The sequence below is a fragment of the Panthera leo genome, chromosome B1, assembly GCF_018350215.1.
Source record: "Panthera leo isolate Ple1 chromosome B1, P.leo_Ple1_pat1.1, whole genome shotgun sequence".
NCBI lineage: Eukaryota > Metazoa > Chordata > Mammalia > Carnivora > Felidae > Panthera > Panthera leo.
The window spans coordinates 21,911,177-22,055,355 of NC_056682.1; the positions used below are offsets into that span (position 1 = coordinate 21,911,177).

Genomic DNA, 144,179 nt, shown 5'->3' on the forward strand with positions numbered 1-144,179 from the left:
CATTTTCTTTTCTCTTATTTTATTTTAATAACACAGTATATAACACATATAACACACAAAATATTAATTGACTGTTTATGATATTGGTGAAGGTTCCAGTCAACAGTAGGCTACTAGTAATGTAGTTTGGGGGGAGTTAAAAGCTCTATTTGAATATTTGTCTATGTGGGGAATGTTGTTCAAGGGTCAACTATGGTACAGCAGTGACTCCGTCCAGTGAAGGTGATATGAGTCAGAGCAGATTCAAAATGCTTGATGCAGCCTTCTTATTGAATTCTCTAGAAATTAACCATGAGGTCCATCTTAGGAATCACAAAACTCTGCAGTTCTAAGACACTGCAGTGACACTAAGAGATTACTATCCTACTATTCTTAACACAAAAGACTCATAAAAATAAAACCCTTTTCTAGTTACATGCATTGATTTTACCATATGTTTGTATATCAGAAGAAATTTTAGGTAAGAAGCCATGAGAAAAACATTTTAATTTTTCAAAACTTTATTTGTTTTTAAGAAGAGATAATCAAGGAAAATCAGCAGAAGGGATCTTCTTTCAATCTATATACCAATTTAGGGACATCCAAAGGTAGAAAAGTAAAAAAAAAAAAAAAAAAAAAAAAAAAAGAAAAAAAAAAGAAAATTCTTCCCTGTTTATTCATTGTTCTACTGATAATCCAATAATCAAAATTTAGCAAAAAATTAAGCTGGGGATTATAGAAGAAGAAGGCAATTATCTAGACTGCTAGTTGCTTTATTTGTTTATTCTTTAAAACTGTCAGTTAATAAAAGGATTCCTCCTGCATTTACCATTTTTTACTCAAGAAATTTCTCTACTGCCTCCCATATAAATTGTTGATTTAGCAGGATTTTTTTCCTCGATGCCTTGGAGTCTGTAAAGACCCCAAAAGTCATACCTAGGTAACTGAATAGAGTACAAATAATAGTTAAGAGGGTGTCAGAAAACCCGGATTATGTAACACTTATTTCTCTAATTTTTGGGGGTGACTATGGACAATCATTTCAACTTTCTGGGCTCTAGTATTTGCCATTTATAAAGTGAGAGATTGACAAATTGGATAAATCAGCTTTAAAATTCAGTGTTTATGTCTTTAACATAATATACATTTTATATTTTTAACATGATATTCAATTCTCTATGTTTTTACTGAAGAATAAGGTTGTTAGTGAAGAAAACGAGTACAAATCTTTCATTTTTGTTTCAGATATTTTATTATTTGATCAACTTCCCATTTTCCAATAGAACCCTTTCCTAAGCTCTCAAAGTTAGGATTTCAGAGGAATGATTTCCGTAATTGGGACTCACTGAGATTGCAAGTCCAGTGGACAGTTGAGCAGAAGTTGCTCATAACAAGCTCATACCTTGTTCTCATCCTCAGAGATGACTGGGCAAAGGGCTAACTCAGATCAGGTGTCTGTTTCTGTACAAACACCTGTACAAATTGAAGGGACTTTTCTTAAGCAGTCTCCCAAAAATAACACCTTATTTTGATGGTTACAGAATGTCAATAAAAAGGTTAGGGCCGGGAGGGATATTTTGAGCCCTGATAGGTTGGCCCTATTAGAAATGCTTGACCTTGCAGAGATAGACTGTAAAGCCAATACTTCATATTCTCTTCTTTAAGACAATTTTTTGAAGGGTGTCTGGGTGGCTCAGTTGGTTAACTGTCCGACTCTTGATCTCGGATCATGTCATGATCTCACGCTTCATGAGTTCAAGCCCCACGTCGGGCTCTGTGCTGTCAGCACAGAGTCTGATTGGGATTTTCTCTCTTCCTCTCTCTCTGCCCCTACCATGCTCTCTCTCTCTCTCTAAAAAATAAATACACATTAAAAAAATAAGATAATTGCTTGAAATGGAAAACCTGAATGCCTACAAACCAAAGAGTTACGAGCAATGAAGGAAGAATATTTGAAAGGCCCATCCATATACAGAACCCCACTATTTCAGAGCCAAATACATGTAGAAATGAGAGATGGGCCGACAGTTTTTAATACAGCATTTCAGCATGCACAATAGAAATAGTGTGTTTTCTTAAGGAAGTGTTCACGAGGAGGGTCGTTTCGGTCTGAATATAAGTTTATCTCAATATATAATTTGAACAGAAAGTCAATAGGAACACAACTTTTTGTAACTAGTTTGAATCATGCCTTCCTCCCTTAAGATACTACTTCACTAACCTAAGCTTCACAGTGCAAAGATTTGGTTAAAAAAGGAAAGGTAAGCTAGTTTTTCTGAATTATTTGAAAAAATAAGAGTCTATATCATTGTTCCTGAAAGAATTCTAATGTTTCTTTCAGTATTTTTTTTTCTCCCACTCCCAAAATATTGTGTGTAACCCAGCATAGCCAGCTACTGGATATCTTACCTCATTATCTATGAGCTAAATTTGAGCTAGGGAACATTTCAGATGATTTATATGCTAAGCAGAATTCTCTTGAAAACAAATAAGAAAATATAGAAAAGGTGTGTTAGGGTTGTGTAATAAAATCTTCAATATAAAGATCCTGGGCCTTCTTTTGATGTGTACTAAATAACAGAGCTGGTAAATTAGTGGTTGAAATGTTTCTGTCAATAAAATTGATGTTATTTCATACTACTTGTATGAGGCTCACCTCTTTTTACAAATCAGAATAAGCAGTTAATTTGAACTTGTCAATGCAACAGTGTCTGTTGTAGTTCACTGATTCCTCTGATGATAGTAAAAAATGCTTGTATTTTTCACAGGTATACATTTTGTATTTTAAGGCTATAGAAGAACTCTCGTAGACCACATTTGTTTAGTTTTGTAGAAATAAAATATGTGTAACATTTTTATAGTGCAATTTTATAACAGCAATTTCTTTAAAACTTCAAAATATAAATATGAACCCATTGTTTAAAAGTTGTTTGCAGAGGTATAATTGTTTGAAGACATTTATCCAGATCTTACAAAGCATTTTAACCTTGAAATCATCACAAAATATAATACGGCTTCAGAATCTAATGATTTTCTACTGAGTGTATTGCTGTGAGGGATAGAAAATGCATTCGTTCTGAATATCATCTGGGCTGCCTCACTGAGAAGTTGCAATATTGTTTGTTTGTCAAACAGCTTGAAAAGCTAGACAATGCTATTAGGAGCAGTATGGAAATAAAAGGTATAGAGATTATTCTTACCTGCTGCTTTGTTATTTGGTAAAGTCACGGCAGTAATGGTTTTCTTATCCTTTCATTCTTAATGAATTGCCATAATAAAATCTGCAGATTACTTTTTAAAAAATCACTGTATAATCACAGCAGTGGAAGAAAATTCATTTCAGAAACAACATCTAGTCATCTCTTGTGGAAGACATTTGTAAAATGATTTGAGGAATGATGAACTCTCCCTATATTAGACAAATGAGTTTTATACATTCCTCATGTAACAATTCTTTCAGTGTTTCCTGATTCCCTGTATAAATGTAGCTTTCTATGAATGATTTTGATGTCCTGTTAAGTTGAATGGTTTATTTCTACTTCTTTGCATTTTTTGTGTTTCCTCATACAAAATAAAAATATTCATATTGGAATTTCAGTGGTTTCATAGACAATCATTACAGTAAACTCTTATTTGGTTTATGGCTGAATAGAGCAAATGTGTAATATCTCGTGAATGTAATTAGGCTGAGAAATAATTCAGCTTTACTTTCTTTTTCTATTTTACTATTTATTTTTATTTTTATTAATTAATTTATTTTTTATTTATATTCCAATTGGTTAGCATATAGTACAATAATGATTTCAGGAGTAGAATCCAGTGATTCATCCCCTATTTATAACACCCAGTGCTCATCCCAATAAGTGTCCTCCTTAATGCCCCTCGCCCAGTTAGCCCATCTCCCCTCGCCAAACCCCTCTAGCAACCCTCAGTTTGTTCTCTGTATTTAAGAGTTTCTTATGTTTTGTTCCCCTCCCGGCTTTTATATTGTTTTTGCTTCCCTTACCTAACATTCATCTGTTTGAATCTTAAATTCTACATATGAGTGAAGTCATATGATATTTGTCTTTCTCCGACTACTTATGCTTAGCATAATACACTCTAGTTCCATCCATGCTGTTGTAAATAGCAAGATTTCATTCTTTTTGATTGCTGAGTAACATTCCATTGTATATATACCACATCTTCATTATCCATTCATCCATCGATGGACATGTGGGCTCTTTCCATACTTTGGCTATTGTCGATAGCACTGCTATAAACATTAGGGTGCGTGTGCCCCTTCGAAACAGCCTACCTTGTATCCTTTGGGCAAATACCTAGTAGTGGTTCAGAGATTATGGCAAATCACAACATACAACTGGCACGAGGTTTCACCACACCTCAGCATCTTTGTTCTACTATATTTGTTCTACTATAATATTTGTTCTACTATATTTGTTCTACTATAATATTTGCTAATATTATAGCAAATGTGGCTGTTCTCCAGGGTCTACTGAGACCTTTGCCTGTGGGGAGGCTGCATGTCCTCTCCCAAATGCCCTCCAAGCAGGGAAAGTGCTTCTCCCCACAGACCTCTTGGACCTTGCTGCCTGCACTTGGGGATGCGCCCCTCGTCCCCACCAGAGCACTAGGTATTGAGTTCTGGAATTTCCAACTCTGTGCTCCCCTATTTATAGAGTCCTAATGGTATTGAAACCCTCTCCCTTCTCCCCGTCAGTGGATTTGGGGAACAGATTTCTTGTTCAGTCCCTTGTGTTTCTACTCTTTTTCTTTCTCTCCAGATATTTTCTGGGGGAGTGCTTTTCCTGCACTCTCCCCCCCCCTTTCTCTGTCCTCTCTCCACAAAAACAGCTCCCTACCCTCCACAGCTTCTTTCTCCCCCAGTTCACCTCTCCGCGCCATGTACCTGCCAAGTTCTGTGGCTCAAGTTATGCAGATCGCTGTGTTAATCCTCAGGTCAGTTTTCTAGGTGTGCAAAATGGTTTGGTGCTGATGTAGCTGCATTTCAGGGATGAGAGAAGCCAAGAACTTCCATGCTGCTCCACCATCTTGGCCCCTGTCGAGCACAAATACTATTCTCAGCTTTACTTTCTAATTATTCATTGATATCATCCCAGTGTCTCCTAACTGCCCTTTTTAGCCAATTGAAAAGTCACAGGATTAGACTTAGACTTTAGAACAGATCTATGTAGGACTCTATTTGGCTAACTTCAAGGATGTGGAGGGAGAAAACAAATGCAATTTAAAATTTTTCAGTATTACAGTTCCATTATATCAGATGAATTCCACTGTGCCTTAGGAGAGGTTTGAGGTGCGGGTTGTAAAAATAAAATTGGCTGAAGTGCTATCCAGAACAATGACATTTTGGTATGAGGCTCAGTAATGCAAGACCAAGAGAATTTGGAGACATTGATTGTAAATTTTAAATTTTCTATGTTATATTAATATTTCTCTAGGCCTGAGGTATATCCCTCTCCACAGTGAAATTGTCCCAAAATGATACCAACATAATTAATAGTTTCTGTAGACCAAGCTTACTATTTATTAGTTTACTTTGAAAGCTATTATGAAAAGTTTATTATGAAAATACCTTCCCTTATCCCACACATCACAGCAAAACACCTTCACCTTCATATTCCAAAGAGAAAAACAGTAGTAAGTTTTAACAACAGAATAAAAAAACAGAACATGAGAGTATATAAAAACACATAAAAATAGAAGTGAAATTCAAGCGACATTTCATTTTGTTTGATGACAGTGTGAATAATGACTTTTCTCCCCTATTGACAAAACTTATTTTCTAAAATTGTAGCGATATAATACTTTCTTATTCATGTCCTAGTAAGAGCTACCTGCATTATTGCAGATTATCTTTCCCATCATAATGCTTCTTTTACTGATTCTGGATATGCTTTGTAGGGGGAGAAAGGATATTTAGGAACTGAAAATTTAGGTCCAGTTACTCTCAGAAGAACATTGTGGACAAAACAACAAAGAAACATTCTGAGGAACACCTACTTAAGTCACCCATAAAGGGATACATATCCTCCTCCCAGTTCCCAAACAGAAAGCCTCTGTTTTACTTTCAAGTGTCTCTTTCAATTTCACTCAGTTAATTTACAGTAATTAGATCAGCAGTACTGAACTGTATCCTAGAGCCAACGAGACTATAATGACACATCCAGAAGGTATTTCTGAACCAGGCTGACCAAAATAGAGGTCACGTGAAGCAAAATGCAGCATCATTTTGTAGCACCCTATCTCTCCAACTAATGTTTTCCCAAAGGAAGGAGAATAGTTGTTTGACTCTTGAAATATGTGGCTCCTCCCTTGTTCTCTTTTCTTCAAGGATTGGCTACACTCATTTGGGCTGAGTTCAGTTCAAGTCCCCACAAGGGAAGCAAATCAGGCCAACCCATCTCTTTGCTGTCCTTGTAGCTTCTGTGCCTTCCAAAGTATATGTTAATTCTGAGTTTCATAGTTACTATGCTCTCAGGTTTAGTGCAGGAAACAAGAGGATTATAATTTTTATTAGTTCTAGTCTGGGTTTCTGTCTGCTTCATCATGGATCCCTGGGATGATGGGACAGGCTTATCTGCAATTTCCTGTGTGTGTGTATGTGTGTGTGTGTGTGTGTGTGTGTGTGTTACCACTCTGCTGCACAGAAAGTTGGACGTCAATAGGGTGCACCCTGAAGATAATCATAACTATGTATATTAGCATTATAATTGAGGATAATTACTTCACTTGAGGATTGTCTCGCATTGATGTGTTCGGCATACTTGGTTATGGGTGACTTTTCCGCTGATGTAAATGAACTTATGCTAGAAATAATGGGATATAGGTTTTTAAAAATCAGCCTTTTAATCACACAGAAACGGTATCAGTCCTGGAGTTGTTTATCCAGTGAATAATGAAATTAAGTACGTAAGAGTGTAATTAATTCTAATATAGTTATTTGTTTACTTGCAAAAGCCAATATATAACCGACTGTAATAAATTGTGGTACTCAGGAAGCTCAATAAATGTTGAACTAGAAAATTCCAGGAATAAGGTTTGCGTTTGCATACACGTATGTGCTTGCAGCTTACATTAAATTGGTATAAGGACAGACATTATAGTACAATAATGTAGTTATTGATTTTTAAATGATTTTAATATTGTAGACCCATAATCAAAGAGGTTAGGAATCCCAAGCTGTAAATATATCCTCAATCCAATTTATAGAAATATATAATGATTTTAAGAAACAATTGGACAAATAAATCATTTCTAATAGTTAACTTTTCAAAAGATTGACTTAATTTATGACCAAATGTTCTCTAATTCATCTATGAACCTTCTAAAAGCTTGAGGTGTTTTATTATTATTCAGTACCTTTTTCTGGCGGTGTTTATTTTTTTGTTTGTTTTCATAGCTACCAAATGCCAGTTTTAAAGTAAATTTATTTAGCTCAGACTAAATGAATATTACAAATTAATCAACAGTCTCACATTAAACAACTTTGTCTTATTTCCCCACCTTGTTTGATTTTCTAATTTTTGATTCTTCAAAAATTGTGTATATACTTTGTATTAATTTTATTGGTACAGTATTCTAAATATACTAATCTCGTTTTCATCCTAATTAGACTGTCAGCAAAGGGAATTAGTATTAGCTTATTTGTAGGATCAATTTAGCATTTACATATCTCAAAAACAAAACAAAGAAGTTATGAGTATATGGCAAAGATAAGGAATGAGAGGGTTAGTCAAGGCAACTAAGAAAACAGAAGTTAGTAGAATTGAGAATAAAACTTAGGTTGAAGCTTGTGGACATCCACTGTAAAAGGGAACACATGATCCTTTGTTTTGCTCTTGCCAGGTAATCAAGTGGAACTTAACCGTTCAAAAGGTAGGAAAACATTACTGTGATGCTGATTTCTAAAAGATACTTACTGCACAAGATTTTAAAATTTCGCTAAAAAAGCATATCCCTGCAATAGCTAAGAATGAATTGTTACAGCATAGTTATGCATTAAATGAATTTCCGAGATTAATGGTAATCGTCCTTTATTTCTTCTTATCTTTCATACTTAATATCATTTAATTCACCAAATACTATTCCATATATTCCTCAAATCACCATTCTATCATACCGCCACATCATTATCTTTCAAATTATTATCACCTGTATCCATGTACAACACCCTCCTAAAGTATCCCCTTTCTGCTTACTGTTGCTCTCCAATTTATTCTTCCCATTGCAACCAAAGTGAATTTTCTTAATATACAAACCTGAAAATAGTTTCTCTTATACCTATTACCTATTGTAATTAACAAAACTCTGAATTTGCATACAAACATACAAAATACCATCAACATTTACTCTTTAAGTCTGATGGCTTTACTTCTCCCGGTTGTGATTACGGATGCAATGTCAGTTACTAAACTTAAAGTTCCTCATGACTCCTCCTATTCCTGGTGTTCTCTTATATTTGAACCTTTACCATTGTATCTTTTCTTCTTACATCTTCCCAGCTTCCTAAAAGAGTCCACTATCTCTCATCAAGAGTCTCCTTTCAGATAACTATCCTTGTTAAAAGGTAGGTTAGAAGTCCCACCAATGTGTTCTTCTAGTATCATGTGCTTATCCCTAAAACTGCACTAATTTGATGTAATTGGAACTGCCACATTGATGCTTTCTCCTTTTCTACACTGTAAGCTCCAGGTGAAACACCGAATGTTTTCACTGATGCTTTTTGGAACTAGAGTCAGATTGTGTAGGCTCATATACTGGCTCAAGCTCGGAAGAACTGTTAAATGCTCTATGATTATAATCGAGTTATTTACTCTCTTTATGACTCAATATTATCATCTGTTGAATGGAAATAACAATAACGTTTACTTCTTAAGGGGCTTGAAAGTTTCAGTAAGTTAACATATGTTGGTTATAACAGTGTTTGGCACATAGTATATTCTAGTGCTTATAAATACTACATGTTTTACTTTATGTCTAGCACAGAATACATATGTAATAAGTGATTGTTGAATGAGCAATTATTCCCATTGTAAAGTATCCTGACTCTGATTTGATAGAGTTTGCGAGTCCCGAGAAGCTAAATAGATGAATTAATACGCCATTTGGACAACCACTCTGGAATAGATGGTCTCATTCCACTTTTTAAAAGGGCTGTAGAGCAGAAAATTAAAAATTTACGTAAGTGCTAAAGACTAAGCAATAAGTCTATTTAAAATACACTGTTTCAACAGAACCAATAATATATAAAATACTTGTGGTAGACTTTTGCCAATAAATTGATCGTTAAACATTAAAATACAGTTGGTTTGATTTAGTAATAGACACAAATGTTCTTTCTTTCCATTGCTCTAGGAATGGTGAATAGGCATAGTATACTTTTTTGTTCTAGACGATTTTAGAAATTCAGTAGGAAAATATTCATGCAGTTAATACTTGAAATTACCATTTTAACTTAAGAGCATTTTCATCACGTTTCTAAACTTCTCAGTTATTATTTTTTCAGCTATTTTTCTGCCCCTTTCTCTCTCCCCCTCTTCTTCTGGGTCTCTTATTATCAATATGTTAGTATGCTTGGCGATATCCTACACATGTCTGATGCTCTATTCATTTTTATTCATTCTTTTTTTCTTTCTGTACTTCAGATAGGGTAATCTTAATTGACTTATGTTCAAGTTCACTATTTTCTCTTTCTACCTCCTCAAATCTGCTGTGGAATCCTCCTAGGAAATTTTTCATTTCAGTTATTCTTCAACTCAAGAATGTCTATTTAGGTCTTTTTTTCCCTTCAAGTTTTTATTTAAATTCCAGTTAATTAACATACAGTCTAATATTAGTTTCAAGCGTAGAATTTAGAACTTACTTACAACACTCAGTGCTCTTCACATGCATGGGGCTTTCTCAATTCTCAAGAATATGTTGGAGCTTTTCTTTCATTAAAAAATTTTTTTAATGTTTTTATTTATTTTTGTGTGTATGTGTGATAGAAACCGCGAGTGCGCGCGCACGAGAACAAACACGAGCAGGGGAGGGGCAGAGAGAGAGGGAGACAGAATTTGAAGCAGAGTCCAGGCTCTGAGCTGTCAGCACAGAGTTGGACCCAGGGCTCGAACTTGTGACCCTCGAGATTTTGACCTGAGCTGGTCAGACGCTTAACTGGACCACCCAGGTGCTCCTGTTGGAGCTTTTCAAAGCCAACTATGGAATGTCATTCTCCAGATCTTCCTTTTATCTTTTAGACTAGCCTTTTGTTTGCTTCAACTATTATCACTGCCTTAGGTGGTTGTGATGTTAAGCAATTATTTTCAACAAATGTCTTGGGAATAAGGCTTTTTTTTTTTTTTTTTTTAGTGAATATACTCTATCAGGTCAAATAATGAGAAGCTCTGTTAAGCTTTTGCAGGGAGCTACCAGACAGATCAAATATATGGGGATGGGCTTTCTGAAAGGCTTCAAACCCAGTTTGTCACCTCTAGGGGCTGCTAGGCTGCTTGTTTTCACTGTTACCTTAGTTGCAAAGCTGCTGGTTTTCATGGTTTTGTGGAGAGTGATAGGGATAGAGCAAGTCAGAACGCCACATGGCTCTTGCTGTTCTTACTGAGATTTAACTCATTGCCTTGAATAAATGCTCCTGAGATTGTTGGAGGTCTTTGGTTCAGTTTTGAAGTTTTGAAAGAGTGAATTTTGGCAGTCTTTACTAGAGTTCTCACTGTTTTCATGGAATAGCAGATTTTGGAGGCCCTTTCTCTGCCATTCTTAAAGTTGTCCCCCTCAAATTTTCATAGCTTTTTTTTTTTCCACTTTGCTATAGCTCATGTTTTTCCACTTTCCATAGCTCATGTTTCATAGCTTTTTTTTTTCCACTTTGCTACTGTGACGTGGCATAGACGTTGAACCTGTAAACTTTTGGAAGCAGGTATTTAGTCACTTACTGAAAGTCATCTTCTCTACTCCTGGATAATCTTTCCTTTAAACTCTATCCTCAAATAGCTCAACTACCATCAGTGTTCTGAAGTCTTTAGAAACTGTGTAGATGTTTTAATTTGAGCTGCTTTTCCCCCTAAGATGCCAGAATAAAGCCCTGGGATCCTATTTCCTCTTGAGTAGCCTTTTTAGCTTCATCTGGAGTCATTTGGTGCTGGTACAATAGATCTTTTGAAAATCTGGGTCAATGTGTTTAGCTTTTCTAACAAAATCATTTTTTTCTAAATTCTTTTATGGTTACAAGGATTAAAAGATAATATATATTGCATAGCCGTATGCATATTCTTTGTGTAAGCCTGTTAAGCACATTAAGAAGGCTGATGGGTTTACCCAGGATTTCTCCAACCTAGCAACTTCAAGTTCCGGTAACTACAATATTATCATCATAGTTCAATAATTAATGGGAAGTAGATCTTTTCAGTGGAACTGACTCTTTCAGAGCAATAATTATCATTGGGATGCAGGCATGTGAGAGTCATTTGTATCTGAAAGTGGAAAAGTATGAATTAGTAGTTAAGTGATTGCTTAAAGAGGAGTAAGCATCACCATGAAATAGATGAATAATATCAAGTGAATAAAGCATGAACTCTCATTTGATTTCATAATCTGATTTACCTTATCTTTTCTTGTAGAGTGAACTCATGGGGAGAAATACACATTTGTTTTACTATGCCATCTTTTTGCACGTTCAGTTAAAACACAAAAAGAAGCTAGACCAACACGTGTGCCTGTAGGCATTTTACAGAGTTCCCTTAAACTACAGAAACTCTTCTGATAAAAGTTACTGCATCAAGGCTGAGTCACTCACTCAGTTCTTTCTCAATTACTTTCTTGGCAAGACAAATATGTTTTTGCATGCAAAACCCGGTGTTGTATTTAATTATCTCTGCAGATACAATACATCAATACAATTTTAATTAAGTTCTTCGTGTATCTTGGAAGTAATCTGTTCAGATGACTCTTGGAACTTTTAGGTAACAAAGATACCTCCAGGCAATGTTTCAAATTTCTTTTTCCTTCTTTCTTCTTCTCTTCAATCAAACAGAACACTATATTTTGATAATGCATTGTGATTCTATTTTATACAAAAATTGCATGTTAATCATTTAGCCCTACATATCTATAACAGTGCTGTCTATACTTGAGAACTCCTTTTCTGTTCTTATAATAAAGTAATAAATTCCAGTTAAAAAAATCAACATTAGAATTATTCTAATTCACTCACACTCTTGATCACATTTATTTCTGTAATGTGTATACAAATCTACTAGTATTTGAGGCATGATTTGCAACCACAGAACATAGTAAAATGACTGGAAAGAACTCAGAATCATGATTTTGCTATTTTAGGATAATATTATAATACACTGAATTAGTTCTTTGTATATTCATAATATCAAGATAAATAATATGTTGAAATAGGTTAGAAACTATCAAGCACAATTCAAATAGAAGGTAAAATGACTAAGTTTAATATTAAACTCAGTATTTTTACTAAAGCCTATAGGTTTCTTTGCAGAAAAATGGTATAATGCTGTGCAGATAGCTATAATAGCAGTAGAGATTTTAGAAAATAATGTAAGATCTAAGTTTTGCTTTTATTTCTGAGATAAGCTGAAAGAAGTATTACATTGTGCTAAGACTAGGTAAAGTTCCCCAATATAAGACTTCATGAGAAATTAATTGCTCAATTACAATCATTAAGGTAATGAGATTTTCATTAAAAAGTACATTTGTCAATACCTTTGTTAATATACATATTAATTGCATATATTTGTGGCTATTCACTTTCAAAGGGAAGAATTATTGCCAATTTCACTGCTTTTAGGGGGAAAATGAGAATCTGTTTTGGTCCCTTAAAATATCCTAGGAAAAATAAAAACTTTTATAAGTAACAGTACAGCATGAAAGCTAAACTAATGTCAAAGAAACGGTCACTTTAGTAACAAACTAAGTGACAATTTAAACTCATTTATTTTATAAGATGATCAATGTCTTTCTTATAAGCTATCATATCTTTACTACTAACATTATATCATTCTTATGAGGTCTCAGCTGAATACATATTTCTATTTCTTAGATTTTGTTTGCTTCCCAAAAAGCTACACCTGACCTAATCTTTTGGCCTATTGTGACCTCATTTTTCAAAATACACATGAAAACTGCTCATCTCATCACCCATTGAAAAAAACTCCTGCTTTTACTTCCCATAAAATCTAGAGACTAGACAGCTCTAACTTGGGAGAATTGATTCGGAAGCTTAAGTACATGTTGTTAGATTGCCATTCCCTTCTTGATCTACCATCACGATTTTGATGAAATTTACTAACCATGCCTAGAAGGTGAGAAAAACAGGAGAAAAAAAAGAGATGATTGTCCTATATAACAGAATTCTATATTCTGGTCTATATCCTTGTTCACTAAACTCAAAGCAAATATATCACCAACACAGCTTTCCCTAAGCCAGGTACCAAACACACCCAGAATCTCTACATTATTATGTAGGAGAGGAGGATTTGGGTGCAGATGGGGGTTGGCAGGGAGGAGGGGGACTGAAATAGAAAGGAATGTGGTCATAGTTGAATTTAACATATCTTGTTTTAGAAAGTGTACAAACTTTGGATCGTGTGGACACATTGTTAGGTCCTCTCCAGGGACCTGAAAAAGGCCTGTGAAACTGAAGGTAGGTTCAAGAGAAACTGAAGGTAACTGTGCATGGTGAATCTGGCCTTCTTAAACTACAGAATTAAAACAAATAGTTTTAAAAACAAAGCTGCTTCATACTGAATTCCCCAATGCCAAAATGGTAAATGTCAGAATTTCTCATAGTACCTCTGTAGGTAGAGTTCAAGATCATGTGAGATTATACTTGTAATTAGTTCTATCTACTTATTATATTATTAGTAGTCATCCATTAATGCCAATAATATTAGTGCTGTTAATATCATTAATATAATACTAAAATACTAATAATATCAGTGTACTAATAATGTTAGTATTATTAGTGCCATTCTCACACAGGCGTTCCTTGCAAAAGAACAGTTCTGGAATAAACTATGCCACTAGACTGCAAGTATTTTCTCCTGTGAAACAGACTTAACAGGTATTTTCTTTTACAAGGCTTAAAATTATGGGTATAGGAGTTCAGAGAGGCGTTTTCTAAACCTTTATCCTTAATACTATATGGGCTGCAATTTCATCTCCAAAAAAAATTATGGAACAATGTATTTTAAATAGGTAAGTTTACATATATTGGAGGCTGAATTCCCTAGAAGAAAAGTGAAATGGTTATGTGGAAAGTACGATAGTATACTAGAAACATTGCAGACTTTGGAGGTAGGGAAAAATTTAAATTCCATTGTGAATTTAACAGACTGGCTATAAGTAGTTGCTGTTGACAAAATAAAGAAAATAATGCCACCTTACAGCTTTATTGAGAAGATTAAAAAGGTAATGCTCGTAAAGCACCTGGCTCAATGCAACAGAATAGATGGAAAATAAATGTAACTTCTCTTTCCTTTCTTCACATTAACAGTTAAAACTATCCAGCATTGTTTTTCTAATCCAGAAATACTTTCAATGTATGGTGCATGAAGATTTTAATCCACTCGGTCTTTAATAATTTCTTATTTTTTCATTAATTTTAAAAGAGCAATAATACAAAACACTATGCTGTTTTAAAGTAAAGCAAACAAAATTGCAGATATCAAAAGGGAAGCCTTCTTCTGATGTGCTGTGAATTAAGTTGTTACCCAGGCAGTCGTGAGTGTGCATTCAGAAAATAATGTTTTGAAAAACTCAAGGCTAATCCTTTAGGAGGAAAAAATCAGTGATGTATTGTAGACATAGCTACTTCAGTTATCATTCATAGGAGACAGGAAACCATGCGGAAGAAGTAAACACTAGTTCAATAGCTCACATCTTAGAAATAAAATGTACTGATGGAAATGACACCCATGAGAGTTAATAAAACACTAGAATACCTTTTTTGTGGAAAACTGTAGAAAAGAAATGGAATTGAATATCATACTTGTAACATCAAAATGTAATTTTCAAAACAGCAGACCACGTACTTGAATTTTGTTCTGAAATTTTGGCAAGAACACTAATCAGAACACAAGATTCTCAGACACAATTTCTTACCGGCATATAGACCACTGTTGTGAAAACAGGAAATCCAGATAAACCCAGTTGAACACAGTGGCAGATTCTTTAACTTCAACAATTAATACTGATTGAGAATGGCTGTTACAGTGGACTCTCGAAAGTTGCCCGAGACATAGCCTCAAATACCATGTAGTTTCCCCCAAAAAGTATTGATGGGAGCATTTACTGATGTCTTACAAACTTTGTTTGTTTCTGTACAGATCAGAAAGAATGACAGTTTCATTTAGGATGTTCATTTAAAATTAAAATTTCAATTTCAATTTAAATGAAATGTAAAATTTCATTGTTTTAGCCAAAATATGTTTCCTGCTTTAACATTATCACTTTCTTAGACTTCTTAACCTTTCCCTTATTTTGGTCATCAGCACTTGGAAGGAATTGACTTTTTTTTTTAAGCTCAAGGACATATGTTTTATAAAAAGAGCAAATATTTTAATTAAACAATTTTTTCACAAATGTTAGTGCATATGGAACAAAGAGTAAATACATGGCCCAAGTGAGATGCAAGTGTAGGTGATTTGGGGGTTAACATTATAGCCAAGGGTCTGTATACTACATGAGATATAAACTTGATCTCAGCTCTACATGTCTGCATATCATGGGCCTTTAGATTTTCTTTCAAGGAGGTAAAACCCTAAGTAATATACCACTATTTACTTTTGGTTTAATGGCAGCATATTAGTAAAATCCAATGGAATAATGATCAGCAGATTTGCAAATTTAGAACCAAAGCATTTTTCTGTACTTGTCCAAATTCATTAAGAAACCAATGAACAGTTGTTATTATCATTATTACATATTCTGTTTTCACATACAAAAAAGCACCCTGTTACTACTTTTATTTCTAAAATTGTTTAAAGAAAATATTTTATCCCCCGTGTGAAAAAGAACACTGTTACAGAATGTAAGGGGGATATGATTTAACCCACAGTATCCCTTCCATGTGTTAGTTCTTCCACCTTGGCAATGTAAACATAAGATTCTGAGATGGTCGTAGCCTTCATTTACTATTATTTTATTTTATTTGTTTCATTTATTTTATTTTAATATTTTTGGCGATGAAAACTGCCACTTGGCCATAATCTTTAAAGATAAGCTTTCTGCCAAGACAACCGTTGCCTTATTTCAATGTCTTGATTATTGGATATATTGGATGTACTCCTGCTGTCACTGTGAATGCCTCAATTTTATCCACTGCTGTAGTTATTCTCATTTCATTGTACTTTGCTCTCCTATAACTGGTTTGTTTTCATCCTGTAGTTCATATTTTTTTCTTCAAACTCTGTATGCTTTTTGCTTTTCCATTAGTTTCTACTTATCCTCATCCCTAATTCCTGGGGTTTCCTGGTCTTCTTCCCATTGTTTTCAGTAATAATGAATTGCAAAATAGTTTACTTGGTTACAATTGATTAGAAAGTAATTTATCTATTTCTTTTATACTCTTTAAGACAGTATACCAATTAAAACACTCTTGATATACAGTTGGCTTTGCTGCCAGATTAAAATTATAAAACACTCAGAGTTCCATATACAACTGTGAAGATTTCTGTAGCAGTCTACATGGCATATATTTTTATTGACTATAATAATATAGGAGATCTCTAAGGGTACAATTACTTATGGTTCACCCACGTCTGTTCCAAGATGTTTCCTACAGCTTGAAGTTGCAAAGAAATAATGACTGTGAATATCTCTGATTTCAAAGATTCAGAGTTTGCTGAGGGTTCAGTAAGGTAATGCCAAGCATAGGTCTGCTCTTTTACTCTCTTTTAATTCACTCCAGTTAGGCTTTTGCTCCCATTACTCAATCAGAAATGCTCTTATAATTAACATCAGTGACCTTCATATTGTTAAATCCATTGTTATAGGCAGTCTTCCTTACTTAGCAGAAATATTTGGCAGAAATATTTGATCCCTACCCCTAATACTCTGCAATCATTTATCTCCCTGGACATCACACCCATTTTGTTTTCTTCCTTCTTTATAGTCTCAATTATTGATTTCTCCTTTCCCCCTGATCTCTTCAAGTGTAAGTGCCCCAGATCTCAATTCATGAGTCTCTCCTCCTCTTCCTTTCCTTCCCTTGTCCATTTCTCTTGTTTTTCTATTTATCTGTATCCCCTTGGTCATCTTATGTAATCTCATGGTTGTATATATCAATCATGTGTAGGTGACTCTCAAATTCATGTTTCTGACCCAGATTATTCCCTTGAAATGCAGACTCTTATAGCCAACTGACAAGTTAACATCTTTAGCTTGATGTCTAATAGACACCGGACACTTATTGCTGAATAGAATTCCTGAATATTCTCCTAAAGCCCCTTCTACCTATAGCCTTCTCCATCTCTAGCAAGTCCAATCTTTACACTTTGGGGGGCCCAAAATTTTGGAGTCATCCATGATCTGTCTTTTTCTCACATCCATGACAATGTTCCAGGAAATCTGATGACTCCAGAATCTGACCACTTCTCATCACCTGCACTCCTGTCGTCCTGATCTGAACAACCACTGTGCTATTTCTGCCTGTTATCCCATGGTCTGTTCTGAACACATAAGAAAGAATCGTTTTCTAAAATAAAATTAAATTTCATGTTAATTCAGTGTTATGGTTATGGTTATGGTCAGGGTTAGGGGTTAGGGGTTAGGGTTAAGTTTAAGGGTTACGGTTAAGTTTACGTGTTAGGTGTTAGGGTTAGGGTCAGGATTTATGGGAGGTTTATGGGAATGCTGTTAATATCTAGTGAATATAAACCAAGGATGTTGCTAAATATCTTAATATTGCAATATAGGCTCTGGCTATTCATGTATAAAGAAATAATGGGTCTAGGATATGAGCATTTGAGAAATGTAGATGTAGGTCCTCATTTCCAAATGTTCTTCTCTTTTATAAATCCAACCCTGGCATTTAGTTAACTTCTGGAGACATATGTCTTCGAAGACCTCACAGCCCTTTCACTTTCTGGAACATCTACCTCCTAGAAATTTGCATGGTTTGTTCCTATGCTTCACCCCATTTCTGTTCAAATGTTGTATCTCACTGAGACTCTCTCTGATCACCCAGTACAAACTCCAATGCCCAGATACTTCTTCTTCCTTAAGTAATTTGTATAGGACTGATTACCATCTGACGTTGTCTAAATTATATTTTTGTCTACTGTGTGTTTCTCCTCACTAGAATGTAAACTCCAATTGGGTAGGTATTTTGTCTGTTTTATTTACTGTTTTTCCCTTTAGAGCAATGACTGGCACAGAGAAGAAAACTTAATAAATATTTGTAGAAATATAAGATAGCACATGAAAGCCGACGACGTCAGCAGGGTCTTCTGATAACGAAAGATGAGCACTAAATCCAGTCATTGTCTGAACCAATCTGAGAACAGAAGAATCAGTCTGAGCTGTCTGGTGAAAAGGGTTGTGCTTGTCTCTTGTGTATTTCAGACAGCACAACATGCTCAGAGGCCATGGAGTTAGAGGAAATGTGTTCCCTTGGAGAAATCACAGGAATAAAGCCTCAGAGGGCATACTGTGAAATAATGACAAAGACATAATGACTGTGAAAGAAATCAAGTGGGAGAGTTAAGTAGGAAAAGGAACATGCCGGGCATCCAAGCTACTGAAATATGGGCATTCATTGCATGCAGTGGGAATAAGGGAATCAGCCAAACAAACATTTTAAGCCAAGGAGTAGCCTTACCACATAGAAAGTTTTGAGTGACCAGAATTGCTGTGCAATCAAAGATGAGCTGGAGGAGAGGCAGGCTTGAAAGGAAGATCTTCTAGGGACCAGCTCTTGTACTTAGGAGAAGGGATGATCATGTTTTTAAATATTTTATTTCTATACAAATTCACGTTTTTAAAAGTTTTCTTAAATAGACCTATATAACTTTTGATAAGAAAATAGAATGCTTTATGGGGCAACTGGGTGGCTCAGTCAGTTAAGCATCCAACTCTTGATCTTGGCTCAGGTCATGATCTCATGGGTCGTGAGTTCTAGTCCCACATGGGGCTCTGTGCTGACAGCACAGATCCTGTTTGGGATTCTCTCTCGCTGCCTCTTCCCCGATCATGCTCTCTCTTTCTCTCTCTCAAAATAAATAAATAAACGTTAAAAAAAAAAGAAAATAGATACTTTAGTTTTAAATAATGCACAGGTTTAAATTTTAAAAAATTCCTAGAAATAAGGAAAACATGAAAATGGTGCTATATAAGTAAATATCTTGGAGGGATAATACTAAAATAGTAAAACATTTTCTTTGAAATGAGATATTCTCATTAGTCTCAGATTAATGACAATCAAGGCTTCTTATAGCATTTCTTGTGGGTTGAGTTTCTTCACGTTACATTTACTTTCCTTTGCTTGTTTGCTGATTGATGTGTGTGTGCAAGAGACAAGAGAGACAGAAAGGGAGAGTAAGCAAGAGGGGATGTTCTGCTTTAAGTTAAGGTTATTTTTCTCCTGTTCTTATTTCATTGGTTCCTATGCTGCTGGTAACACTTTGGTGCTTAAAAAATGAACTCACCAATCTGTGCTACCAGGGAAGAGTCCATAAATTGTTGTCCTGAATTCCCGCGGTAACTTACAGGAAAATTTTTCATGTCCAGTGCCCTTGATGTCCTGCAAATGATGGAAAAGAATATTTTCAAATCACTTGCATCAGGAATCCATTTAGATGGTACCTACTCTACAAAAGGAAAATTGATAGCATCTACATGACAAATCTGAAGAGAACCTGGGAGAAGCTTCTGCGGGGAGGCAACATTGTTGCCATTGAAACCCCAGCTGATGTCAGGGTCATATGCTTTAGGGATACTGGTTGGTGAGCTGTGCTGCATTTGGCTGCTGTCCTGTGGCTGCTTCTATTGCTGGAACCTTCTCTAGCTCGATCTAGGCAGTTCACTTCTGGAACTTTCAGTACCCTCATCCAGGGAGCCTTCAGAGAGCCGAGACTTCCGGTGGTTACTGATCCCAGGGCTGACCACTAGCCTCTCCTAAATTAATCAGCCTGTCATTGCTCTGTGTGATACAAACTCTCCTCTGCACTGCGTGGTCATTGCCATTGCCACCCCCTGCAACTTGTTAACAAAGGCAGCTCACTCAGTGGCCTTGATGAGGGGCAGCTGGGCAGGGAGTTTCTGCACCTGCGTGCTCCAGATCTCGCGGGAACACCGACGGGAGATCACACCTGATCCCTATTTCTGCAGACGTCTTGGGGAGATTGAGAAGCAAGAACCAGCTGCTGCTGCAAAGGCTGTGACCGAGGAGGAAGGTTGGGTAGGTGGACTGCTCCAGTTCCCGAGGTTCCTGCTGCTCAACCTTAGGTTGCAGACTGGCCTGAAGGTAGGCGGTTCCCGTCTGTGCCCAGGAAGCAGTGCCCTGCTCCGGCCCGGAGGCGGGGGCGGCGGGGGGGGTGGGGGGGGGGGATGTCTGCAGCTCCCCCTGCGGGGGCCTCTGCACGGGTAGGAATGGCCAGCTAGTATCTTATGCTGTTCTTCCACTGACTCTTAAAACAGAAAATAGAAATGAGGTTGAAGAAAAGTACACGATTTCTAAAAAAAAAGAAACAAAAAAAAACAACGACAAAACACCCCACACAACACACACACACACACACACACACACACACACACACACACTCACACTCAAACCATATGGCCCCTCTAGCAATTTTCGGTGGTCGGTATGAATTGTTCGAGAAATCCCTCTTCCCCAAACTCCCTGTTTATCGGGCCACTTCTCAGTAAACCGTTTTACAGCTGTGAAATCATTCCGATTAGAAAAAAGTCTCCCTCAACATTTGGGTTTAGAATTTTAGGCCCCGCATTTATGAGTACTTGAAATGATTGTATTTATTCGCTCAATTGCTTGGCGGTTAGGTTTTAGGTCATCCCGTCTCCCTTTTCTAGAATAGGCGATGCTTTCAGGCTTTGTTTTACCCTTGTCCGTAGAAGATCGCCTGGTATGAAGTACCTGTTCCCGTGAGTAGGTTTTGCCTGCCTGCATTACTATTTTGATATTGGAAAATGGCCTTTGAAAATATTTGTTTTGAAACAAAGCTATGAGTTTATTATGTGGGCCTCAAAGTGTAGAAAAGTAATAGTAACTGCCAGAAAAGAGATTCCTCAAGGAATATGGATTAAGGCAGTGCTTTCTCCTTACGTGTGGAAGCTTAGAAAGCATTTCCAGGGTTTCAGCTCTTCTATTTGACAAACTCCGTGAATAACCTTCCCCCATTAAGCAAACCTGGTAACCATTGTAATCCCGTGTGCTCATCTATACAATAAAGGGATCGAATTAAATCATCTTTCTGTGCTTGTAGGACCAGCTGGACAATAATGTGAGCTTGCAATCATGTATTTATGTTCTGGTTAAAATTCTCTTTTTGGGTCTATAACTTGGGGCCCAGTCTTTACCTTTTGGGGGTCTTTAGTTCCCTCATGGAGAGAGTGAGAGGATTTAAATACATGATGCAGTTCAGATACCTTTGAAATTCTGTAACATTTATACTTCTTGAGTTATAGCAGTGTTTAAAGCCTTGAAAATGAATTAGTTGCACTGTCTTGCGTTTCAGTTTTTGTGGGATGAAAAAGTTAGGGAGCTAAACAATTTTGCAGTGCACATGTTCTCAGATCGTTGTAAATTTGGTTCATAATTCAAGAAACAGGGTGGTTTATGAGGTAAGAGGATGTTTTGAGGACAGTGATAATTCAGAAGCCCTAAGAGGTTGGAAACTAAAAATTAGTACTGTTAAACCTTGGGTTCTTGTGTTTCTATTCCAGATACTCTGGTTTTCTCATTTTGAGACTATTAACAAAAGCACTTGTATTGATTTTTACTTGTCATTTAAATTGCAGGAGTCAAGACTTGAGAAGTTTTGCTGTGAAAGTCAGGAATTTAATCCATTGTAAAACCCCACTGATAAACTGTTTAGAAAAGAAGGTGATAGACACCAGGACTACTTTATTATAAGTCACAGATGGTTAATTTGATCTTGATTAACATTATAGTACAATCAAAACCCACAACTTTTTATTAGAGAACCTTTGGGATTATGAGAAGCTATGAGTCACAAATGCTTGTGAAAATTCAAAGCCCAAGGTTAGCAGGTATTTATTTCCCAGTTACAACAAATTATCTCCCCGTAGTATTGAAGAAAAATGTATACTTCTATCTTTTTAAAGTTGAGTTTCTGGTTAAATCTCTTCACCAAAATGGACAGTGTACCTTTCTCTTACATTCAAAGGTTTGTTTAGTGATGACTGTGGAATTATAAACTGGAGGAGGTGAACATTTATCATTGGAAACAGCATTTTAAAATAATGGTTTTTATAGGAAACTGTTTGTTTACATACTTTTGTATATCATGCCTGCCATTGAGACTTTTTATAATCACAAAAATTTGAGGTAACTCACTGTCATTTTGCTATCATAGTTCTAATAATTTAGTATTGGACTGTGCAGAGTCCTTAAAATTGGGAATAAATAAAGGTATCTCTATATAAAGCTATCATAGAAGTAAGACAAGTAGTTCTTGATTAAATTTAAAATACAATGCAGAATTTTGATTATATCTGTAACAACCAGTTTTAGGAACAGATTTTTGCATCAAAACACAGTGAATGTAGATACAAAAACTTGAAAGAAAAAGTTGAACATTTGAAAAAAAGAGAAACTTAAATCTGAATATGGTGTCAAGACATTTTTTTGCTCGTTATGGCCCCCCAATTTCTTTCTTTCTAAGAGTTGGAATAGTATTTATTTCTTTAGAAATATTTCAAAATTTATTGGAATTAGAAATTCATTTTATTACTTTCATTTTACCAGTGCTAAATAATATTTCCTTACATTATAACAATTATAATCAGCTAATCGTTTATTAATGGATGTCTATATAGCATAATGGCAAAATACTATGGTAACTAAAACATTGATCCAAATACTTCATTCCAGATATATAAGGTTTACATGTTGACATCAATAGTTTAATTGAACTATATTATTTAAGTTTATAAATGGTGTATTTGTAATGCCTTCCTCAGGTCAACATGTTCTTGGCTCCCAAAAAATCTTCTGTGGTGTCTGTAAAGAATAGAGGGGCTTTATGTGAAGAAAACAAGTAACGATTACAGTAAATTCTTGTTTTATTGCCCTCACCAGAGGCCATTAGAAAAATTACCAGCTATAGCTGCCTCCCTTTGCTCAGAGGGTTCTTCCAGCCTGTACCTCTCACCTTCAAATTTACAAATTTATTCTTCATTCCTCATTCCTTTTCAATACCTTTGTTGGCCGATGTTCTATTCTCTTTAACCCCTTTAGATTGCCTTGGATATTGGATTTTCTGCCTGGCTTTGATTTCTTCATAGGATGCTGTTCCTCAAATTAGTCCTTTGCACAAATGCTCTGATAGGTGACACCTAAATCTGCCCCCACACTCTCTGGATACTTCACCCCTGTTGATGACATTCACTTTTCTGGGAGTGAGCACCATTCATTATTATGAATTATGCTTGCCATCAGTGATAAATTTAACCCTGAGTAAAGTTTAATAGAAAGAAAGCTCTTAGGCAAAAGAATATATTTTAAAGAAAGGGTGAATTTTGTGCATTATTTTCTCCTTAAATAAATGTATCAGAAAAAGAAGGTAAAGTCAGTATATTTTTCATTGTCGATGAAATATTAAACCATTACTTGCTACATACAGCTTGTTTTATTTTCTTCATTTCATAATCACAAAGTTAAATCAAAAGAGTGGAATCTTTTGAGTGATACGTATAGAAAATATTTAAGAAATTGACCTTATGCATTTGTGGGAGCTGGTGAAACAGTCTTTATGAAGCTGTTTTGCGTCTGGTATAAAGTCAACAGGGCTGGCAGTCAGAAAGAGAAGATGATAGTAAATAGGGTAGAGAACGGACAAACCGGGACCCATGAGGACAAACTAAAACCTTACTCTGTTTCTAGGCCTACAGCTTTGGTGATGAGAAGATCTTCTAGGAGCACATGGTGTTCTTCACAGGACTAAAAACCACGTGGCCCAGTGAGGATCCTACAGGACCCAGAGAAGCCACAGGAGCTGTGGACTCGCTGGTGCCTCACAGTACCCTGGTGAGTCGGCACATAGTGACAGTGTGTGCAAACTGCATCAGTGCTGGGTATTCTGAACTGATCTTTCAAGCATGAAGAACATAGCTACTGCTTTACTTCTGTCCACTGGTCTTGCATAAATTAACTTTCGTGGCCTGCGTTAACTTGCAACTGTGCATGGAGGCAATGTTATGAAACATAATTCAGTTTAGCTAAGTTGACAGTCCACATCCACCCACAGTATGCACAGTTTGCTGTATAAATTTACATGGCCACAGACTGTGTGTGATCGTTTTTAGTGCGCTCCTCATTCTCGCCAATATTTGGTATTGTTCATTGGTTTTATCTATTTAGTGTAAAATTGTATCTCATTATTCATTGTGGTTTTAACTTGTATTTCCCCCATTAATGAGAAGTGAACATACATTCATACGCTTACTGACCACTTGTGTTTCCTCTTCTGTGGAAATGCCCATTCTTATCTCTTGGCTCATCTTTTATTAGATAATCTTCTGTTCACTGATATGGTGAAAAACTTCATGTAATCCTATTATTAACTCTTTGTTGATATTTTATTTGCGAGTATCTTTTCCTAATTTGTGGTTTGTCTTTTCATTTTTAAAAGGTGTCCTTTAATGAATGTATGTCTTTCTTGATTTTGCAGTGGTGAATTTTTTGAGTTGTTAATATCATTATTTTCTGTGTTTTGTTTAGGAAATCCTTCCCTATACCAAGGCTATAAAACATTCTAAAAGTTTCACACATTTATTTCATATTTCTTGTTTAAATACTTGATGAGAGAATTCAATTACCATTGCCGTTGTTTATCCTGTATGGATAACCAGTTGTCCTAACACTAAATATTGAAAAGTTCTTCCCTTCTCACTAATCTACAAATGTTATATATTAAGTTTCCATATAGGTTAGATCTGTTTGGAGAGCTTTATGTAAATTACTCTTAGCTTTATAGTAAGCCTTGATAATACTTCTTTGGGAGTACTTTGGTTACTAGTGGATGTGAGGTCTTTCAAATAAATTTTCAAGTTATGAGTAACTAAAGGATTGTATTATATTGTTTTATTCAAGTTACAGTAAATGCATAAGTCGGTTTGAGTTGAACAAATATATTTTTTACAGTGTCTGATTTTCACACATGAAATTTCTTCTCCAGTTTTAATCTTTTAATATCTTATGCAAAATTTTATAATCTGTTGGTAGAAAGTTCTTGTCTAATTTTCTTAGGGTTATTTCTAGGTAGCAAATAGACCTTTTTTATTAAAGATGACTGCATCAAATAATTAAAGAATTTATCAAGTATTTTTTAAATATTTTTTCTCTAGATTATTTTTGGTTTATAACAGAATTATGTATCTCAAATAATGATTTTTTTTTTTTATTTCCATTCATTATGTCTTTTTTTCTGGCCTAATTATACTGTCTCGGGCCTTTACTACAATTTTTAAAATTATTTTTTTATTGTGGTAAAACACATAAAATTTATCATCTTAACCATTTTTAAGTATAAAGTACACTAGTGTTAATTATGCCCATTGTTGTGTAGCAAATCTCTATAAATTTGTCATCTTGTAAAACTGAAATTCTATATGTATATAGCAACTTTCTGTTTTTCTTCTTTCCCCTACAGTCCCTGGCAAACACCATTCTACTTTCTGTTTCTAAGAGTTTGACTCTTTTAGATATTTCATATAAGTGGAATCATGTAGTGTTAGTCTTCTTGGAATTGGTTGCTTTTACTCGGCAAGTGTCCTCAAGGTTTATCCATGTTGTAACATATGATAAGATTTCCTTCTGTTTCAAGGCTGAATAATATTTCATTGGATGTACGTACTACATCTTATTATTCATTCATTTGTTGATGGACATTTGGTTTGCTTCTACGTCTTGGCCGTTGTGGATAAGGCTGCAATAAACGTGGGTGTGCAAATATCTCAGATCCTGTTTTTAATTGAGGAATGGAGTTGCTAGATCATATGATAGTTCCATTTTTAATATTTTGGGGAGCCTCCGTACTATTTTCCATAAGAGCTGCACCGTATTACACCCCCATCAACAGTAATTCTAAATTCTCCACTACCTTGCCAATGGTTGTTAATTAATTAATTAATTTATTTATTTATTTATTGACAGTGGCCATCCTATTGGGTGTTAGGTGATACGTAATTGTGGTTGTGTTTTCCTGGTGATCAGGGATACCAAACATCTTTTCATATGCATGGTGGTCATTTTGATACCTTCTTTGGAAAAATGTCTGTTCAAGTCCTTTGCCTATTTTCAAATTGGATAATTTGTGGGTGTATGTTAATTTATATGAAATTTTTATATATTCTAGATATAAAACAGCATATTAACATATGATTGCAAATATTTTCTATAGCTCCACAGGTTATTTTTCATTCTGCTGATTATTTCTTTTGTTGCACAGAAGTTAAGTTTGATCTATTCCATTTATGTATTTTTCTTCTGTGGCCTGTGTTTTTGGTGTCATTTACAAGAAATTGTTGCCAAATTCAGTGTCCTGCAGGTGTTTCTCTGTTTTCTTATAGAAGTTTTGTAGTGTCAGGTCTTATGTTTAAGTCTATAAATGATTTTGAGTTAATTTTTGTATATGGTGTAAGACAAGGGTCCAATTTCATTCTTTTGCACGTAGATATCTAAGTTCTCCATCACCATTTGTAGAATAGACTATCCTTTTTCCATGTATAGTTTGTCACACTTCTCAATGATCGTTTAACCATAAATGTGAGAATTTATTTCTGGACTTTCTATTCTGTTCTATTGATCAGTGTGGTTTTTTTAATGCTAGTACCATTCTGTTTTGATTACCATAGCTGTGTAGTACATTTTGAAATTAGGATGTGTGAGTTTTCCAGTTTTGTTTTTCTTAAGAGTTTTTTTTTAATTTTCTTGGCTATTCATGGTCTTTTGTGGTTCCATATGAATTTTAAATTTTTTCAGTTTCTGCAAAAAGATGCCATAAAGTTTTGATAGTTGCATTAAATGTGTAGATCATTTTGGGTAGTGTGGATGATTTAACAATATTAAGTCTTCTGATCCATAATGTGAATATCTTTCCATTTATTTGTGTATTTAATGACTTTCAGTAATTTTTTTTTAGTTTTCAACATACTGGTCTTTCATCTTCTTGGTTAAGTTCATTCTTAAGTATTGTATTGGCACTACTAATGGAATTTAAACAAAAAATTCTTCCGTAAATTGTTTATTGTTAGTGTGTAGAAATGCAATTAATTTTTGTATGAGTTTGTTAATTAGTTTTAACTGTGTGTGTGTGTGTGTGTGTGTGTGTAATCTTTAGGATATTCTACATACACAATATCATGTCCTCTGTGAACACAAATAATTTTACTTCTTCATTTCTGATTTAGATCCATTTATTCCTTTTATTGCCTAATTATTTGGGCTAGGACTCCCATCACTGTGTTGAAGAGAAGTGGTAATTTATTCAAGAAATAAATTCCTCTTGTTCACGGTGATTAATACTTTCGATGTGTGGTTGAATTGAGTTTTCTAGTATTTTATTGAAGATTTTTGTGTCATTATTCATCAGGGATATTGTAGCTATCTTTTTCTTATAATATCTTTGTTTGACTTTGGTATCAGGATAACGTTGGCCTAGTAAAATGATTTTTGAAGTGTTAGATTCCCTTTAAGTTTTTCAAGGATTGATGTTAATTCCTCTTTAAATGTTTTGTAGAATTCTCTAGGGAAGCCATCTGGTCCTGGGCTTTTCATTAATTTTTTTCTCTCCCATTTGATTTATATGGACATCCATAACTGGAAAAAAAAAAAATAAATAAAGTGCCTCTGTACAGCCTCCCGAGACACCTGAGAGATTCATCCATCTGTGCACTTACTAGAGAGTGGACAGGACTGTGGAGGAGGTGGTGGAATTAGGAGCAGCAGAGGCAGTGATGAAAGAAACGGCAGTGAACCGACACAACTACACAAGGAGGTGTAGAGGAAAGGCACTGAGTGGGGGTCTGCCTGACTGTAGGTGCTGCAGTTGCAGCTGGAGACCATAGCGAGGAGGGGGAAGGAAAGGAAGGAAAGGGAAGTAGACAGACAAAGAAGACTGCAGAAGGGCATCTCCTGCTGTCTGCTCTGGGAGGCAAAAGGATGAGCAATAGTTCTTAGGGACCCCCTTTCCCACCTGAGGGTACCCGCTAATGGGCCTTGGGAACAGCCAATGCCTGAAGCCATTGGTACACATACCTCCCCCACTCTGCCATCATGTCCCCCCCCCTTTTTTTTCTTTTAAATGTGTGTATGTACTGTCCACTCAGTAAGAGGAAGCAGAGACTTCTGTGATAGGTCACCTTCTGGAAAACAAAAGGAAGGCTCTTAACTACCAACTTGTTGAACTGTTAGAATCAAAGGAAACAAAAACTTGACTAAGTAAGAAAGGTATTTGCTTCTTGAAATGCAGTGGCAGAGGCACTTCTCATCAAATACCATGAAAAATCATAATAATATGGTATCACAAAAATAAAATTTCCAGCAGTTGAACCCAAAGACGCAGAATATTATGCTCTAACATAAAAAAATTTAAAATTGTTGTTAAGAAAAAAATTAACGAGACGCAAGGAAAGTCATAAAGGCAATACAGTGATCTCAGGAATAAAATTGATGAACAGAAGGAGCATTTTACCAAGAGATTAAAATCCTAAGAAAGAACTAAACAAACTCGACAGCTGAAGAACTTGATAAATGAGGTAAAGAATGTGTTAGAATGCATTGGAAATAGAGCAGATCATATGGAAGAAAGATAGCAAGCTCAAGCATAGAAACAGAAAAATAGTTGAAGTGAAAAAGGAGAGAACTAAGATTTTTAAAAAAAATATTTTTAAATGTTTATTTTTCAGAGAGAGACAGAATACAAGTGGGGGAGGGGCAGAGAGAGAGGAGGACACAGAATCTGAAACAGGCTCCAGGCTATAAGCTGTCAGCACAGAGCCTGACGTGGGGCTCAAATTCATGGGCGATGAGACCATAACTTGAGCTGAAGTTGGACACTCAACCGACTGAGCCACCCAGGCACCCTGAGAACTAAGATTTTTTAAAAGTGAAGGAACATTAGAATTGTCTGGCTCCATTAGAAAAGCCAATAGAGGAGTAACGGGTATCCCAGAAGAAGATGGGAGGGCAAAGGGAGCAGAGATCATATTTAAAGAAATAATGGTTGAGAACTTCCCAAACCTGGAGAAGATATGTAAGTCCATGACGCTAATGGAACACCTTATTGTCTCAATGTAAAAAGACTTTTACACTATAACTGTCAAAATTCAAAGATAAATAATTTTAAAATCAGCCTAGGAAAAAAAGACCGTAACCTACAAAGGTGTGCCTATTAGGCTGTTAGCAGGTTTCTTGACCAAAACTCTAGAGGCCAGGAGGGAATAGAATGATATCTTAAAAATATTAAAAGTATTAAAAGATCAAAACTGCTAGCCAAGAATATTCTATTTGGCAAAGTTATCCTTCATATATGAAGGAGAAATAAAGGCTTTACCAGACAAAAAAAAAAAAAAAAACAAGCTGAGGAGTTCACCATTACTAGACCTGCCTTTGAACAAACGTTGAAAGGAGCTCTGTAAGCTGAAATACGACAGAAGTACACAAAACTTTGATTAAAGTGATTAGTAGTCAGAATTAGAATATTTCGACTCTTTAACTCTTTTTTAAAAATAGTATATTAGCGGCGGGGCACCTGAGTGGCTCAGGTGGTTAAGCCTCTGGTTTGGGCTCAGGTCATGATCTTGTGGTTGGTGGGTTAGAACCCTACATGGGGCTCTGTGTTGACAGCTCAGAGCCTGGAGCCTGCTTTGGATTCTGTATCTCTCTCTCTGCCCCTCCCCCGCTCGCAATCTGTCTCTCGGTCTCCCTCTCTCTCAAAAATAAATAATAAACATTACAAATATTTTTAAAAAAATTAAAAGTAAAGGAGGGGCACCTGGGTGGCTCAGTCGTTGAGTATCTGACTCTTGATTTTAGCTTAGATCATGACCTCACAGTGCCATCTGACTGAGCCCTGTGTCAGGATCCACACTTGCATGGAGCCTGCTTGGGGTTGTCTCTGTCCCTCTCCCCCCCCTCCCTCTCCCCCTCCCTCTCCCCTCCCCCCTCCCTCTCCCCCTCCCCCCTCCCTCTCCCCCTCCCCCCTCCCTCTCTCCCTCTCTCCCTCCCTCCCTCCCTCCCTCTCCCCCTCTCTCTCCCTCCCTCTCCCTCCCTCTCCCCCTCTCTCTCCCTCCCTCTCCCTCCCTCTCCCCCTCTCTCTCCCTCCCTCTCCCCCTCTCTCTCCCTCCCTCTCCCTCCCTCTCCCCCTCTCTCTCCCCCTCTCTCTCCCTCCCTCCCTCCCTCTCCCCCTCTGCCTCTTCTCCACTCACGCGCACACACACACACACACACACACACACTGTCTCACAAAATAAATAAACATAAACACATAAATATTAAAAAATAAAAGACATCAGAAATAACTACAACTTCCTTACAGAATCACAGCATAAAAGAGGTAACTTGTGACATCAAAAATATGAAAAGAGAAGAGTAGAAGGATAGGATCTTTATAGGTGAGTGAAGATTAAATTTCTATCAGAAAAAAAAAAAGACTGTTTTATCTATAAGATGTTTTATGTAAAATTCAGGGTAACCATGAAGCAAAAATCTAGAGCAGAGACAGGAGACTTTTTTTTTTTTTTTTTTTTTGGTGCAAAAGTGATACTATTGAAGCACAGGGACAGGACCTGTGGGTAAAAAGAGCAGTATTGGAGTTGGGAAGAGTGTTTATATACTGTGGGGTTGGGGGAGGTAAAGGCCAAAGGGAGGCCTCTGAAAGGACTTTCATATCCTAAGGAAGATTCATAAAATACTGGAGGCCTTATTATTCTCAAGCTAAGGTTGTTTTCTCTCTAGAAAGCTTTAACAGTAAGACCTTAAAAAAAAAAAAAAAAAAAAAAAAAAAGCCTGAGCAAATCGCCACGGAAAACCTCCAATGTACACAAGCTAGGCTAAGATAGAGGGGAAATGACAATGGAACAAAATAGCCAAAGGAAAAAGATAAAATGGCACTAGTAAACCCTTACATATTAATAATCACTATAAATGTAAAAAGATTGAACTCACCAATCAAAAGGCACAGAGAGCCTGCATGGATTAAAACAACAAAACAACCCTAAACAACCAAAAAACAAAAACAAAAAAAAAACAAGACCCAAATATATGCTGCCTACAGGAGACTCCTTTCATTTCTAAAGACTCACATACGCTGAAAGTAAAAGGATGGAAGATGAATTTCCAAGCAAACAGAAATGGAAAGAACACGGCCAAAGCTACTTACATTAGACAAAAGAGACTTCAAGCCAAGAAGTGTAAAAAGAGACAAAGAAGGTCATTATATAAAATGAAAGGAGTCAGTGTATCAGGAAAATATAACAATTATAAACATAAATACTCCCAACACCCAAGTACCAAAATATATTAAGCAGTTAATAACAGGTCTTAAGGGAGAAGTGGACAACAATACAAGAGATTTCAGTACCCTACTATCAGTAATGGATAGATTGTCCAGACCAAAAATCAACAAGTAAAGTTTGGAATTGAGCCACATTTTAGAAAATGGACACACACTTCTAAACCACCATTGACTCAGTAATTCAAAAGGGAAATAAAAAAAGTATCTCAAAACAAATGAAAATGAAAGTGCACTATATCAAATGCTGTGGTGCAGCAAAAGCAGTTCTGAGAGGAAAGTTTATGGCAATAAACACATATATTAGGAAATTAGAAAGATCTCAAAGAATTTAACTTTACCTTTCAAGGAACTAGAAAAAGCAGAATAAGTACAAAGTTAGCAGAAGGAAGGAAATAATAAGGCCAAGAGCAGGAATAAATAAGATAGAGACCAGAAAACCAATATAAGGGATCAAAAAAACTAAACTCTGGTTCTTTGAACAAATAAACAAAAGGGGTAAACCTTTAATTAGAAAAAGAAAAACGAAGACTTAAATAAAATTAGAAATGAAAAAGGAGACGTTACAACTGATGCTGTAGAAATACATAAAGCCATAAGAGATTACTATGAACATTTACATGCCAATAAATTACATAACTTAGAAAAAATGGATACATTCTAGAAACATACAACCTACCAAGGCTGAATCAGGAAGAAATAGAAAATCTAAACAGACCAGTAATGGTTGAACCAGTGGTCAGTAAAAGATTGAATCAGTGTTTAAAAAAAAAACCTCCAACACAGACACTCCAAGACCAGTTTCACTGAAGAATCCTACCAAATACATTTGAAGGATTAACACCAGTTCATTCTCAAACTCTTCCAAAATATTGAGGAGGAAAGAATACTCTCAAACTCATTTTGTGAAGCCAGCATTGCTTTGCTCCCCAAATTAGATAAGAGCACCACAAGAAAAGAAAACTGTAGATTAATATCCCTGGTGGATATAGATGCAAACTGAACTCAGGAACATGTTAAAAGGATTATATACCATGACCAAGTGGGTTTTATCCCCAGGATGCAAATATTGTTCAACATATGCAAGTCAATAAATTTAATACACCACATCAATAAAATGAAAGATCAAAATCACATGATCATTTCAATAGTTACAGGAAAAGCATTTCACAAAATACCTTTCCCTGATAAAAACCCTTAATAGAGTGGTTATAGGGGGAACGCCCCTCCACATAATAAAGTACATTTGTGACAAAGCCATAGATAACATTAAACTTAATGGAGAGAAATTGAAAGTGTTTTCTCTCAGATCAGTAACAAAGCAAGAATGCCCACTCTCACTATTCCTATTCAATATAGTGCTGAAAGTCCTAGCTAGAGCAATTTGGCAAGATAAAGATATAAAAGGCATCCAAATCAGAGAGAAAGAAGCAAAATTGTCCTTATTTGCTGATATGATCCAATATTCAGAAAATCTCAAAAGAATCAGGCAAAAAAACTATTGTAATTAATCAATTTCTGTAAAGTGTCAGGATACAAAACCAATATACAGAAATCGATTGCATTCCTTTACACCAATAATGAAGCATCTGTAAAAGAAAGAAAACCATCCCATTCATGATAGCATCAAAAACGATAAAATACATATGAATGAATTTAACAAAATAAGTGAAAGATTAGTACAATGAAAAGTATAAAACTTTGCTGAAAGAAATTGAAGACCTAAATAAATGGAAAAACAACCCATGTTTATGGATCATAAGAATTAATATAAAGTGGCTATATTACTCAAAACTGTCTACATATTTAGTTCAGTCCCCATCAAAATACCAAAGATATTCTTCACCAAACTGGAAGCAATCCAAAGATTTGTATGGAACCACAAAAGACTCCAAATAGTCCAAGCAATTCTGAGAAAAAAGAATAAAGCTAGAGGTATTACACTTCCAGATTTCAGACTGTACTATAAAGCCATAGTACCAAACACAGTGTGATGCTAGCACAAAAGTAGACACATTTACCAGTGGAACAGAAGAGGGAACCTAGGATTAAAGCCCAGCATATACAGTCAGCTATTTGACAAGGGAGTCAAGAGCATCCAATGGGGAAAGCATAGTCTCTTCAGTAAATGCATTGAGAAAACTGGAGAAACACATGTAGAACGTGAAATTGGACCCTTATCTCATACCACTCACAAAAATTAAAATGGATCAAAGATTTAAACTTATGACCTGATACCATAAAACTAAAAAATATAAGAAAGAAGTTCATTCATACTGATTTTGGCAATAATTTTTTGGGGCATGATGCTAAAAGCACAAACAACAAAAGAAAAAATCAATAAATGGGACTACAGTAAATTTAAAACTTTTGCACAGCAAATTAAACACCACCATGAAAAGACAAACTATAGAATAGGAGAAAATGTTTGCAAATCTTGTATTGGAAAAGGGACTAACATCCAAAATACATAAAGAAAGGAGTCATGTAACTCAAAAACAATAAACAATCGAAATAAAAATTGGGCAGAAGAACTAAATAGACATTTCTCCCAAGAGGACATCAAAATGGCCAACTTAAGGATTGAGATAGTGCTTAGTGATCAGGACTAAACCTTCTGTTGGCATAGATTGAATGTGTGGAATTAATTTAACAGACAACTTTGAAGAGTTTCTTTGTAGCAGACTGTGCTGAGAGTTGGAAATACCGCAGTAGCTGCAATTGACAAAAACCTGCCTGATAACTCAGAGATCTGGCCCACTCAGTGCTGGGTTTGGGGATTGTCAAGGATTAGCTTTCTAATCAGAAAGAAAACAACACGTTTTCACATTGTACTTCCTTTTAAAAATCATCTTGGCAATGTTATGGACATCATGTAGAACATAATATTCTAAAAGTTTATTCTGATTGTAAAAACAATACATGCTGGCTGAAGAAGTACAGGCAAAAGAAAATAAATATGACCAAATAATGTATCTAATATTAACTTTTATAGGCTAACATTTTGCCCCCCAAATTAACATAATTTTGAACATGTTGTCTTGCTGTCTGCTTTTTCTATTTTGTATTATATTTGAATAAATACAAAATTATTAGAACACCTACTGTGGAAATACTTAAAATATCCACAAGTATAAAAGATCCATTGGTTACAAGGTTACCGTCCAAAGTTTAGCACTATTAATGTCTTATATATATTTTTTGGTAACATTTATACACATAGTGTTTTAAAATTTGCCATATTTAGAAGTTAATGTCTTTATTTTCTCATTTAAGTTTCCATCCTGTGGTTATTCACTTATGCATTTCCCTAATTGAGGCTGGTATTTATAAAGTTGATTGTATAGATCTTGCTCTATAGTTCTGTTTTTCAAATGATAGATTTGTTGAACTGGAATATATTTGGGTGAATGAATCTGAGTTTTCGGTGCGTAAGTACACAATGTCTAACGGCTTTTCATAATATTCTTAAATTCTCAAAAGTAATTTCTTGAGAGATTGGCATGCCTATAATGTGCTAATAGTGGGTTGTAAAATCTTTTAGAACAATATTTCAGGCAAAATGGTTCTCTTTTTCTTATACTGAATGTCCTGTTTCTATTCGTAGGCTAAGTCTTTTCCAGTCTCTTAAGTAGCTATTAGAATTCTTCACTAGGATGAGGCTTTAAGGGAGCATTCTTTTCCCAGTATAAATGTCTAGCTTTGGGGTTGGCCAGTGCAGGTTATGGAATCAAAGGAAACCTGATAGTCAGTGGACTCTGATGTGCACTCAGGTTGACGGGATGGGTAGACCATGAGTTCTCCCCACATTCAAATTTTGGCCTTACGTCCTACCAGATGTGTAACCTTGGCTCTCTGTGTATCAGTTTCCTCATAGGATATTATGCTTATTGTGCTTTTCACCTATAAAATTTGTTTGATTCTTTTTTATATTTTTTCTTTCTTCAGATTGTCTATTTTTTGAGACATCGTTCTCCTGGTTTCCTTCAGTTGTTTGTCTATGGTGTCCTTTGGCTCTTTGAGCATCTTCATAGGTCATGAGGAGATGTTTCACAGATGATGTTAAAAGAAAAAAATGATAATATATGTGAAGCATTTACAGTAATTCTTGGCTCATCTATAGTAAGCTCTCAGTAAATACCAGCTTATTATTATGTAGGTTGCTCTGACCCACTCTTGGCTTTGGTAACATAAAAAATTTTTAAGTAATACCTGAGGAATGTTCTTGCAAAATTCCTGTCAATGAGGTTACCATTGTTATATTTAGTTTTATGTTTTTCTGTCACTGATGCATATAAAATGAATCAGTAGCATATAAAACTCCTTACAGAAACCAGTAAAAACTCTTCTCGTGGTGAGGCAAGGCTAGTCTTTTTACAATGCCATGGTAAAGGAAATTGATACTGGCACAAGATGAGAGATGGAACAACAAAAACAAACCTAGAATCACTCAAAGAGTCATAAATCAATGGAGAAGAGAATCCTTCTTCTGTCATTCTCTGGGATACTTGTTAACCAAATGACAAAGCTTCCTACCCAGTCAAAACAATTTAAATTCTTACCTTGAAGGGGAGGGAGTTAAGATGACAGAGAAGTAGTGGGACCCTGGGCTCTCCTCACCCCTCAAACACAGCTGTATTGAGGTCAGATCACTTGGAATTCCCAGGAAACTGATGGGAGGACTGGCACAATGATCTTCATGGTTGTCAGTTGACTGCCTAACAGGAATGAGAGGTTCTATTCTGGAGGAATGGAGCAAGTCCAAGTGGTGCTAGATGATTTAAGATGTTGAGTTTTAAATCCTAGTCATGTGCCAAAGATAAAATGCAGGAGGACTGTGGCATAGGGCATGCTGACTGCTCTCACTATTCTTTGAGGGCTTCCTGAACAGTAGGGGGTAAGAGATCCCCTGTCTGGGGGGAAGGGCGGTGCCTTTTCCGCCCAGTACCAATATGGTGGGACTTCAGAGAGCAGCACAGTGGCCCCCAGGGGAGGCGGGACCCGCCTACACCAAACCCACCCCACTGTGCCTGGCAACTGCATGTTTACTGGGCCACGTCTGACTGACGATGAGTCAGTGCAGCGGGCCTGTCCTCCAGAAGACCAGCCCTGGCAGCACCCCGCGTGCACCACGTGTACTGATAATCGAGTTCTTCAGAACAACATCTGCAGGTCTGATGGAAGTAGGACCAGGCTTACTTGTTCTTCTTTTTTTCCTCCTTTGGAATCAAGCTTATGGTTTTTTGTTGGTTTGATAATTTGCTTTTTCATTTCCTTTTCTCTTGTTTTTTGGATCAGGCTTCTTCTTTTCCTTTTTAGATTTTATCTTTTCTTTTTCTTTGGATTCAGGCTTACAGTTTTTTTTTTATTGTTTTGTTTTTTTTATTCCTTTTCCGTTTCTCTCTCTCTTTTTTTTCTTTTGATCAGGCTTTTTTTTGTCTCTTTCTTTTCCTCCCCCCACCCACCTTTATTTCCAGGCTTATTTTAACAAATAAATCAAAGCACACCTAATTAAAGATCCAAACGCTCCCCACTGCAAGCAAGGAGGAGCTCTGCAGAAGACTGACCAGTGGAAAAGAGTAGCCAAAATGCAACAGCAGAGGGCACACAACATATACTAGAAATACTTATGGAAATACCAGACCCTGGACAGTGTATGATCCCTTCTTACTATAGCAGTACTCTCAAGCGCAGGAAACATGACAAGCTTTCAAAACATGCAAAAGAAAGAAACCTAGCCAAAATGACAAGATGAAGGATTTCTCCACCAAAAGAAAGGTCAGGAAGAAATCACTGCCAGGGACTAGTTCAAAACAGATAGAAGCAATATATCTGAACAAGAATTTAGAACAACAGTCATAAGACTACTAGCTGAGCTTGAAAAGAGCATAGAAGACACCAGAGAAATCCTTTCTGTAGAGATCAAAGACCTAAAAACTAGTCAGGCTGAAATAAAAAATGCTACAAATGAGATGTAAAACCAACTGGATATAGTTACAACAAGGATTGAAGAAACAGAGAGAATAGGTGATACAGAAAATAAAATTCTATAAAATAATGAAGCTGGAAACAAGAGAGAAAGAAAACTAGCAGATCATGAAGGTAGACTTAGGGAACTCAGTGATTCTATAAAACAAAACAATATCCATATATAGGAATCCCAGAAGAAAAAGGCTGGGGAAAAGGGGCAGAGGGTTTATTTCAACAAATTATAGCTGAGAACTTTCCTAATGTAGGGAAAGGAACAGGCATTCAAGTCCAAGAGGCACAAAGAACTCCCCTCAAAATCAACAAAAACAGGTCAACACCACAACATATCGTATCGAAACTTGCAAAATACAAAGATAAAGAATCCTGAAAGCAGCTAGGGACAAATGGGGCTTAACCTACAAGGGTACACACATAAGGTTAGCAGCAGATTTGTCCACTGAAACCTAACAGGGGAGAAGGGAGTTGCAGAAAATATTTAATGTGCTGAATGGGAAAAATATGCAGCTAAGAATTCTTTATCCAGCAAGACTGTCATTCAGAATAGAAGGAGAGATAAAGAGTTTCCCAGACAAAAACGAAAGGAGTTCGTGAGCACTAAACCACTAAAGAAATTTTAATCAGCACTCTTTGAGTGGAGGAAACAAAGAAGTAAAAGCAACAAAGACTAGAAGGGACCAGAGAACATCCCCAGAAATACCAATTCTACAGGTAACGTTAATTTTCAGGTCACAACGCTATGATGCTTGAAGTCAACCACAAGAAAAAATTTGGAAAGATCTCAAATGTTAAAGAACATCCTACTAAAGAGTGAATGAGTTAACCAGGAAATTAAAGAAGATATTTACAAAATACATGGAAATGAAAATGAAAACACGACAGTCCAAAACCTTTGGGATGCAGCAAAGGCAGTCCTAAGGGGGAAGTTTATTGTAATTCAGGCCTATTTCAAGAAGTAAGAAAGCTCCCAAATACATAACTTAACCTTACACCTAAAGGACCTAGAAAAGGAACAGCAAATAAAGCCTAATGCTAGCAGAAGAAGGGATATAATAAAGATGAGAGAAGAAATAAATGATATAGAAACAAACAAAAAAAACCCAAGAGAACAGATCAATGAAACTAAGAACTGGTACTTTGAAAGAATTAACAAATTGATAACCCCTAGCCATACTTATCAAAAAGAAAAAAGAAAGAACCCAAATAGATAAATTAACAAAGGAAAGAGGAGAGATCACAACCAGCACCATAGAGATACAAACAATTACAAGAGAATACTATGAAAAATTATATGCCAACAAACTGGGTAATGTGGAAGAAATGGTAAAATTCAAAGATACTCATGAAACAGGAAGAAATAGAAAATTTGAACAGACCCATAACCAGGAAAGAAATTGAATGAATAATCAAATATCTCCCAACAAAAAGGAGTCCTGGGCCAGATAGCTTCCCAGGGGAATTCTACCAGACATTTAAAGAAGAGTTAATACCTATTCTTTTGAAGCTGTTCCAAAAAATAGATATGGAAGGAAAACTTCCAGGCCAATATCCCTAATGAACATGGATGCAGAAATTCTCAGCAAGGCACTAGTAAATCGAATTCAACAGTACATTGAAAGAATTATTCACCATGATCAAGTGTGATTTATTCCTGGGCTGCAGGGCCCATTCAGTATTTACAAACCATTGTGACACAGTACTTTAATAAAAGAAAGCATAAGAATCATATGGTCTTGTCAATAGATGCAGAACAAGCATTTGACAAAATACAGCGTCCCTTCTTGATAAAAACCTTTAATGAAGTAGGGATAGATGGGACATACCTCAATTTTGTAAAGGCCATATATGAAAGACCCACAGCTAATATCATCCTCAGGAAAAACAGAGCCTTTCCCCTACAGTCAGGGACAAGACAAGGATGTCCATTCTCACAATTACTATTTACCATAGTATTGGAAGTCTTAGCCTTAGGAATCAGAAAACAAAAAGAAATAAAGAGCATACAAATTGGCAAGGGAAAAGTGAAACTTTCACTGTTTGCAGATGATGTGATACTCTATGTAGAAAACCCAAAAAACTCCGTCAAAAATTTGCTAGAACTAATACATGAATTCATCAAAGTCACAGGATAGAAATGTGCAGAAATCTGTTGCATTTGTATACACCAGTCATGAAGAAGCAGAAAAAGAAATCAGAGAATCAATATTATTTGCAGTGGCACCAAAAAGAATAAGATACCTAGGAATAAACCTAATTAAAGAGCTAAAAGATCTGTACCCTGAAAACTATAGAATGTCTATGAAAGAAAGTGAAGAGAACACAGAGAAATGGAAAAACATTCCATGCTCATGGATTAGAAGAACGGGCATTGTTAAAATGTCTGTACTACCCCAAGCAATCTACACATTTAATGTAATCCCTCTCAAAATACCACTTCACTTTTCTCAGAGCTACGACAAACAATCCTAAAATCTGTACTGAACCACAAAAGACCCTGGATAGCCAAAGCAATCCTGGAAAAGAAAACGAAACTGGAGGCATCACGATTCCACATTTCAAGATATATTACCAAGCTGTAGTCATCAAGACAGTATGGTATTAGCACAGCAATAGATACATATATCAATGGAACAGAACAGAAAACCCAGAAATGGACCCACGATCAAATGGTCAACTAATCTTTGACAAAGCAGGTAAGAATATCGAATGGAAAAAAGTCTCTTAAACAAATGGCATTGGGAAAACTGAAGAGTGACATGAAGAATGAAACTGGACCGCTTTTTTACACTATACACAAAAATAAACTCACAATGGATCAAAGACCTAAATGTGAGATAGGAAACCATCAAAATCCTACAAGAGAAAACTGGCATCAACCTCTTTGACCTTTTTGAGAAGGTGACTTCTTGACATGTTGCTGAAGGCAAGGGAAACAAAAACAAACATGAACTGTTGGGACTTCAAGACAAAAAGCTTCTGCATTGTGAAGGAAACAGTCAACAAAACTAAAAGGAAGGCTATGGAATGGGAGAAGATATTTGCAACAGCATATCTGATAAAGGGATAGTATCCAAAATCTATGATGAACTTACCAAGCTCAACTTCCAAAAAACAAAGAACCTAGTTAAGAAACAGGCAGAAGACATGAATAGAGGCTTTTCTAAAGAAGACATCCAAATGGCTAACAGACACATGAAAAGATGTTCAACATCACTCATCAGGGAAATACAAATCAGAACCACGATGAGATGTTACCTCATCCCTGTCAGAATGGCTAAAATTAATAACACGAGAAACAGGTTTCTTGTGGCGAGGATGCAAAAAACAGGGGAACCCCCTTGCACTGTTGATGGGAATGCAAACTAGTATAGCCACTCTGGAGAACATTCAAAAAAACTAAAAATAGAACTACTCTATGACCCTGCAATTGCACTATTAGGTATTTACCCAAAGGATACAAAGATAGAGATTTGAAGGGGTACATGCACCCCAGTGTTGATAGCAGCATTATCAACAATAGCAAACTATGGAGAGAGCCCGAATGTCCATTGACTGATGAATGGATAAAGAAGAGGTCATGTGTGTGTGTGTGTATCTACACACACACACACACACACACACACACACACAGGAATAGTCCTCAGCCATCAAGAAGAATGAAATCTTGCCAGTTTCAGTGACATGGATGGTTTCAGTGACTAATGTATTATGCTAAGTGAAAGAAGTCAATCAGAGAAAGAAAAATATTGTATAAGCTCATTAATAAGTAGAGTTTAATAAACAGAACAGATCAGGGTGCCTGGGTGGCTCTGTCGGTTAAGCATCTGATTTCGGCTCAGGTCATGATATCACAGTTCGTGAGTTTGAGACCCACATCGGGCTCTGTGCTGTAAGCTCAGAGCCTGGAGCCTGCTTTGGTGTCTGTGTTTCCCTTTGTCTCTGCCCCTTCCCTGCTTGCTCTCTGTCTCTCTCTCAAAAAGAAAGAAAGGGAGAGAGAGAAAGAAAGAGAAAAAGAGAGAAAGAAAGAAAGAAAGAAAGAAAGAAAAGAAAGAAACAGATGAATATATGGGAAGGGGTGGTGTAAAAAAGAGGAGAGAGGGAAACAGACCACAAGAGATTCTCCACAATAGAAAACAAATTGACGGGTGATAGAGAGAGGCAGTGGGAGATGGGTTAGATGGTTGATGGGTATTAAGGAAGGTACTTGTGATGAGCACTGGGTTTTGAATGTAAGTGATGAATCACTGAATTCTGCTTCTGAAAACAATATTGTACTGTATGTTAACTTACTAAAATTTAAGTAAAAAAGATAATTTTTTACTTGAATTTATAAATTTATTTAAATTTCTTAATGATCAAAGGGTTATATTTTTAAGTCTGCCAAAATTTAGAATAAAGTTAAAGCAAATTTTATCAAAATTTTCAAATGGATATTTTCTCAAGTTATTAAAAAATGTATTTTAAACTGTTTACATTTAACATAAACATAAAAAGTTTAATATTGAAAAACATTCGCTACAGATATGACCTATAATTAATGTCATTATTATATGCAAAACTCATAGAAATACATAAAGTATTTCTCTGTGATCAGCCAATTCTCAAAGAGAGCTCACTCTAAATGGAAATAGTAGGTTAAACAGGAGATGAATTATCTTCCAGATGTTGGAGTTTGCACATAGTCTAATTTAAGCTTCACAAAAACCATGTGAAGTACAAATAGGTTTCCATCGAATTGGTGAAGAGACTGAAACTAAGAGAGGTTCAGTACCTTGCCCACATCTACACTTTGGTAATAATAGCTAAGGCCACAGCCCTTCCCTATAAACGTATGTCAAATTCAGTCTCATTAATGATCTTATTAACACAAAGTTAAATAATTGTATGATACTTCTGTCTATTATAGAGTGTCAGCTTAAAAATACCAAAACTTGTGTAGGTATGATAATGTCATTTATGAGTTAAAAAAGGAATACAAATATAAATAAACATGAGATATACTTTTGAGTCCTTTTGCGCTATTAATGATTGTGAAGTTGACAACATGAAAAATTCTTCGATATAAATGTTAAGTTAAAAATAAGATATTAGGGGTGCCTGGGTGGCTCACTTGGTTAAATGTCTTCCTCTTGATTTCATTTCAGGTCATGATCTCATGGTTTGTGGGTTCAAGCCCTATTTTGGGCTTTGCTTGGGATTCTCTGTGTCTCTGTCTCTGCTCTTCCCCCACTTTCTTGCTGTCTGAAAACTAAATAAACATTAAAAAATAAGATATATAGAATTTATCCTGTAATCCCATCTAGCTTCAAAAAGAGTAGTGAACAAAAAATCTTATACAACAAATCATGTAGACGGTTATTCTTCATTCGTCTGATTCTCCAATTTCCCTGTCAGGCATTTGTTTTTTCCAAAGTGAAACTCTAAGTGTCAGTTTGAAAAAAGAATGTAAAAGCATGGGATGTATTTCTTAGATTAAAAAATAAATCTGTTAGTATTAATTTCTTTCCATCCCTTCCTTACCAAGGCAACGGGCTCTCTTTTCCAACTGGAAGTGTAATAAAGGCCACCTGGGTTATTTTCGTATTTTCTGCCAACTGGCACAACAAGAACGTAGATTCCTATTTTCACTGGGGAATTGGGGGCAAGTGGTGACAATACTCCTTTATACCAGAGACAGTTTGCTGCTGTAACTCATGATTGTTTAAATTACTTCAACAGTGTAAATGTTGAAGTTACAAATTTTGGCAACTCAGAATCCTTTGATATATAATTTGAATGTCATCAAGACTTACTAGCCAGTGAGTATAAATGACATATTAATAATAAGATCCTCAGTTTTATTGATTTACTCACACCTATATTAAGCGGAAACTTAGTCTTCAGATGATTCTGAACGTGTCCAAGGAGTGCTCAGTAGTAGCATGTGTGACCCAATTAAAGTGCTCTTGGAAAATTATATGGGAATTAAATATCTGCAGATTCATATAGAATACGAATGTTATTCTTTATAGGGTCCTAAATATGACTGCCTCATCCTTTGCATCCCTCATTTATTAAGACAGCCAGTATGGAAATATAAATTCTTCTCAGACAATTCTGTAATGTATAATTATCTTCTCTATTTTTGCTAGCTATTTTTTCTTGGAGGAATTTGCCCTTTTTAAAAGGTGTTTTCATCTACAGTGTTATGTTGTCAGATTGCCAGTTGTCATCTTTTATGAGTGCTGTTCTATGACAACATATTTGTTTTTAAAAATGAATATGTCTTTCTGGACACATACTTTGCCATTGAATTTTGATTATCTAAGTTTATAACAACGTTGAAATTTGCTGTTAAGAGAAGTCCAAAGATTTATATAAAGAAAAAGTTGAGACTCATTTTATTGCAAAAAAGATTTAGATCATAACTCTACATATTGAATACGTGAAAATAAGTGCCAATCCAAAGGAAAAAAATACAATTATTGTAAAAGAACAGACAAAAATAGTGCCTTAGTATTTAAAAAAAAAACAAAACAAAAAACTTGACCCTCCAGTTATACCCTACTCACCAAAAATGTGACCACTTATAGGTGGATTTTGATGCTCTTATCATTTTTTCTGAAAAAGAGATATTCAACCATATAGGAATGGGGGCCATTTTAGAGTCTACTTATCATGGTTTTTATTGTAAGAACTATCATATGGATAATAAACAGCTGTATTTATGTAATTATACAAGTGAAAAGGACACATGATTAATTATCTTTTTTAAAATTGCTTTTTGGTTACCTGCTATTTATTCAATGGGAAATGTGGGGATTTTAATTAATAATTACAGTAATAACTAAGTATTGAAGGTATATCATAGGACAGACTTTTTAAGATAGAGTACTTCTAATTTTAATGAAAATATTATGAATAAGAAAATTGAAGCTTAGGATTCAAAAAAATTGACCGTGGTAAAAACGCAAATACTGTATTTCATCCAACTTAAGATGCATTGATTAGAAGACATACCATTTTCTTACATACCACTAAAAATGTTGATAGTAGTTATTTTGTGACATAATACTCTTTTCTGACTTGAAATTTCATACATACTGAAGGATCTCCTTTACACTTAATTTGGCATATATATCTTCATATAAATATGTTTTACATATTTAAAAGGAAAATATAGGTCAATGGATTAGGTAAGATATTCTTAATATTTGTTCAGATTCAGAGCCTGATTTTTCTGAATCAACATTTTGATGCTAATAAACCACGTTTTTTGCACACATAGTCCTCTGCGGCTCTGTCCTACCAGAAAGTTAGTGGAACAGCATTTTTTTAAGGAATCCATAAAATAATTTAAATCTTTTTGCATCAAAATTAAATCTGGCTTTGCAAGTAGGTAGAACTGTTCTACTCCATTATCACCACTAACTCGCAATCACTTGCTTCTAGAATTAAAATGTATTTTACTACTGTGTCCAAGTTTGTTTTCCCAGTCACAGACACACATTTTGCTACTTTGCCCCAAACCTCTGGTGTTTACTCATATACAGGCAATGGCAACTGCATCATGACTGGCTGAATGTTTCTTGTCTTCAAGAATTGTAAAATGTGAAAAACAAATGTGTGTCACAGAAAAATGAAGTGCAGTCATGGTTAGACCCACAATTTAGACTCTGATCCATATTATTTCAAAGCATATTTTTCCTTCATCTTACTGACTCTTTAAAAATGGCAGTCTACATAATTAAAGACTGCTAGATTAGACTGTGGGCCTCTTTAGATATGTGTAGCTATTTTTTCCCCTTGTGACAGCAAAAACAACTGAAAATATGTTATTTCTTGTATTTGGCAAATGGTCTAAGGGACGTGTTCTTTCTCAAAACAAACTTATTTTTATAGGTTATATTTAGGAGACTATACAGGTATTCTGAACTCAATACTATCTTATCTCCAAAGTGGCTTTGATTGCAGATTTCTGTCAAGATACAGGATTTAATAAAAAACAACCAAAACAAATACAAAGCTTCTATTTATGAGAAAATCAGTTCAGAATATTAAAGCTATTTGTTTTTAAGACCTCTCCTAAATTTAAGTTTCTAACTTAAAAACAAGTTTTACTCTTGTTACTTTGTATTTTATTCATAGATTATGAATGATGGATTGCTACTATAAAAAGTTCTGGACTTAATATAATAAAATTAATATATTGCAATAAATTAACACTTGGAGTCATTTAATATTTACGTGGTTATCTGCTGTAAAAAATAAGCTGAAGTACCTGTGTTATCTTAAAAGAGAATGTAGATAGTGGAAGAAAAATGTGGACTTTTCAAAATGAAATATTTCACTTAAACAGGGAAATATGCTGGTATGGAATATACAAGCTGGTTTTCATGACTCTATAACATGAAGTTACCTTTTTTTCTGGATATTCCTTTTCTGGAACTTTGTGACTAGTAATCACATTTCTCTGGGTCCATTAGTAACTAGACTTTGAGTACATAGTGGCTAACTTGGCCTTATGTTGGCTCCCAATGACTATAGATACTGAGACTGTGTATCTTCTGTCCTGTGATAGTCTAGTGACTCAAGTCCAGGTTGCTGCTAGGGAACCACTCAAGTTGCTTTGACAGAGCCCATGGGTGGCCTACTGGCTCATCAAATAATTCATTGCATCACAGGACACTGAACAGCTAACCTCCAGTGCCTGACTCACTGCACATGACCACACTGGGTTACCTAGTTTATTTGATGTAGGCATGCTTCTTAGTGGTAACACAGTAAAATCTGTCCTTGTTGCTATCCTCAGTTTATTTAATGTACTCCCTTGCTGTATGAGCTCAATTGTAAAAAAGAGAAATAGGGAGTTACATGTATCGATAGCTCTTGTACTTTGATATCATGTTTCTGTGATCACATTTATCTGAAAATATAAAAAGTTCCCTACCTCATATTAAAATTTTCTCCTTCTTTCCAACTCTAATATCTGTTTAAGCCTTACTGAAAAAAAAGACCTACTGTAATTAAACAATAAATGAAGCTATGAGCTATCAAACTCCTTTATGATAGAATTTGGAAGTATTTTTTCAATAGAGTAACTTGGCTTATAAAGCTATATAATCCTATTTTTGTGAATGACTGAATCTGAATTTACACTTTGATTTATCTTGGTCTACCGAATTCCTTTCTCCTGTGCCTATGGTTGTCGAGGATTTTGTAACCACATCACCAGATACAAAGAAACCACATTACAAAAGCTTATGTTTCCTTTTATGGAGATATGATTAAATGCTCACAGCATTCACAGTGCCCATGTACTCTGGCAAAGCATTGAGCTGGATGTAGGTCTTTTCCCAATGAAATTTTAAGCTCTTGATAGTCCTGCCTTCAGAGAGGTATAAGAGTAGGAGTAAACATCTGCTTCTGGGCATGGTGGTACAAAGCAAGGAACATCTAAGGTCTATCAATATACTTGTTGGTTCTAATAATAGAGCAGCAGTATTTTGTTCCCTGTTAGTATGGATCAATCACTTCTAACACCAAAACATCTTTTTCTGTATACTTACTTGGTTTCATTCTAAGTGTTTACGCTGCTGGAAACATCATTGTGTTGCTTGGTAGAGATTGTTTTCTTGAATACCAAAATATGTGAACAATATGATCCAGGGTCATGGGAATTAGAAGCAAATAATGGAGAACAAACTGAGGCTTACTGGAAGGGTTTTGGGAGGGGGAATGGGCTAAATGGGTAAGGGGCACTAAGGAATCTACTCCTGAAATCATTGTTGCACTACATGCGAACTAATTTGGATATAAATTTTAAAAAATTAAAAAATAAAATTAAAAAACAAATATTTTGCTACTGAGTCATGAACTGCCCTTCCATTGAGTTCTAGACTATGAGAGAAACAGTAACACATCTGGGATGCTTATCCTGCAACCAGGACCTGCCAGGAATCTTTATTGTTTTAGATCCCACTAATGCTTTTTTTCTGGCCATCTTGGTATGTCAGTAGAAGCACAAAAAAGAAATTGGTATGGGTTGCTTTAAAAATTGAAACAATTCACTAAATACGGTACTTCTCTCTTAAGAGTACAAGGTGCAGCAATTCTCTTCTCACTTTGTCAGTTGAAACTTGATTTATGAGGCCGTCTTCTATTTTCAGATAATGTATATATGTACATTGTACATATGGACCATATTTCTTCATTCATCAGTGGGCACTTAGGTGGTATCCATGTCTTGGTGGTTGTCATTGATGCTGCAGAGAAAATGGAGAAGCAGATATCTCTAGTAGATATCTAGTAGTGGGAATGCTGGATCGTATGGTATTGATTGCTATTTTTAATTTTTTGAGGAATTTCTGTACTGTTTTCCATACTGGCTATAGCAGTTTACATTCCCACCAACGGTACATAAGGACTTCCTTCTCTCCACATTCATGGCAGCATTTGCCATCTTTTTTTTCTTTTTGATTATGACCATTCTCACAGGTGTGAGGTGAAGTCTCATTGTGATTTTTGATTTGTGTTTCCCTGATGATCAGTGATGTTGAACATCTTCTCATACACCACTCGGCCATTTGTATGTCTTCTTATGAAAAAAAAAATGTTGCATGAGTTTTTTATGTGTTTTGGAAGTTAATCTCTTATCAGATAAATGACTTGCAAACATTTTTCCTATTCTGTAGGTTTTCCCTTTCATTTTATTGATTGTTTTGACAGGCAGATGGTTTTTAGTTTAATATAGTCCCGCTTGTTTATTTTGTTTTCAATGCTTGTGCTTCTGTTTAAGCCTTACTGAAATATTTTGGTGTGATATGCAAAAAAAATATTGCCAAGACCAATGTCTAGGAGCTTCTTCCATACATTTTTTCCTAGGTGTTTTATTGTTTCAGGTCTTGTATCTAAGTCTTTAATTCATTTTGTGTTAATTTTTGTGAGTACTGTAATATAGGGGTCCAGTTTCTTTTACATATGAACATCCATTTCCCTAGCAACATTTCTTAAAGACTATCCTTTCCCCTTTAAGTATTCATGGCACCCTTCTTGAAAATTACTTGACCATATATGTGTAGGTATATTTCTGGGTTGTCAATTCTGTTTCTTTTGCCTATATGTTTATTTTTATGCCAGTACTTTACGATTTGGATTATTACAGGTTTGTAACATAGTTGGAAATTCAGAAGTGTGGTGCTTCCAGTTTGGTTTTCTTTTGCAAGATTGCTTTGGCTATTCAGGGTTAAGTGCCATATAAATTTTCGGATTATTCTATTTCTGTGAGAAATGTCATTGGAATTTTTATTGGAATTGCATTAAATCTATAGATGGCTTTGAGTAATATGGACATTTTAACAATACTGATTCTCTGATCCATGAACACCGGATATCTTTGCATTTATTTGTTTCTTCTTCTGTTTGTCTCATCAGCGTCTTACAGCTTTCATTGTACAAGCCTTTCACCTCCTGGTTAAATTTAATCCTAAATATTTGATTGTTTTTGATGCTATTGTAAGTGGGATTGTTTATTTTGTTTTTAGATAGTTTTTTGTTTATAGAAATGCAACCGAAGTTTGTATGTTGATTTTGTATTCTGCAACTTTACTGAATTTATTAGTTGTAACAATTTTTGGTGGAGTATTTGTGAGTTTCTATATATAAGATCATATCATCTGCAAACAGATAATTTTACGTTTTTCTTTCTGATTTGGATGCCTTTTGTTTCTTTTTCTTGCCTAATTGCTTGCTAGGACTTCCAATTTCACGTTGAACAGGAGTGAACAGTAGGCACCATTGCCTTATTCCAGGTCTTACAAGAAAATCTTTCACCCCTTTACCATTAAGTATGATGTTAACTGTGGACCTGTCCTATATGGCCTCTGTTCTGTTGATATATGTTCCGTATATAATTACTTTTTTGAGAGTTAACATAAAAGGATGCTAAATTTTGTAAAATCGTTTTTCGTTTTTAGTGTTTATTTTGAGAGAGAGAGAGAGAGAGGGAGAGAGAACAAGTGCACATGAGTGGAGGAGGTGCAGAGAGAGAGGGGGATGGAGAGAGAATCCCAAGAGGCTCTGCTGTCAGAGCTGACAGCACAGAGCCTGATGCGGGGCTTGATCTCACGAACCATGAGATCATGACCTGAGCAGAAATCAAGAGTTGGGTGCTCAGATGACTGGGCCACCGAGATGCCCCTGTCAGACACCTTTTCTGCATGTATTGACATAATCATATGATTTTTATCCCTTATTCTACTAATGTGGTGTGTCACATTCATTCATTTGTGTCTGTTGAACCATTCAGCATCCCAGGAATAAAGCCCACTTTACCATGCTGTATGATTTTTTTAAATTATCTGTTGAGTTCAGTTGGCTAGCCTTTTGTTGAGAATTTTTTCATCTATATTCATCAGGGATATTGGCCAATAGTATCAGGAAAACACTGGTATCATAAAATGATTTTGAAAGTGCTTCCTTCTTAGTAATTTTTTGGAGGAGTCTAAGAAGTATTGGTGTTCATTCTTTAAATATTTAATAGAATTCACCTATAAAACCATCTGGTCCTGGGCTTTTCTTTGTTGGGAGCTTTTTGATTAATAGTTTAATTTCATTCTTTATTGATCTGTTCAGATTTCCTATTTATTCATGCTTCACTCTTTAGTACCTTATATATGTGGAAACCTTTATACATTTCTTCTAAGTTATCCATTTTTCGCATATAATTGTTCATAGTGGTCTCTTATCATCCTTTGATTTTTTTTGATTTAATAAAGTTTTATTTTCCAAAATGTACAGTTGGTGGGATCTGTTCATGCATATTCACCAGCAACTGGGGGATCTCCATCCTTGGTGTTTCTGGTATAATTTACTTGAATTCTCTGCTTTGAAACCAGTTTAGTAAGTCTTTTACTGAGGTGCTCCTGAAGGGCTGCCCTGGCCAGGGAACCTCAAATCTTCAGTCTCTCAGAGAGACAATAGCTGTAGTTATAAGCTTATAGTTCGAAGTTTCCTTACAGAGTTTGTCATGTGTTACTTTGTCAAACAAGACCAAGTTGTTGAGCCTGTCTCAAAATTTGCCTTTGGATCACTTCTTTTTGGCCTTGTCCCAAGATTTGTTCACTGGGTATTTATCTTCTTTAGCTGACCATCCAGCATCTTTCTTCTTCTTGTAGTCCTTGGGTGGCATGTAAAACTTGGAGATTAGCAGCTACCTCTGCAGCCTTGCTAAAATGTTGGATGAAAAACCATCCTTTGAATTTTTGTAATATCAATTGTAATATCTTCTCTTTTAGGTCTCATTTTATATATTCGAAACTACTCTCTTTTTTTTCTAACTAAGGGTTTGTCAGTATTGTTTAAGTTTTTAAAAAAATCAGGTCATAGTTTGATATTTTCTATTGGTTTTCTGGTCTCTGTTTCATTTATTGCTGCTTTAATCGTTGTTATTTCCTTCCTTCTGCTAAATTCGACTTAGTTCTGTTTCTCTTGTCCTTGATGTGTAAAGTTAGGTTGTCTTTGTTTTTTTTTTTAATTCCCTCTTAAACTACTTTTTGCTGCATTCGATAGGTTTTGGCATGTTATGTTACACTTTGTTTCAAGATGTTTTTCCCTTTTCATTTCTTCTTTGACCTGTTGGTCAGAATGTATTGTTTAATTTGTACATATTTGTGCATTTTTCAGTTTTCCTCCTGTTACTGAGGTCTAGTCATACTTTGTGGTCAGTAAAGATACTTGTTCTTAAAGTTGCTATGACTCGTTTTGTGACATAATGTATCATCTATTTTGGACAATATTTCATGTACACGTGAGAGGAATGTATATTCTGTTGCTATTGGGAGGAATTTCTTTACATATCTCTTAGGTCCATTTGATTTAATTATAATTTAAGTCCAATGTTTCTGTATTCATTTTCTGTCTGGGTTACTTACCTTTTGTTGAAAGTGCTGTATTGACATTGTCCGCTATTATTGTGTTGTCTATTTCTCCCTTTAGATTTCTCAGTATTTGCTTTTAAAGTATTTAGGTGCTTCAAAGTTGTGTGCATGTGTATTTGTGATTGTATATCCTCTTGATGAATTGTTCCCTTTATCTTACATAATGACCTTCTTTCTCTCATTACAGCTTTGTATTGAAGTCTCTTTTGTCTAATATAAATGTAGCTTCCTCTGCTCTCTTGGTTTTTCCTTGCATGGAGTATCTTTTCTATCCCATTCCTTTCAGTCCTTATGTATCCTTAAAGCTGAAGTGAGTCTTTTGTAGGCAACATATAGTTGGTCTTTTTTTATTCATACACTAACCCACTGCATGACTTTAAATGGAGAATTTAGTCTATTTACATTCTAAGGGTATTTACATTCTATTTACATTACTTATAGGTAAGGACTTACTAATGATATCTTATTGGTTTTTTTTTCTCACTGTTTTAAAGTTTCATTGTTCTGTCTTCCTCTCCTAGTGCCTTGCTTTGTGAATTAATAATTTCCCACAATGATATTGATTCTCTTCTTTTTATCTTTTGCATATCTACTGTAGGTTTTTGCTTTGTGGTTACTATGAGTCTTACATAAAACATCCTACAGATAAAACAGTCTGTTTTACGCTTCTTTCAATTGCATACAAAACCTTTACTCCTTCACATTTTATATTTTTGATGTCACAATTTACTACTACTTACATTAGGTATCCTTTAACAAATTATTATAGCTCTTTTTAATACTTTTGCTTTTTAACTTTTATACTTGAGTTAAGTGATTAACACACCACCTTATTACAATATTAGAGTCTTCTGAATGTGACTATATGCTTACCTTTACCAGTGTATTGTGTATCTTCATATGCTTTAATGTTACGAATTAACATCCTTTGGTTTCTTCTTGATGAATTCCTTATAGCTTTTCTATAAGGCTTTTTCTATTATATATATATATATATATATATATATATATATATATATAGCTTTTTATATATATATATATATATATATATATATATATATATATATAGCTTTTTATATAAGGCAGGTTAGTGATGCCAGTCTCTGTGCTTTAAATTTTTTGGGATCATCTTTATCTCACCTTAATTTCTAAGGGACTTTACCAGGTAAAGTATTGTTAGGCAGTTTTTCTTTCCAGAACTTTGATTATATTATCCATATCCACTGATAGCCTTCTAGGGATTCCCTTGTATGTGAGAATTTCTTTTTTCTTTTGTTACTTTTAAAATTCTTGATTTTAGACAGTCTTATTATAAATTTGGAAAAGATACTTTTCCGTTTTAGTTTTTGTGTGACCTGTTAGTTTTGTGAGCTTGTGTCCAAATCTCTCCACTAATTTTAGGAAATTCTCAGCCTTTTTTTTTTTTTTTTCTTTAAATAGGCTTTCTGCTCCCTTCTCTCTCTCTCCTGATTCTGAGACTACAGGAATACGTAGATTGTTTCTCTAAATGATATAATTCATGTAGGCTTTCCTTTGTTCTCCTATGACTGGATGATTTCACAACTCCTGCCTTCCACTTGATGTTCTTTCTTCTGTTTGAGGCATCTGTTGTCGATGCTGTCTTACGTTTCATTTCATTCATTGTATCCTTCAGCTCTAGAATTTCTGTTGGGCTCTTTTACATGATTTATGTCTCTCTGGTAAACTTCTCATTTTGTTATGTATTGTGTCTCTAATTTAATGAGATTGGCTTTGTGTGTTTTCCTGTAGCTCACGGAGCTTCTTTGAAACAGTTACTTTGAATTCTTAATCAGGCAAATTGTAGATTTCCGTATCTTTGAGTTCAGTTACTGGGAAATTATGGTGGTCCCGTGAGTACTCATTAGCTCGCTGTCACAGTTCACTCCCCCTGCCATGGAGAACTCACACAGGGAGCTGGCCACAGGGTGGGGTAAGTGTATAAGGTGCCCGAAGCACTAGTGGTGCATGTGGGCCATTTGGGGGCTCTATAAGTGAGGCATTCCTAGGGGCTTGTGAGTGGGCTTTTTGATGGAGTCTGCGGGAGAGCTGATAGGATCCATGTCTCTTGAATGGCACTCCCCCAGATGTTTCACATTCCGCAATCTTGCAGCATATCTCAGTATTCTAGATGAGGCAAGAAAGAAGTGGGTGTCTTTGCCAGAATCCCACAGAACTGGCAAGGCCCGGAGCTCATTCACATGCTCTCAGCTCTCTTCCCTGTGGAAAAAATAACTGGCCAGAAAAGTCTCTTTAGGCACGGAGTTGTGCCGCATTGGGGAGGGATGATGTGAGTAACATGAAACTGTTCCACTTACCCTCTTTATTGTGTCAAATTTCAGACTTTCTTTGCTCCAGCAGTGTGCTAGAACTTCTCCACTGGATTCCTGGACTTCCATAAAGGATCTCTTATCCATGGATAATTGTTTAAACTGGAGTTCTTTTAGGGGAGAACAGTAGAAAATTCTTATTCTCTCGTGATGATGCCATCCCCATTCATTCATTCATTTTATTCATTCATTCGTATTGTGTATCTGTATGTATAGGTGTGTGTGTGTATGTGTTTGTGGTTTTTTTTTTCTTACTACATAAAATCATTTTTGCAAACAAGGAATTGTTTGGGAATTATCTTTGAGATGATCTCCCTCACAATCCAAATACATATTTCTACTGAGTCCAATAAATTTTACCTCTCAAATATTGCTTTACTCTATCACTACCCTGGTCAAATTCTATATTCCATCTTGCCTGTAGTAGAGCATCAGTTATCTCCTGGACTACAGGTATCTTTGCAATGTCTAGTATTATTGAATTTGTCATATCCTGTTATCTCTAGACAGATTAACCATTTCAAAACAAAAATAACATGCCATTTTCTCTGCTCCAAACTCTTTAGTTGACCTTAAATAAGTATCTTTAACTTACAAGGAGCCACAAGGATTGGTCTCTTCCCACTTTTTTAGCTTTATCTCATATAATATTCTCCTTCATTCTTTCCAACTTGCCTTAAAAAAACTTGCATTCCCTGTCACCCTAGTCCTTTGCACGGGATCATCTCTCTGCTTTTAATGTTCTTCTGACACATACTCACTTGATTTTCTCTCACTTGTTCTTCAGTTTTGAGCTCAAACATACCCTTCCCTCTTACTGGATCATAGATTATAACACAAGTATTGTTTTCTTTATAACACTTATTATAGCAACAATTGTAATTTTACAACTGTGAAATTATTATTTGTTTGCAAGATTGTTGTATGTTTGTACAGTTTACTCAACTGTGTGTTCCATGTGGGCTGAAATTGTATCTGGCTTATTCATAATTGTATCCATTGCGGGTAATGCTGTGCTAAGTAGCATCTCTAATTTCAGAATTTTTCTTATCTTGGAACCAATTAGAATTTTCTCTTTGCCAAATATCTGAGTTCAAAATTTAGTCAGTAGCTCCCTTTGAGATGGTATAATAAATTCTTTTTAAATTGAAGGATATGCATAAACTGTAAGATGATCTTCCAGGGGCACGTGGGTGACTCAGTAGATTAAGTGCCCAACTTTGGCCCAGGTTATGGTCCTGCAGTTTGGAGTTTGAGCCCAGCGTGGAGCTCTGTGCTGACAGCTCAGAGCCTAGAGCCTGCTTGGGATTCCATCTCTCTCTCTCTCTCTCTCTCTCTCTCTCTCTCAACTAAATAAACATAAAACAACATGACTTGCAAAGAGTGTTCTGCTGAACATCAGTTCATCCACATACCTCAGACCAAATGGTTAAATAATTTTGAAAACATCACATAATAGAGCACCTCCTAAAGAATTTTGCCATGTTCATCCATAAGGACTTTTCCTGCATACTTCATTGAAAAAGACTATTTAACTTCATTTATTTAACTGCAGAATTCTGTCTGCTAAACTCACATATGAATATTACAGGTAATATTTGATGAACATCTGGGAAAGGTGCCAATAAGAATTAAGACAAAATTGGGGCTCGTGGGTGCCTCGGTAGGTTGAGTGTCTGACTCTTGATCTTGGCTCAGGTCATGATCTCATGGTTTATAAGCTCGAGCCCTGCGTCAGACTCGGTGCTCACTGTGCACAGATTCTCTCTTGGGATTCTCTCTCTTCCTCACTCTATGCCCTTCTCTTTCTCTCTCTCAAAATAAACAAACTTAAAAATAATTAAATCAAAATCTGTCTGGAGAAAGTGAATACCAGAAGATCAGTTAGGAAGATTTTCGAGTCTGGTCAGGCAGTCTGGATTTAAGACTTACCAATGATACCCGCTTTCCATGTGAACTCAGGCAAATTGTCCATGGGCCACTTCTGTCCACTATCCTATGACCCTTGAAGATCTCCTTACAAATCTAGGAGCTGTGAAAACTGCTGAAACTACCTGAGATTTTCCTTTCATCATGGACAAAGACATACTACATTACTCTTATATATAGGGGGTAGGAGTTTGTTGAAGAAAAACATTGTCTTATTGCAGAATGATAATAGGGTCAGTAATCATGTGGGAATTGAATTTTTCCTAGTTCAAGTTCAATTAAAAAACTATTTCTGTCTTATATATATCTATTTCAGTGAACTATATTAAACCTACACAAATTAATTATTTTTTGTTATCAAAACTATTGTGATCTATCTCTACTTGTTCTTTTATCCTTTTTGCTTAATTTACAGAATATGAATGGTGTTACTTGAAGATCTTTCTAAAACAGTAACTTGAATCCTCTATATTTCTTCCTCCCCTCCTGTTCACTATATTCTTTGCTTTTTTTTTTTCTCCCTAAGAATTAATGAGCTTATTTTTACATCCTGGTAGAATTTTCTCGTGATCTAAAGTACTCTTCTAATTTTTAATCTCTCTCATTATTTCAGTGCCATACTGAAAAGCCTCCATTTTAACATTTCCATGTACTGTGAGAGGAAAGAGGTGGAAGAAATACATTTTACATGACCTTTCTCAAGTACTATAGAAATAGCCATAGGAATTTATTTTATTTTTTTAATATGAAATTTATTGTCAAATTGGTTTCCATACAACACCCAGTGCTCATCTCAATACGTGCCCTCCTCAGTGCCCATCACCCACTTGCCCCTCCCTTCCACCCCCCATCAATAGGAATTTAAACATCAGGATAATCTTGGGGCCTGTGTATCAGCTTAAAGCCTATCCAAAGGGGAGCTTTGAAAAAAAATTTCTGTTAGGTATAATGCTATGATGTGAATATTTATGTCCCCCCAAATTCATAAGTTGAAATCCTAAACCACGAAGATGATGGTAGTAGGAGGTGGCACTTTTAGGAGCTACTAGGTAATGAGGATGGAACCCTTAGGAATGGGATTAGTGCTCCAAAGATCCCTTATCACTACTTCGAGGATACAACTAGAAGTCTGACACCTGAAACATGGTTCTCATCTGATCATGCCGGCACCCTTATCTTAAACCTCCAGCCACCAGAACTGAGGGCAATATATATCTATTCTTTATGAACTACCCAATGTTTATATGTATTTAGAAGTTGATTTTCTTTGCAAAGGCAGAAGTGCTAGATTCCAAGGGAAAAGTAGGAATTCCAAATTAGAAGGTATGGCAGAAACCCTTTAATTCCTCAAAATCTGGAAGAATGAGAGCTATATAGAACAGGCTTTGGAAAAATTGGGAACCCACCAGATAGATTGTGTTTGTCATCGTAGAAGAGTATTTAAGAGCAACAGCACTGAGGGCCCAGGAGAGGTGCAGCAGCTATACTTAGGGATCTGGTGATGGAGTGACATTACTCTTTGACACAAAACAGCAGATTTTGGAGGGGGACAGAGTTACACTTAGAATGGAGGTTAAACTTCTGATGGAATAAAAACTTAAATGAAACATATCCCCCTCTTCCCAAGCACACCTGATAACTACAAGTAAACATACAAATTTACTTGTATATAAGTATACAGCTGTAAATATAAAACTGTATATTTACATTTTAACAAATTGGGAAGATTTTTTAAAGTCAGATAATAAAATCAGGTATCATAACTAAATCTATGTATTCATTTAACTACGTAAAGTTAAATATTTATGTATCACGCAAGTAAACATACAGATAACTATATATTTACATTTTAGCAAACTGAGAACATTTTGTTAAAGTCAGTTAACAAAATCAAAAATCATAACTAAAATTATACATTTAACTATGCAAAATTAAGTATTTAAGTACCTCACAAATATAAATAAATATCTATTTAGATGGAAGATAAATGGAAAGTCAGCAAACATTTCCAGCCTATATAAAAATATAATATTCCTCAAATATTAAATATTAAAAAAAGATGAATAACAAAAGGAAATGGGTAAAGGGTTTGAGAAGATCATTCACAAAATACAGACAACAAAATAAAACTGTTCAACTGTTTTAGTAATGAAAGAACTGGCTCATTTCAATAGTTTTCTCTGATATATACATACATTGAATCCTATGATGTCATGAGTATTATAGACTCCAGTAGTTCTAATAAGGAAAGATAAAAATAGATGTTCTAACAATATTTTCATTTTATTTTATTTTTGAGAGACAAAATACATGAGTAGGAAAAAGTCTAAGTATATGCAGCAATGTGTTTCTTGAGGAATTTAGAGGGTGTTAACTCCAGATGGGATGGTTATGGCTGGTTTCTTTTTTTTTTTTTGCTTAATATTTAAGTTTTCAAAATATGATGTATGTGAACCAGTGTACTATACAAATTTATAAATTTGAAACTAATATATACTTTTAGATGGATTTAGTAAGAAATATAAATCAGAGTAGACATATGAGAATACATTGCCTTAACAAAAGTCATCTGAGATTATATCACAAAAAATGATCGAGACTAGATAGCTTTCCAAATTTATCTTCTTCAAAGATTAAAAATAAATCACCCAAATGGCAATTGGCAAGCAACTGAATAAATATATTCCAGTATGCTCACACAATTGAATATTATATAGCAGTCAAATTGAATGAAGAGGACTATAGTAAAGAATAAAGATAAATATTTTCATTATACTACTGATTGAAGAAAGTAAATTACAGAAGGAGCCAAATAAAACATGAAACTTCTTGTAACGAGAAAATTAAAGCTAAGCAGTCAGTTTTTAGAAATACAATGACATGATTTTAAAAACTGTAATATAGAAGAAGCACATCACAAACAATGCAGAAGAGTGGGTATCTTGTGTGTGTGGGTATGTGTTTCTAGGTTGAGGGAGGAACAATGAAATGGGTGTAATTTCTTGCTAACTCTGACCTCAGGTGGTGGGTACAAGGAAGTTTGTCAATTGTTGGTCATCAAACAAAAAGGAGACCTGTATTTTATCAATTTGAGATTGTGTCATGAAACAGTTATCTCATAAGTTTAAGTTTGTGCATAAGAAGACCACTTAAAATAAAAATTTAAATTCCAGAATGAATATTTATTCATTACAGTATATATTATTGGATATTTGTTGGAGATTAGAAAAATGAGAAAATATTTGTACTTCATTTTACAAAGGTATCATCATTCTATCAATATAGGTTAAAATAGTAAAGGAAAAACACAATAAATTGCTGTCACTTAATCTAGCTGTATGTGGAATGACTATGGCAGATTTACCAAGAATTTAAACATAATGATTTGAGGATAGTCAAATTTTAGGAAGTCTAAAATATAATTAAAAGACAAAGGAAGGGACTAAATCATCATCTTGTTGACTACTAGAGACATTTGATACACTTTAAATTTTAGGAAAACAAATTATTTTTAAGCCAAAAAAATGAAATATCTGTACTTAAGGAAAAATACCAACGTACTCACTGATTTAAAAATTGGAAATATTTACTTTTATTTTATATATATATATGTATAAAAATATATATAATATATATATACTTTATATATACTATATATACCTTATATATATAATATATATACCTTATATATATAATATATATACCTTATATATAACATCTATATACATTATATATAATATACAGATGCCTTATCTATATAATATATATACACCTTATATATATAATATATATATACTTTATATACAGTATTCTATGATATATAAAAATACAAAAGAGAAAGACTGGTATAACTTGTACAATGTGTATACCCACTGTATAATTCAAGAAATAACATGTTACCAGCATTCTGGAGGCCCAGGTACCCCAGATTCCATTGCTCCCTCTGTCATGAATTTGATGTTCAGTATTTCCATGTATTTATTTACTCTTTTATTACCTAGATATATACCTGAATCATAATAGTGTCTGTCTGTTTGAACCTTATATTTCAATCTTATGTAAATGATGAACATGACACCAAAAGTATCTTAAATGATTAGAAAGACAACACATGTATTTCTATAAATATCTCTCTCTGTGTATCTGTCTCTATATTTCAGCAACTTGATTTTTTTCTGGTCAACATTATTTTTCTGGCAGTAATTCATGCTGATAACTAAATGTTCATTATTTTTCACTGTCCAGTGGAACTTCATTACATATTAAGTTAATTTTCCTTTTGTTGCACTATTACAAATAAAGCTGCTATTCTTGAAAATGTTTTTGGAGTATAGTATACGTGTTTAACATATAGTTCTATAACACATGTATCTCAGTACAAGTCCTAGATTATAAGATAAATACAACTTCAACTCTATATGTTTTTTTCTTCCAAGTGGTTATTATAATTTACACATAAATCATTGCTTTGTAAGAGTTCCTGTTCTGGATTTTTTTTTTTGTCAGTACTTACTGTGAGAATTTTTATCTTTTACTAGTTTGATAAGGTTAAATTGTATCTCAATATGGTTGTAATCGACATTGAGTGATTAAACAAAAATGTATGTGTTTATACGCTTTTGAAAACTATAAATCTTCCTCTAAACTCTGTTTCAGCTGCACTCCACAAGTTATGTGTTATGTATTCATTCAGCTTAAAATATATCTAATTTCCATTTAACCTAAGACTTATTTAGAGGTTCATGGCTTACTTTCAAAATAATTTCTTGAAGATCTAGTTACCTTCTTATTTATGATTTCTTATTTAATTCCACTGTGGTCACACTAAATAACCTGCATGATTTTAGTTCTTTGAAATTGGTTGAAACTTTGTTTATGGCAGAGCATATCATGCGCACTGATGAATGGTTAATTTCGTAAATGGTCTATTTTGTCAAATGTTGCATGTGCACTTACAAAGAATGTTCATTGTGTAAAGGTTGGGCCGAGGGTTCTCTAGGTGTATATCTGGCCAAGTTGGTTAATTGTGTTTTTAAGTCTCTTGTACCCTTACTTATCATCACTTGTTTTATTAGTTACCGACAGTGAGGTATTAAAATACACAGGTATAGCCCTGAACTTACCTATGTCTCCTTTTAGTTCTGTAAACTTCATACAATTTGAGGTTATGGTGTTAGGTATATAGTGTTAGTATGGATGGTCTTCAATTTACGAAGGCTTGGCTTAACAGTTTTTCAAGTGTACACTGGTGTGAAAGTGATGCACATTCACTAGAAACTGTACTTCACACTGTATTTTGATCTTTCCCCTGGGATAGTGACATGTGGCACAGTACTCTGTCTTGATGCTGGCCAGCGACACAAGCCTCCACTCCGTGTAGAACTGTTCCTTCCCCATACACCCAGTCCGTGTTTTACTTTGACTACGGTATTTAGTGAATGACATGAGATATTGAATACTTTATTATGAAATAGGCTTTATGTTAGATAGTTTTGCCCAACTGTGGGTTAATCTAAGTGTTCTGAGGACATTTAAGGTAGGCTAGGTTAAGCTATGATGTTTGGTAGGTTAGGTGTATTAAATGCATTTTCTTTTTTTTTAAAGTATTTGTTTATTTATTTATTTATTTATTTATTTATTTATTTATTTAAAATATATGAAATTTATTGTCAAATTGGTTTCCATACAACACCCAGTGCTCATCCCAAAAGATGCCCTCTTCACTACCCATCATCCACCCTCCCACCCCCCATCAGCCCTCAGTTTGTTCTCGTTTTTTAAGAGTCTCTTAGGCTTTGGCTCTCTCCAACTCTAACTTTTTTTTTTTTTTTTTCCTTCCCCTCCCCTGTGGGTTCCTGTTAAGTTTCTTAGGACCCACATAAGAGTGAAAACAAATGGTATCTGTCTTTCTCTGTATGGCTTATTTCACTTAGCATCACACTCTCCAGTTCTGTCCACGTTGCTACAAAGGGCCAGATTTCATTCTTTCTCGTTGCCACATAGTACTCCGTTGTGTATATAAACCACAATTTCTTTATCCACTCACTAGTTGATGGACATTTATGCTCTTTCCATAATTTGGCTATTGTTGAGAGTGCTGCTATAAACATTGTACAAGTGCCCCTATGCATCAGTACTCCTGTATCCCTTGGGTAAATTCCTAGCAGTGCTACTGCTGGGTCATAGGGTAGGTCTATTTTATATTTTCTGAGGAACCTCCACACTGTTTTCCAGAGCGGCTGCACCAGTTTGCATTCCCACCAACAGTGCAAGAGGGTTCCCGTTTCTCCACATCCTCGCCAGCATCTATAGTCTCCTGATTTGTTCATTTTGGCCACTCTGACTGGCATGAGGTGATACCTGAGTGTGGTTTTGATTTGTATTTCCCTGATGAGGAGCGACGTTGAGCATCTTTTCATGTGCCTGTTGGCCATCTGGATGTCTTCTTTAGAGAAGTGTCTATTCATGTTTTCTGCCCATTTCTTCACTGGATTATTTGTTTTTTGGGTGTGGAGTTTGGTGAGCTCTTTATAGATTTTGGATACTAGCCCTTTGTCCGATATGTCATTTGCAAATATCTTTTCCCATTCCGTTGGTTGCCTTTTAGTTTTGTTGATTGTTTCCTTTGCTGTGCAGAAGCTTTTTATCTTCATGAGGTCCTAATAGTTCGTTTTTGCTTTTAATTCCCTTGCCTTTTAAGATTTTTAAATTTTAAGTAATCTCTCCACCCATCGTGGGGCTCGAACTCATGATCCTCTACTGACTGAGCCAGCCAGGCACCCCTTAAATGCATTTTAATTCACGATATTTCAATTTAAGATGGGATTATAGGGATATAATGCTGTTAATAATACGTATTAATACGTGAACATGCCTATTTAATCACCGTCAAATACCAAGAGAAAACATCACCAGCCCTTCAGAAACATTCTTCATTCCCTCCCAGTTATTAATCCTAAACATAACCATATTAAATTTCTATCGCTGTTGATTACCTATGCCTGTTTTGAATTTTTTACAAATGGAATGAAACTATGTGTTTGGCTTCTTTCACTCAACATCTTGTTTGTGAAATTCATCCGTATTGTTGCTTTGAGCAATAGTTGTATTTTTTTTCATTTTCATAGAATGTTTCACAGTATGAGTAACGCAATTTATTCTGTTCTTTAAAGACTTTTGGGTAGTTTGCTTTTTTTGCCAATAATAAATAGCACTGCTCTGAAATTCTTGTATTTATCTTTTTATGACTTCTCTTTGCACTTCATTCTGTTATATACTTAGGAAATGCTAGTTCACTGCCTATGTATGTGTTTAGATTAGTAGATATTTGAAAATAATTTCCCAAAGTGGTTTGGGAACTAATAAATATTTACTCTTATTAACAAAGATAAAATTTCCATCTCTTCCTTTTTTAAAAAAAAATTCTGCATGCTACAATGAAATTTTATTCCTGGAATTTCCCACCAAATGAAAAACTAGATAAGTCCTAGTCACTGTAACAACCAAAAGTTGTTCCACACATTTCTAAACTCACTTTGGAGAAAGTAAGTTTAGCTTTGATAACTGCCTGACTATGTTTATGTTGGAAGGTCAAGTAAAACGAAGTAGGTATCCAGGAAATTTGCCAGAGTTTAAGGCAGTAGTGTAGGGGCTCCTAATATATGGCAGCCTTTTTTGCTATTTGATTGTACTCATCATAATGTTTTGTTATTATTTGTTTAGGTCTCTCTCCACATTTGACTCTAAGCTTCTTGAGTTGGCTTTATTTGCCTCTGTGGCTTGAACAAAGTGACACTCAATAAATATTTGTGGACTGAAAGAATTTCTGAATGCTTAATGCTATAATTAGAACCCTGGCCTGGTTGAGAAAGGGAGAGTTTGACAGTAGGTATCCTGATGGGAAAATGAGGAGGTTAAAACTTTTGGTATCGGGAACATGTATGAAAGTTTGCATGGAAAGAGAAACCAACCTCAGAAATAGAAGTTTAGTTCAGAGGCCCCAAGTAACCAAAATGTTATGTCTTGAATAGAATGTACTGAATGGAAAGGTCTCTTTTACTTTCCTTGAAGCCAGTCTTGTGATGCTGTTTCCAAGATTAACGTGTTTTCAAAAAGAGTTCATATTGGTCTCCACATTACCTATTTTGAACAGCAACGACACAATAAACAATGAAACAATCTTATAGATTCTGATAGGTAATTATTCTTCTCAGCACCCCTATGTGATAAGTTATATAATTCCCATTTTATGGATGATGAAAATCATTTCTTGAGCTAGCACATTTTTGTGGATGTTTTGAAAACGTACTTATTTATTTATCTTTATTTTTTGTAATTCTTTTTGGTTTATTTCAAGTTTTTATTTAAATTCCAGCTAGTTAACATATAGTGTAATATTAGTTTCAGGAGTAGAATTCAGTGGTTCATCACTTACAAATAAAGCCCAGTGCTCATCACAACAAGTGCCCTCCTTAATCCCCACTATCCATTTAACCCATCTCCCAGCCCACCTCCCCTCCAGCAACCCTCATTTTGTTCTCTGTGGGTAAGGGTCTGTCTTATGGTTTGTCTCTTTCCCTTTTTCCCCCCTGTGTAAATCTCTTTTGTTTGTTAAATTCCACATATGAGTGAAAGCATATGGTATTTGTCTTTCTCTGGCTGACTTATTTCGCTTCGCATAATACACTCTAACTCCATCCACTCAGTCATGTGACAACCTAATATATCCCCATGACACTATATCCCCATGAAATTTATGTTTCATTGTTGTATCTTTACCTATGAGTTAACCAGTCGCTGAGGTTACTTGACCCCGACAGGACCCTAAATCAGATTCACTAAACGGTTTGACCTTTATTCTGGTGGGGAAGAAAATAGCAGTTTATCTACCACCGCTGTCAAAAGCATCTTGGTACATCAGTGTTTTGTGATAGCAATTTTAGAAAAATAAAATGCCAAGTCATTTGGAAATAACCATATTCCAAAATATAGCAGTCTTTATTTATTACTATAGAGGCAGCTAAAGTTTTGATTGTTTGTTTCGATCCATTATACTGCACTTCTCTCCTAAATCAAGAAATTTGTATAAAACCTCAAGCTTCGCTCTTCAGATAACTTTGATACCTGACAAGTGGTGTTAATCTCATTCTTACGCTTGATGGTCCTTTTGCACAGTTCTTACTTGGATTATTTTAGTTGTGTTTAGCGTACCAAATTTACTTCTTCTATTTTCTTCTTTTTTTTTGAAACATTTCTAACATTAATATCTTAAATGGCTATAGGACTTAGCGATGTTGGAAATTTATATATCATTGTTATCTTGTTATACTAGTTGATGGATTTGGTGTAATTATTTTACGATAAAACAGATTGTGAGCTTTGAAATCATTGTATTTGGAACACAATTATGTAATTACAAGACATTCATACAAAGCCTTGGTCACATACCATATATTTTATTTTAATTTATTAAATTTTTATAATGTTTATTTTTGAGCGAGCAAGAGAGTGTGTCAGGGAGGGGCAGAGAGAGAGGGAGACACAGAATCCGAAGCAGGCTCCAGGCTCTGAGCCATCAGCCCAGAGCCCGATGCGGGACTCGAACTCACGGACTGTGAGATCGTGACCTGAGCCGAAGTCGGACGCTTGACCGTCTGAGCCACCCAGGAGCCCCAATATTTTATGTGAAAAGTACAGTAGTTTGTATTTTAAAGCTCTACTCAAACAGGAAAAGTCAAATTTAGGATCTCATTGATAGGGGATATGGTACAATTGTTTCTCATCCATCATATGCTGGCTGTGTTTTGCAAGGATTTGGCTACCTTAGAGACAGTTTTGAAATCAGGAAAAAAAAAGGGAAAGAAAAGTCCTGTAACTGTAACATGTGAGGTCCCCAAAATTCCAAGGAAACAGAGTATTGTCTGCAAATAATTTTTTAGAGTGAATCTTGGATTTTGAAATTGCTACGTCCAGATATAATGCTGTGTGGAGGTAGGCTTGTATGGACTCCTCGGGACACTTATTTAATGAACTGTGTACATGGACTGTATACTTGTGACATGAAAACATATGAACAGTCAAGAAAAAGTCAACAAATACTATTGTGACTCATTTGCTTTCAATATTCTATTACAAACCTCTTGAAAATGCATATAAATATTTTATAGTTTTAATCATAGTGTAGATAGAGTTTAGCATGATGGCCTTTTCAATTAACATGTAATCAGCATCATAATACTGTTTATGTTTTAAGTGAAACTTGTGATATTGTCAACTCTTTCTCCTATATTTCTTCTCCAAGAAGAAATGTATACGGTATACACATTTTTCAAGTAGGGAATTTTGTTTTAATTTTATTCTGTGTTACTCAGTCATTTGTACACTTTATATTATCTTCATTAATGTGGATGGAAAAAGAAATATAGTAATGAGAATCCAGGAGACCATCATTGTATGAACCACGTGTAACACAGAATGATAAATGTAGGAGACAGAAAAAAGTTGGCCCTGATGTATTGAAATATGCAATTTAATGGCAAAGAAATATAAACCATATTGCAAAGAAAAAATCAATATGCTAAAAAAGAAGCCCAGTTAAAAAAAAATTGTGTATAGTGGGTGGAGCCTCTAAAATCAGGGAAAATGGAGGAAGAAATAAAGAGGTAGTATTTGAGTTGAACTTGAAAAAAAAAATTAATAGAATTTCCAACAGGAGAGATGAGAAAATGGGCTATCCAGAATATGGCTGAAGAAAACATTCTTTTTTTTCATTTTCTTAGATTACGTTTATTACTATACATAAATAAAATCATTAAGTAGTCAGATTCCCCAGGTTCATTGCATTGTCTTAGATAGACAGTCATATCTCTGGATAGGACGATATTTGAATACTTAAAGCAAAAAAGGAATTAGGATTTTGAAGCACACTATACATAAAAAACAAGAAAATACATTATTACTCTGTAATTAATACTATTTATTTCCCATAATTTAAAATCATCTATGAATTACATTGCCAGAAAAGTAATTAAGCATGAAAAATTTGCTTTTTACTGACACAGTAAAAACTAAATGGAAAATTTTTCTTAATATTCCATCTAGCTATAGTTTTTGTTACTTTCAAAATACATTAACTATGCATTTAATCTGCGTTTTACTTTGTCCTTTAGAGAGTTTCATAAGTTTTAAGTTTTCCTTCTAATATTATTTCCACATTTATTGTTTAGAAGTAATTTATGCATGAACTACATAATGCATAATTCTGTTATATATATTTATAAATATAGTTAGACTTATATGTAAAATTAAAAGTTTCATATTTGCTTTATGACATTATAATGAGACTCATTAATAATTACTCTAGGAACAAATTACTGGAATAAGAAATTATGCCTTGAGCAAAGAAATGCAGTGGGAGAAGAAGGAGAAAATACTCTTTGTTCACACCAATAAGGAAATGCCATATGGTAAAAAAATATACTAAATTATGAAAGTATATATTTGAATAATTCATACACAGTGTATCTTAAACACTGACAAATGACTCCATTGAAAATTCTTCGATAATTAGGAACACTCTTCCTGAAACTTTAAAAATAGTTCTATATATCTGTAAATTTTGAGATTACTTATACCTGCAGCTTACTTTTACTTAATTATATTTGTGTTTATTTATTCATTTTTAGGCCTGAAAACAATATTCTCAAATTGATCAGGTTTAGATCAACCCTAATTTTTTTTATTAAAATTTTTTTTAACGTTTATTTATTTTTGATAGAGACAGAGCCCAATCGGGGTAGGGGCAGAGAAAGAGGCACAGAATCCCAAGCAGGCTCCAGGCTCCGAGCTGTCAGCATAGAGCCCAATGCAGGGCTCAAACTCACAAACTGTGAGATCATGACCTGAGCCAAAGTCGGACGCTTAACCAACTGAGCCACCCAGGCGCCCCAACCCTAGTTTGAAAATAACGTTAGCAGATAGAAGAATATTACCAATTATGGAAAGGATAATATGTATAAAGAGTATAAATTTACAAATAAATACTTATCTATAAATGTTATTTGTGCCTGCATTCTAAGGCATTTATTTATACATTCATTTAGCAGAAATGTTGGGTCTCTGTATATGGAAGTGATCAGCTGTCAGCAATAGAAGAAGAATAAATGAGATACAATCTGTACCTGAGAGTTTGCAGTCTCTTACCTGAGATAAACATATACACAAATATTTAGGGTAAAAATGTAGCCAGTATTATTATAGAGATGTAACTAAAACATTGAGCATACAGAGAAGGAACATTCAAAATGTGTGCTATTAAAACACTACTATTGGAGGAGTGGTTTTTGTGGGGATGAAATGCAAGTCGCTTCTCTAGTGTGGGATCAACAGTCTAAACCTGGAGGGGAATCCTAGGGTTTCTTGAATCCCATAAAGGGAAACCAATGGGTTGTTTTCATTGCTGCATGGTCTCTGTCAGAGTTTTATGGTCTTACTGCTGAGCATCCCCAGGCTGGGCCTATATCTCCTGCAGAAACTAAGCCTTCTTTATCTTAGAATCCCAATGTACTCCATGGTTCCAAGCAAGGCCAATGCAATGCATTTGACTCACCAGGGGACTGGGGGTTTCCTCTCGAGATGGAGATCCAAGCAGAGTATTTGTCCTTTCTCTCCCACACTCGTCTGTTGCTCATCCTCATGCTTTCCATGCCAGCTCTGCCTGCCCTGGAAGTTGGAGAGGGTTCACCTGCAGGGATGCTGTTCAGGAACAGACCTCGAGTCCAGCAGGCACATTGCCTTTACCTCAGACTTAGCTGAATAAATTCATTTTCAAGCCACTTTGAAGGACAGGGACAAATGCGTATCTTTCCTACTTTAACCGCACACACATACATATATTTTTGTGAGTGTGTGAGAAAGAGAGTTCACAATCCTTTTTGTCAAATAGTTTATTCAAGAATATAAGATCCTCACTTCATCTTGGTAAATGATATTTCAAGTAACATTAGAGGAATATGCAATGCAAGGTGCTTATTAATTGTTTCGTTGCTGCCCCATGTACTCTTTCCTATTTGCCTTAATGTCAATTTCAGTATTCCCTATTGAGAATGAAATTGTTGTAAATTGTAAGATTCATGATTTAATTTTTATAACCTAATTGCTGAATTGGAAGGCACTTGGCATTTATAATGTGCCAATTTTAAAAATAGCCAGAACATGGTTTTTTTGTCATATCAATTATTCTTAATAAAAGTGTATATGCTTACAGTACTTAACCCTTCATTTGTGAAGAACACGTTGTTGCTCTGAGATACAATGCAGAAAGAGTGGGAGGAGGCACACACTCTTGTGCAAGGTAACTTTTGGAAATGTGCAGGTTCAGTGCCTGTGGGAAGCTAGGAATCAAAATCGCTACGTAGCAATAAGGACAGTCAGCTGGTCTTGAGGAGTGGCTAAGCAGGTAAAGGCAACGTTTCTCAGGACAGCGGTGGGCCAGTAATAACAAGATTGGGTACGGTGGTTAGACAGTCTGTGCAGCTGATAGAAAAGATACAAGGCATTGATTAATCTATAGGCCCAGGCATTTGGGATAGTGAAGGATCACAGATGGCCCAGACTGTATACGAAATGGCTTCCAATTATGTGCAGAGAAAATACAAGTTGATGTCTCTAAAAGAAGGCTCGGTGAGAGAGTAAATATTTTTGCCAGGAATCACATAGCTGTTTAAAAAGAAAACAGGAATAGAAAATGAAGACAGAAGAAGTACATGCAGTGTCAGAGTAAAGGGAGAAATAAAATTAAAGGATTGATCAGAAGGAACTCTGCAAATGGACCTCTGTACAGTAAAACGATTCAGGAATTGTGTCTATCGTCAAGAATTTATAAGTTAATGAATGATACACATAAATAGAGATAGAAGTATCGTAGTCTCTTTGGGCTGTTGTAACAAAAGTATTACAGACTAAATGGCTTCAACTACAGAAATCTATTTCCCACAGTTCTGGAGGCTGGGAAGTCCAGGGTCAGGGTGCTAACAGATTGGCTTTCTGGTGAGGGCTTGTTTCCTGGTTTGCAGACACCTGTCTTCTCATTGTATCCTCATAGGGTGGAGAGACAGGACGGAGGAAGCAAGATCTGTCGTGTATCTTTTTATAAGGGCACCAATTCCATTGTGAGTGCTCCAGCCTCATCACCTAATTACCCCTCACAGGCCGCTTCACACACACATCACACTGGAGATGAAGCTTTCACCATAGGAATTTTGGGAGAAAACAAACATTGAGTCCATAGCAGTTAAGTATCTACGAAACAAAAATGTTAGGAATGGTACAATAGAGTTTAGAAATGTGTGTGAGTACTGAGAAATGATCGCTTTTTGTGTGTGTTCAGGGGTGGGGAGGTTGAAAAAAGAGTTCTATAAAGCATGTAACGTTTGGCTACATCTTGAAAATTGAGAAGGATTTGGGGACACAGAATGCAGGCATAAAGTTGGAAACCGCGCAACTGGTTGCCCAGAACTGATCAGAGGGGGACCAGACGTGAGAATGACTCAGTGTGAAGACTGAAGGCAAAGAACAGGATTGAAAACGGCTTGCTTTCCTGGGGCCAGGTCTGATGCCACATGGAGTCTTACGTAGGAAAAAGTGTGTATGTTGGTCATTTAAAGCCTTGTTGCTAAGAGTACTAAGGGGATGATGATAAGAGCCAGGCAGACCATTGCAGGTTTGGTGACTGACAAAGCAGCACACTTCACAGCAAATACACATCCTTGGGGGACAGGAAAGTACCTCTGAAAGGACCTAAGCTTCTCTGAATCATTTTTTATGGACTAGAATAGCCAGCCACCCAATATGGTAATTAACATTCATCTTTATTTTTTCTGTATCATTTTTGATCAAATGATTAGGAAAAGAAAGCCAAGATAGAAATTCTTAACTTATTTTCCAGGTATGTATTTCATATATCCAATTATGAGAAACCACACCAATTCTCAAAAAAAAAAAAAAAAAAGCCTCTCTCTGCATATTTATAACAAATTAGCCCAAGACATTATTGATAGAATACAAAAATAAGATTGCTCTAAAATTGAGTAGCTAAACTCTCAGTTAAAGCAAATGAGCCAAGACTTACAAAGAAAAAGAAAGAAAGAAAGAGAGAGAGAGAAAGAAGAAAGTAATCAGCTTTAAATGCCACGTTCTCTCTGTCTCTTAAGTACGAAAATGGACATTGGCATTTGATATCATCACCTAGAAACCTCATATCTTATGCAGGTGATTTAATGAGAACAAAGGCATATTATTTATCTGTTGCTGTGTTACAAATTACTACCAATCTTAGCAACTTAAAAAAATAAACACTTTTTTTTCACAATTTCTGTGGGTGAGAACCTGTATATTGCTTAGTTGTGCGCTTCCAGCTCAGTTTCTGTCACAAGGCTGGGTATGTCCTTTTCTCCCCGTAAGACTATGATCTGTGTATTTCAGTTGTGGAGGTTTTGCGATGTGCTGTATTAGTTTAAATTGCAATTTCAAACACACATTTGTCACATTCCTAATTTTCTTCTATCCTATTATTTCATATAGATGCATTTTCTTGCATATGTATTTGAATTTATTATGAGTAAACAAACTTGAAAAATTACATCACTAGTAAATTATTGAAAGTGCTGAGAACAAAGTTATTCTATATTCAGTAAATTTTTTAAAAAGCATCATTACAACTTATCTAAAATCCATTTCTGGAGATAATTCTGATTATTATGCTCCTAAGTAATGATTCCATCATTTAAAATGAAATACTATAAAAGTTTTAAATGGTATATTAAAGCAGTATGTCATCTACTATGGTTCTATAATTCTTAATAAATGCTACAGGATTAAAATGCAGTTATAATATAGTTTGTATCTAGAACAGCATTATATCTAACATTTCAATAACACAATGTTTGCTTTATAATACCATAGCTATATAGGCAGTTTATCTACAATATTTTCTGTAATAAAAATACAGTTATATAATAGCATTTTGACAGTTTGTTTATATTACAGCTTTTTACAGGAGGGTATTATTCTCAGTAGTTTTTCTTAGATGGGAAAGAGCAAGGAGTTAAGATAAAGACATTATGTTCAGGAACTGGAGGTCGAGGGTGCTTTCTTCTTCCCTACATAAGCAGTTTCTCATTCTATCATTTCTTTAAATACATGCATATATGTATATTTCTGTATTCTGTTCTGATTTCTTTTAAGGGATATTATCCCCTGACATTAAGGAAAGATAAAATGGGGTGAAAATCCTGAAAGCTCTTGATACAGATTCATTTTTGCATTTCTTAATTAAAGATTATGTATTGACTTCCAGAAATGAGAGGGGTGAAAAAAAAGGAGACATGAGTAAGGACAATGTTTTAGATAAGTTTGAGCTTGATGGGGCAGTGGGTTGGAGAAAGCAATTTTTTTCATTTTTTATGAAGGAAGAATAGATATGAATAGAAATGAGAAATAGCCACTAAAGACAAATAGATTGATGGTAGAGGGCAAGAAGTCCATCCACAGTGAGTGATATTTCTAAAAAGTCAGGGGCAGATGGGACCCAAAGGCAGCCGGGCAGAGGATGTGTGGGATGCAGGTACATTAATAGGAAGTTAAAGGAATTACCGTCTGGTGAAAGATCTTATTTTAATATCAAGGAAAAATAAAGTCATCAACTGAGTTAGCCGGTTGGTAGGAAGGTCGGAGTTTGGGAGTTTAGAAAAGAGTTTATTGAAGACATTTAAAAGAGGTGCCAGCTGAACTCAGACGTGTTGTGTAAGGCTTCAGGGAGACCGTGGGTGTATTTGTCAGGAAACTAAAACATACTGAAATGGCACTTCCATCTACCATGTTTCTGTAATTCTTAGAGGAAAACAAATGATGCAGAGTTAAAATGCAGTTATAAACTGACGTGAAATCTTTTATGAAGTTTTCCAAAAGTTAACGTTGTATGTTTAACCAGTAGATTTGATCAGTTTGTAAAATAATCAACAGAAGCTAGCCTTTTTGAAATTTAATTTTTACATGAACGAAAGGAGTTAGACAAAATTTCTTGTTCAGATTCCTAGCTGGCACATAATAAAAATGGAACTTAGAAATTTTTTTATTTTCCAGCCCGCTGATTCAGTTACACTGATGAGGAAAAAACAATTCTGTCTGGTAAACCTACTTTAAACAGGGCAATAAATCAATCCAAAAACAACTTAATGGTTCCTTTATTTCTTTTTCTGACAGATTCAGCTATTGGCATGACAACATTTCTGAGTAACGAGAAACTATTTTGTACGTTCTGTCATGTCAGCCTTGCTCGCAAATTTTAAATTGTTCCAAAGTCCAAATTCTTAAGTAAAGTTTTAAATGAAGGAAGAACGTATTGAAGTAAACTAGATCCTTCAAAGTGATTTTGTTTTAATTTCCCATTTCACTTTTATTTCCTGTTACCCTACGTCAAACATACAACTTCCTCCACCCCCAAATTCTACCACTAGTCATTTCACAAACCCCATTCCATGAAGACTTAGCAAACGTGTACTCTAACTGGTATACTTTTTTCCAAAAACCTTGTGTCTATGAAACTTCTAACCATTCTAGGGCCAACTCAAATGCTGGCTCTTCCAAGAAACATTTCTAATTATTTTTATGAACTATTCTTTTTATGATGGGTGTACATATTTGCATACATATATGTATGTATATAATATAATGTAATATACAAATATATACTATATAATATATACAATATAGTATAAAATAAGCGTTCCATCCACTTCTGGGAAATCTATCTCCTACCTGCTTTAGTGATTTGAATGTGATATTCTATATTTTATAAAACTTTCTCAATAGTGATGAGATTAGTAGTTGGCATTTTATGGAAATTGAGCCCAAACAGTAACCTCTACCTTCCGCTGCAGTTGACTGGGTTGGGTATTAGCATCCGACTGAGCATAGACTAAGCAATATACCTTTCCCTGTAATGACCACCTGGATGTCTGTCTTCCAGGTGTTGAAACACATCTGTAAAGCATGATCACACTGACACCATAGGTCATTGCATTTCAGGTGATAATTATTGTCTCCCAAGTTGTATTGCCTTGTTTTTTTATGATAAAAATAATACTTCAAAAAGTCAGAGAAAAAAACTGTTCAAATTTGGAAAACAAAGAACACTCAAAATTGTGCGTGTGTGTGTGTGTGTATGTGTGTGTGTGTGTGTGTGTGTGTGTGTGTGTGTGTGTGTGTGTGTGTGTGTTAAAGAATGAATAGCAACATTAAAGCCACATAGGCTAAATTCCTGTGAAGTCTGCCTCAGATTAATCTTATAGCCTCTGGAGCAAGACAGACTCACTTATTTTTTTAAGTTTCTTTATTTATTTGAGGGGGGGAGGGGCAGAGAGAGAGGGCGAGAGATAATCCTAAACAGACTCTGTGCTGCTAGCACAGAGCCCCAAGCAGAGCTCCAGTGAACAAAATGTGAGATCGTGACTTGAGCGGCAGCCACGAGTTGGACACTTAATTGAGCCACCCAGATGCCCCAAGACCAACTCATCTTTAGTTCAACTCTAGGTTTACCTTGGGTAAATTCCTTAACATCTCTCTACGACTACTTATTCATCTGTATAGTGGGGATTATAATAGTTGATCCTCTTGATAAGATTACTTTGAAGATTAAAAGAGAACATATGTAAAAAGTTCAGTAAAGAGACCATAAAACTTGAGCAGATTTTAGCTGTTACTTCTACAGGAGAAGCTTTCTGAACCTACCTTTATAATACCCCACCTTGAATGTGCTTTATTTTCTCTGTTAAAACATGCTAATGACTAACTCACCCTAAGAACTTAAATTGAGTTGATATTCTTTAGTATACCTGTATGCTTCTGCTCTCACAAAATGAGTCTTTTCTTCCCAAGGGCCAGTTATGTTTGTTCTCAACCATGTTATTTCTAAGTACACTTTTTAGTATAATTTTGCATTTTAATAAAATTTAATAAAATACTTTAAAATATGACTAGGAAAAGAAATGCTAATCATTGAAAAATATTTCAGAAATCACATTTAGGCAAAACAACTATGAAACTTTAGAGAAAGGGAAAAATTTTAAAGGTTTTACCCTTAATGTAACCCTGTGAATGACTTTAATTACTTCTGAGCTAGAACAGGAGACCACAGGTTATAATTTCTGTGGCGTATGGAAAAAAGACAACATAGTACTAAAAAGTTAAGGCCTTGCCTCTTCATGTAAAATGTTAAGTTCAAAGTTACATGTTTATGGTTCAAATGAAATATTTATAGTATATATGCATTATTTATGTGTATATATTTACTCATGTATCTAATATACATATGTATGTTACCTTTCATGACTTTATAGTTAGCGAAATTTTCTCATTAACCCATCAATTATAGGTCTCGATAGACCCAGATAGGTAAGTTTCTACTGTATTTGCTTCTGGTTGGTATCCTATTCATTTAGAGCAGTTGTACTTTTTTCATTAATTATTTTTTAATTTTATTTAAATCCAAGTTAATTTATAGTGAAGGTTTCTGGAGTAGAATTTAGTGATTCATCACTTACACATAACATCCAGTGCTCATCCCAACAAGTGCCCTCCTTAATGTCCATCACCCATTTAGCCCATCTCCCCTCCCAACACCTATCTAGCAACCCTCAGTTTGTGCTCTGTATGTAAGAGTCTCTTATGGTTTGCCTCCCTCTCTGTTTTTATCTTATTTTTCTTTCCTTTCCCCTATGTTCATCTATTGTGTTTCTTAAATTCCACATTTGAGTGAAATCATACATTTGCCTTTCTCTGGCTTATTTCACTTAGCATAATATACTGTAGTTCCATCCATGTTGACGGAAATGACGTTTCATTCTTTGCCGAGTAATATATATTATATATGTATACATGTGTATACACACACACACACACACACACACACACACACACACATACAGCACATCTTCTTTATCCATTCATCGATCAATGGACATTTGGGCTGTCTCCATAATTTGGCTATTGTTGATTGTGCTGCTATAAACAGTGGGGTGCATGTGCCCCTTCAAGTCAGCATTTTTGTGTCTTCTGGATAAAGACCTAGTAGTTCATTTGCTGGGCAAAGGATAGCTCTATTTTTAATATTTTGAGGAACCTCCCCATACTATTCTCTACAGTGGATGAGCCAATTTGCATTCCTACGAACAGTGCAAACAGTTCCCCTTTCTCCACATCCTTGAAAACATCTGTTGTTGCCTGAGTTATTAATGTTAGCCATTCTAACAGGTGTGAGATTGGATCTCATTGTGGTTTTGATTTGTATTTCCATGATGATGAGAGATGTTAACCATCTTTTCATGTGTCAGTTGGCCATCTGGATGTCTTCTTTGGAGAAATGTCTGTTCATGTCTTTTGCCCATTTCTTCACTGGATTATTTGTTTTTTGAGTGTTGGGTTTGGTAACTTCTTTATAGATTTTGGATACCAACCCTTTATCAGGTATGTCACTTGCAAGTATCTTGTCCCATTCTATCAGTTGCCTTTTAGTTTTGTTGATTGTTTCCTTTGCTATGCAGAAGCTTCTTAGCTTGAAGTCCAAATAGTTCATGTTTGCTTTTGTTTCCCTTGCCTCCAGAAACATGTCCAGTAAGAAGTTGCTGTGGCCTAGGTCAAAGAGATTGTTGCCTGTTTTCTCCTCTAGGAATTTTATGGTTTCTTGTCTTACATTTAGGTCTTTCATCCATTTTGAGTTTATTTTTGTGTATGGTATAAGAAAATGGTCCAGTTTCATTCTTCGGCATGTTGCTGTCCAGTTTTCCCAACACTATTTGCTAAGAGACTTTTTTCTGTTGGATACTCTTTCATGCTTTGTTGAAGATTAGTTGACTGTGCATTTGTGGGTCCATTTCTGGGTTCTTTATTCTGTTCCATTGATTTATGTGTCTGTTCTTGTCCCAGTACCATACTGCCTTGATGATTATAGCTTTGTAATATAGCTTGGAGGTTGGAATTGTGATGCCTACAGTTTTGGTTTTCTTTTCCAATATTACTTTGGCTTTTCTGGTTCCCTGAAAATTTTAGAATTGTTTGTTGTAGCTCTGTGGAGAATATTGGTGTTATTTTGATAGGGATGGAATAGAGTGGTTGTAGTTTTTATTTCCCTCTAATATTCTCAGATTGAACAATCTGGTATAATATCTGATTAATTTTGAGAGTAGAAAAAACTAAATTATTACCTGCTAACTTCGTTTGTTCAATAGATAATACTCAAGCACAAGTGAGATGACTTTTGAGAAATTAAAATCATGATCCTTGGTGAAGTAAATATGGGCCTGATTATTTTTAGGCACATTCTACTTAAAGACTTTGTAGACACTCTGGGGTCAGACAGCCTTGTTTTAGTTATTTATTCTGCCACTGTCTCAGTCTTAATTCTTGCCCAAGCTCCAATTAAAATAGAGTTGTCCTAACTGAGCAATCAACCCTCATCCTTGGCAGATATTCATACCTCCACAGACTCTTCAGGATGTACTAATTATCTGGACTCTCCAGGTTCTATATCACTTGTTCCTACACTTTAGAGAACCTTGAAGTAGCTTGAGCAGCTTGCTAAAAATGGAGATTCACCAGTACTCTCCCTAAAATTCTCTGTATCAGAACCTCCAGTTTGCTTTCTAGTTTGATTCAGAAACACACCACATTTTTAGCAGAATTGTAGCATGTATTGTGTAACACTACATAGATGTAAATGAAAAATTTGTATTCCTTATTTTCTGTATTCTTTCCCCCTTAGCTTGGTAAGGGTCATTTTTTAATAATTAGTAGAGTTTACAGTTTTATTCATAAATCTTTTACTTTAATAATTGGGAAGGAGGAAAGAATCGAACTGTATAGCATTTTTAACATTCACATGAAGCGTATCTTTTCCATATGTCCTGCAGATCATAGGGAAACTGCACGCTATTTGGATGGAAAGGCTACTGAACCCCCATTATCTAGAGAGAATTAGTACAGATCCATAACTGCATTTTCTTTGTAACTTTAAAAGGGTAGTTATTAGTCTTCATGTCATTGCCATTCAGTTGCACTGTCTATTTAAGAGAAAATGCCTATCTTGAATGCATACTCGGCTGTCATGGGTGGAGGGGGCAGGAAACAAGTTGTGGACAAGAAAACATTAATGCAAAAATCTATACCTGCAGACCCTGAGGTCTCTGACTAGCTTTTTATTTTTTTATTTTTTTAATGTTTATTTATTTTTGAGCGAAAGACAGTGCGAGTGGGGGAGGGGTCAAGAGAGAGGAGGACACAGAAGCTGAAGCAGGTTCCAGGCTCCCAGCTGTCAGCCCAGGGTCCAAGTAGGGGTTCAAACCGCAAAATCATGACCTGAGCCAAAATCAGACACTTAACCGGCTGAGTCACCCATGTGCCCCCTGTGACTAGCTCTTTGAAACCTTTTTTTGACACAGGTGATTACAGGAGACATTTCTGGAAAACCAGAAGCCAACAGAGGGTCTTGAATGGTTCAGAGCTGGAATTTTCACGATTGTTTTATTGGGTTTAAAGAACTGCTGTAGAAGTTCATACAGGCTAAAGGCTTAGGATCCACTTAATTAAATGGTCAAGTATGAATAGATTGGTGGTAAGTCATTAAGCATAGACAGGACTCTTTGGGAAAGAACCTGGGCAGACATGACACCTGGTCCATCACTAGATTTAGCATGTGGCATGAGAAAAAGACAGAGGATCAGGGATCACTGAAAATAAGGAAGTACAACACCCTTTTTAGGTTTTTAATACTGCTGTTTACAGTGTTTACATAAATACTCACATTTTGATAACTTCCTTAGGATATATTGTATTTAAAAAAATTTAGTATTATTTTTGAGAGACAGATCACGAGCAGGAGAGGGGCAGAGAGAGAGGAAGACAGAGAATCCGAAGCAAGCTCCAGGTTCCAAGCTGTCAGCACAGAGCCCATCGCCAGGTTTGAACTCACAAACCATGAGATCATGACCTGAGCCGAAGTGAGATGCTTTACTGACTGAGCCACCCAGTGGCCACAGGATACCTTGTATTTTAAATGGTTCCTGTCATTTAATGCTAGACTGTAAATAGTATATCAAATTACCCCAGTTTGCAACATTTTTGTTTTAGTTTTTGTCACTGCTCTTCCAATAATTCTTCCATCAACACTGGTACCGTATTCTTAATTGTTAGAACATTATGTTATTTTAATTTATAAGGCAGGATTCCTTTTGTTATTCTCTATTAAAATTTGTCTCCATTTTCTTCATTTTTATATTTGAAATCAGAACTTCTCAAACTTGGTGCTATTGATATTTGGAACTGGAGAATTCCATGTTGTTGGCACTGTTCTGTGCATTATAGGATGTTAGCAGCATCTTTGGCCTCCCCCAACTAGACACCAGTAGCAATCAAAAAAACCTGTCTCCAGACACGATTCGTTTTCTGGTGGAGGTGGGAATGGTGGTGGTAAAGTAGTCCCTGGTCGAAAAGCACTGTTGTAAATAAATTGTGACCTAATTTTTCTAATTAAAAATAATCCCATAAACAAGTGTAATTGGCATTGAATCAGTCCTATAAAGAATAGTTCTGACAGTATTCATTATCCTTAACTTTTCTTGGTACCAACAATTCATTTTCCACTCTACTTTTTTAGAGGTTCATAGATTAGCTCTCCTCTACTGCAAAATATATGTTGTCTACTAATATTATTTCCACTTTCCACGATATGAAAAATTTATTCTGGGACCTGATGAAAGTAAAATTAGGAAGGTTAGCAGTCTTAATTTGTGAAGTATCTTGTGAAAACGTATGAGTGTGTGTGTTTCTGTGTCTGTGTCTCAGTGAGTATAAGACTGTCAATATTTTTGTGGGCATTTATGAAAGACTAAATTAGACTCCATTTGTAACACAAAAACTCATGCTTCTGAAAACTGTGAATAATAGGACAGAGAGTCAGTTAGCTATGTAGATTGTTGACACTGGAACTCGTAAAACCTAAAAGTGGTCCTGATGGTTTTGTGGCCTCCAGGCATGATCAACACTGGTAGCCATTTTTCTTCTGAATAGCCATTTGGCAAAACAACACATGTCTCCTTTGTCCCATTCTGCTGGACCACACGTGAGGAAAGAATTCTGTAGAGACTACTTAATTTCCCACTTTTCACTTTTACTATTGACCTTTGGTTGTTGAAAAGTTAAATTAGCTATCAGAAAGAAAGTATATTTTATTATTTTTTATTAAAAAAATTTTTATGTGTATTTTTCAGAGAGACACAGAGAGAGCATGAGCGGGGGACGGATAGAGAGTGAGGGAGACACAAAATCCAAAGCAGGCTCCAGGGTATGAGCTGTCAGCACAGAGCCCGACGGAGGGCTCAAACTCAGGAAACATGAGGTCATGACCTGGGCTGAAGGTGGACACTTAACTGACTGAGCCATCCAGGTGCCCCAAGAAAGTATATCTTAAGAAACGAAAGCAGGATTGTTATAAAATTTCCATGTGTATTCCCATTCAAAAATGTATTATGTTTTGCATTTTGTAGTGCTATTATTAATCCGGTAGATCATATGAATTTAAATGTACTATTGTTGGGGATCTATCCTTGACTACTAAAACTGCATGTATGAGTTTGGAATGAGTTTAGAATGTCATTCATACTAAATAGAGGATTACTTTTCACTTTTCCCCAAAACCAGGCAGGACACATTCACCTACAGGATGAATAATATAAATATGTATTCTATTTCAAAGTCCTCAGAATCTTTATTCTTAGGTGTTATCTAATATAAACACCAGGATTTTTCAAAAGTTTGACCTGGGTTAAAATACTTAGCAAGATTCACTGAGACAGTGAATTTTAGAACTTGAATACAATGTCTGCATCATCAAACATCATAAACCTTATAAATTTCTGAAAGTGCGCTTACCTGTAAGTGATTTAACTGAGATCTAGATGAATCCTAAATAACACAGAAAAATGTCTTTAGAGAGGAAATCCACAGTGCTAGATAAGGGGCAAAAAACACACAGACATATCTTTTTAGAAAAGTAATTTTGTTCGCAACGATTTTTCATAGTGATATAAGAATGTTCTTCCTGAAGCAGAAGTCAAGGTTCCTGAGTATGGAAAATTGGTCCTGATGTAAGACTGGTGAGAGTTAACAGATAGCTGGATTCTGTAAACTAGAGTTACCTTCAAGTGTGGGATTTCTCGTTGCATCTTTACTATAGGTTGCTGTCATATATAAAGCAGTGCATGAATCCATAAAACTTACTTTCCCTGCTCTTGAGAGTGAACGGAACACTTCAGTAGCAAAAGCAAATTGGTTTTGAGAGCAAAGCAAAGAAAGAAATCTCTGGGCCTCCATTTTACCTCTTGCAAAAGGAATCCATTTGATTTTAGTGAGAGTAAACAACAGACCCATAATTTAAAGAGCAGTTCGTTCAGTCCTGACTTAAGCAACTTCAAAGTTGCTTCAAAGAAATACGACAAATTTTAAACATCTTTTAAAAAATGCCCTTGAGACTTCAATAAATTATTACTATTTTTGGTTTGTTTCACAAGAGATGATTATACTTTCTGGAACTATTTAAATGGGAAGGGAAATGTAATTTGGGTTTTTTATGTGACCTAAGACAAAATAGGGCAACCACATACCCAAGTTGCATCCAGGTCCTAAATAGGCATACATTGGAATAATCTGTCCCAAGGAGTCATGGCAAAGTGCGTCGTCTTTACTCCGCAAGTGTATCACTCCTTGGAAAGCCCTTGTATGTACGTAAATGGGAGACAGTGAGTGTGCAGTGGCTGTGAAAACTCATACATTGAATAGTAAGCACTGCTCATCAGGTTTCTTTGATTGTATACAATTTCCTGAATTCATGAATGTCGTTAAATTATTTTTCGGGGTGTGTCTTCATTAATTGTTTTTAACAAAAGTGCCAACAGCCTTCAGAATGAGACTAAACATTGCGCTGGCCGATAAAAATGCTTTGAGCTGTATTTATCTGCCGGTTTGGATCATGTCTAGAGTACCCTATTTTACTTAAGGTTTTGTCTCCTATAGTTTTAGATACAACTTTTGGTGCTAGAATCTGACTCTATAGGGTTTTCCCTTAAGCATTGGATGGACAGTTTCATACATGATATTAGATGACTGATTTCATGATGACTGATTTATAGAGGAATACTAATTGTTCTAAGTGTATATGCAGTATATCATGACACCCTACAAAGCAGAACTGGGAAATCTCTCACTTTTAGTTTACTTTAGTGACTTATTTTGAGATTCACAGTCACATAAGTCAGAGTACATCATACATCATTCTTTTATTTTAATGTTATTTATTTTGGGGGGAGAGAGAGCGCACATGAGTGGGTGAGGGGCAGAGCGAGAGTGGGACAGAGGATCCCAAGTGGGCTCTGTCCTGGCAGTAAAGAGCCCGACCTGGGGCTTGAACTTATGAATCACGAGATCATGAACTGAGCCAAAGTTGGACGCTTAACCAACTGAGCCACCCAGGCACCTTAATTTAACATCATTCTTATTCTGATAAGGAACTATTTGACATTTTGGAAAATGGCCTCTATGTAATCATGATCAGAATATGTAAGGAATTTTTTTAATGGAAAAAAGGAAAAACAATAAATGGCTTTCTACTTAATGTTAGTTTTTGTTTTTGTTTTTTCTAATAAGCCATTAAATGAGCTACAGCTTTCAGCAGATAAAGTTTAACTCAGTTTGCTCACTGCATTTGTCTTCAGATATTGCTTGGAATCGCATGAATAGGGCAATCAGCCACTCAAAGCTCTTGCCTGCTATCTAATATAATATGAAAAACTTAGATATCACATTAGACGTTGAAAATGATTTCAAGGGTAAATTCACTTTTATTTTTCTTAGAAGCTAGTGTTTTAAAGAAGCATAATATTAGAGATGACATACAGTATTGCAACATAAATTGATGTATGAAAAGTGATCAAAAGCAAAAAACAAATCCAGACAGAAGGAAGATGGACAGTTACTGAAAAGGTAGTAATAACATCAGCATATGATCTTCTTTCTTCTGCAACATATGTAGTCCTTACTGTACAGGATTAATCATTTATTTACTTACAAATTCATATTTATTATCTACCAATGAGAAAATATTTTTGTTATATATGAAATCAAAATTAAGATTAAATGTATTACCGAAGGTTTTTCAGTGTAATCTGTTATTAGTAGAGTGTCCCCCACCCACCAGTATTTCACAAATGCATAGCTCAACAATAATGAAATGCCTTGGTTTCTAATAATACTTTTCAAGTTGGCACATGTTTTAGAAAGTGCTCTGTAGCAGGCAATTTTTGCTCTAAATGTTGTATGAAATGATAGGTGGCAGGGATCAAGTGAATTGGTAGTGGGAAAGTGATGACTTAGCTGCAAGGTTATTTACTTGAGGGTAGAAGTAGTAATTATTCAATAACTAGTTAAGTAAACAGAAAGGAAAGGGCATTTAAAAGTACAGAATAAAGCAAAGGAGAGACTCTAAATTCAGTATAACCAATCAGTGTGTGTGTGTGTGTGTGTGTGTGTGTGTGTGTGTGTGTGTGTGTGTGTGTATGTATGTGTGTGTGTATATATATATATATATGTGTATATATATATATATATATAACATATTTATGTGTGTGTGTGTATATGGACACATGCATATATACGCACAAAAATTTGTTGCATCAGTACATAAATTCTACACATATATTAATGCAACACATTTTTCCCCCTCTTTAGTAGCTCTCATGTTCAAGACATTCTTTTAGGAGCTGAGGATAAAACAAGGAACAAAAAAGGCCAAAATATCTGTCCTCACTACCCTCATGGAAATTGCATTCTACTAAGGGCACAACAAAAACAATATTAATGAGCAGCATATAAAGTATATTAGCAAGGAACCAATGCAATGGAGAAAATGAAGTGGAGGAAAGGGATAAGGGATGTTGGGAATGAAGTTAAACTTGACACGGTTGTGTTAGTTTTCATTGCTGTTATAACAAATTGCTACAAATATAGTAGCTTCATAGCCTCCAATAGAAATTTATTACCTTACAGTTCTGTAGGGTCATTCAGGGCCATGCAGACCCTGTGTGAAATGGGTTTCACTGGGCTAAAATCAAGGTATTGGCTGGGATGAATTCCTATCTGGGTGCTCTAGGAGAAAATTCATTTCTTGCCTTATTTGGCTTCTACAGGTGATTCATATTACTTGACTCCTGGCCCTCTTCCTCTGCCTTCAAAATTAGCTATGTTGCATTTCTCTGTGTCTTTCTCCTGTAGTCACATCTCCTTTTGACTCTCTTCTGCCTTGCTCTTGCACTTTTAAGTACTTTTGTGATTATAATGTTCCCACCAGGACAACCCAGGAGAATCTCCTTATTTTAAAGTCATCTGATTGGCAACCTTAATTCCCCTTTGCTGTGTAATCTAGCATATTCACAAATTATTGGCATTAGGATACGGACATATTTGGAGGGCCATTTTTCTGCCTACCACAAAGGATATCCAAGGAAAGCCTCACTTGCATTTGAGTAAGGATCTCAATGAAATGAAAAAGCAGTCCCTGGAGGAATAAAATGCTAAGCAAAGAGAAAGTAAGTGCAAGGCCTGTGGGTAAGAACATATTTAGCATGTTCCAGGAAGAGTGCGGAGGGTAGTGCGACTAGAGAGCTCAAGATGGGAAGATGAGTAGTATGAGAAGAATTCCAAGAATTAATGGCATGGTTTGGAGGTGAAATAGTTGCCTTATAGGTCATAGCCAAAACAAAAACAAAAACAAACTTTTCTACCGAGATTAAAAAAAACAACAAACTATAGAAATTTAAGCAAAAAAGTAACATTCTGACGTATGTTAAAAAGATTACTTTAGCAACTTGTAGATAGAATCAAAAGGACACCAATTGGTAGGTTATAGCAAGAATTTCTGTAAAAGATGATGGTGTCCTAGTACAAAGTGGTGGCAGAATGAGAAGTAGTTGGATTCTGGCTATATGTAAAAACCAAAACCAACAGCGTTTGCTGGAGCTTTGCAGGTGGAATGCAAGAAAAGTGGTTAAGGAATTGATGGTAATTTTGCCTTTACCATTTAGAAAAATTCAGTTAACCTTTATTGAGATGGGCATAATAATGAGAGGAGTTTTTTTTGTTTGTTTGGTTTTCGTTTGTTAATTATGATTTTTGCAGGAGGTAATTTTAACAGTCTGGGATTTTTATAGCTTAAAATGACTGTTGGATATCCAATTTAAGATAACTGGTAGACAGTTGAACGTATGAGTTTAGAGTATTTATAAACAGTGATCAGTGATAGATTGTGTGTGGTTTTCAAAAACACTGGGATACTCCAAATAGAGTTCAGGGGAAGGAATAAGAACCAATAAAGAAGACTGATAGAGAGACCAAAAGGTTGTTCTTTTTGGGAGAAGAACCCAATGAGTGATAGCCTAGCACAGAAGATGGTTTCAGAAGAGTGAGAACCACCACGTCATGCTGCCTTACGTGGTGAAAGCAGAAGGCTGAGAGAGACCTTTCAATCTAGTGTGTCCAGGGGTTTTATTGAGAAGAATAGTTGCAGTGGGTGGTGGAATTATGATTGAAATGAATAGAAGATGAAGGGATAAAATCAGTCACAAAACCAATGTTTTATATATATTTTGCTATAAAAGAAAAATTGTACAGTAACTGGAAGAGGAACAAAATAAAATGCAATATTTCCAGGATAAAATAACTTCCTATTTATTTGGGGAGTGAATCACTAGAGAATATTAAGAATATTAATAGTTAAGAAAGTTAAGAAAAGTTAAGAATATTCCCGGTGTAGGTGTGAGGAGGTTGGGATCTAGTGCTCAAGAATACAACTTGGCCTTGGATAGAAGAACTTCTAATTTACCAGAAAGAAGGCAAAATATAGGTGGACAGATGCAGAAGCTGTAAATGGTGGTGGTATCTTTTGGGGGTTTTCTTCTTCCATCTTAATGTTCTCAGTGAAATAAGAAATAACACCAGCCCCCATAGAGAATGGATTTAGTATTGCATCTTTGAAAATAAAAGAGAGTGACGGAATAAGTGAATTAAAGAAATACAGTATGACATTGTATCACCATTATGGACCTCTCTGAAGTTAGTAACTGGAGATTTAATGAATGGCTAGTTATCAAGGTGCTGTGATTTTTTTTTTTCCCCAGCCACATTCAGCTACATGAGAGCAGACAGACATTATTTGGGAAACTGAATTTAACTAACATTGTGGGTTAACCAATGATGTCTGACAGCGTAATAGGGACAAGGAAACTGGGGTAATTGCTAAGGAATTCTCCTATAATATTTAACCATGTGTAAGGAGAGTATCAGGGTATTGTGAGAATGAAGGACTAAAATCATGCTATTATCAATGGGGTAAACATCTTTGAAGGGTTTGAAAATAGTTGGTGTATAGTTACAAAGGGAGGGATGTAAAAAGATGATGGTGGTTTCAAATGGGAGAATATTTGAAATGGTGCTTATAGTTCTGTTATTGGTAATGGTTAGGTCTTGAGTGTGACCATAGAAGTGGTGAACGACGTCACTCCAGGCTAAGATCATTGGATAAGAGATGGCTTATTAATTAGGATATGCTAGACCTATGGTAATAAGTAGGGACAAAAAAAAAAGAATTATAGTTTTCAAAAGTTTGCTTCTAGTTTGTTGATAACTGTATTTGAAGAAATGATTCGAGACTCAGACTCCCTCAATTTTTTCAGTTCACCAGCCTGGTATTTTCATCATATCCGATAGGTAGAAGAGTAAAGATTGTGATAGAGGAAGCCAGCTTGCTTCTTAAAAGCCTTGGTCCTAAGGTGGCACACATTGATTTTGATCACATTTCGTTAGTAAGAATTAGTAACATAGTTCTACTCAAATAAAAATTTGGAGACTGGTACTATGAAGTGTGTCCATATCTCACTGGAAAATTGATACCATGAAAAAGAGAATGAGCTTTTGTTGACATCACTTTGTGATACTGGAGATTATGGGACCAGGAGATCAGGGATGAAAAGAATTATTTACGTTATATAGTGATCCGTAAAAATTATGACACAGATAGCTTTGGAGAAAAAGGCAGTGGTTCAGGAGCCAAAGTGGATGAAGTATATGACCAGGCAAATGGTAGATGAGCATAACAAGAAGAACATAGTAGTTATGTAGTTGAGATCTGATGACCTGCTAACTGGGGTGAATGTCCTGGGGAGTTGAGCTCCCCCCCCCCCCCCCCCCAGGGAGAATCATCTTGGAATGAGTATGAGGAACAGTGAGGACACACCCCCATCCTCTCAGCCTAGTGGTGTGAAGAGTGTGAGAGGGAAAATAGTCACCAACTTAGCTGCAGGGGAAGCAGTGCCATTGGGGTTGATTTGGACTTTCCTTTGAATAAGAAAGCAGAGGGAGATTTCACACACGATAAAAAATTGCCATATAAAAGTGGTTTTTCAGCTACAGATTTTGCTCTTGACTGATATGGAATGCTGGAGGACCCACTGGATGAATCTCAGGAGGCATAAGGTTTAGAAAGACGAATGGAAGACATCATGCACCACTGTATGGGGATTAGGGTCCCAGGAGATCAAGACCAACTGACAACTCCTGGGGTTCTCGTGGTGATTTAGCACAAACAGAAATTTATCCTAGTGACTCCAGGACCGGTAGTGGTGAAGGGACTGTGGACATCAAGGAAGAAGAGGTTTCCCCAGACTTCTGCTGACAGAGGTATAAAGTCCTCGAAAGGGGCAGGCATTTTTGGTGCCAAAATCCTTGCCAAAGGGACCTGGAGAAGGGTGTACACTTAACTTTGATGCGTGGATTTCCTCTTCACTTGATGGATGCCCCTAGGTTTTCATAAGGGTGGACTCCCTCTGACTCCAAAGCCTCCCTTTTCATTCACACCCTCTCCATCTCATTTGAACTCTGTCCAATGAGGTTTTCATGCTCATTGTATCACTAAACAACCATTTTTTTTTAATGTTTGTTTATTTTTGTGAGAGAAAGAAAGTGAGTGAGTGAAGCAGGGGCAGAGAGAGAGGGAGACACAGACTCCAAAGCAGGCTCTAGGCTCTAGGCTCTGAGCTGTCAGCACAGAGCCTGACGCAGGTCTCGAACTCACAGACTGTGAGATCACGACCTCAGCCCAAGTTTGGACGCTTAGTGGAATGAGCCACCCAGGCACCCTAGGTTTTTTTTTTTTAATGTTTATTTGTTTTTGAGAGAGACAGAATGTGAGGTTTTTTGTTTTGTCTTTTCACGTTTGTTTATTTTTGAGAGAGAGAGAGGTATCACTCAACAACTAACACTTAATGTCTCCAGTGGCTGCCAAATTGCTAAATTCAATGGGCAGGATTCAGTCCTCATGTTAATTCAGCACTCTTTAGCATTTGAAAAACTGATTCTTCCTCCTCTCTTGAAGCATTTTCTCCTCCTGGATTCATGAACACCATATACGATGGGGTTTTTTTCCCCCTATGTCTCTGACTTTTCCTTCTAAGTTTCCTTTCCTGTATGCTATTCGCCTCCCTAACCTCTAAATGTTTGGAGGTGCTAGATGTCAGTCCTTGGACCTCTTTTTCTCTCTGATTAAATTCACAAAGTGAGCTCATGCAGGTTCATGGCGTCAAATACCAGCCGCAATCTCTAGTCCAAATCTTTACCCCTCACCCCAGATGCCTTGATCTACTGATCTCTTGGACATCTCTGTTGGATAGTATATTCAGAATCTCACACTTAGTATTTCTAAGATGAACATAATTTTCTCTACAATATGCTTTCCTTGTGGCAATTCCTATCTTAAGCTTCAGAGCCAAAAGCTTCAGAGTCATTGTCCAGTTGTCTCTTTCACTCGTACCTCGTATTACCAAAGCATATTCCAGATTTAGCCTAGTTTATGATTTCACCTTTACCAATCCCAGCCAAGCCACAATAATTGGTGCTTGAATTTTTGCTATAGCTTTCTAATATGGTACCACTACTATTTTAAACACATAAATCAGATGATTTCACTCCTTTGGGAAAAGAATGTTTTTTTTACAGCGGATACATAAACCTAGATGGACCTCCACTGTCTCTCTGCCCTCACCTCCTGGCACTCTTCCTGATCACTCTGCTCCTAGTTTCATGGCCTTCCTTTGTTTCGCTAACACACTTACTCAGGGCTACTGTGCTTGCTGTTCCGTCTGTGGGAAACTTTCTCACATACACATGACTTGCACTATAGCATTCATTAGAACTCTAATGAATGAGCATGTGCAAGCAGGGGGGAGGGGCAGGGGGCAGAGAGAGAGGGAGTCACAGAATCTGAAGCAGGCTCCAGGCTCTGAGCTGTCAGCACAGAACCTAATGTGGGGCTCAAACCTCAGGAACCATGAGATCATGACCTGAGCCAAAGTCGGATGCTTCACCAACTGAGCTACTTAGCCGCCCCCCCCCCCTTATTAATGAGGGTTTCTTTGTCAACCTTGTGAAACAGGAGTCCCAAGTACATGGCCCTTTTTATTTATATATTTTCTTTATTATTATTTTTCTTCCTAGCAGTTGCCTCTTCACGACCTGTTGTATATGCTTGTTTGTACATTTAATTATATAGCTCTCCCCACTAAAATATTATCTTGATGAGTGAGGGCTTTATAATTTTGTTCATTTCTGTTAGTCCATCTTCTATAACAATACCTGGTACTTAGTTGTCACTCAAACTTTATGATGAATGGATGAATCAAGCCAGTTGAATACACCAAGGATGATCAAGGTAAAAAACCAAGTTGGTAGATTTTATCAGCTCCAAAGTAAAGACATACTTTCAAGGTTTGCACTTTGAACATTAGCTAATGTTGTCCTCTTGTTTGGTATATTGATTTACAGTAAATCAATTGTCCTATCGATTAGAGTAAGATTTTTCAGGTATTGGCAGGCCTGGAATTTGAAGGGAATGTGGATGGAAAAGCTGATGAAATTTTCTAATTAGAGAATTCTTCTCCCACCATATCCCTGTGAAGAACATTTTTGAGGATAATTGGTTATGTCAAATTGAGCTTTTCATGTGCTGGTTCATTGCAGTTTCGATAGTGTAAAGATGATTTATCTCAGATTGAGGAGACAGATGTTACAGAATAATATTATGAATGGGACATCAAGATTATTAGATAAACAGGAGAATTCTTTTAAATATTGAGTGTGCATTTGAAGTTTTTGATCATTAAGAGTTAAAACCTCAGCCTGTTTGGGTGATTTCTCTCCAACATCTCCCAGGAATACAGGCATGAAGGAGGGAGCTGCTTGGGTTTATCTAGGGGTGGGGTTTTAACTGGTAAATACCATGGACAGAGAGGGAAGGACAAAAAACATTAGGCTCTGCAAGCAACTTGGTTATATAGATTCAGAGATGAATCTGAACCATAGATTCAGAGATGAAGAAAGAGGGAAATAAAAATGGGTAAAGCTAATATATAGTGAGGATATGAACTTGAATCTGTCTCCAAGACTCATGCTTTTTTGACCATAAATCATAATCTCAAAGAAAATATCTGCTGGTAAATATTGTGTTTCAACCCCTCACAAAATAATTTAAAAATTATTTTTATAAATATGGAAAATTATTTAAAACATCATTCATTAAGTTTCTGATATATCTTACGTTCATTCCTAAGCTCTGGATATGCAAGATAAGTAAGATATGTTCTCAATCATTAATGATTTCATAGTCTAATGGGAAACACAGATATGTAAAGGAATTATTTAAAATGTTAAATACCTTATAAAAATAGGATAGAATGCAGAGAGAGGAGATTGTCCATAATACCCTCTCTGATCAATAGTCATCATTATAAATACATAGTTCTGTTAAATGAGTGCATGTCTTTAGTAAGGGTATGCATTTAAAAAGTTTGCAAATATTTTTCATTTATTTGATTCAAGAGAGGTTAGAAATAGTTCAAAAAGCATTGACATTTAAAACCTGAAAAGCTCTGTAATCAGTCTGAATGTCTGTTTAGCCTGCCCCTCTGATGTTTTATAAATGTGGAAATTTCTGACTTCGAGAAAGTATAAAAGACTTTAATAGATAGTGCAAATATTTACCAGTCTCTCTTTTTTGTGCCTTTACTGAAATCTAAAGACAATAATATGGAGATTATTGCTTGAAATTGTTTATTTCAGACATTGTTTCCCACTAAATATTTGAGTATACTCTATATACAGATATCATTATTATAGATATCATGTCTAGGGATTAAATGAAACAATGTATAAAATAGCCTTCCCACAGAGCTGGGAAAAGGAAAGCAGTGAATGGAAGTCAGATATACAGCTATACATTGTTGACATCTTATAACTATTTAACTTATAACTATTTTCTAGGTTTCAGGTACTTTCTCAAATTTCTTTCATCCTCTACTTACTCTACACTCTTCTAGGGTAGTTTTATACACTTGTACAAATTTAATTACTGTCTATCTGCCAACAATTACCAAATGTATATATATCAAGCTTAACAACGAAGTTCAATCTCAGAAGGAAAGTCTAGGCTTGATACCTACATAGCAGGGGATTGTTAGCAGATAGACAGTATAGAAAGTGATTGTCTTAGCTCAACCTGGCCATCTGATGAGGCCCCTTTTCCCGACCTACAAACAATTGTCTATTTGCTGTGTCCTCACATGGCAGACGAGGAAGCGCTCCTGTTTCTTCCTTTCCCTAAAAGGGCACTAATTCCATCACGGGGCTCTATGTTTATGAACTCATCCACATCTAATTACCTCCCAAAGTCCCCACCACCTAGTACCATCACATTGAGGGTTAGGACTTTAACATACAAATTTTGAGGCGACACAAACATGTAATCCTTAATGTTGAATAAGTATATGTTGAGCTTGAAATATCATTGAGATATGTAAGTAGAAATAGCACGTCTTGAATCAAACTATGAAAGTTCTCTACGACCTTCTGATCTTTCACTCCTCCCCATCCAAGCGAATGATTTCACTGTCTACCTAGTCACTCATTCTGGAAACTAGAAGATATTTTTTACTCCTCTGTCTTTGTCTTCTCACACAGGATCTTAGCCAATCATTAATAAAGTCATCTACCAAAAATATATCTAGAACTTATGTACTTCTCACTACTACTGCCTTAATCAAATTTATACTGCTTCTCCTCTTCCCTCTGTGTAGTAATAAGATCAGTCTCAGAGTAACTGTTCTCAAAAATCTTGTGCCCTTCAAAAGATTATGGGTTATGTTTATTCTATCTTTTCCCAATGACCAACATTTTAAGGGTAAATGTATAAATCCCCTTCCTATGACTCTATTCAAATCCATTGTATACAAAGGGGTAGAGAAAAGTGCCATAATAAACGCTTTCATCCATTATTTTTTACTCTGTACCTGCTCCTTTGAATAGATCATTCCTCACATGTTTAGATTTAGAATCTGACAGCTGTTGGGTCTCATAGTTGAGAGTTTACTGTGATTTAAGTGAGTCAAATACTCCATTTGGTTTTTCTTTGGCCTCCTAGCTCAGATTGGTAAACCGGGATTCTCTTCCACTTTCTCTCTCTCTAAGCCTTATGCGGACCTGGATAGGATTGTGACTCAAGAGACTGGGGGCTCGTTGGTGCTAAGCTCAGCTCATTTTGGCTCAGCTCTAAAGGCCTGTTGACTCAGAAGCTGGTAGTGAAAGGTTGACCTTCTCGGATGCATTCTGAAAATGGCCGCGTCTTCCAGTGTGACTCCTACTGGGCGGTTGCTGTCACAACCCATAAAATTCTCATCCTGGGGCTCAGCCTCTTGCTTCTTTCTTGGCTGGTAGAAGACACACCACCATGTCGCTTCATATAATGTTAAAACAGCTGATGGCCTTAGTGTCAGGGGTTTTGGCCATATTTTTTAAATATGTAAAATCCTTCGTTGCAAGGTCTGTTCCTTGGAGCTGTTTCCTAACGCCTCCTGCTCTGTAAACACCTTTTCAAGTTTCTCAGGGCCGTAAAATCTTGACCTTTTCCTGCATTTTCTCTCAGAAAGTGGGCACATGTGTTTTTGAATCATGGCCTGTAAATTATATAAAGCTCTGTGAAAGAAAACTGCAGCTGGGAAAAGGTGGAGCCCATTTATACTCTGGTCATAATAACAACACCACAGCCCCCTTAATGGTTAGTCTGAAGAATATATAGCAGCATCATTATCTACTCAATAAGTCAGTATCCCAGCAATAATTGAAGTTTGTAAGAAAATAGCGGTAGAAATGTGGAAAGATCCAGTAGGGCCTGCACAGCGTGCTGGGGGTGGGGGAACAGAAATCTGGGAAGATTGTTTATTCAAGAAAGATGCCAGCAACTTTGATCATTGTTCAAAGCAAGTTTGATTCATCTTTTGGATTTAAATATTGCTCCTTCAAAGTATCAGTAGCTTAGCATTGCTAAATTAAGTTCTTATTATTCGTTCTTGGGTCACCAGTATCTTCTGTGTGATACATATTTCAGGTTAGTTAGTAGTCTTTTTTCAAATAATTGAAATAGGCATATCAGAAGTCTAATTTTACATGTGTCTAAATAAGGAGGAAGAAGAAGGGGGGGAGAGGAGGAAATGGAGGAGGAGGAGAGCTAGAGCAACTCTAGCATATGCCAGAAATTTCACATGCATCATTTCTGAGTCGTATTAGTACCTTGCAAGCTAGGTGTATGTGTGGTAGTCTACTTTAAGTATCTCATCCCTGTATTTTTTATCACTCCCACCTTAAATCCATTTGATATAAGCAAATGGCCAGATTTGTGGTCATTGTTTTGAGTGAGTTTGGGAAAGGATGAATACCAAAGTCTCCTGTGAATCTTCCTAAGCCCTAGAGATGTGAGAATATTGGGACATAGGTAAAAATATTTTGATCCTAAAGAGGAAAAGGTTCCACTAAAACTAGAAAGATTTTTTTCCGGCCAAGTATGTAGGAAGATGGTGAGAATGGAAAAATTTTGGACTCTCAGAGTATAGGGATCATGTCCCTGGTTTCCAGCAGAGAAGCCAGAGGGCCAGCGACATTTCCAGAGAAGAAATGGCTGGAAGACCCATTTGAGCCAGTGCAGCCTCTCGCCACCTGAAAAGAGTATCTCAGTGCCCTAGGTAGAACTCTAACTGAACAGAGCGCTTCCAGCTGCTCAAGGTCGCGCTGGTGAGAGGAAGGACAGAACCCGTCAGGGTGGATACCTCCAGGACCTTCTGGCACCTGTCTCAGAATAACGTAGGATTTTAAAATAGGGACACAGATTCTGAGGAATGGATAGAAATACCCTTTCTGTACAAGACTGAGTGCCATGAGATCGGGCCAGTCTAGTACAGTAATTCTTCCTTGATTTTCTGTTTCTTGCAGTAACCAAGGGAAACTGTTGAAAATATCAGAGCTGTTTAGAGAATATATTTCATTGCATTGAATTAAAGAATGTGAGTAATTTAGAGATCTAATCACTTCATTCTCATCAGTACCTTCTAGCTAGAATACATCTGTGTTACATATTTTCTGAGTCCTCTGTGAATCAAACATTTACCTAGTGGAAAGCATATTGGAGTTAGACATTGTAAAGAAGTCTAATTTTTCAGGATTCCTTTCTGTCATGAATTTAGTGAATAAAGTTTGTTTTGTATTTTAAGAAATGCAATTGCAGCAGCTGACATGCATTATAATGCGTCCTAAAGCATAAGTTATGGTGTGCCTATTAATTTCCATTCTAATGTATTTTTATTGTTACATTTTTGCTTACAAAGATTTTACTGTCACTTTATTTAATTGAAATCAAATGATGTTATTTACCTTTTGGTGATGCAGAAAAAACCTGCATTTGTAAGCTACTATTATTCAAATTGAATATTCTTACAGAATGCTAGAAGTCTTCAGTGCAGAACATTTTACATATAAATTTAAAACTGTGACATCTACTCCACCAGTCCAATAATGGAGATGATATGGTAGCTGAGGTTGTAATTGATTATGTGCAAGGCATTGTTAAAGTCATCAAATGACAGAAGATTCCAGCAAATTATCTGCAAAGTAAAGAGAACAGTATTTCCTATCTAAAGACATTATCATCACTTTTTAGTAAAGTAACTGAGTGAATGCTAACCTAATACTATCCCATAATCGTCTCTATCTTTAACAGCATTATATGATTGCTTTCAGACCTTTAAAAAATATATTAGTATGTGTATTTTGGAAAATAATTCAGAAAAGTGCCTATAAATTGAGCCCGATTCTAAAAGAGTTATTACTTTTTCATGACTGACTCTGTGAGCTACTTGTATGTGTAAAACAGACTTGGAATTATTTACAATCTAATAGCAATGTCTTATGCCATTCTTAAGTTGTGGAATATGTGGGGACTTTGGTAAACATTCTCTGCCTGCTAGCTGTATGATTATGGTTTTCTTGCATTTATGTTCAAGTGGTTTTGATGTTAGAAGGTTCCGGCAAAACCCAACGAAACTGAGGAAGTAAATAGGATGTGTGTTCTTATTTCTTAACACTGTTTGGAAAAACATTTAAAAGTTCAGTAAATTTAGCCTTTAGTTATAGAATATTTTGTTAGATTCCAAAATGACCACAAATGTCTCCCATTCCTGCAAGTACACCCTTTTGCAACGTGACATTGCTGGTTGTCCCATTTGAATGCTAGTCTGGCCAACCAACGTGCTTTCACCAGTGGGAAGTTAGCAGATGTAAATGCAAGTAGAGACCCCCTTGTCACTAACCTTCTCTAGCTGCTAGAAACCCTTCTTCCGCTGTGTGATGAAAGAGAATGAGACAGTTGCTGTCACAGCAGTCCTTTCCAGTAAGTAAAGTTTTGCTACTCCACTCAGCCCCATTCAGCTAGCCAAGACCAAAAGAATCACCAGATGAAGCCATAGAATATAAGAAACAATCTGTGTGTGTTATTTTAGGCCATTGTGTTTTGATATGGTGTGGTAGGCATCAAAAACTGATGGGATTATATTTCAAGAGAGCGTGGAGTACTGAAACAATGTAGTATAAATAGTTAATTCCCCATTTGCAAGCCTGTATGCCTCACTTTATGTTTTGACTCCTAGTTACTTGAGATTCCTTAAGACTTCAACTCAGATGAATAATTTAAAATCCTGATTCCTTTGTTTTTATTATTTTTGCAGTTCCCAATCCTGACTTTAGTTTAGGTTAATACTTCGCTTGCTTTGGGTAATTGCCTTTACTCTAGGTTGAAAACAGTCCTTTTTTCTGGCATTCGTCTTTTGGTGAGAACACATCTGTATTTGTGGGTGTATTAGTTAAAGCTTCTTTTCCCAGATATGGAACTATGCTCCCGCATGTAAGTCCTTTACGGATCTACTGGATCCCTGAACCTGAGTCCAAATAGATACACCTCAGACTCTTTCCCATCTTCTTCATTTTGGCCCTTTGTCCTTCCCTGGAAGAATACTGCCCCCAGTGAATTCTTTGGCTCAGGTATCTGACTTACAGTGTAATTTGAAGAAACACATATTTGAGGGAAGTGTTACAGTTTCCCTGAGGAAGTGGTCCCTCAGACCACTGAGGGAAGTGAAACAGTGGTCTTTGTGTTACGATTTCAAGTATATTCAGTTATTCCTTTCTAAGACTGTCATTCTGCCCAAATTTGTATCATTGAATTTACTCCTTGGAATAAATTTTCTCTGGTTTTCAGCATGCACTAATTCGGCATTAGAAAGAGCCACTAATTAATTTCATCACAAAGGGAAAGCACAAGAAAATGTAATTCAGAAAGGAATGCTTTGAGGGGAGATGTGTAGATAGGTATAAATTTTTTAAAGAAAATCAATATGGTAGAGTGTTTATAAGCACAGATGAAAACCAGGGTTGAAATTTTAGCTTCACTATTTAGTAACTTGACCAGTTACAATCCTTTGAGCTTCTTTTTTTTCCTGTTCGTAAATTGAAGTTAATACATAGTTCAGAAATTGTTTTGACACTCACCTGAGATGTGTATAAGCACTTAGAGCATTTTTCACAAAACTAGAACAAGTAGTACTAAAATTTGCATGAAAATACAGAAGACTCCAAATTGCCAAGACAATCCTGAGAAAGAAGAATAAAGATGAAGTTGTCATAATTCCATATTTTAAGATGTATCACAAATCCATAGTAATCCAAACAGCATGGTACTGGCATAAAATAGACACAGGGATCATGGATCAGAGTAGGGACCCCAGAAATAAGCCTCCATTTCTATTTTCATTAATCTATGACAAAGGAGGCAAGAATATACAATGTGGAAAAGGCCATCTTTTCAATAAATGGTGCTGGGAAAACTGGACAGCTACATACAGAAGAACTATTTGTATTCATACAAGATTTTTGTAATAAATCTATGTTGGGAAATATGAACTGTATTTAAAGACAGCAATAAATATAGTGAAATTAAAAAAAGTACTTTCTAACACCATACACAAAAATAAACTCAAAATGGATTAAAGATCTAAACCTGAAATCTGAAATTACAAAACTCCTAAAAGAGAACATAGATAATAATTTCTCTGATGTGAGCCATAGCAACATTTTGGTATATATCTCTTCTAAGGCAATGGAAATAAAAGCAAGGAGAAACTATTGGGATTACATTAAAATAAAAAGCTTTTGCACAGTGTAGGAAATCATTTAGAAAACAAAAAACTGACTGAATGGAAGAAGATATTGGTAAATGATATATCTAATAAGAGGTTAGTGACCAAAATACATAAAGGACTTATTATAACTCAACACCAAAACACAAACAATCTAGTTAAAAACATGGGCATTGGGCATGAATAGACAGTTTTCCAAAGAAGATGTATACGTAGCCAACAGACACATAGAAGATGCTCAACATCACTCATCATCAGGGTAATGCAAATCAAAGCCACAGGAGATATCACCTCATAGCTTTCAGAATGGCTGAAATCAAGAAGAAACAGCAAGTGTTAACAAGATGTGGAGGAAAAGGAACCCGTGTGCACTGTTAGTGGGAATGTAAATTGGTACAGGTACTGTTGAAAACAATATAGAGGTTCCCCCCAAAATTAAAAATAAATGTGTATTGTAGCATTATTTATAATAGCCTAGGCATGGAAGCGACCTGAGTGTCCACCAGTAGACAAATGGATAAGGCAAAAGTGACACACACACACTATGGAATGTTACACAGCCATAAAAAAAAGATAAGATCATGTCATTTGAGAAACATGGGTGGACCTAGAGGGTGTTAGGCTAAGTGAGTTAAGTGACACTGACAAAGACAAATACTGTATCACACATCAGTGGAATTAAAGAAAAAAAAGAATAAATGAAGAAAAAGCAGAATCAGAACTACAGATTCGGAGAACAAACTCAGGTTGCCTGAGGAAGGGGAGTGGGGGTTTGGATAAAATGGAGAAGGGGAGTAGGAGATACAGGCCTCCAGGTATGGAATGAGTACGTCATAGGAATAAAAAGAACATAAGGAATACAGTCAGTGATACTGTAATAGTGATGTAAAGGGACAGATGTTAGCAATATTTGTGGCGCACATAGCGTAATGTATAAACTTGTCAGATCACTAAGTTGTAACCGGAAGCTAATGTAGCATTGTGTGTAGCTGTTCCAAAACAAAAAGAAGAGCTCCTTGGAGCTAAGAGGGCCTTAAAGCATGGATGCTGGTTCCTGTTCTTCACATTAGTGGTTGAGGCTGTGAGGAAAAGGCTTTGGGGATTTCTTAGATAGGAGACAAAAAGAGTGAACCGAAAATGAGAAGAGACAAGATGAAAGACAGAATTGGCTTCTTCTGTGGTTCTGTCTACATCTAACCTTTGTCTTAATGACTAAAAGATCTATGTCCTTGGGAAATAAGAAGGCAGTACCTGACTTGAAGTGTGCAAATTCTTACCTTGTCATAAGAAACCATAAAATTCTTAACCATCAAAAATTCAGTCTTGGAATGATTTACTAAAGGAGATTATAAAGTCTTTATGTATGCGTTTATATGTGCTACATTTATACACGCATTTGTTATATATGTATGTATCTAATAATCTTTAATGAACAAATATTGTTTGTTCGATTGTCCATCTGTTTCAAAACAAGCTAGTGTTACAGGTTACTGCCTGTCATCTTTCTAATTGATAACATTATATGGATTCAGGTAGAATAAGGGAATTCATTATTATCTAGCATGGGGTATTCCCTATGAAAGATTCGCCTCACCCCATTCCCTGGAAGTTTAGCAGAAGGCTAATTGGATATATTCAGACATGTGTTAAAGCCGTATCATAGTGGTTCAAAATAAAGAGCACCATATGGGCAGATTTGAATACTGCTTCCCCTGTTCCAAATGTTTACCTTTACTTGTGTGATATCTCCAGGTTTGTACCTGTTAATTTTAATGCTTCAGTTTTTATTCAGTAATTTTTGACTGCATCATTTTCTTTGTCTTTTGGAATATAGAAATGGAGATGTTTCTATTAAAAACAGAATTATTTTCACTCAATCTTTGAATATCAAATAACAATTAAAATTTTTAATTTGCTTCCTAATATTTTCTGTATCTTCCAAAATAGGTATTTATTGTTTTAATAATTAGGAAAATTAAATATGACATTTCAAGAGTTTAAGAACCATAGTAAATCAAAGTGGGAACTTTGATTAAACTTTTAAAATGTATGCTTATAGGGGTGCCTTGGTGGCTCAGTCATTAAGCACCTGACTCTTAATTTGGGCTCAGGTCATGATCTGTGTTTGTGAGTTCGAGCCCCAAGTCAGGCAGGATCTGTGCTGACAGCATGCAACCTGCTTGGGATTCTCTCTCTCTCTCCCTGGCTTTCTGCCCCTCCCCTGCTCTTGTTTGCTCTGTCTCTCTCAAAATAAATAAATAAACTTAAAAAATAAAATGTGTGCTTATTTAATAACTAATGTTATCAGCATTTTTTGTGGAAAAATCCTTTATTTAAATATATCTTAACTATAATAGTATAGTAAAAAAAAGTGGTATTTATCGCTCTGTGCTAAGACTACAGGTGATACTGCTTTTCATTCATTATAATTTTCTGATATAAACTGGAAAAATATGTATGTCAGAAGATTATAAACTAAGAAACTTTAAAAGTTTTGTGAAAATACTGCTTTCCATCGCATTATTGTCTAATTTAAAGCAACAGTATAGTAACTTCTAAGTCTCACTGACCCAACTTTAAAAAACTTTATTGTATTTTGTAAGGAAAAGGTAGTGATGAACAACAAAAATGTAGAAGCTTTACATATATAAGATTTAAAATCTTCAAGTATATATGAAATCTATTCATAGTTTATTACTGTTGACTATTTCCTTACTTGTTTAATTTTTAATTACTTTGAAAATATTACAGTGGTACCACTTTTCATTTGCCAATCAGGCTAGGTGTTATGGTATGTTTTTACGTATATTTATAGAATTATATAAAATATTTGTTATAGGAAGGGAAAGTATGAAACTCAGTTGATGTATTGACTATATGTTAAATATATTTTTTATCATTATAAGATGTTGGAAATTTTGCCTACTATGTTTATGACTCAGGGACACTAATTGCAAGAAAGTAAAATATGTATCATGAGACAATATAATTCTTGTTCTCAGTGTATCATCTGCATGAAGAACTTGGGCATAACTACTCCAGTTCATTACCAGTGTAGAGACTGCATGGAAATCAGAATGCTTTTGAATGGGATAATATCTGAAGTAGAAGTGAATCATGAGCACTTCTTTAATCACTGTTTGTTCATTTTTTTATACAAAGGTTAATTTCTTTAATAAGGTCTTCTGCTTTAATAGATAGTAATTTCAATGGAAATAATTTTGGATCATTTGTTCTCTAAACTATAAAACTATAATTATAATTATAAGCACTATAAATATAATTGAACGCATTACAGTGTGGTATAGTCGAGCCTGTTGTATTAACTGAAAATGATCTTTGACAGTGGGACTTGAGAGAAGATCCACTGCTGTTCCCTTCAGAGCCCTCCAGTAGCTCATCTGTTTCAAAGGACTCTATTTCTCATATCTTCAGGAAGAGTCAACCTGTCTGCAGTTAATGGTGAGTGAAATTGAAACAAAGTTAAAATTCCAATGAGATTTTAGAATTAGGTACCTTGTTTCTTTCGTTCTTTCTCTCTTTCTTTCTTTCTTTCTTTCTTTCTTTCTTTCTTTCTACTAACGTCAACACGCATTGCTTTTGCTAGAATACTCTTCACTAAGATCCTGAGAGCATGGTGATCAGAATATTTTGGTACTATGTTTCATTTTGCTTTTGTATATTCTAACATATTTTGCATACCTTTATCACCAAAAACAATCTGCATAAGCACAGAAACAATTATGACAGTTCTATGCATTAAGTAGTTAGTAACATAAATTTGGTTCAGTCTGGATTTTCTTTTATTGAATACATTAAATACTGATAAAACATTTAATTTTAACACAGGCATATTTGAGACCTCTCCTGGTTGTGTAGTTCCAGTTAAACAGGACAATATATTCAACTATTCATATGTATAATGGATGAGACTCACCCATGACCTATTATGGGTAAATGATCATGGCAGACTTTGAGAAAGCAGAGTAAGGGCAGTTCACTATATAGTTCAAGAAGCAGGCAGACAACCACTAGTAAAAAATATCATGGTAAGTGTTTGCAGATGTAGCAAGTGATGGGAAACACAAAAAGGGACAAGTAATCATGTTTGGGAAGTCAGAGAGAATTTCACATTCTGTGTGTGTGTGTGTGTGTGTGTGTGTGTGTGTGTGTGTGTGTGTGTAGAGGTAATATTTGAGATGTGTGATAAGGCATTTTCCAAGTTACACTGGTGAAGGAGGAGTATAAATTATAGCAATAGAATGTAGCTAGCGATCAAGAACTTGTAGTGTAGGAATGTGACACGTTTAATTGAATTCCAGTTTTCTCTTTGAGTGAACCTTTGTGATCTTGACGTTACTTGATTTCTCTGAAAATAAATAGAAATAAAAACAATACCTGTCTCATACACGTTTTATGAAGATCAAGAGACCTACTTACAAAATACTTAGCAGTATGACTGGTTGTGATAAATAATAAGTGATAACTAATTACTGGGTTTTATGTAAGGTTGAAAGTCAATATGTATCATTTATATATTGATGCAAATAGAAAAATAGACAAATGTATTTTTTAAGTTGAACACAACTTCCAGAAGAATTAAAAATTGAATGAAGTGCTCCATTAAATAAATTCCATAATACCAGAATAATATAATTCATATGGCTAAAGTAATACATTTAATTACATATGAAAATGTTAAACCATCATAAAATTATGTAAGAAGAGTGAAACGCAAGCATAGCGATTGTGGCAGTCAGTGTGAATTATACTTTCCTACTAAAGACATATATTCACATGGTGTCAAAAATTAAGATCCAATTTATGCTTTATAAAAGAAATCTATGTAAAAAAAAACTCACTAGATTTATAATGATAAAATGTACATTATTTGAACAGAAATAAAGAAGAACAGTAATATTAGGTGAAATAAAATTGAAGGACAAAAAATAGAACATTTTTTTCTTGTATGCATATTTAACCAGTCATTATTGAGCACACCACATATGAGTGGGCTTCTATGTGGACAGAGTTCGCCTAGGCATTCCAGGGGTAAGCATCCTGAGAGAAAGAGCCAGGTAAATACAAGGCCACTGTTGATGACCTAGTCTTGGAATGTAGGGTCATTTATCCAGTAGTGCATTTGTAGAGATTGTCACATTGTTTCTCTCCTATGTTGAGAAGGTGTGACAAAGTCCTGGAAGAGCACCTGTGTGGGGGATAAGCTTAGGAATCGCCCGGGCTTACACCAGTGGGTTAACAAGGCATAAAGAAATACAAAGCCATAAAATGCTCACAGTCGAGGTTGGGTAAACCAAATTGGCACCCCAAGAACGGGGAGTGCAAAGACACCTCGAGAATAGGGAGGCACAAAGGTGTCAGGAATAGGGAGGTGCAAAGGCACCCCAAAATATGGAGGGGGTGAAGAGCCCCCCAAAATAGGGAGAGGCAAAGGCCTGAAATAGAAACGGTGCCAAGGTGCCCAATACATAGGAATAACAAGATTAGATATTCAGGGTGAAAGCACCCCCAAATTTAGTACTATAGCAGAAAGCTGCTTTCATAAGAGAATAGGGCCAGGTTAGGTAAATTGGTGAATTGGACTATGGATCACTGTACTGCAGGCAAAGCAGCCTGGAGTGGAGATAGTTAACAAAAGAAAAGGTGCCTTATTAACTGTGAGGTTATGCCCCCTATCTGTCTCATCCTCTAGGCTAGCAAAGATAAATAGGCATGGCGCCTCCTGTCTGCTGTTAACAACCATCTACCCATCTGCCCGGTGCCCAGATTTTGTTTTATATTGACCCAAACCCCAAACACTGTATATCTTCAAAATCCCCTTTTCCCCTTACATCCCCAAGTTAATGTTCCTAGTTTCTTTTTTCTCTTTGTATACGCCCAACATGTTTGCAAGCCTTCTGATCTGAATAAATAAGGGGTAAGGACCCTTATTCAGGACTTTTATCTCCCCACCCCACCCCGCCCCGACATTAGCCGTCTCTTATCTTAATCCTGCATCCACTCTTTTGCCAGACAAAAGAGAACTTTAGACTTAGAGTCTATGACACACGTGGAACCAGAAGTATTTCTCTGGCATTTTGAGGGTCCACAGACTATTACAGTCTTACCATCTGATAATAAATAATCACATTCTTCAGACAAGCAAAATACATTTATTCCATCCCCCAAGAACTCCCCACTGTATCATTTCATTGTGGTACCAGGCTGTATTGGAATTGGTTGATATCAAATAATTGATGCTTGAGAATAGGTAAAGTTTATAGATGCTAAGCCTGCATACCAAGAAATCATGAGAATCCATTCAGAAATTATTTGAATAAGAAAATGTAGTAAAGTAGCAAGTTACAACATGCAAAAAAAATTATTAATACTTTTATTTACAAGAAATAGCAAGTATGAAAATAAGATAAGGACGCCTGGGTGGCTTAGTCAGTTAAATGTCTGACTTTGGCTCAGGTCATGATCTTGCGGTTCATGGTTTGAGCCCCGTGTCAGGCTCTGTACTTAATGGTTAAAACCTGGAGCCTGCTTTGGATTCTGTTTCCCTCTCCCTCTCTCTGCCCCTCCCCTGCTCACACTCTGTCTCTTCCTGTCTCAAAAAATAAATAAAAATTAAAAAAAAAGAAAATAAGATAAACTTTTATAACAGCATATAAAATTGGTGTTAAAGGTATGTTAATATTACCTAAATAGAGGGAATGCAAACTGGTGCAGCCACTCTGGAAAACAGTATGGAGGTTCCTCAAAAAATTAAAAATAGACCTACCATACAACCCTACTACAACTACTAGGTATTTCTCCAAGGGACACAGGTGTGCTGTTTCAAAGGGGTACATGCACCCCAATGTTTATAGCAGGCCTATCATCAATAGCCAAAGTATGGAAAGAGCCCAAATGTCCATTGATGGATGAATGGATAAAGAAGATGTGGTAGATATATATACAATGGAGTATAACTTGACAATGAAAAGGAATGAAATCTTGCCATTTGCAACTACATGGATGGAACTAGAGGGTATTATGCTAAGAGAACTTAGAGAAAGACAAATATCATATGACTTCACTCATATGAGGACTTTAAGACACAAGACAGATGAACACAAGGGAAGGGAAGCAAAAATAATATAAAAACAGGGAGCGGGACAAAAGATAAGAGCCTCTTAAATATGGAGAACAAACAGAGGGTTACTGGAGGGGTTGTGGGTGGGGGGATGGGCTAAATGGGTAAGGGGCATTAAGGAATCTACTCCTGAAATCATGGTTGCACTATATGCTAACTAATTTGGATGTAAATTAAAAAAAAGTAAAATTAAATTAAAAAAAATTTATCTAAATAGATTGTACTATTAATGTTAGAAGTGGGTCCTATATAATTATTTGCAAAACACAATGAGACAGAAAAGATTAATATCTTTAATACATGATAAACTCCTGAAAAGAAATAAGATGAACACACCAAAAGAAAAAAACAACAAAAGACATGAATAGACACTGAGAAAATAAATAAATAAATGTTGGATTTACGTTGCTGACCAACCTCCTCTGTTCAATCCTGCTGCCTCCCTTCCTTTCACAGCTATTTATTCCTAGTAAAAATCTTGTACCACCAACTTAATTTTAACATCTGCTTCCGGAGAACCCAGACTGACAGTGGGGATAAATACACTCTCTTTATCCAAACAATTTTACAACTGGTAGGTTATTCTAAAGAAATGATATGAAATGCACTTATGAACATAAATTATATATACAAGAGTATAATCAGCTTATATTAAAAGTGAAAACTTATAATTGTTCTAATAACTTACCATTTGGCATTAATTAATTTAAATTAATGAATTAATAATGGTTGGCTCTGCATATTTATTTATTTTACAGATTACCCTAGGGGCACCTGGGTGGCTCAGTCAATTGAATGTCTGGCTCTTGATCAGGGCTCAGGTCATGATCTCATGGTTCCAGCCCCACGTCAGGCTCTGTGCTGACAGTACAGAGCCTGCTTGGGATTCTCTCTCTCCCTCTCTCTCTCTTCCCCTCCCTCACTCCTCTCTCTCTCTCTCTCTCTCTCTAAAAATAAATAAATAAAACTTAAACAAAAATTTAAAAGCAGATTAGTTTATAGCTTTAAGTGAAAAATTTAGATGATATTTTCAAATGAATCCAATTATTTTAACATTTATGAATTTATTTAAATTATTTAATATTGTATGGAATATTTATATATTTGATACTATTTGTGGGCTTTTGATATATATAATTATTTACATATGTTAATATAGTTCTAAAAGAATTTGTAGAAAGTAAGAGAAAAAGATTTGAGGGATAGATCATGAAATATTTTGGTGTTTATTATCTGGTGGGGATATGGACGACTGTTATTTTCTGTCTAATTTTCTATACTTCTGAATTTTTCTACAATTGCTATGAATTATTTTTGTTTATAAAAAAACATATACAAACGTGTTTAACCACTCTTTCATTTTCATGTTGATCCACTTATTCTTGCCACATTTGTTCACCCAAATTTGCTTCACTGGTCACAAAGAGGAGTATGTGTATATATAAAAATGAATGCCAGGGGGTGGGGGGCAGGGTGGACTTCCACCTACAACTGTATATGAGATAATTCCCTCTGAAAAAGACTTAAAAATTGGCTGACCAGCTTCTTTACAATAATTTTAAAAGGCCACACTGAAATGGGTAGGAGAGGCAGAGACATAGTCTCAACGAAAACCCTACCTGAGGCTTGGTGACACACATTGAAAGGTATCTTACAAATCTGAAGGTTCTCCCTGAGGACCAGGGTTTCTTTTTTTTGGTCTCACATCCAGCCCCCCAACTCTTGGGATCTGCACTAGAGATGAGTCCTCTAATGTCCAGCTTTGAAAACCAATGGGGCTAAAATTTAGGAGACCCATAAGGCTGGAGGGAGTGCAGATACTGCCTTCCGAGATTGCACATACTCACTTGAAGTGGGGCCCAGGTCAAAAGCAGCAATTTGAAAGACATCTAGATTATACGTAAAGAAGATTCACATGTTAATCTTGTAGTATCTGCCACAAGGCAGAGACCTGTTGGGACTCTCTCAAGGGACAGAGGTACTAGAGGGTACCAGTTTTGTGCCTTCTCTCTGGTTTGCTAGTGCCAGCAGGTGCATGTAGAGCCTGTACTCTCCTGCTTACCCACTGTAAAGCTGGCATGCATGCCCTGGACCTCTGCTCTCCCCGTGCCTCACTAAAACCAGTGAGCATGTGCAGTCCACATAAGGGGTGGTCCTTAATCACCTGGCTCTGTTTGATAGGGAAGCTTCTGCTCCTGGGGCCTATGGGACAGTAACAACTGAAGAGACAGTTCTTGGCAGACTACCACAAGGGCACTGCACAGACAAGACTGAACACATCCCCAGTCTTTATTTAAAGGAGGCCTGTTTTCTTATTCAGGAACTTGGCCTGAGGCTGGCAGGGTTCTGGTTTGTCACATACCTAGAGGCCAGAGGGGTGTTCTCAGGGAATGTGGGCTTGGGATTGCATATTTGTACTGTCGTTCAGCCTTTATGGTACCTCCCAGAAAGAAACTATACACTTGTCTAGATCTCTGATATTTCCATCTAACCCAGGGAATACCTCCAGATCACCTGGTCTAGAGGCCAGCAGGATTTACGATTGGGGTCCCACAAGACTGTATATGTGTTCATACCTTAAAGCTGCTGCCTGAGGTTTTAGCCTCCAGTCAGCCAAAAACTAGGTGCTGAGACTCCCTCCATTTGGAACATAGAGCTTGGAACAACCTCAACATTTGGAATTTGCCAAGAATAAACCATGATAGACAATCACAAGTGTTCAAGAAAACAAGAATTAGGGCAAGATTGAGCAATAATTTGTTGTTTATTGTTAAGCAATGCTAAAGCTATATTTTTAAATATCAGAGAATCAAGTAATTTTTTTCTCGTAAGATTTTGTTTCAATCAAACTTTCTTAATTAAAAAACAGTACGTTGAAATCATGTCATATTTGACAATTTTTTAAAATATTCTATTTTTGCCTTCAGTTAGAAATTTAAACTTTTTTCTTCTGAAAACATAGAAATATTTTACATAATAATCTTTGTTTTCAGGTAACTGTGAAAAGAAATGTAATCATGTCATAGTCCATGAATGATTTTGTGGTTATGTTTCATTTATCATGTTCACTGAAGCATTATATGAATATGCATAATCTTGCTTTCTTTACTGAGCTTTTACATTGTTATTTCACAAGTAGATGAAAAGTGCTGTATTTTAGATGGTTCGCTGTATTCTCAGTCATTGTTTTTGTTTTTTTTTAATTTTGTTTTTCTGAAATTCAAGGGCATTATAGATTGATTTATTTTTTTATACATATGCTCTGCCTTTTATAGTTAACTTAGAATATGCCATTTCTAATGTCTTTAGTGAATAATATAATCATACTCTCAATTCTTTTGCTTTGACTTATCTAGAAAATCCTTCGCATATTACTATATCAATAAAATTGTTTGATTTTTTGTTATTAATAGCAAAGGTAAATCACATACTGTAATCCTTTTTGCTATGCACAGTAACTCGTTTACTTGCGTTTACTATAATTCTATACAGCAGTGTTTCTTTTTTCCTTTTTGAACATTAGCAAACTGAAGGCCACACAGATGGTAAACACCGTATCAGGATCCAAACTCAGGTAGTGACTTTAGGGACCTCAAGATGTTAACCTCTAACTTCTACCAAAGAATAAGATGATAATAATCATATATTGATTTTATCCCTAAATGCCTTTATTCCTTCAAGAGATCAAAAAATACTGTGTGCATACCAGTTTTCAAACATTGCTCCCAGGGATTCAGGTGCATAGTAAATGTTAGAAGGCTCCTTCTCTTAGTTCGCTCTTCCAGTAGGAAAAGGCATAATCAACACATGATCAAATATATAACATGGTTTGAGGAAGTGTTAAGTGCATCAAAGAAGATTAAATAGTGTCCTGGGATAGAGGTTGACTGGGGAGTGTTATGTTTGATAGGATAATCAGGGAAGACTTTTCTATAAAAGAAACATTTACTCACAGATTTGAAAGTTTAGACGGAGCCATCCATATAAAGACCCTGGGAATGAGCATTTCAGGCAGGGTAGACAAATAAGTTTAAAGTCCTTCATATGAAAACAGGATTGGGTTTTAGAAATACTAACAATTATTATGGCTGACTCGCTACTATTTTAGGTAAGAGATTTAGCATTGCTAGAAATTTAAGCATCCCCTGATATAACACTGTAAAATCATAAAAACAAACAATATATAATAAATAGCAAAAACCAGATAACTATAACTTGAAGTAAAGATAATTCCTTTGACATTATTATCAGTGTATAAATTCCTCAAATACTGACAGTGAATTAGATTTGAAAATCTTTTCAAAGGAGACAGAAGGAAAGTCTCTATTGAGAACTCATCTAAAATTCTACCTGATTTTATAGACTGGATTCTGAGAAGCACGAAGACCTAGAAGTTTTTTGGGGAGGGGCTTTTGTCGGGAGAGAGAGATTTTATGGATTTTATTAGTACCCATTGGGTTAACATTCATTTTCTGTTCTACTTGAGAGTTGAGAAATGGATTAATTGATTTTTATTTTTTCAATGTGTTTATTTAAGAGAGAGAGAGAGAGCGCAAGTGGGGGAGGGGCAGAGAGAGAGGGAGACACAGAATCTTAAGCAGGTTCCAGGATCTGAGCTGTCAGCACAGACCCTGACGCAGGGCTCAAACTGCGAGATCATGACCTGAGCCAAAGTTGGACACTCTACCTACTGAAGCACCCAAGCGCCCCGAGAGATGACAAATTTAAATAATTGGAAAGGAAAATATTTCAGTAAGTTTTGTAAGCCCTATATTATAGTTAAGAAAGGCAGTTTGCATATATAGCTTTGGTTAGGCTTTAAGATGCTCCCCAACAAACAGGATGATGTAACTTTAACCTCATACCTGGGTGCATACATACATGGGGTGCTCATATCTGACTCCACTAACCGCTTTTGTCCCTGCCCTCCTGTTTTCAAATGGTAATATGACTTTATTTTATCCATTCCCTCATTTCCTAAAACTCTGTTAATATTTTCCCCTTTCCTTCATCCTTGTTTTCCCTCTTTTCTATTACTAGCAGATAAAATAGCCCTAAATTTGTAAATTTGTTTTTTTATCTTCACTTCTTACTAATACAAATAAAAAAAATACTGCGAGAAAAATCTAAGGAAATCAAACAAAAAGAAACATTGCATAGCATTTTTTTTATTTTAATTTTTTTCACGTTTATTTTTGAGAGAGATGATGAGTGGGCAGGGCACAGAGAAAGGGAATCAAAAGCAGACTCTAGGCTCTGAGCTGTCAGCACAGAGCCCAATGTGGAGCCTAGAACTCAGGAACCGCAATGTCATGGCTTGAGCTGTAACCCAATGCCTGACTGACTGAGCTACCCTGGCATCTTCAAAATTTTTTTAATGTTTGTTTATTTTATCACACGGCATTTTTAATGTAATTTGGAAAATATCTGTGGTTTCCCTACAAAGATATTCATTTATCAAATTCCTGATTCTGTTTATATTTGAGGCTTTAAGTTCTCAAACTTGCGTGATTAATTTATACAAATAATTATATCCCTTAATATAAATTAATTAAGTGAAATTTCAATTTCTTAATTTGTTTAGTTTAACCTTTAAACTCTGTTCTTGTGGAGCAAATTAGCTTTGTCATCTTTTCATTCTGTTGTATGTATATTTTTTATGTTTTTCAGCTTCCTCAACTATTTTCAAGTGTTTTTCAAGGAGTAGCTAAGGCCCTTGCATATAGTGTAAGCATGAGACTAAAAGAATGTAAATGTTCATTATCTATGTTTTATGAAAGAAAGAATTGACTTTTCTAATGAGATCTTAAAATATAGTATGAATCTTTTATCGAATTACTTTTAAAATGTCGAGATTTTAAAGGTAAAAATTATAAATAGAGAAGACCAATATATAATTACAGTTCTATTATATACCCTGAAACATTTTCATGGATAAGATATATGCCATAAAATGGCCAATTATTTTCTCTCAGAGAAGGAATTCCTAATTAGAAGGCTACCAAGAAATGAAAAAGAAAAAAATATATATATGTACTGTTTTTACTCAGGAAGTGTTTGGTGAAAGTCTGGATAGACTACATCTTAGATAAGGAAAGGGTAACAAAGCAATGAAATACCTAGTTTAAAAAAAAGTGTAATTTTCTGAAATAGTTTAATATTAGAGTTTGCAATACAACTTTTAATTTGAGACATACTAATCATTATTTTTTATATTCATGACATACTAGTTATGTGCCAGGAAGTATATTTGCTGGATGTCAAATTAGATACTTTTCTTTATATTTACTATGTGGCAACGTTGGTTATAATGATCTATTGTTCTGTTATTAACATTTTGGCTTGCTACTCTCTACCCCTGTAAATATAAGTTCTTTTAAGTCACAGGAGAGTATAATACAAAAAGAAAAAGAAAGCTATTCAAAAATCCAGAATTGTCAACTGGTACTCAGTTTATTTGTACTGTACAAGTCCATCTTCCTTGCTTTATTTCTAGCCTCTATTCTTTGTAATTATGATTTTTAAATTTGAAAATATTTGGAGCCAATTTGTGATTATTTTAGATGAGATGAATTACACAGGAACAGTCTAGAAAAAATACCTGGTCTGTGTTCATTCTATGAGGAAAAGACTTTAAGAACATTTATATAAGCAATATGAGCAAAGTATGAGAGCTTCTAAATATCCTAGAATGTTTTACACACACACACACACACACACACACACACACACAGTGTATTATGTATATGTCATACATATTACATACCATTTATTATGTGTATATTATGGCTGTGTTCATATTTGTATTTATATATACACATTCTAGATGAAGGATGCTAAAGAGTCACAGTTCTTTGAAGGATGTTGGTAAGTTAATATATATTCCGATCAATGGAAATGCAAGCTGGTGCAGCCACTCTGGAAAACATTATGGAGATTCCTCAAAAAAGTAAAAATAGAACTACCCTACGACCCAGAAATTGCACTACTAGGCATTTATCCAAGGGATACAGGTGTGCTGTTTCGAAGGGGCACATGCACCCCTATGTTTATAGCAGTACTATCAACAATAGCCAAAGTATGAAAAAGCCCAAATGTCCATTGATGGATGAATGGATAAAGAAGATGTGTGTGTATGTATGTGTGTATGTATGTGTGTATATATATTTATCTTACATATATACACATACACGTACATACATGCATACACACACACACACACACACACACACACACACACACACACACAAAATAGAGTATTACTCGGCAATCAAGAAGAATGAAATCTTGTCATTTGCAACTATGTGGATGGAACTGGAGGGTATTATGCTAAATAAAATTAGTCGGAGAAAGACAAAAATCATATGACCTCACTCATACGAGGAGTTTAAGAGACAAAACAGATGAACATGAGGGAAGGGAAACAAAAAGAATATAAAAACGGAGGGGGACCAAACAGAAGAGACTCATAAATATGGAGAACAAACTGAATTACAGGAGGGGTTGTGGGCGGGGGGATGGGCTAAAAGGTTAAGGGGCACTAAGAAATCTACTCCTGAAATCATTATTGCACTATATGCTAACTAATTTGGATGTAAATTTAAAAACCTAAAAAATAAAATAAAAAAAAATGTATATACCCATGCTTTCCAAAAAAATGTATATATGTATGTATGTGTGCATATAAATAAATAAATAAATATATATATATATATATATATATATATATATATATGCATGCATGCATATTCATATCAGGAGCACTAGAAAAGAAAGGAAGCTCTGTGGGCTTTTAATGTGTTTCAGGCATTATTCTAGATGCTTTTTTATACATCAGCTTACCTAAGCTTTATTAAAATGCTGCAGTGGTGATATTTCAGCACACTTTGCTTCAGAAAACCTAAAATGACTTAATTAACTTGATTTAAATCACATAACCCCATTTGAGTAATTTCTACCAAATACTTCAACAATGAATTCAGATATATTCTGGTAACTTTCATGATTGCTATTGCATATATTTAGCCACTACAATGAGTCCGCAAATCATCAGACCAAACTGGTTGCCCTACCTCTCAGTTTGCTAAACCTACTTGACACATCTGAAGTATGGCCTGTTTTCTTGACCCTCATGTTTTCATGTCTCTCATTATAATTAGAATTACAAACCTGTAAATGGTGGAGTCATCTCTAAGTTGTGATCCACATCTAAATATTTGGGCTTCTGGAGAACTGAGAAAAACGTAAACTGAGTCTAGAACTGGTAACCTGGGTAGAAATAGCCATTGCAGTATCTTCATTGGCTGAAGAAAAGGAAAAGTAGATGTGAAGGACCTGGGATTCTTGTTCTCACCTGGGGTCTAATTTTCAGTTGCTTTCCTGACCCAGAATTTGTTCCCCTCCCTGTAACCAAATATGGCTGTGTGAATTCTACTTTCTGAGAAGATTTCTCATTTTATTTCCCCACACTTATCTGTTTGTTCATTTTTTTTTTGCTTTTGGTAATTTTATTTTAAAGTTCTGAAGGCTTCACTTGTTCTCTAGTTGCCATTGTTATGGATTATAACTTTCTATAGCTTGTTCTTTCTTCATAGCTGGATAAACTTAAGGAAGGATTTTTTTTCTCTAAATAGTTTAGTTTAAATTCAATAATTGCTTAATTTTCCTTTTTTTCTACGCTGATTCTATTTCCTCTAGCTTGTCTTCACTGTTAATTTCATGCCTTTGTTTTGTAATGAAGCCATTATTAAAATATTGGGTGATTTTTTTAGTATCTCTTAATATGTAAAATAGAGAAACTACAAATATTTGTGATCTTCAACAGAATTTAGGAAATAGTTATTTTCCTTGTAGTGTGAGTGATGGGTAGCCAGTGATTTTCAGTGCAAAGTTTTCTTTAGACTTTTTAAAATTTATGTTAGTGATTATGGGTTTGATATATTTTGGTCCAGGTTAAAATTTGTTAAATCGGTAACATCTCAAGTTTAACTAAGAATGTTTCTCTTTATTTAGGATCCTTTATTATTTCAGGATCTTAACATGGCTTTATTATTTCACTTTTTCAAATTTTACACATCTGAGCAACTGCTTCCATGTCTTAATCTTGGACAAGTCATTACATTTTCGTCTTCTCTTGGATACATTGGAATAGTGTGAAAGTTTTTAAATATGTGTTTTCCCATTTGGGGCACAAGAGCCTTAATTCTAATACCTAGGAATGGTCCATTTGGATTCTAGAGGAGTTCTTTAAATTCTAAAATTAATAAAAAAACAAACTAGGAAACATTTTGAGTGACTTAAACTGATAATGAATCTATGTCTTGGTTACTATTGAATATTGGATAAAAATATAAAACTTGTAGCCAGTATGCACACACATATACAGGTGTGTGTATATAATATACTTTTATAAGATATTGGTATTAACATTTATAAAATTTTGCATTTATGACATTTATGACAATCAATGAGTTTAAGGTTAAGTAGGTTTGTAATAAACTTCAATTTCCTTTTTACCCAGTAACTGGAAAAAACCATTAAGATAATGGTTTTAATTTGGAGATTTTTATTCAGTTGCTTTTATATGGTAGATAATATTCTGAGATACGAAAATTCATTCGTGAAAATGATAAACCATAGTTTTATACTCTTGGGCTTGTATTTTATGGAGGAAAACAAACACTAAGCATATAAATAAATAATTGCATAATTACACTTCAGAATGTTCAGAAAACCTGTCTTAATTCTGGTCTACACTTATCTTTCCATGTTTGCCAGATTTTCCTGATCATGGGCTGTAATTCTTGATTCTCATTTTCTATGCCAGATTGATTGCTTTTCCTATTGTTTACTGAGTTTGTCATTTTTGTCCACAATTCATTTGTGGTATTAACTCTTGATCATGTTAAGGATGTTTTATATCCCTAGTATAGTCAGTAAAACAATGAGTGTGTCTGTGCTTAATATCTTTGGGGTTACTTTCTCATGCATCTTATCTGTTCTGTTTGCTTTAACATTAAAGATTTATATCTACTTTTTAATATTTTGTTTCTAAGAATCAATATTTTGCACTCTTTGTACATGGAGAGGCTCAAAACTACTTTAAAAATTATTTTTAATGTTTATTTAATATTGAGAGACAGAGAGAGACAGAGAATGAGCATGGGAGGGACAGAGAGGAGGAAACACAGAATCTGAAGCAGGCTCCAGGCTCTGAGCTGTCAGCACAGAGCCCCATGTGGGGCTTGAACCCACAAACCGTGAGATCATGACCTGAGCTGAAGTTGGATGCTTAACCAACTGAACCACCCAGGCGCCCCTCAAAACTACTTTTGACTAAAAATTTCACTTTTGATTGCCATATCAGATGAATATTTGTCATTGGATGTAAACCTAGACACCATGACGCTTTCAGTGTAATATCAGACTCCTCCCCGGTTTGCCTGCAGTAGCGTGTAGTGCTTTTTGGTAATCTCACATTTAGCATTGTGTGAACCACATACAAGTCCAGGCACAAATACACTGATACTTTAGCATCCAGGGTTATATCATCCCATAGACAGTTGATCAGATTCTCCTGGTTTTTCTCTCATTTAAGAAGAAATCTAAAACTTACCCGTACATAGATAGCATACACATGTAGTTGATTTAGTTAAAAATGGTTCAGACACTACAAATTCATGTTAGACCTTCCTGTCTCCTGATATTCAGTTCTCCATTTACCCTTATCAGCTATGTTATCAGTTTATTGCACTGATGATTGCCCTGCCTACTCTGCTCTGTACCATATTAAGATACTCCGAAGTAAGCTTCATTAAGGAATCAACCCTGGGGTGTCAGTGGTTTAACTAAATAAACAGTTATTTCTTGATTTCAGTTTATCCCGTCTGTTGTTGACGCGAGGAAGTGGAGAGCCTCAGTGCTCTGCTCTATCCATTTGCTCAGTGACCTGGTCTGACCGTCTTCATCTTTCTCTTTCATACCTGCTGGAATACAGGCTCTGTCCTCCAGTACAGAGCAGAAGAATAGGAGAGGAACTCATTCACAAGTGTTTAAAGGCTTCGCTTAAGCCATTCGGAAGCCTTAAGGTGGCCTGTGTCTCTTAGGCTCACAGTCCATGACCTTAAGTAGTCAGATGGTCCTGAAACAGCAAAAGGACTGGGCAATATGGGCTTCCTGAAAAAATGTAGCCTTCACATGCCCAGAAAATAACAGAGGTTTAACACTAGTCTACCACTTGCGCCTCAGTCTTTTTTGTTTAAATGTACACACACACACACACACACACACGTACATACATATGTATATATTTAAGTATATGTGTCTATCTCTATATATACACACACTTACGAATATGCATGCACACATATTTACATACATATGTTGTGTGTGTGTGTGTGTGTATAGGTATGTCCTGGAGCTTGTTCTGTGTTAGTAAATATAACTCTGATATTAAAGGCAAAGTAATGTCTCATTGTGTTAAAATACCAAATTTTACTTACCTAGTCCTGTAGTAGGTTGTTGTCAATCTTTTTCCAGTATAAAAAGGCTACAGTGAATAGCTTTTGTGAATAAGTATAAGCGTGTTACTAGGATACATTTCTGGAAATGAAATTTCTGCATCAAATTGTATGTTCATATAAAATTTTAAACATACATGTCTTAAAACCATTGATATTTCCTTTTACATGTATTGTCTGTGTCTTCGGTATATTTGTCTTTCCTTTTTTGCTCTGTTGGAAGTGATTTACATGTTGTTTTGATTTATGAAAATTCATGTTGAGTTATTTGGTGCATAGATATTAATAACTATTGTATCTTCATAACAAAGTACCATTCTTTGTCACTTTTCAAAGGCACAAATTTAATTTGTGTTTAAGAAAGTAACCCTGTTTTCATTTTGTTGGTGTTGTCCTTTTTACTTCTGGAATTGTAACTACTTTGTTGATTTTGTATACAGCATGGTATTAAATTTTGCTTTGGAATTCAATTTATTTTTTTTCTTTTAGTAGGCAAATTGAGACAGTTTACAGTAATCATCAAATTCAATCTTGGTTTTACCATATGTTAGTATTGTTTTCCCCTCTTAAAAAGCCTTTATTTTATTTGCTTTGTGTTTCCATTTATTTCTTTTTACAGTTAGGAAGAATATAATTTATTTTATTTTTTTAATGTTTATTTATTTTATAGAGTGGGGGAGGGGCAGAGATAGAGGGGGAGAGAATCAAAAGCAAACTCTGCAATCTCATTGAGAGCCCAGTGTTGGGTTTATCCCAGGGACCTGAGCCAAACCAAGAGTCAGATGCTTAACTGACTGAGCCACCAAGGCCCCCCAAGTGTGTAATTTTTTAGTACTTTCTTTTTTGTCATCACTTTATAAAACACATACACTTTCATATATTTATATATAGTAGTTATTAATTTCCTACTATGACCAGTGATAAAAGTAGTATAATTCATTTTTCTCCACCTTTCCCTTCTTTACACATTTTGGTTAATGATATTTTTTGATTCTTAGTTCTAATAACTGAATTATCTATTATAAATGATATACTTTGGTATCCTATATATAAAATTAGAGGAAGTTCAGAATTCCTACACTATCTAATACTCTTTTCTAGTCCACATTTGATTTTTATTAGTTTTATAAATTTCTATCTTGTCCAGGAACCTTATAAAAAATACATATTCTCTTATCGGTCCATCCCAAATTTGTTTTATATAAGTAAATCATAATTATATGTAAATCCTCTTGCTGTATATTGTCTGTTTTTTTTTTTTTTTTGTGAGAAATTTATCCTTTAGATTCTAAGACAGTTCTACAAAGAGGGACTCCTGGGAACACCATAAGTTTTTTCAAGATCTCAACTATCTATTTTCTATTTTCTATGTTTTGTCTAAACTGGAACACTGCAGAGAGTGAGGGAGGAATGCTACCAATAACTATACTAGAATAGTGGGTTTTAACCTGCCTGTATCTCAAGCTAATAAGGAAGTATATTGACATTCCGCTTGATTGGCAGTGTATAATTTTAATATATACATTACAGTATTACCTTTAAACAACCTTCTAAAACAACATTCTTTTATTTTCTAGTAGTTCTTTTTAAATTTTATTTCAGAAATAGGAAAAAACATTGTGCAAGCTATAAATGGCAAACCTAATAAAATTCTGAGACAAAATTAGTTTTTTTGATTACATTTTAGAAAAGTATTTCCTTCCACCATTTTATCCTGCCACCTCCAACTTGAAAAATACAATTATATATACATGTTGGATCCCCATTTGCTTTCCTTCATATCTGTTTTTTCCCTAAATTTTTAAAACTATTCATATATTTCTATCTCATTGTTCATAGGTTTATTATTTTTATTCTCTGTCTCTCTTGTATTTTTTCACGTTGTCTCATCTTTTTCATAGTACTTCCAGTTTGCCATCATTTATATAATTTTATTTTTTTTTTCCTTCTGAAACTTTTCCTGAACTCTGGTAGCCAATATTCAGTCTCCTATGCATATCTCTTTTCAGGACACTTGTGTTTCTGCTTTGTGCTCTATAAATATATAAATGATTATTTTGTATGTTTTCCCCCCAATTTATGGTCATTTGAATTATTCAGTCACAATTTACAGTAACATTTTTTGTGATAAATGTTCTTCCAATATTAGCCTTTCGTATTTTGTTTCTTTTTATTTTGGTAGTATGTTTCAGATCATCTCTTCCTTTTTAAAGTAACACACATTTTTTAGTCTATTGAGTTTTTTTTTTTTTCCTAGAGCAGTGATTTGTAGAAGGTTATTATAGAAATCATGCCAAGCCTTGCTCTAGGCTAATTTTTTTTTCCCTTGTGACTTAGGAATTTATGTGTGAGTTTTTCATTTTTGTACTTCATTCCAGGCAATGGAGATACATTATAAGAGTACCTATTGTCTTATCCTAAGTTTTGTGTATCTGTGAAATTTCTTCATTTAATCCTTATCTTTGATGGATATTTTCACTGGATATAGAAATCTTGGTTGACAGATTTTTTAAAAGCATTTTGTAGATGACATTCCATTTTCCTCTGACCTCATTTTTTTTCTAATGAGAAATTAACAATAATTAATATAATTGTTCCCTTATATGCACTATGTCTTTTGTTGTCTTCTTTCGATATTTTTCTCTTTATCTCTGGTTTTCTTCAGTTTAATTACAGTGTACCCAGTTGAGTTTACTTTGTAATTATCTTAGTTGGCATTCAATATTTACTCATAAAAATCCCTAATTGGGATACTTATTTAATTTTGTTTTTTGAACTGCATTTGGAAAATATTGTGTCATGTCTTTAATATTCTTTCTTTATTTTCTATCCCCTTTTCTATTTAGAGTCCAATTGCATGAATATTATGCTATTTGCATATGAATGGATACAGTATATGAATGGACATAGACAACATGCACAATGTTAGTATTGTACAAAATAGTCTTTCAGATAAAGCACATTAACAGAAAATAATTGGGATTAGTTAATAATGATAACAGTTTTGATTTACCAAGAACTAATAACAATTTTGAACTATAAAACCTAAACCCATAGTCCAGGAATGTGTAAATAAACATTTTCATAACCACAGAAGAGAGAAAAATCTCAAAAACACACTGTAAAATCTTTAATATGCTTCATCCAGTGTGTGACAGAAAAATAAGATAGCAAGCAAAAACAACATTATGAAACGATCTTGTTAATTTCTATTAATGCTATTTTTGACTTAACGTCTGTGTTGTCGAATAATAGCATAGCTACATCAACTTTTTTTTTGCTTAGTATTTACACACTATCTCCTTATTTATCCACTTGCTTTCATTCATTCTATATTCTTATATTTTGTGTTTGTGCCTCGTAAGCAACTTACAGTTGAACTTTTAAATCCAGTCTTATAAAATTGCTGTCCTAATAGTGTATTTATTCCATTTACTTAATATCAGTCAAGTTATTTGTATATTCACTGATTTAATTGTTGTTTTCTATTTGTTCCACCTGTTCTATTTCAATTTTGTATGTTATCTTTACGATGTTTTACTTGTTTATAATTTTTAAAAAATCTTGAATGTACTCTTTCAATTCATTTAGTTTTCATAGTGTAATAGTGAGATATAATAAGAAATCTATACTTAGTCTTTTGTTCCTCCTTCCAGACACAAGAGCCCCTAAAACCCTTGGAATTTAAGTGATGGGAGTGGCTTTTGTTATGCATAATAACACTCTTTCAGCCATATCGGTGTTTATGCTAATAAAATGACTCTCAGTGGACCCCTAGATGGCTTAAAGATGGGGACTAGTTGTCAGAAGAACCACTCAGGCCCTGATCTCTGAGGAGACTCAGGTAATCACCCATGAACGATAATTTAATCAGTCATGCCTATGTAATGGAATTTCCATAAAAACCCTGAAGAGTGATATTTGGAGAGCTTCCCAGTTTGCAAGCATATTGAGATGCACACCTGGAGGAAAGATGGAAATTTAGTGCCTCTTTGCTTATATGTCTGTATGCCTTTTTCTTGTATTTGGCTGTTCTTGAGTTATGTTCTTTATAAAAACCAGTGATCGTGAGTAAAGAGTCTTCCTAAGTTCTGTGGGCTCTTATAACAAATTATTGAACCCGAGGAGGGTGTTGTGTGAACACCCACTTTATAGCTGGTCACTGAGAAGGAACAGCAGCCCAGGGTTTGTGAATGACATCTGAAGTTGGGACAGTGTTTTGGGTGTGAGTACCTAATCTGTGGGGTTTGCCTTAACTCCAGTGGTTGGTGTCAGAATTTAATTGAATTGTAGGACACCCCTTGGTATTCAGAGAGTTGGAGAATTGGTTTTTGGTATGGAAAAAACCCACCCACTGGTGTCAAAAATATTGTGTATAAAAACAGTTCATACACAGAAATTACAAAATGTGTACAAAACTAACAAAAGTCTAAAGTAAACCAAACACTAACGACTCCCCCCTCAGCCAAATAAGAATTGTAAACATTTTATCTTTACTGGATCCCTCCATCCTGCTTACTGTTATTTTGGCATGTTTTCTAATTTTTTCTTGTTTAATAAACCCTAGTAATACACAAGTATGACTGTGATGTTTAGGGTGTATTAGATTGCTGGTTTCCTTTTGTTTCAGCCTTGCACTATGGGTATCTCAATTTAGGAAGTCGCTTCTAAGGCTGCATGATTTGATCAGGCCCTGGCCTCACACATCTGTTTCCTTCCACCAGACTCAAACAGTGAAGCCAACCTCTCCTGAGTGGATAAATCTTGCACTGCATCTATTTCAGTGTTCCTGTGCTCCACTGGCTTGCATAGGACCTCCTCTCCCTTTTGTTGTGACATATCATTTGCTTTCTTTGCAAATTTTTTATGTTCCTAAAATACATACATTTATAATCCAGCAGTGTTGATTGTTTTCAGTAAGAGAGGGACTTAATTTATAATGACTGTCTCCCCTGTCACCAGAATGGAGCTTTAAGAAAGAATGTTTATGATTTTTTCTAAGAAGGTCTCAGTTAATTAGTTTAGTTTAATTTAGTTTTATGTTTTAAATTTTTGTTGTTTATTTATTTTGAGAGAGAGAGAGAAAGAAATCAGGGAGGGGCAGAGGGAAAGGGAGAGAGAGAATCCCAAGCAGGCTCCTTCTTGTCAACACAGAGCAAGCCTAACGTGGGGCTTGATCTCACAAACCATGAAATCATGACCTGAACCCCAATCAAAAGTTGGAAGCTTGGGGCGCCTGGGTGGCTCAGTCGGTTGAGCGGCCGACTTCAGTCAGGTCATGATCTCGCGGTCCGTGAGTTCGAACTCCACATCGGGCTCTGTGCTGACTGCTCAGAGCCTGGAGCCTGTTTCAGATTCTGTGTCTCCCTCTCTCTGACCCTCCCCCGTTCATGCTCTGTCTCTCTCTGTCTCAAAAGTAAATAAACGTTAAAAAAAAAAAAAAAAAAAAAGTTGGACGCTTAACTGACTGAGTCACCCAGGCACCCCGGGTTAATAATTTAAATAATAGTTTAATCCATAACTTTCTCACATGTGCATATTAATTCCTACAGTTTTAGAAAGCCCTGTCAGGTTCATCCTTCACAGTCTGCATTTTCAGCTCTTCTGAGGACACTTCTTAAACCACAGTTGTCCACAACGATCATTCTTTCTCTCTTCCCTCTCTCTCTCTCTCTCTCTCTCTCTCTCTTTCCTCTCTCACCTTTGTGTGTGCTCCTAAGTTGTCGCCACAATTAGGTTAGTAGCATAAAAGTAGGGTTCTTTGTATTCATTTTATTTTATATATTATTTACATGTATTTATTTTATTGTACATTAGCAACTAGAGGAATGTACAGAATAAAAACATCCCTTCACAATAACATTTTCTACACTAAAACATGGTTACGATGAAAACAAAGTAATATTTTTATATTATATTCAGTTTATGCTATAATTTATACTGATCTTTGCTGAACATTAGAATATTGTACTTCTTTAGAAAAAATGAAAAGAATAGTTGAAAGTCAGCAAAAAACACCTTAATATGGATAAAACTCCAATGTTCATTAGGTTTTCTAAGTAAGAAGACTCATTCTAATTTTGCTGTGAATGTATATGGCACTCAAGTATATTGCATTTAAAGTACTTCACAGTTCGACATAAAAATGTCAAGTTATTGTGGAGTTCACTCATTTTTGAAGAAGAGACAACACTTTTAATCCTTTTGTTTTGGCATTTCTTCTTGTAATAATTTCATGGAGTACCTTTATACTCTTTTCTGTGTGTGATTTCTCTCCAACTGAAATAATAGTTCTAGTTTGACAAAAGAACATTTTTTTTTCAATCCGGTTTCAGTTCACTTTAAAAGAAAATTGCTTTTATTCCTCCTTACAAAGGAACCTGTGATGTTTGAAGTTAAACAAAATGATCTTGTAGAAAATATATCAGTTTAGGACTACAAGGTTTGTAATTGAAGATGCCATACTGAATTGTCAGAATATGATGGAAACATTGGTTCAGATATCCTCCAAAAATGTCTTACTAAATTCACAAAGAAGCAGTAGTGTTTTTTTTAAACTGGTGAGATATTTACCAAAGGAATTCATATACCTGGTTAAATTGCTTAGTAAAATACAATGTTAATATAACTCAAGGCCCTTTTACTTACTTAAGAAACGAATATATTTGTATAGCTAAAGTGGACTTAGAAGTTTTGAATTGCAAATCATAAAACAGTAGAGGGTTTAATTTAAATAGAATATAAGAGATCAACTAGTCAGACTCCTGAATTTAAATAAGGGCAAATTGAGGGCCTACTGTAGAGAGTAGAATAATAAAATTAATGGCTTAAATAAAAGTTTAGGAATTAACCGTCATTCTTGTATTTGTTTTAGTAATAGAAGTATTACAGTGTTATTTACATTTTAAAAACTTCTTGGTTTAGTGTCACACATCCCTGACATTGGTAATAGCTACTTCCTTCCATTGCAGGAACAGTGCACATATGTGTTGGTTCTTTTATTTAAAATTTTATACATTGAGCATGTAGAAGAGAATAGAGACCTTTGTATGAACATCTGTGTGCTCAGGTTAAAACTCCTCCCCACTTATTTCAACATCTAAATCTTTGGGGAGTAAAGTACCACAGTTTTACTCCCTAGGGAATATGATTTTTTTCACATCATGGATTGCACAACCCTCGCATGCAGTCTTTACACTGAAGTCTGGGTGGGATGGTGGCTAATGGGTCATGCAGAGCACAACCAGCAGGACCTCAGTCAACTTTTCTTCCAAGAATCAGTTATTGTTCTGTATTCAGATTTATCTAGTATTTAGCCTTGCTTCACATATGCATCCTCAGTTTATCTAACAGGAATTCATTTGGAGTATGTAGCAGAATTACTTCAGTTTTCTTGAAGTGCAGTCTTTTGCCACTCTGCAGTAAGATTCTCTTCTCCTATTCTCAACCACCCATAATCAAATTTATTTGATATTTACGGATTTATGAGACTGTTTTGGCGAATTGTATCTTTCTAGATAAATCCCACACGTAGGTGACCAATTAACTTACGGCACAGAGTCCAAACATATACAACGAGGAAAGGACAGTTTCTTCAATAAATGGTGCTGGACAAAGTGACCACATGCAAAAAAATGAAACTAGATCATTAACACCATACACAAACATTAATTCAAATTAAAGACTAGAACATAAGACCTAAAACCATCAAAACTCCTAAAAAAAAGACATAGGTGGTAATCTCTTTGACATGTCTTGGCAATGATTTTTTTTTAATTTGGCACCAAAAAAAAAAAAAAAAGCACAAGCAAAAATAAACATGTTTAATTTGCATCAAACCAAAAAGCTTCTGCACAGCAAAGGAAGCCATCAACAAAATGAAAAGGCAGTCAACTGGGAGAAAAATAATTGCAAATCATATGTCCAGTAAGGGACTAATATCCAGAAAATACAAAGAACTCATACAACTTAGTAGCAAAAACAAAATCTGACTTAGAAATGGGCAAAAGATCTGAATAGACACATTTTCAAAGAAGAGGTACAGGTGGCCAACAGGTACATGAAAAGATGCTCAACATTATTAATCATCAGAGAAATGCAAATCAAAACTATGAGATATTTCTCCCAGGTGTTAGAATGGCTGTTATCAAAAAGACAAGAAATAAGAAGTGTTGGCAATGATGTGGAGAAGAGGGAACCCTTGTGCACTGTTGATGGGATTGTAAACTTGTGTAATACGGAAAACATGAGGGTGCTTCTCAAAACTAAAAATAGAACTACTTTATGATCCACTAATTCCGCTTCTGGGTATTTGTCTGAAGAAAACAAAAACACTAATTCAAAAAGAAAAATACACCCCCGTGTTCCCTGCAACATTATTTACAATAGCCAAGAAGGGGGGAAAAGCGCTTTGTTCATCAATGGATGAAGAAATTTAAAAAAATGTGATATATAAATACAATCAAATGTTAGCCAGAAAAATAATTAAATCTTGCATTTGCAACAGCATGGCACCCTGAGAGCATTATACTGAGCAAAATAAGCCAAACAGAGGAAGACAAATACCGTATGATATCTTTTATATGTGCAATCTAAAATGTAAAAAGCAGAAAAACAAGCTCATTGATGCAAAGAACAGATTGATGGTTGTAAGAGGTAGGAGGTAGGAGAAATGAGTGAACAGTTTTTTTTTTAGTTTAAATGAATTGATAAAGCAAAAACAAAAATAATGAATTTTTTTCTAATTTAATAGCTTAATAATTGATACTATCTTTAATTCAACTTTTAAATGGGGCATAGGTGTGGTGCTTAGCAAAGTGCTTGGCACATTGTAAGGGCCATGTAAGTCTTACTTATTATCACTTTTTCTATATAATTTTTAAGGGGAGCCTGGGTAGCTCAGTCAGTTAAGCATCTGACTTTGGCTCAGGTCAAGATCTCATGGTTTCTGAATTAGAACCTGGGTCAGGCTCTGTGCTGACGGCTCAGAGCCTGGAGCCTGCTTCAGATTCTGTGTGTCTCTCTCTCTCTCTCTCTCTCTCTCTCTCTCTCTCTCTCTCTCTCTCTCTGCCTCTCCCCCACCCACTCTCTCTTTCTGTCAAAAATAAACATTAAAAAAAAAACTAGGCATGAACAATTGGTAATTAGGTCCATTTTATTCCAAATAATTTAATGGTGTTTTCTCAGTTTTATTGACTATTATTAGAAAGCGTTTTTCTGTTTCATATTTTCCCCTTTATTATTGAATTCTTAATATTTTATTATCCATACTCTACAAAACTATTTCTGGAACAATTCAGTGTCTAACCTGCTTCTCAAGCCCTTAGGTCGTTTAGAATCTGTTCACTCTTCCTTCATTCTTACTACTTTTTTGTACCTTATTATAGTAGTAACTGTTTCAGCAACTCTAAATATAGTCACTATTTGTTTGCATTTCATAAGATCAGTGTCTACTTGGATTTAACCACTGTTTACAGCATATTTATTCATCCTTCTTTCTTGTGTTCTCAATTATTCCTTTAGGATTGAATTCCCTTATTTCTGAAGAATGTCCTTACATGGAAAAATTATTAGTATAATATCTTTTAGAATTTTCAAGTCTTCTTTATTTTTTCCATCCTTACATAGTAACTTAGCTGACTCTAGAATCTCAAATGATGAATTGTTTCCTTTCACAATTTGAAGATGTTTTTCCAGTGCCTTTTGGCTTTTCTTTTTGCTGGTGAGAAGTTTGCTGTCAACATCATTGATTCTCTCTTGGTAGTTTTTCTCTGTTGTGAATAGATCTTTGTTTCTGAAGCTGTGCAATTTCATTACATCAAAGTGAGATTTTTAATTATCATATTCAGGAAATACTGTGCTTCTTGAATATGAAGATTCATGTCTTTTCTCAAATCTGAACAAATGTTTGTTATTAACTCTGAATATGGCCTCTGCTATTCTGTTTCCTTTCAGAATTCTAAGTAAATATTAATTAGAGGTTTTTATGCTTTTTCTCATGACCTTCTACCTGATTTTTACATTTCTTATTTATTTCCCTTTGCTGCCTTCTTTGTAATATCCTCAGATTAATCTTCTATTACATAAATTTTTTTTATGATATTGGCTAGTCTAGCTTAAAAATTACATTTTTTATTTCAGATGTTACCTGTGTTTCTAATATGACTTCCCTTCCTTTTTGTGCTTTTATATTTTCATTTTAAAATGTTGATTAGAATTCCATTAACTGAAATCTTCAGGTGTCTATTCTTGCGTTGATTCTGCAGATTACCTTACCGGGCACATTATTTCCTTGTGTATATATTGTTTTGAAGTTTGAGTTCTTTTTTAGAAGCCTTATAAATAAGAGTTTATATGTGGAAATGAAGCAAAATCTGTTCTTGAATGTTTCCCACTAGAGCAGATACTCTTTTACTTTTGTGGAAGGGAACTGATTTTTGTGTTAATTTCTCTCTTGGAGTTTTCAGAAAGCACAAGTGGCATTTATTTTCAGGGGATTCTCTTTTTTTTTTCATCCAGGATCCTTGTCAAGGCAAACCAACTTCCTTCTGCTCACCCTGAGCTGGTGGAATTTTTTTCTGAGTTCATCCTCTCCTTGCTGGGGTAGCCTTTCCAAGAGCTCTGGCTTTAAACCATATTCTTAGTGAGGAATCCAGCTTTCCAGAGCCCCTAGATTAGCTCTCACTCTGTTTTTCAGCTTCCTCTTGATTTGGGGGAGTCAAATGGCTTTCATTATTTCCAGGAAATTCAGTTCTGTATTTAAAAGGGTGACGTAAAAAAATGAATAAAAGGGTAATTTTTATACTACATCTGTCATTTCAAGATATTCACATTGGGAATATTCTCAAATGATTTATTTTGTTATCTTGATGTAACCATTAGTACATGATGTTTTGTTCACTTGAGAGAATTATCACTTTGTGGTTAGCCTCATTTGAGGGAATTTTTTTTAAGGATTAGAGGATGATAAAACTGTTATCTTCTGAGCCACTTAAAGTATACACACAAATTATTACTGCAAAAATTTTAATGTAAGTCTAACCATAAAAGGGTGAACAGGGAAATAGGATTACAAATATAGAATTATATTTGTGATTTAAATATATATACTTTTTAAATTAGTATACGAAATTAACCAAATGTATTATGTAAAGTTATAAAGTCATTCTCAAGATTTACTTTCAAAATAAAAATACAATATATAATAAGTATTTGAGTAACTATGTATATGTAATGTTTTCTAGGTTGTAACAAATTATTTTTCTTTTGGGGGGTTAAGTCAAGGTTATGACTCTATAAATTCACATAAAACATGAATTAATAAAACACAGACAACAAAGTAATGAAAACAATATTTTTATTTGAAGTCTAATTACAAATATTGAGAAAGTTAAATTTCCAACATTAATAATAAAAACATTAAGGTAAATCTATTTCCTTGAGGAGGTGGCCATGATGAAATGTTAAGTACAAGTTTCAAATACATATGATCTTTATTTTGTAATGTTTCATTTTACCAGAATGTTAAGAGTGTATATCTATGGGTCAGTGATTTGAATGTTTAATATTTTAATATTTTGCTACATTTTCTAGATTGCTTAGAGTATGTATTTTTTAATAATAAAAACCATTAACTATTGTAAAGTGACTCTATATGGGCATTTTCCAACTTTTTGACAATGCAGAATATATCTTTTAGTTTGTTTATTTTCTAGAAATAATTTTGTGGCTGTCATGGACTTGTTTATCAACTATCCTAGGTATAATAATATGGTAAATTGATATTCTCACTGAGAGTCATTTATATTTTATTTACAATAACTGGATTTATGTGCTACATCTGAGCAGAGAATTGACATAAAACAGAAGTTCATTATTTCCTTGGAGTCCTGTATTTTAGCTTTCTGTCTTCTATTCTATTACTTTATTTTTCCTTTTGAGTTTTGCATATAATGTGAATGCCATGGACATATTTCAGTGTTTAACCATTACATTCAAATCAGAATGCATCTTATTTAATTGAGGAACATTATAAACAACTTTGAAGGACAGTGATCATTTGTATTTTGAATCAGCTAATGATACACAGGATAATGATATTGTAATGACATTAGGTTTTTAGACACCCAAAATTTAAACATTTGAAAATTTTGCTTATATATTAAATTAGATTATTAAATTAGTTGAATTTTATAATTTGACTTGAAATTTCATACTTCTGAAGCCACACCTTATCCAAATAATTCTCACATAATCACTGTATCTTTAAGACTACTGCTTTGAAGAGTAGTCCTTTGGTAATTATATTACTTTGATTACAAAAAGAACTAAGGGGAATCTTATAATGAGAATATAAAGGTATGTCCCTATTTCTATCCCTTTTTCCAGTGTCAGTTCTCAGAAACACACATCAGTTTCAATCCTCTTGTACATCTCAACCAAGAAATAACAAACTCCATCCCTCAGAACTGAATTTAAATGAAAATAATTAAAGAAACACATTACCAACTTTTTCCCCTAGGCTTCAAATGTGAAACTTTCTGGGGATTTATTTGCTAGCTAAAATTAATATTTCACTGTTAGAACAAATTTCACCTTTGCCATTTCTCGTTCTGAGAAAAATAATAGTACCTTCTTCTTAAAGTTGTGAAGAAGATTACATGACTTAATTTATGAAAATCTTTTATTACTAAGGCAGACTCCGATAAATAGCAATTACTATTATTGTTGTCATTTTTGCTGTTGTCTAAAATGGTATGAAGTTTTAAGGCAAATATTTTGGGATCATCATTTCTTTTTCTTGAAAAATTGCTATATTCCTTGGAGTAGTATATGAAATAACTTCCTCTATTCCTTTAAGTATTTAAGGGATACCAGGTATATCTACATGAGTGTTTTTTTTTTTTTTTGACTCAAAATGAATGGCAGTGCAAACATTTGAGGAAATGGGAAACACTTACTGTATGGTGTAGTTTTCTACCTTCTGGTACACAATGACCTCAGAGTAAATTTGGCATATCAAACAGCATATGATCAAATATGTTAACAGTCAGGAAAAAACATGTGTTATATAATTTCACCAACTATAATTCTAACTGAAGGATGACCTTGGACTGATTACACTCTTTAGGACTTTTCGAAAGCACATTCTCTAATTTATCAAGTTGTGAATAAACTTATTTCCTGTTACTTAACTGCATAACTGCATTCCCACTGAGAGATACTTCTCACTATGTTTTTGAAATTGAAAAGATATAGCACACAGAAAATATGGTAGTTTGTGTGTTTGGAAATATTTATATCCAAGCATATAAGTGAGGTATACATTTTGGCTAGTGCTTGGTAAGATTATTCATGGCCCAAGAAACAGTTGAATTTCATCAATAATTTATATGTATATAAGTTACATATATAATGTGTGTGTGTGTGTGTGTGTGTGTGTGTGTGTGTGTGTGTTGTTGTTGTTGTTTCCCAACATGGTAGTAACCTTAAAACTTTTCAAAATTATTATTTTTTTAAATCTCATAGTTAAACTGAATACAAATTGAAAATGTACTTGTGTTTGTTCTGGGCTTAGAGGAAATTTCTGTCAATGGGAAGACTTTGGTTAGAGTTAGAAACCTTCCACAGAAATGCATAATAGAGAAGGGGCATGTATATGAATGTCCCTAACTTGTTTTGTGAAGGTTGAGAAATATAGTTTTAACCGTCTTGCATTTTAAGTAACTATATCATGAGATTATAAATATTTGTTTTTAGCATGTAAAGACTAGAAAAGCATTTTTTCCTTAGTCATTTTCTCCTAGCTCTAAAATTAATGTTTTGAGGAACAGTTACTTTGCTAGTATCTGTGTGTGTGTGTGTGTGTGTGTGTGTGTGTGTGTGTGTGTGTGTGTGTTATTCAACTCTCACAGCATTCCAGGATAAAAATTCCATTATTTACTTTTATAAATTAGGAAACCGAAACACAGAGAGGCTAAGTGAGTGATCCAGGATCAGAGAGCCAGAATTTGCACCTGGTCCAAGATGGCATTACTAGGGCCAACAAGTGTATTCAGACTCTAAGAGCAGGAAATGGGAAAGGGACAGAGATGTTATATCCTCTCACTCTGAAGACCCACTTCAGAATTTGCAGAAGTCACTTTTGGACCCCATCCCATTACCTGAGGTTAGTGACATGGCCAAGCTGAGGTCATCTTTATTCAGGCAGGATATGCTCACCTAAATTTTCTAACTTAAAGGAGGAAAAAGCAGATTTTGGTGAACAACTACAAAACAAATGATAAATGTCCTTCAAGTTGTTCCATTTAACAATTATTCTGTTGAATGTCTTTTATAACTTCATCAATGAAATCTGTCACTGAGACTTGTGAATTAATGATTCCATTTGCTAAGTTTTCCTTAAGGTTTACTTCCAGGAATGATCTTCTGACTTGGATGAATGAGGATTCACCCAAACATAACAATTCATCCATTGAATATTTGCAAAATGAACTTTATATGAACAAAAAAAATCCACCCAAAATTAAATTCATTTTCTGTCTTGTACTGGGAAACTGAATAGTTTCATGATTAATTTCAAATGCAGAATTTGAGGAAGTAGAATTTAGGGGGTTTTAAAATGATACAAATAGAATATTCTCACTTTCCCACCTATAAACTGTACAGCCTTGAGACTTAGATTTCTTATCGGTAAAGTATACCTAATAATAAAGACATTATAGTGGTTTTAAGAGTATTAAACTTATTAAGGAATATGTGTGGGTGTACATCTATATACATATGGGTATTTTTTTGGGATAAGAACTGTTTGGTAGTCATACTTTATATACTACTTGGTAATTTTTTTCATTAAATTATGTATTATGAGCATATTTTTCATATATAAAAACATGCATCTACACTGGTATTCTTAATTGATTTGTGGTATTAGGTTCCATGAATCTCTTAATGCATACAGACACAAGAACTACTGATAATGTGCCTAAGAATTTGGAAGGGGAAAATAAGCAAAATGTCCATTATTTGTGGGTAACATGCCTTTTACATTAAAAATCAAAACGCATTTGAAATAAATTATTTGAAACAATAAGAAATTTTGGTAGGTTGGATTTTTACATTTATGTAGTAAATATTTAATGAACATATGTATGCTTGGGATACATCAGTGAATATAATAAACATTCTCATCTTACTGGAGTTTACATTCTAGCAGGTAATGTGGGAAATAAGAAATATTAAATGTAAAATGTAAATTATATAATGTGTTGGAAGAAATATGGAAGATATAAAGTCAGAAGATACAGGTATGTTAAGATGAGATAAAGATTTCCATTTTAAATGTGATATTCTGAATTAGCCTCTGTGAGAAAGGGACATTCAGACAAAGTCATGTAAAAAAGATAATAGAGCCAAGCAGATTGCTAGAGGAAGGGCACTTTAGGAGTGGGAATAGTTAGCACAAAGGTCCTGAGGTTACTGGGTGACTACCTTATTTGAGGAGCAGCAAGGATGCCTATGTAGATGGTGAAAAGGAAAGGAGGGAGAAAGATTCAAGGTATGTGCTTGGGCAGATGAGTTCCCTAAAGAACATTGTTGGGACTTTGGCTTTTCCAATTAAAAGAATGGGGAACCACTAAGGGGTTTGGAGCAGAGGAAGGTTATGATCTGATTTATGCTTCCTCTTTTTTTGTTTATTTATTCTTCCAAAGAATGGCTTCATACTTGTGAATAGATCACAGAGAGTAATGATATATGCTGAGACTGGGTAGGAGACTATGGCAATAACCCAGAGTAAGTATGATGGCTCAGATGATGGTGGTACTGGAGGAGGTTGGAAAAGTTGTCTGATTCTGGGTACATTTTGTAGATAGATACAGTTGGATTACCTGAAGGATTACATGGAATATGTGAATGAAAGAGAGGAGTTGAAGATGTGTCCAGGGTTTCGGGAATAAGTAACAGAAATAGTAGAGTATCATCAAGTGAAGGAAAATACTGAAAGATGATTAGGGTTAAATTTTGGGTCTTTTAGGGTTGAGATATCCAAGTGTGGAAGTCTAGTGAGAGTTTAGGTATAAAGTGTAAATTTCTAGTGTGGGAAGGTAAATTTGAGTTATTAAAATGTAGAGGGTATTTACAGACCCAGTGCAGATCTCTCTGGGTGCATATGTAAATAAAGAAGAAAACCATGGGCTCAGCCCTGAGGCCTTCCTATGTTAACAAGTGGAGAAAACGAGAACCCAGTAAAGGAGCTGGAAAAGGAGCTGTTTGAGAGGGAGAAAGAAATTTGACCAGTGTGGTGCATGAGAGATCACATAATGACAGTCAAATGCTGCTGACTAGTCTAGTAAAAATATGGACTGCTAATTTAGCTTGGCCCTAATTCAGCTTGGCAAAGTGGAGATGATTAAGAACCTAGACAAGAACAATGGTACGAAGGTGGTAAAGTCAAATGCTTGGCTGGTATATTCATTTGCATAGGCTGCCGTAACAAAATACTTCAGACTGAGTGGTTTACATAACACAAATTTCCCATCTCGCAATTTTAGAGGCTAAAAATCCAAGATCAAATGGTAGCAGATTTCTTTTTTTTTAAATTAATTAATTTATTTAAATACAAGTTAGCTAACATACAATGTAATATTGATTTCAGGAGTAGAACCCAGTGATTCATCACTTACTTATAACAAACACCCAGTGCTCATCCCAACAGGTGCCCTCCTTAATGCTTATCACCCATTTAGCCCACCCACCCCCACTGATACCCCTCCAGCAACCCCCAGTTTGTGCTCTGTATTCAAGAGTCTGATGATTTGCCTCCCTCTCTGTTTTATCTTACTTTTCCTTTCCTTCCCTTCCCTGTATGTTCATTTGTTTTGTTTCTTAAATTCTACATATGAGTGAAATTATATGGTATTGTCTTTGTCTGACTTATTTCACTCAGCATAATATATTCTAGTTCCATCCATATTTTTGCAAATAGCAAGATTTCATTCTTGTGGATTGCCGAGTAATACTCCATGAACATTCTGGCAGTGGGAATCTTTATGTTCATCCTGAAGAAATTCCAGCCCTTCCTGGAGAGAAGCGGAATGAGTTACTTTGAGAAATAAAGTCTATTTATGCTGTTTTTCTCCATTCTGGCTTAATCATAAGGATCCCCTGTCTTGGGAAAAGGCAATGAGTGTCGCTCTCTGCATCTGATTGAGAGGAAGCATGTTTCCATGCAAGGGTGGGGACAGGTGAAGTACAGCAAGCCTAGTTCTAGTAAAGGAGTGTGGGGTTATTAAACTAGATGGAGGACCAAGGACTTGATTACTTTTAGTGTCTTTTAGGAGGGGTCAGTGTTTTGAGGACACTTATATCCCAGGAATATGACAGTATGTGCTAATAAAATATTTGTTAAGATTCTTAGAAAAATACATTTTACCAAGAATGTGTTTTCCTCCGAGTAAATATGACAGCAAAAGATAGGCAGGCAGATTGAAATTGTATGCAAGGGAGTGATTACGAGTTTGCCCCCATGAAATGTTTTGCTAGGTTAAGAGAACAGAGGGACGAAGTGTGGGTGAGAGTGTAAAGATGGAGGTGCATGGGTTGCTAGTCTTAACGTAGAACTAAAGAAAGTACAAATTGACATGGTAGAGAAAGTAAACTGGAAAGGTTGGAGTCATGGTCAGTGAGATACCTGCAATTAACACAGAAGTTACAGATGCTGTTAATAACTAGATCTGGAGTGTGATTTCACAGATGAGTTGCTAGGTTAAGGAAGACGTGACAATCACTGGAATAGAGTTCAAGGGACTAAGCATGTTGACTGAGGGATCATTTGGATATATATTAAAATCGAAGGCAGGAGCCACATCATAGAAACATGAATGACTGATCTGAGAATGGGTGGATAACAGCAGAAATGAGGAGTGAATCACAGAGTCTGTTGACAAAGAGCGCAAATGGAGGTTTTAGGTAAGCGGGAAGGAGGATGACCTGGGACTGGCAAGGAGTGAGCAGCATGGGGATATCACTCATTTACACAGCCTCAATCAGAAGGAGCATGGGGGCACCACTCACCTAAACACTCCGGGCTACCAGGGTGTGGAAGAGGAACTTTATGGGCTGCAGGGGAAGCCGTGTTCTCAGAAGAGCCAGATCTTTGTTAGATCAAGAAATTGAGCGCAATGTTTGGAGAAGAGATTCAGGGTAATGATGGACCATTAATTCGAGTGCACAGTGGAAGTTTTCAGCAGTTGGAGAAAGGCAGCTAGATAATGGAACAGGAAGGTGGATTTGGAGAGTTGTATGAGGATTCAAGGATATTAGCTTAGATGTGAACTGGAAGTCCGGAGCTTCTCGTGATTAGTGCTGAATTAGTTTCCTAGTGCTGCCTTTAAGTACCAAAACAATGAACAAGAAAACAAGAAAAATTTGTTGAATCACACTTCTGGAGCCAAAAGTCTGAAATCACAATGTCACCAAAGCTCTTTCTTAAGGTTCCAAGAGAGAATCCTTACTTGCTTCTTCGAGCTTTTGGTGTTATGCTGGACTTCTGGATACTTCATGCTAGTCACATGGCCATCTCTTCTCTGTGTCTTTACATTGTCTTTCCTCTCTGTGTCTCTGTGTCTGAATTTCCCCCTCTCTGATGATCTCATTTTAACTTGAATATCAGTGTAAATATCCTATTTCCAAATCACCTTTTGAGGTAATGGGGGTTAGGACTGTAACATATCCTTTATGGAGGACGCAATTAACGCACACAGTGATCTAAAGAGTAAGGAAGAACTTAAGATTAGGTACAGTGGACTTAAGGTAAATAGAGCTGGCCAGGCTGGGAGGACCCTGGAAGGATGAGGACCAAGGAAGGATGGGTGACTAGAGTTCTTTTTTCACCCATTTGATAAAAGAAAAGAAATTTGGATAGACAAAGCACTTGTGTTCAGCCTGTAGTAGTCCCCTATGCCTGTAACTGAAGCCCTGAGTTATTCCTAGCAAACTATCTTTTAGCAATTTCCAACAAATTTTAAGAAATGTTCCTAATAGAACATTCTCCCTTGAGTTATTTATATGCTAAACAATCACGGATTGACTTTGATCAGCTCTTTAAATTCGCTTTCGCTAAGCTTTAAAATTGAGCTCGACATATAGAATAATTCACCAACAGATTCAAAAGAATCTTTGTTCATCAGTTTCATTAGTTCCGCTATTTATCTAACTCCAAGCAATGACTTCCTTAATTTCATGTGCATAGCTGTTGTTCATTACTGAGCAGCAGATTTCTGCCATGGGGAAAATGGATTCTGGGCAGATGTAACTGATGAAACTGAAGTCCATGTAAGCCAAATGTGGTTCTTTATCTGAGATGAAAAATGCTGTGTTAAATATCCTAACTCTGTAATTCCTAATGCCTTTCATGTAGAACTAGTTTATTTTCTACTGCTTCACACCTGTGCTTATGGATGTTTAGGGTTGAGAGTTGGCATTAAGTAAATAAAGTGGACTGGAGGAGGATTCTCTCACACAGTCTTGTGCACAGTTACTGAGGGCATAATTTTTATAGTCAAGAATAAAAGAGGTTTACACACTGATAAACTAATTTCTTCTTAATTATTTTTATATTAATTCTTACACCCATTTAAAAATCTGTAAATTGATAAAGAGGCTAAGGATTTGAATTAAACTGTTAAGAAAACATCATGCTAGAAATACTACTTCAGAGCATCTGGCTGGCTCAGTCAGTAGAGTGTGTGACACTTGACCTCAGGGTCATGAGTTCGAGCCCCATGTTGGGCATGGAGCCTACTTAAAAGAAAAATAAAATTGAAAGACATGTCCATATTATCACTTTTAAAAGTTATTTTGTAATATAGTTAATGAAATAAAATGTAAAAAGATAAGAGTTCAGAGCCAAAGATAGCAGTTTCTTTTCAACTCCTCCCCTTGACTCACATTTAGTTTCTAATACAAAGAGAGCTTTTGTGAGAAATTTGGTATTTATCCTTCCACTTCCTTATTAGTAGACTTCTATATAAAAATACCCTCACATAAAATAAAATTCAGATGAAATGTATTTGGTGTGCTGCTTGCTTTCTTCCCTTGACAGTGTCTTGGAGAACTTTTCACCTCAGTTCTTATAATTCCTTCGCATTTTTTTAAACTGTTAAATAGCATTTGTTTATGTAGAGGTTTATTTAGCTAACTCCTATTAATGGATATTTCACTAGGGCATATAATATTATAACCTACCTCATTTCTCTTTTGTTTATATTTATTTCCCAGGGTCTGATAAAGAACAGTGAACTTGTGGCTCCCTGGGAATACATGTTTACATTTTAATAGATACTGTGGAATTCCCTTCTAAAGACTTTATAAATTTAGACCCTAACCAACAGCAAATGAGTCAATTTTTGCATGTGTCTTAGAATTCTATTTTATGAAAAATTATTTTAGCAATGCCATAGAAGAACATTTGTGGGTTTTGGGTTTGTTTTTTTTTTTTTTTTTTTTTTTTTTTGCTTTTTTGCTTTATCTTAATTTGCCTGTAGGATTGGTAAAGTTGCACATCTTTTCATGTGTTTACTATTTTTTCCTGAATTTATACTCTTTGACAATTTTTGGTAAGGTATGTTGTTTCCTTAATAATATGAAGAATTTCTTTGTAGATTCTGGAAGCGTGTCTTTTTATCTTTCTGTTGAAATTATAGTTCCCTAGTCATACGTTAGTCTTTTAAATTCGTGTAAGTCTCCTGTTGTCATGAAAAAAAAAATTGCGTTTGTGTGTATTAAAATATATAAATGTTTACCTTTGTAACTTTTTCATTTTTTTTTTAATGGAAGTCTATCTTGATGTAAGATGATGACCACATTTTTCCCCCTTATTGATCTCTTTGAGCCATCAGAAATTTATTTTTAGTTTCAGCCTGGGATATGTTTCTAACAGATAAAGAATTCCATTAGATATTCAGTTCCCCAATCACAAGTTTTTGAATTGTTCCTAGTTTTACCAGTAACTTGAAGTACTTCTCTATGATAACCATTGACACATGTCTGCATAGGTCTGTTTCTAAGCGTTCAATTCTGTAGTTCTATTATTTTTTAACAGCATTTTTAGTCACCCTAAATTTGTATTCTTCTTTACTTGTTTAGAGAATTTCCCCTTTTAACACCTTTTTCTCTTTACAATATCTTATAAAATCAGTTGTCAGATTCCATAAAAAACCTTTGTTCAGATTGCACCAAATTTATATATTTATGAGAAGAAAACACTTCTAAAATAGGATATTTTTCCATCTACCACCTTGATAGATGTCTCCATTACTTGATGTTAAATATTATGTTTAAAATTTATATTTAATAAGTTACTAGTCATAAATTATCTCAAGTATAGGTTTGATTATTAGTGTTTTGTGGATGTTGTGTTGCTTTGTGAATAGGATATTTTCTGTTTCATTACATTTTCAGTTGGTTATAAATAGTCTCTAGGAATGCATTAATTTTGTTTTGATGATACACTAATTTTGCTGAACTTTCTTCTAAGTGATATTTAGTTTGTAGTTATTTGTCTTTATTTGTAAGTAGAATATCATAATTTCTGCAAATAAAAATAGCTTTGTCCTTTCCTTATAAATTCCTTCCTCATTTCTTTTGTATCGGTTGAATTGTCGACTTAATGGGAACACTTGTAACCATTCAACATAAAGTATGAATTAAAAAAAAATAATGTTTACCTTTGAGAGAGACAAAGAAAGAGCACAAGCGGGAGAGGGACAGAGAGAGAGGGAGACACAGAATCCAAAGCAGGCTCCAGGCTCTGAGCTGTCAGCACAGATCCCAACGCGGGGCTCGAACTCAGGGACCACAAGATCGTGACCTGAGCCGAAGTTGGATGCTTAATGACTGAGCCACTCAGGCGCCCCTAAAGTATGAATTTTTATATGTTTCTCATAGATATCCTTTATCAAGTTTTGGAAATCCTACATAGCAAAATTTTTACAAATCTGGAATGGACATTAAATAGTATATGTAGCCCTTCTCATTAATTGTCATCATTTACATTGTATCTCTTAATTAAAAAATCCCCCTTATAATGATATTTATCATTTCCTTTTTCTATTAATTTTTGCCCTTTCTCTCTTTTCACTTTTATTAGGTTTCCATCAGTGTGCCCATCTTTGTTAGCCTTGTGATAACCAATTTTTGAAATTTATTATAGATTATCTATGTTCTTTGTTGATTTGCGTTTATATTTATTTTAAAGTTAATTAGTTTCCAACACTTTTTATTATTTATTGTTACTTTCTTCGGATTTTTTTGGGTTTTCTCCCCTAATTTTCCTGACTGTGTTAGTGGGGTATTTGTTTGTTTTAGTTTCTTAGAGTTGCTCTCACAAAATACCATAAACTTGATGGCTTAAAACAACAGAATTTATTGTCTCCTAGTTCTGGAGCCTGGAAAGTCTAAAATGAAGTTGTTAGCAGAGTCATAGTTCCTCTGAAACTTGTAGAGAAATCCTTGTCTCTTCCCAACTTCTGGTAGCCACTGGTAATCTTTGGCATTCATTGATTTGGAGAGGTACATAGCTCCAGTCTTTGCCTTTCTTATCATATTTTGTTCTTTCTGCATGTCTCTGTGTCTTCACATGGTCATCATCTTATAAAACAGCAGTCATGTTGGATTAGAGATCCACCCTACTCCAGTATGACCTAGTGTTAGCTAATTATATTTTCAGTGACACTGTTTCTAAAGAAGGTCACATTCTATGGTGCCAGTGGCAAAGATTCCAACATACCTTCCAAAATTTTGGGGGAGATTCAACCCCTAACAAGAGCTTGGTATTTTTATCCTTAATCTCTTTGTTTTTGTTGATTAATGCTATAAGTTCTCATCTAAACATTGTTATAACCTCATCTCCTAAGATTTGATAGTATCTCAGAGAATATTATGCACAAAGAAAGAGGTCTATTAACTAATTTTTACAAGGTAAACATATTTCTCCTTAGAACTGAAGGAATAATTTTTCTTGATAAAGACATCATCAGAGAAAGATGAGTTAAAAGGATCTCCTGCAGAGAATATTGCCAATAGTTAGGGTAAGAGATTGTATGTGAAGAATACCGTAAATGAAAATGAAGATACTTGGTATTGAAATGTCATAATGAAGATGAAACAAGAGGCAATTCAGTATCTCAAGGAGCTGATAGAAGATGGCAATGAAGAAAGAGCAGAGTTGTGTTATAGAACCAATCACATGAAAAGGTAGGTGAGACTGAAAAATTCTGGAAAATGACAGTGCTGCCCCTGTGACACAAACAATCATTCCCAACAGAAACTCCCACACTGGTACTGGCAGAAGTAAAAGAGTTCGTTTCATAGGAAATCACACCGTAGGAAAGTTCCCAAAGGGAAATCAATGGAGATCCATGCTGAATCTGACACTGTAATGAGTGGTTCAGTAGCCAGCGCTGTGTCTGTTGTACATGATAGACCCTTATAAAAGATATCTTAAAATTAAAAAAAAAAAAAACATTCCGTGATCCCTGTTCACAGAGAAGAGTACTACCGGACTTGGAAGGAGGTTGTAACGTACATATTTCTGACCCAGCAGTATGTCCTAATGGTACATTTGCATATCTCATATTGAATTATATGAAAAGAACAAAACCCATTCAAAATAGAGCAGGTATTTTGAAAACCTTGAAAAACACTTTACTCACCTTGCTCATGATTTTTAATGGCTTTTTTATGGTAACCAAATATAGCTCTAAAAATGATAATTTAGACAGGATCGTCATGAATAAATTCCACAGCTTTATGTGTACAATCCTACACCTAGTTATGCAGAAGGCTTTTAAATCTCAATAAATTAGATGGTTACATAATACCAGGAAAGTTAAAGCAAATGAAACATCAAATGTGAAATGACACTGGTATTTATCACATAAAAGTTAAACAAGTTATTGCAGTGGTTACACTTTAAATTTATATGTATAATTCAGTCCAAACTGCAGGGAGACCCAAGAAAGCATTTATGATAATACACTCTGTGCTTCAAAATTAATAACTTGAGCCTTCTCACTAAAATCCTTTATAATATTTTTGGAGAAAAATATATAATAGAAAAATCGAATATATAAACATCCTATTTTCAAGGAGCATGATTACTTTATCAAGACTTTGCTTGTAGATTTGATATTCATGAAGTAGAAAAATGGCATTAATATACTCAATTTGTAGTTTACTCTGGATCTTTTAATAAATTCTGTTCAGAGAATTGTTGGAAGAAGAAGGGCTATTGCACTGATTTCATTTTTGCAGGATACACTACTACAAACTACAGAAATCTGAGCCCTTAAGAAGTAGCAAAGGGGTCACAGTGAGATATGGATTCATCACCTCTGTTTATAATGTGGTGTGTGCTGGGGCGCCTGGGTGGCTCAGTAGGTTAAGCGTCTGACTTCAGCTCAGGTCATGATCTCATGGTTCGTGGGTTAGAGCCCCGCATCAGGCTCTGTGCTGACAGCTCAGAGCCTGGAGCCTACTTTGGATTCTGTGTCTCCCTCTTTCTCTGCCCCTCTCCCGCTCACACTCTTGTCTCTCTCTCTCAAATATAAATAAACATTAAAAAAACACAAAATAATATTATAATGTGATGTGTGCTGAGTGAACCCTAAACACAAAGGATTATACTACTGAAACCTTAACCAAAAATGCATTCTTTTCTCTGGTTTGTGACCTGTTTTTCTACAGCCTATATTGTTTATTAAGGAGAGATCTTTCTAAACTTCCCGTAGTGTACTCAGTTTTCAGATAGAAGAAACAGCAGTTTTGGGAGTGATGTCTCCATTACTGTGGTCACCTGAATCATACCGCACAGTTTCATCTGCTCTTCCTACACTGCCCAAGTTAATTCCATTTGGTTTACTTTCTCCTCCTGCACACAATAAACCTCTAATAGAATATCAACACACACATATGCAATACTGGCAATTAGAAGAATTAAACTCTCTCCATACTACCAACTCTTGTTCTGGCTAAACCTTGTTTATCCTGTGTTCTAGTTCTCAAACTAAATGGCATTTCCTCAAATAAAGGTTTCCTGATTAGCTCTTAATCAGGAGGCTAATCTCTATCCTAATCAGTTTTTCCTTCCAGTATTTGTAAATTTATATTCTTTGTGTCTTCACTATTTTATTGAATATCTATACCAGGACTGTAGATGATCGCCTTCTCTATGGCTTGGTGCATAGTAAGTACAGTAAGCATTTGTTAAATGAATAAATGAATGGACTTTTTACATCCTTAATAAATAAATAAAGATTTAATGAGTTATTACAAAGCATGTGAAATAGTGACTGGCTCTAATTTTTTAGGTTTGAGAATTTTTGTAATTGTTTTTCTTAATGTTTATTTTTGAGAGACAGACAGACATAGCCTGAGTGGGGTGGGGGCAGAGAGAAAGAGGGAGACAAAATCTGAAGCAGGCTCCAGGCTCTGAACTGTCAGCACAGAGCCCAACATGGGGCTTGAACCCACAAACCATGAGATCATGGCTTGAGCCGAAGTCTGATACTTAACCAACTGAGCCACCCAGGCGCCCCTAGGTTGAGAGTTTTTATGTAGGATGTATTCCCAGAAGTGGAATCGTTGGGTCACGGGATTTATGTACTTGTTTCTTTCAGTAACTGCAATTAATGGATTAGTTAACTTCCTTGAGGTAAAATTTTTATCCCACAAATTCACCTATTTAAGAGTACGATTCAGTGATTTTCTAGCCACATATTTTAATGAATAAAAATAAATTCTGAAATATTCCAGATACATTTATTTCCATATGCCAACAGAAAAATACAGGTTGTATACACCAGGAGTCGTTTTTGGTTATTCTTACTTTTTTTTTTTTTCTCCTGGATTCTCACTTCAAAGGCAAAATTGGCAAACGCTGGGAAAATAAATAGGTACAATCTCAGTTTTTTCCATGCCTCAAACCGCATATCTTAGGGTGAGGGATATTTTCATTGTTCTTTGTATTAAGTAGCAGAATTGCCTGTATAAACCTTGGGTGGGATTAATATTTGTCGATTTGCTTAACTAATGTTTTATATTTTATAAAACAATGATGAGATAAATTGCTACCCAATATAGGGTAGTTTTCCTAGCCCTAGTGTGGCCACCCTCACTGCTCCTCCATGAAATCCTGGATCCCATGAGATTTAAATTGTATGGTCAAGGAACTGGAAGATATTTCAGATTGTTTGCTTAACTGACTAAAACGTGGTTTCAATGGTATACTGTGATGAATTATCTTGAGGAGCCAGAAATTCCTTAGTATTATTAAAAAAAAAAGACGGAGGTAGATGGGTATTTGGAGTGGATTTATTATGTGTGACTTAATCATTTCTTACCACCCTTCCCCTGTTGCCAACCTTGTCCCTAGAGGTTGCCCATCTGCACAAGGTGCTGAAAAATATGTCCGTGTCAGGAACAACAGCATCCTTTGGTGCAGCTCAGTGGTTGTTCTTCGTCACCCATGATGCAAGGAGGAGGTGATTCCCTGGAATAAGCTGCCTTATTTCAGTGAGGAAGTGGTAGCACAGCAGGCAGGGTAGGCGTGGTTATAGCAGGTAATCGGGGCAGCAGTGCTTAACAGAATCATTAGAACTTTGTGAATCTCTGGTTGAGGACAGTGGATCAATTATCTGTAGAAGCCCAAAGATGGGAAGCTCACTGAGACCCTCCTTTCTCACTGAATAAACTCTAGATATGATTGGGGCGGAGGGAGCTAACAACAACAACAAAAACCAAAACCTGACTAAGTTACCACCCTGGGTGGTAATGAACCTCGCTCATACCCCACATCTGAATCATTTTACAGCCCCAGTCTCCTTGAGTGTATGGGAATATGCATAACTTTGAGAAAGGTTCTTGTGAAACTATCATCAATATATTAGACATTTTCCTCCTGTCTTTCTCTAAAGACACCAATTACTTTAATCAGAATCAATATGCCCGTCTGATATTTGGAGAGATATTGACCTCTGGCTCTGAGAGAATTCTAGTGTCCATGGTGTAGACTGTCATTCTTGTCTTCCATGCTAAGTTGTACCTTTTGGGCATCAGTTAATAAGTGGAGTTTTGTCCTAATCTGTCTCACAGTTGGCCCAGAGGCTCATGAAACAATTTTGAGTTAATTTCCCAAGTGTTCCTGAGTATAGCTGACACGGCATAGCAAATTATAGGATATTGGCAGGGGTGCCAATTCTGATTATCGTGTTCTGATTATCGTTATCTGATTCTGATTATCGTGTCAGATGTAGTGCCTTCATGCAATGTGGACATGAAGTTGAATCTCCGGAATCCAGGCCATCTTCTGTCAGTGGATAAAAATTAAGAAAAAAAAACAAAAACAAAGAAGGCTGGGTAGGCACTCTTCTAAGAGATCAGAAATTTTGTGTGTATATACTGAGAACACTAAAGATCTATTCTCTTAGCAAATTGCAGGTTTACAATACCATTGTATTAACAATAAACACCATGCTGTACATCAGATCTCTAGAATTTATTCATTCTACATAACTTAAACTTTGTACCTTTTTCAGGATGAATCAAAAATATTATTTTATTTCCTTTTTAAAGTTTTTATTAAATTCCAGTTAACATACAGTGTAATTCTAGTTAAAGGTGTAGAATTTAGTGATTCATCAAAACTTTGTGCCTTTTGACCAACATCTCCCCATCCCCCCACCTTGTTTGCTCATCTCTGACTTAATGACTGTCGTTAGAATCAACTGAGAGTAGATATGAAAATTATTATGAATTTTAAAACCATATACAAAGTATAAAGGTTAACATTGCTTTAGCTAAAAGAGAATAGAGTTGTAATTGGAAATA

General features: G+C 35.3%; 2 pseudogenes; one reads left to right on the plus strand and one right to left on the minus strand.

Moving 5' to 3' along the window:
- The first annotated feature begins 19,744 nt into the window (after positions 1–19,744).
- On the plus strand, positions 19,745–101,046 carry LOC122216857 (annotated as a pseudogene).
- On the minus strand, positions 50,519–50,895 carry LOC122216858 (annotated as a pseudogene).
- Positions 101,047–144,179: the final 43,133 nt, after the last annotated feature.